The sequence below is a fragment of the Mustelus asterias genome, chromosome 5, assembly GCF_964213995.1.
Source record: "Mustelus asterias chromosome 5, sMusAst1.hap1.1, whole genome shotgun sequence".
Taxonomy (NCBI): Eukaryota; Metazoa; Chordata; class Chondrichthyes; order Carcharhiniformes; family Triakidae; genus Mustelus; species Mustelus asterias.
Genome location: NC_135805.1, coordinates 11,263,673 through 11,407,851, shown reverse-complemented (window position 1 = coordinate 11,407,851; position 144,179 = coordinate 11,263,673). Strand labels below are relative to the sequence as shown.

General features: G+C 44.0%; 1 protein-coding gene, 1 long non-coding RNA gene and 2 pseudogenes across 3 annotated transcripts in view; 2 read left to right on the top strand and 2 right to left on the bottom strand.

Moving 5' to 3' along the window:
* The window catches only part of LOC144493947 (uncharacterized), a 35,928-nt gene extending 30,714 nt beyond the window's left edge, over window positions 1–5,214 (bottom strand). Inside the window, exons 1-2 of the mRNA XM_078213523.1 lie at window positions 4,583–5,214; window positions 3,230–3,340 (exon numbers count right to left, since the gene is read on the bottom strand). Of these exons, the coding sequence (XP_078069649.1) occupies window positions 3,230–3,340; window positions 4,583–5,074 (603 nt within the window). The 5' untranslated portion in view covers window positions 5,075–5,214. The remainder of the gene's footprint in view (window positions 1–3,229; window positions 3,341–4,582) is intronic.
* LOC144493363 (uncharacterized) lies at window positions 5,213–45,297 on the top strand. The gene is made up of 3 exons (XR_013497734.1): window positions 5,213–5,298; window positions 29,231–29,263; window positions 45,266–45,297. It is a non-coding gene; the product is annotated as an uncharacterized LOC144493363 (long non-coding RNA).
* Window positions 45,298–67,757: 22,460 nt separating this feature from the next.
* Window positions 67,758–69,310, bottom strand: LOC144493362 (RNA-binding protein 3 pseudogene; annotated as a pseudogene). Its single transcript, XR_013497733.1, has 2 exons — window positions 69,207–69,310; window positions 67,758–69,034 (listed from the first exon to the last, which is right to left on the bottom strand). The product of XR_013497733.1 is annotated as an RNA-binding protein 3 pseudogene (transcript).
* LOC144493946 (heme-binding protein 1-like) lies at window positions 68,841–130,357 on the top strand (annotated as a pseudogene).
* Window positions 130,358–144,179: the final 13,822 nt, after the last annotated feature.

Sequence of the window (144,179 nt, the reverse complement as noted above, 5' to 3'; positions counted from 1 at the left end):
CCAAAGCACCAACCTTTCCCATCAGGAAAGGTGCTATGGGTACATCAAACCACTGAGGTTAGACATAGAGTGCACAGTGACAATATAACATTACATCAGAGGGCTGATATCATGCTTTAATGATGCCGTCTTCAATAGCAACCATCAAGATGGTTCACCACAATCTCCTTAAGCACATTTAGAGTGGGGCAATGATGCCCACTCCCTATGCATGAATTAAAAAATCAAACAACTTTTTCTTTAACTTCACTCACTTCCTTCAAAGATCAGATATTGCTGTTGTTATCCAAATTGGTTCTTTTGTGGGATGTGGAATATACTTGAACTTCCTCCTGTCTTTCTTCATCTAAGATTAACATAACTCTCTAATCTCTTCTCCCCTATGTTTATCTAGCCTCCCTTTAAACATATCTTGACTACTTACCCAAGTCCATATGGTACCAAGTTTCACCCACTTGCTGGGTAAAGACGATTCCTCTTAATTTCCAACATGGTTTTTTTTTTATAACTTCTAGTTTTGTTTTTCCCCAAAGTGGGAACATCCTTTCTGGAGAGAAACAATGAGCAGTATTTTCTGCTTTTATTTCTGATTTCCAGGGTCTGCAATATTTTTGATCTTTAACATTCTTTGTATAACTATCAAAATCTTTCATAATTTTAAAGACATTAGGTCATCCATCCACCTTTTCAGGACCCGGCCCGTCCGTCCTCTTGATAGGTAAATCAGGTATTTCTAGTATCATTCTTGTTTTTCACCTTCTCCAATGACTATGTTTTTCTATAATGTGGCAAGCTGAACTGTATGCAGTATTTATTTCAGGTGTGTTCCAACCAAGGTTTGATACAAGTTTACTTCATTAGTTCCAATCCCTAATTTATCCCTTTGAAATGAACCAGAGCTCGATTTGCTTCTTTATGACCTTATTCGCCTGTGTCATTTAGTGATTTGTGTATCCGTACTCCCAGATCATCTTTGCTCCTCTGCCCCACTTAGATTATTTTCTAAGCAATATGCAGCATCCTTAATTCTCTTGCCAAAATGTAAATATCACATTTATCTAGGTTATATTGGGAGCATTACTGGCTGGACCAGCACTTATTGCCCTTGAAGAGTGATTTGTTTCAGAGTCAACTACATTACTGTGGATCTGGAATCACATATACATCATACTGGATAAGAATGGCAGATTTTCTTCCCTAAAAAGGGCAGTTAATGAACCAGATAGGTTTTTACAACAATCAATTATAGTTTCATAGTCACCATTAATGAGATTAGCTTTCAATTCCATACTTTAATTAATTGAATTCAAATTTTACAAGCTGCCATGGTGTGATTTGAACCCATGTCCCCAGAGCAAAGCAATGCTTCTGCTATTGCTTCCCTAGCTTCTATGAAACACAGAGATAATCCATCCAGATCAGGATTTCAACCAGTTTGATTAAGTGAGTTAATATTTCACTTATTTTATAACAAGTTACCTCATCATTCTTTTAAAGATAAACCTGCAGAGATATTGATTAAGAATGAAACAAAACTGTGGCAAAAGGATGTCAATTGTAGTGTCAAATATAAAGTGTCAATGTTGGCATCTCTGAGGTCACACAATTGGGACCTACTTTCTAAATGATAAAAGCTAACAGTGGAGGTCCAGGATCACTAAAATGTCACAAGTAGGTACAGAAAACCATTAAAAAAGGATGGAACGAATGGTGGCCTTTATATACAGGGCATTCAAATGCATGGGGATAGCAGTAAATATACAAAGTTTGAATTAGGGCTACTGTTAGCAGCTTTGAATGATATATTGGCCTTGGAGTGAGAACATCACAGATTTACAAGAATGATACTTAGACTCCAATGGTTAATATACAAGGAGAAACTACAATATCATTCCCTGGAATTTAGAAAGTTAATGGCTGATATGATTGAAGTGTCAGCCATGGCTCAGTTGGCAGGAATCTCACCTGAGTCAGGTTCCCAGATCAAGTTCCGCTTCAGGGCTTGAGATTTTGTTTGATGCTTCAGTGCAGTACTGAAGGACTGCTACGCCATTGGAGGTGTTGTCTTTCAGATCAAACATTAAACTGAAGCTCCATCAGCTTGCTTGGATGGATACAAAAGCGCTCAGGGCACTATTTTGAAGAAGAACAGGGGATTTATGCCTGGTTTGCTGGCTAATATTTATTCTTCAATCAACATCATACAAAAAGATCTTCTAGTCATTGTGGGAGTTCGCAAACTGGCTGTGTGTTTCCTACATTTCAGCAGCGACTACACTTCGAAAGTACTTCATTGTCTCTAAAGCATTGAGACATCCGCTGGCTGTGAAAGGCACTATATAAATGCAAATCCAAAACATTAAAGGGGAATTGGTGGGGTAGTGAGAAACTATTTCCCCTGCTTGACAACGAACTTAGAGACATAATGCCTGGTTCTGTATTGGTTAAGTAAAATGAGTTAACAATTCTCCACACAACAGTGCCAGACATTTGGGACTCTTTTGCAAGCAGGTAGGTAAAATGTAAATTTAAAATCTCAGGTTGATCAAGGTTTGTTAACCAAAGGCATTATGGGACAGAGAGCCAGTCCTTTATGTCACAGAAAGAGGCCATGCAGCCCATCCAATCCACATCGATCCCCGCAGTGTGATCCAGGAAGATCCATTCAATTCCCATAAATTTATTTCCTTTTTCGTGCCCATCTAATTCCCTCTTGAAATCACTGTATCCACTTCCACCACCCTTCTGGGCAGTCAATTAAGGACAGATGTCCAAAGATGTGCGGGTTAGGTTGATTGGCCAGGTTAAAAATTGCCCCTTAGAGTCCTGGGATGCGTAGGTTAGAGGGATTAGTGGGTAAATATGTGGGGGTAGGGCCTGGGTGGGATTGTGGTCGGTGCAGACTCGATGGGCCGAATGGCCTCCTTCTGCACTGTAGGGTTTCTATGATTTCTATGACAGGACTGGGAGGCAGTCTTAATGTCAATAAATAGCAAATCAATCTCCAAGGGCTAAATGGCCTACTCCTGTTCCTATGTTCTGTCCTCCAACGAATGAATTAAATGATGCCAAGACCAAATTCACATTAGAAATAACTGTCCAGTTCAATTTCTACATACAAAGAAAAACTACGAGAAATGTAGTTTTGTTCATGGATTTACCTTACTGATTAAGAAATTTACTTATCATGCTTCTCGCTGGGAGGCGTACAACCAGCAGGGTTCATTACCTTATACAATTGCAAGGTTTGGTTTTGGATCACATCTGCAACGGAATAAATTGCTGGTACAGCACCAAGCTCACATAAAATCACGGCCACCAGTGAGGTACCCTTAAACACCTCAACAAGGAGAAAATCGATTTCAGTAGTCAGGAACAAAAAAAAAAGTTTTAAAATATTACCTCAAACAAAACATCCAATATTTTACCTGGGTCCTTACTGTTTCCTTGAGCATTATCTTCAAATACAGCATTTACATAATTTATGCAAAAACAAATGATAGGAAGCAAGTTTGGAATAAAAGGATAATCTCCAGATTTATCTCCTTGGAAGAGATGTGAATGGTTTATAACAAAGACAAATCACGAGTGTTCCTGAAGTTGCATTTTATTCAGATACGTCCACTGGCAAAAATTTGTCTCCCCAGTGGCAACGCTTGTCCAGAGGGCTGTGCCAGCTGATGAAAGTACAACAGATGGCAATCGACACTCATTACAGTTTTCAATAAATCAGTTTTAAAATAAAAGACCACGATCAGTTTGCTCTGAGTCTTCTAACAAGCTACATGAAAAAGGTGTTGTGCAGGTAGATCTCTCATTAATTTTCAGTGGCAAGGAAAACGGCTCACGCCACTTGAACGCATACGCATGGCGCCAACATTCAGATACAAAGTTCCCCACCCAAAAAAATAACGGTAACGATCTCTACAGGGCACGTGTCCAAATGAACGTGTTCAAATTCATTAAAAGCCACCAAGCTTTGATTGTTTAAAAAAGGTTCAATCCTCAAAGAGTTAACTGAGTCAACAACTGTCTAACACAAATTCAAAGAAAATCGGCCGATTAAAATAAAAATAGCTTGAGTGATCGTATTCTCGCAGACCAGTCATCTTAAGAATGGCAGTCCGGGTTTCCAAATATAAGATTTTGTAAAAGGACCGGCCAGACAGTGGAAGTGAAGTGCTTTCCGCTCTCTTTTCATTCTTTGCACCGCATGGAATTGTGGAAAAATCTCACCAGAAAGCAAAACGATTTCGACAAATTCCAAAAGGAGCTGACAAAAGGAGACTCAGTGGCGATTTAAGTCGCCTAGATAACGTCCAAATGACCAAAGGTTTAATTTTAAAAAAGAGAAAACGACATAGTATTTGAGGTTCAGAGTCGAAAGCCCCGACATAACAAGCTCCAAACTAAACAACAGGTAACAAGATTAATCATGGTGAAAATGGTTTTCTAGCATTTTAACATAACAGGCAAATCAAATTTCATCAGATACTGCTTTCTGCGGTTCCAAGAGCCATTTTAGAAACATTGTGGGGGGTTGATCCTGAATCTGGCAGAAATGCTTCTCTTGATTTGATCAGTCATAGTCCCTGTATGAGCGGCCTCCGTAACCACCACTACTACCACCACCACCACCGTAGTAGTATCCACCTTGGCCCTTGTACCCACCCGAATAGCTATCCCGGTCTCCTGTATCGTACCGGCCTCCGCCGCTATAGCCGCCGCTCCTGTCACTATCCCAATAGCCTCCTGTTCCTCTCCTGCGGCCACTGTTACTGTAGCCGCCGCCGCCTCGACCATACCCGCGGCCGCCTCCAGACTTCTTCTCGGCGTGGCCCACTCGGATTTGGCGCCCATCGAGGGATTTTCCGTTCATCGCCTGCAGCGCGTCCCTGGCGTCCTCCGGGTTTTCGAAAGTGATAAAGCCGAAACCGCGGGATGTCATGGTGTCTTTGTCTTTAATCACTTTCACCTCAGAAATCTGCCCGTACTTGGAGAAAACATCTTCCAGGGACTGCTCGTCTGTGTCGAAGTTCAGGCCGCCGACAAACAACTTTCCTTCTTCGGTCATGGTGGCGGGATTGCTGCGCACTTGACTGTGTGAAGCTGCAGGAGTTGAGAATGGCGCCGATCACTCAGACAAAGAGGCAGCAGAGAGCGGAAATTGCCTCATTTGAATGACTCCGTGGGAAAATGGCCGCTTCTCTCTTTTGTCTCTCTCGCCCCCTTTCGTTCTGCGTCTCGACAAGCTTTCTCGGAGCAGCTGCAAAAGAATGAAACCAGCCACCAATGCAGGTAAAATAAGGTTTTAGAAGGAAAATAATCCATTTCAGTCCTCCGAATTTAAGGGCTGTGAAAAATGAAGCGTAAGACACACAGGATCATATTATACAATATTTTCACAGATTTATAGACAACATAAAGCAGACCGTGCCCATTTTTCTTCTGGAGAGGAGTTTTCTCCCACAACACTTCAACATGAATGTCGGCAGCCACTTGTATTCATAGTACGCCTTAAATGGAGCAAAAAAACCTAAGGAATGACTGATGCCAGCCAAAAGCTGTTTTGGATGAGAGCTCAAGTTTACAAATGGTGCAATGCTGTGAAAAGCCATTCGCAGGGCTTTGTAAGACAAACAGCGTCATATTTAAACAGAATTACAGGAACTGGTCTGTGCTCATGTGCTAGCTTCGCATCAAGCCCCCAGCCTCTTCCAAAACTACTTCAACATCATCAACAGCAGTAATTTGCGCTTGACAATGGATCCCATGAAGTCTCATGGAACCAGATCAAACAAGAGCATAGACAACTCCTGCCAACTACTTACACCATTTAATGATTCCCCCCTTAGCTGATGAATGTTCCTCCATGTTGAACATCTCTTGGAGGAAGCTTTGATTTGATTTATTATTGTCACATAGAAACATAGAAAAACTACAGCACAATACAGGCCCTTCAGCCCACAAAGTTGTGCCGAACATGTCCCTACCTTAGTGATTACTAGGCTTACCTATAACCCTCTATCTTACTAAGTTCCATGTACTTATCTAAAAGTCTCTTAAAAGACCCTATCGAATCCGCCTCCACCATCGTTGCTGGCAGCCCATTCCACGCATCCACCACCCCCTGAGTGAAAAACTTGCCCCGGACATCTCCTCTGTACCTACTTCCCAGCACCTTAAACCTGTGTCCTCTTGTGGCAACCATTTCAGCCCTGGGAAAAAGCCTCTGACTATCCACTCAATCAATACCTCGCAACATCTTATACACCTCTATCAGGTCACCCCTCATCCTTCGTCTCTCCAAGGAGAAAAGGCGGAGCTCACTCAACCTATCCTCATAAGGCATGCTCCCCAACCCAGGCAACATCCTTGTAAATCTCCTCTGCACCCTTTCTATGGCTTACACATCCTTCCTGTAATGAGGCGACCAGAACTGAGCACAGTACTCCAAGTGTGGTCTGACCAGTAGGTATTAACATACAGTGAAAAGTATTCTTTCTTGAACACTATAAAGACAGAGCATACCATTCATAGAGAAGGAAACGAGAGAGTGCAGAATGTAGTTTTACAGTCATAGCTAGGGTGCAGAGAAAGATCAACTTAATGCAAGGTAGGTCCATTCAAAAGTCTGACAGCAGCAGGGAAGAAGCTGTTCTTGAGTCAGTTGGTATGTGACCTCAGACTCTTGTATCTTTTTCCCGATGGAAGAAGGAGGAAGAGAGAATATCCGGGGTGCGTGGGTCCTTAGTTATGCTGGCAGCTTTGCTGAGGCAGCGGGAAGTGTAGACAGAGTCAATGGATGGGAGGCTGGTTTGCGTGATGGATTGGGCTACATTCATGACCTTCTGTAGTTCTTTGCGATCTCGGGAAGAACAGGAGCCATACCAACCTGTGATACAACCAGAAAGAATGCCTTCTATGGTGCATCTGTAAAAGTTGGTGAGAGTCGTAGCTGACGTGCCAAATTTCCTTAGTCTTCTGAGAAAGTAGAGGCGTTGGTGGGCTTTCTTAACTATAGTGTCGGCATGGAGGGAACCAGGATTGGTTGTTGATGATCTGGACACCTAAAAACTTGAAGCTCTCGACCCTTTCTACTTCGTCCCCGTTGATGTAGACAGGGGCATGTTCTCCTCTACACTTCCTGAAGTCGATGACAATCTCCTTCGTTTTGTTAACATTAAGGGAGAGATTATTGTCAAGGCACTAGTTCACCAGATTCTGTATCTCTTTCCTGTATTCTGTCTCATCATTGTTTGAGATCCAACCCACTAAGGTGGTGTCGTTTGCAAACTTGAAAATCGAATTGGAGGGGAATTTGGCCACACAGTCACAGGTGTATAAGGAGTATATTAGGGGGCTGAGAACACAGCCTCGTGGGGCACCGGTGTTGAGGATGATCATGGAGGTGTTGTTGTTGCCTATCCGTACTGATTGTGGTCTGTGAGTTAGGAAGTTCAGGATTCAGTCACAGAGGGAGGAGCTGAGACCCAGGCCACGGAGTTTGGAGATGAGTTTCGTAGGAATAATGGTGTTAAAGGCTGCGTTGTGGTCAATAAATAGGAGTCTGTCATAGGTGTTTTTGTTATCTAGGTATTCCAGGGTTGAGTGCAGGGCCAGGAGATGACGTCTGCTGTGGACCTGTTGCGGCGGTAGGCAAACAGGTAGTCTGGGAGGCTGGAATTGATTTGAGCCATGACTAGCCTTTCGAAGCACTTCATAATGAAGGATGTCAGAGCCACCGGACGATAGTCATTAAGGCACGCTGCTTGGCTTTTCTTAGGTCCCCGGGTTGATGGTTGTCATCTTGAAGCAGATAGGGACCTCAAATTGCTGTAAAGAGAGGTTGAAGATGTCTGCGAATACCCCCGCCAGCAAGAGCACAGAATATACTCTGTGTGGGGGGACTTAAAAGTTAGTTTATTTATTAGTCACAAGTAGGCTTACATTAACACTGCAATGAAGTACTGTGAAAATCCCCTAGCTGCCACACTCCGGCGCCTGTTTGGGTACACTGAGGGAGAATTTAGCATGGCCAATCCACCTAACCAGCACATCTTTGTCCATCACCAAGAATGGTTCAGTAGTACCATTACAGACCAAACTGACCAGGTCCTAATGGATATATCTCTTAAAATTATTAATTCATGGTATGTGAACTGGTGCGGCAACAATAATCTCTCCCTCAACGTCAACAAAACAAAGGAGATTGTTATTGACTTCAGGAAGCGTAAAGGAGAACATGCCCCTGTCTACATCAATGGGGACGAAGTAGAATGAGTCAACAGCTTCAAGTTTTTAGGTGTCCAGATCACCAACAAACTGTCCTGGTCCTCCCATGCCGACACTATAATTAAGAAAGCTCACCAACGCCTCTATTTTCTGAGAAGACTAAGGAAATTTGGCATGTCAGCTACAACTCTCACCAACTTTTACAGATGCACCATAGAAAGCATTCTTTCTGGTTGTATCACAGCTTGGTATGGCTCCTGCTCTGCCCAAGACCGCAAGGATCTACAAAAGGTCATGAATGTAGCCCAATCCATCACGCAAACCAGCCTCCCATTCACTGACTCTATCTCGCTGCCTCGGCAAAGCAGCCAGCATAATTAAGGACCCCATGTACCCCGGACATTCTCTCTGCCACCTTCTTCCTTCGGGAAAAAGATACAAAAAGTTTGAGGTCACGCACCAACCAACTCAAGAACAGCTTCTTGCCTGCTGCTGTCAGACTTTTGAATGTACTTACCTTGCATTAAGTTGATCTTTCTCTACACCCTAGCTATGACTGTAACACGACATTCTGCACTCTCTCCTTTTCTATGAATGATATGTTTTGTCTGTATAGTGCGCAAGAAACAATACTTTTCACTGTATGATTATACATGTGACAATAATAAATCAAATCAAATCTTTGCTGGCTGGGCCAGCACTTATTGCCTATCTCTAACTGCTCTTCATTTCAGACAGCATTTGAGAGTCAACCACATCGTTATGGATCTGGAGTCACATGTAGGCCAGACCAGGTATAGATGGCAGATTTCCTTCCCGAGCTATTCTACTCGTTACATTCTCAAACATTTCCAGTAGATTTCTCAAACCTGATTTTCCTTTCATAAATCCATGTTGACTTTGTCTAACCCATTGATACTTTCGTCAGCACATCCTTTATGATAGACTCTAGCATTTTCTCTACCACTAATGTTTGGCTAACTGTTCTGTAATTCCCTGTTTCCTCCCTTCTTTTAAAATAGCGGGGTTACGGTTGTCACCCTCTAATCCGCTGGGACGGTTCCAGAATTTTAGAAGATTACAACCAATGCATGGACTATTTCCCTGGAAGTCTGGGATGTAGATAATCAGGCCGTGAGGATTTATTTTCTTTCAGTTGCTTTAATTTCTCCGACACCATTTTTCTTATAATATTAATTTCCTTCAACTCCTCCTCCTCACTGCACTTGATTCCTTAGCATTTCTGGGAAGTTATTCATGTCTTCCTTTGTGAAGACAGACTAAAGTAGTTGTTAATTGCTTTGCCATTTCCTTGTTCTCAATTATACATTCTCCTGTTTCAGACGATAAGAGACCCACATTTGTCTTCATTAATCTTTTCATTTTATGTACTCATAGGAGTTTTTACAGTCCGCTTTTATGTTACCTGCAAGTTTACTTTCATTCTCTATTCTCCCCCTCTGAAGTCAATGATCTTCAGTCAGAAGTGCCAAGTGGATGATCCAGCTTGGTCTTCTCTGGAGATCCCCAGTATCACAGATGTCAGTCTTCAGCTAATTCGATTCACTCCACATGATATCAAGGAATAGCTGAAGCTACTGGATGCTGCAGAGGCTACAGGTCCTGATAATATTTCGGCAATAGTACTAAAGACTGATACTCCAGAAATTGCTGTGCCCCTAGCCAAGCTGTTCCAATACATCTGCAACAGTGACATCAAGGCAGTGTTTGATCAAGTGTGGCATCAAGGAGCCCAAGCAAATATTGGAGTCAATGGGAATGGGGGGAGGGGTAAAGGGGGATTTTCACAGTAACTTCATTGCAGTGTTAATGTAAGCCTACTTGTGACACTAATAAATAAACTTAAAACCTCCATTGGATGGAGTCATACCTGGCATAAAGGGAGATGTTTGTGGTGGATGGAGTCATCTCAGCTCCAGGACATCACTGCAGGAGTTCCGCAGAGTAGTGTCTTAGGCACAACCTTCTTCAGCTGCTTCATCAATGACTTTTCTTCCATCATTAGAAGTGGGGAAGTTCACTGCTGACTGCACAATGTTCAGCACCATTTGCCACTCCTCAGAGACTGAAGCAGTCCATGTCCAAATGCAGAAAGACCTGGATAATATCTAGGCTTGCACTGACAAATGAAAATTAACATTTGCGCCACACAAGTGCCCAGGCAATGACTATCTCCAACAAGCGAGTATGTAACCGTCATCCCTTGACATTACTGTCAACATCCTTCACTAGAAACTGAACTGGAATAGCCATATAAATACTGTGGCTAAAAGAGCAGGCCAGAAGCTAGGAATTCTGTAGAGAGTAACTTGCCTCTTGACTCCCCAAAACCTGCCCAGCATCTATGAGGCACAGGAGTGTGATGGAATACTGTCCACTTGTTTGACTGAGTATTGCTTCAACAATACTCAAGAAGCTTGACACCATCCAGGGCAAAGTAACTCATTTGATTGGTATCTCTTTCACGTTCAAATCCCTCCAACACTGACACAAAGTGGCAACAGTCTGTACCACCTACAAGATGCAGGAACCCACCAAGACTTAGGCAGCACATTCCAAACCCATGACCATATCACCTAGAAGGACGAGGGCAGCAAACACATGGGAGCACCACCATTTGCAAGTTTCCGTTCAAATCACTCACTATCCTGACTTGTAAATATATCACCATTCCTTTGCTATCACTGAATTAGAGTTCTGGAACTCTTTCTTAACTCCACTGAGGGTGTACCTACACCATATGGACTGCAGCAGTTCAAGAAAGCAGCTCACCACCACCTTCTTGAGGGCAATTAGGAATGGGTAATAAAAATGTTGGCCCAGCCTGCGACACCCATGTCCCATGAAAAGAAGTGGTCGAGTGAGGGAACCGTGGTTTACTAAAGAAGTTGAATCTCTTGTGAAGAGGAAGAAGGAGACTTATGCAAAGATGAGACGTGAAGGCTCAGTTAGGGCGCTTGAGAGTTACAAGTTAGCCAAGAAGGACCTAAAGAGAGAGTTAAGAAGAGCCAGGAGGGGACATGAGAAGTCTTTGGCAGGTAGGATCAAGGAAAACCCTACAGCTTGCTATAGGTATGTCAGGAATAAAAGAATGACTAGGGTAAGATTAGGGCTAGTCAAGGACAGTCGTGGGAAGTTGTGCGTGGAGCCTGAAGAGATAGGCGAGGCGCTAAATGAATATTTTTCGTCAGTATTCACGCAGGAAAAAGACAATGTTGTCGAGGAGAATACTGAGATACAGGCTATTGGACAAGACGGGATTGAGGTTAATAAGGAGGAGGTGTTAGCAATTCTGGAAAGTGTGAAAATAGATAAGTCCCGTGGGCCGGATGGGATTTATCCCAGGATTCTCTGGGAGGCCAGGGAGGAGATTGCAGAGCCTTTGGCTTTGATCTTTATGTCGTCATTGTCTACAGGAATAGTGCCAGAAGACTGGAGGATAGCAAATGTGGTCCCCTTGTTCAAGAAGGGGAGTAGAGACAACCCTGGTAATTATAGACCAGTGAGCCTTACTTCTGTTGTGGGCAAAGTTTTGGAAAGGATTACAAGAGATAGGATTTATAATCATCTAGAAAGGAATAATTTGATGAGGGATAATCAACACGGTTTTGTGAAGGGTAGGTCGTGCCTCACAAACCTTATTGAGTTCTTTGAGAAGGTGACCAAAGAGGTGGATGAGGGTAAAGCAGTTGATGTGGTGTATATGGATTTCAGTAAAGCGTTTGATAAGGTTCCCCATGGTAAGCTATTGCAGAAGATACAGAGGCATGGGATTGAGGGAGATTTAGCAGTTTGGATCAGGAATTGGCTAGCTGTAAGAAGACAGAGGGTGGTGGTTGATGGGAAATGTTCATCCTGGAGTTCAGTTACTAGTGGTGTACTGCAAGGATCTGTTTTGGAGCCACTGCTTTTGTCATTTTTATAAATGACCTGGATGAGGGCGTAGAAGGATGGGTTAGTAAATTTGCGGATGACACTAAAGTCAGTGGAGTTGTGAACAGTGCGGAAGGTTGTTACAGGTTACAGAGGGACATAGATAAGCTGCAGTGCTGGGCTGAGAGGTGGCAAATGGAGTTCAATGCGGAAAAGTGTGAGGTGATTCACTTTGGAAGGAGTAACAGGAATACAGAGTACTGGGCTAATGGTAAGATACTTGGTAGTGTGGATGAACAGAGGGATCTGGGTGTCCATGTGCATAGATCCCTGAAAGTTGGCACCCAGGTTGATAGGGTTGTTAAGAAGGCATACGGAGTGTTAGCTTTTATTGGTAAAGGGATTGAGTTTCGGAGCCAGGAGGTCATATTGCAGCTGTACAAAACTCTGGTGCTGCCGCACTTGGAATATTGCGTACAGTTCTGGTCACCGCATTATAGGAAGGATGTGGAAGCATTGGAAAGGGTGCAGAGGAGATTTACTAGGATGTTGCCTGGTATGGTGGGAAGGTCTTATGAGGAAAGGCTGAGGGAACAAAGAACAATACAGCACAGGAAACAGGCCCTTCGGCCCTCCAAGCCTGTGCCGCTCCTTGGTCCAACTAGACCAATCGTTTGTATCCCTCCATTCCCAGGCTGCTCATGTGACTATCCAGGTAATGGACTTGAGGTTGTTTTCGTTAGAGAGAAGAAGGTTAAGAGGTGACTTAATAGAGGCATACAAGATGATCAGAGGATTAGATAGGGTGGATAGCGAGAGCCTTTTTCCTCGGATGGTGATAGCTAGCACGAGGGGACATAGCTTTAAATTGAGGGGTGATAGATATAGGACAGATGTCAGAGGTAGGTTCTTTACTCAGAGAGTAGTAAGGGCGTGGAATGCCCTGCCTGCAGCAGTAGTGGACTCACCAACATTAAGGGCATTTAAATGGTCATTGGATAAACATATGGATGATATTGGAATAGTGTAGATTAGAGGGGCTTTAGATTGGTTTCACTGGTCGGCGCAACATCGAGGGCTGTAATGTTCTATGTTCTATGAATAATAAAAACAAAGTAAAGCAAAACATGGAAGATTTTTGTTGGGGGTGATAAAACGTTTGAAGTGTAGAAGTGGGTAAGGGATTACTTATCAGATGACACTTTTTTTGTGTTCTGTTCAGGAGTGAAAAAGGAAGAAAATGTCTCCCAGGTTTAGTTCCCCGAGAGAACAGGGAACAAGGAATCTGTTTAAGAAAATCGGTCACATTGTGTAATGTTCAGATTTGTCCACAACACTCGAGCTGAAGCTTAACAAGTGATTTCTAAAGTTTTATATAATCGTCAGTCATATTACTGTTATTAGCTTTTCAGATATTTTGATTAAAAAGGTTGAGGGCTTTCTAACAGGCTACTTCATAGAAACAATGATAGAAGCCAGTCGGGTTACTGCTAGATCTGTTATGTTCTTTGACTATCGCTTGAAACATCTCGGGGCATCACTTTCCCTGTCGTTACTGTCTATGCTTCTTAAGATTGAGTGCATATCCATTAGCTCTTTTATAGGTTGTTGCATCAGTAAATAAGCTTTCAATTATTTACATACTATAGGCTCCTCTGTTCATCCACTCTTATGGGCAGCTGCTTTTAGATCCCACTTGCCATTCTTACACCCCCTTTGTTAAACTGAATCTGCCATTGTTCGGTTCATATGATTAATCTTTCCATTTCATTTTGCAAATTTTCTCCTCTCTTGACAATTCACTATATGTTCTACTTAATGCAGGTAGACTTGATATATTCCTTCTGTACAGATCTAGGCCATTTTAACCCAGAGCAGCCAACCATCAATGTCTTTCATTCGGTAGAAGATTTGGTAATGACACAATCTGAAAATAAAGGACTAGCAGCTGTGGTGTTATGTTTGTTGCTATGAGTATGGAGCTCACAACTCAGAAGTTGAAAGCCTCCTGGCAGATGCTCTTCTCCGAGATAGAATTAATATGGAAAATTCCCGTCAGCTCTTGGTCAGATGAGACACAACTAAGAACATAAGAACATAAGAAATAGGAGCAGGAGTAGGCCATCTAGCCCCTCGAGCCTGCCCCGCCATTCAATAAGATCATGGCTGATCTGACGTGGATCAGTACCACTTACCCGCCTGATCCCCATAACCCTTAATTCCCTTACCGATCAGGAATCCATCCATCCGCGCTTTAAACATATTCAGCGAGGTAGCCTCCACCACCTCAGTGGGCAGAGAATTCCAGAGATTCACCACCCTCTGGGAGAAGAAGTTCCTCCTCAACTCTGTCTTAAACCGACCCCCCTTTATTTTGAGGCTGTGTCCTCTAGTTTTAACTTCCTTACTAAGTGGAAAGAATCTCTCCGCCTCCACCCTATCCAGCCCCCGCATTATCTTATAAGTCTACCACTACAGATTGTTAGAAGAAATTAATTAGCAACATAGAAACAGGAGTAGGCCATTTAGTCACATGAGTTTGCTTCATCATTCAACCAGATCATTGGTTATTCTGGGAGGTTCCCCCTCATTGATCCACTGGAGCAAGCTGAGAGGGGTGATTGAAGGCAGCAGTGCTGGTGAGAGATTAATTGAATTGTTTATTTATTTAATTAGTCAGCTAGTGTGTGTATTTTTTTGGCCTTTACTTTAACAGCAGTTTTTCAAGTTTAAAGTGAAAACTAGAAGTGGGCAGCAAAGGAGTCTGGGAAGGGTTTTTTTAAGCGCGTGAAGTATAAAAGGTAGGCTGCAGTATACAGCGGGCAGCGTCGGGAGCGGGCAGTGTAGTGTGTGGGAAGCAGAGTGTGAGCTATAAGACTTTGGCTCACAGGGCTTAGGCTGAAAGGGCGAGTAGGGGTGAGTTGAATTCATTTTTGCACTTTCTACCTGGTACTGGCAAGGTATCTAGAGGGGATGGGTGTGCAGGCAGTGCAATGTTCCTCTTGCGCTATGTTTGAGGTGAGGGACGACGACAGTGTCCCTACTGATTACACCTGTGGGAAGTGCACCCATCTGCAGCTCCTCCAAAACCGTGTTAGGGAACTGGAGCTGGAGTTGGATGAACTTAGGATCATCAGGGACGCAGAGATGGCCATAGACACAAGCTTTAGGAATACAGTTACTCCGAGGATTGAAAACAGATGGGTGACGGTGAGAGGGGCTGGGAGGAAGCAGTCCGTGCAGGGATCCCCGGTGGTCGTTCCCCTTAGCAACAAGTATTCCGCTTTGGATACGGTTGAGGGGGATGACATACCAGTGGGGAGCCGCAGTGAGAGGATCTCCAGCACTGTGTCCGTCTCTGTGGCTCGGGAGGGAAAGGGGGAGAGCAGGAGGGCGATAGTTATTGGGGACTCGTTAGTTAGAGGGATAGATAGGAGGTTCTGTGGCAGCAAAAGAGACTCACGGATGGTATGTTGCCTACCGGATGCCAAGGTCCGTGATGTCTCAGACCGTGTTTTCCAGATTCTGAAGGGGGAGGGGAAACAGTCACAAGTCGTGGTGCACATTGGTACCAATGACATAGGTAAGAGAAGGGACGGGGATTTAAAGCAGGAATTTCTGGAGCTGGGCTGGAAGCTGAGAGCCAAGACGAAACATGTGGTCATCTCTGGTACGTTGCCGGTACCACGTGATAGCGAGTTGAGGAACAGGGAGAGAGTGCAGTTAAATATGTGGTTGCAGGGATGGTGTAGGAGGGAGGGTTTCAGATACGTGGATAATTGGAACACGTTCTGGGGAAGGTGGGACCTGTACAAACAGGACGGGGTGCACCTGAACCAGAGGGGCACCAATATCCTCGGAGGGAAATTTGTTACGGCTCTTCAGGGGGGTTTAAACTAATTTGTCAGGGGAGTGGGAAAGGGAGTTGTAGTCCAGAAGTCAGTGAGGGTGGTGAGGTATTGGGGAAGGTATCAGGGTCAAGGGTGGGTACTGGTAGACAGGAAGGTGGGTTGAAGTGTGTCTACTTCAATGCAAGGAGCATCCGGAACAAGGTAGATGAACTTGGGGCGTGGATTGGTACTTGGGACTACGATGTTGTGGCCATTACGGAGACGTGGGTAGAACAAGGACAGGAATGGTTGTTGGACGTTCCGGGGTATAGATGTTTCACTCAGTGTAGGGAAGCTGGTAAAAGAGGTGGAGGAGTGGCATTGTTAATCAAGGATAGTTTAACGGCTGCGGAAAGGCACTTCGTGGGGGATCTGCACACTGAGGTAATATGGGCTGAAGTTAGAAATAGGAAAGGAGCGGTCACGTTGCTAGGAGTTTACTATAGGCCCCAAATAGTAATAGAGATGTGGAGGAAGAAATTGCTAAGCAGATTATGGATATGTGTGGGGGTCACAGGGTAGTTGTCATGGGGGACTTTAACTTTCCAAATATTGATTGTAACCTTTGTAGGTCAAATAGTTTGGATGGGGCAGTTTTTGTGCAGTGTGTGCGGGAGGGTTTCCTGACACAATATGTGGATGGGCCGACTAGAGGTGAGGCCACATTGGATTTGGTACTGGGAAATGAACCGGGCCAAGTGTTAGATTTGGTTGTGGGAGAGCAATTTGGAGATAGTGACCACAATTTGGTGTCTTTTGTTATTGCAATGGAGAGGGATAGGGCCGTACGGCAGGGCAAGGTTTACAATTGGGGGAGGGGTAATTATGATGCGATTAGGCAAGAATTAGGGGGCATAAGTTGGGAACAGAAACTGTCAGAGAAAGGAACTAATGAAAAGTGGAACTTTTTCAAGGAACAAATACTGGATGTCCTTGATAGGTATGTTCCTGTCAGGCAGGGAGGAAATGGCCGAGTGAGGGAAGCATGGTTCACAAAAGAGGTGGAATGTCTTGTGAAAAGGAAGAGGGAAGCTTATGTAGGGATGAGGAAACAAGGTTCAGATGGCTCGATTGAGGGTTACAAGTTAGCAAGGAATGAGCTGAAAAAGGGGCTTAGGAGAGCTAGGAGGGGACATGAGAAGTCCTTGGCGGGTCGGATCAAGGAAAACCCCAAGGCTTTTTACTCTTATGTGAGGAATAAAAGAATGACCAGGGTGAGGTTAGGGCCGGTCAAGGACAGTAGTGGGAACTTGTGTATGGAGTCAGTAGAGATAGGCGAGGTGATGAATGAATACTTTTCTTCAGTGTTCACCAAGGAGAGGGGCCATGTTTTTGAGGAAGAGAAGGTGTTACAGGCTAATAGGCTGGAGGAAATAGATGTTCGGAGGGAGGATGTCTTGGCAGTTTTGAATAAACTGAAGGTCGATAAGTCCCCTGGGCCTGATGAAATGTATCCTAGGATTCTGTGGGAGGCAAGGGATGAGATTGCAGAGCCTTTGGCGTTGATCTTTGGGTCCTCGCTGTCCACGGGGATGGTGCCAGAGGACTGGAGAATGGCGAATGTTGTTCCTCTGTTTAAGAAAGGGAATAGAAATGACCCTGGTAATTATAGACCGGTTAGTCTTACTTCGGTGGTTGGTAAATTGATGGAAAGGGTCCTTAGGGATGGGATTTACGACCATTTAGAAAGATGCGGATTAATCCGAGATAGTCAGCACGGATTCGTGAAGGGCAAGTCGTGCCTCACAAATTTGATAGAATTTTTTGAGGAGGTAACTAAGTGTGTTGATGAAGGTAGGGCAGTTGATGTCATATACATGGATTTTAGTAAGGCGTTTGATAAGGTCCCTCATGGTCGGCTTATGATGAAAGTGAGGTAGTGTGGGATAGAGGGAAAGTTGGCCGATTGGATAGGTAACTGGCTGTCTGACCGAAGACAGAGGGTGGTGGTCGATGGAAAATTTTCGGATTGGAGGCAGGTTGCTAGCGGTGTGCCGCAGGGATCAGTGCTTGGTCCTCTGCTCTTTGTGATTTTTATTAATGACTTAGAGGAGGGGGCTGAAGGGTGGATCAGTAAATTTGCTGATGACACCAAGATTGGTGGAGTAGTGGATGAGGTGGAGGGCTGTTGTAGGCTGCAAAGAGACATAGATAGGATGCAAAGCTGGGCTGAAAAATGGCAAATGGAGTTTAACCCTGATAAATGTGAGGTGATTCATTTTGGTAGGACAAATTTAAATGTGGATTACAGGGTCAAAGGTAGGGTTCTGAAGACTGTGGAGGAACAGAGAGATCTTGGGGTCCATATCCACAGATCTCTAAAGGTTGCCAGTCAAGTGGATAGAGCTGTGAAGAAGGCCTATAGTGTGTTAGCTTTTATTAACAGGGGGTTGGAGTTTAAGAGCCGTGGGGTTATGCTGCAACTGTACAGGACCTTGGTGAGACCACATTTGGAATATTGTGTGCAGTTCTGGTCACCTCACTATAAGAAGGATGTGGAAGCGCTGGAAAGAGTGCAGAGGAGATTTACCAGGATGCTGCCTGGTTTGGAGGGTAGGTCATATGAGGAAAGGTTGAGGGAGCTAGGGCTGTTCTCTCTGGAGCGGAGGAGGCTGAGGGGAGACTTAATAGAGGTGTATAAAATGATGAAGGGGATAGATAGAGTGAACGTTCAAAGACTATTTCCTCGGGTGGATGGAGCTATTACAAGGGGGCATAACTATAGGGTTCGTGGTGGGAGATACAGGACGGATATCAGAGGTAGGTTCTTTACGCAGAGAGTGGTTGGGGTGTGGAATGGACTGCCTGCAGTGATAGTGGAGTCAGACACTTTAGAAACATTTAAGCGGTTATTGGATAAGCACATGGAGCACACCAGGATGATAGGGAGTGGGATAGCTTGATCTTGGTTTCAGATAAAGCTCGGCACAACATCGTGGGCCGAAGGGCCTGTTCTGTGCTGTACTGTTCTATGTTCTATGTTCTATGTTATTCTAACCTTAACTCCATAGTCTTATCTCCATAATCCCTTGATTCTCTGATCTAAAAAAGTCTATTGTTGTCAGTCTTAAAAGCTCATTTTGTCCCACCCCCAGCCTTTCGGGGAGAAGAGAATTACAGATTTCTACTAATTACATTCTTTCTGATTTCCCTCCTTAATAACCTGGCTTTAATTTGAAGATTGTCACCTTATTTTTGATTCTCCCACAAAAGGAAATCAATTCTCTATAATCTACTTTATGCAATCTGTAACTAATGGAGGTCTGTAACTCGTGGTGTTCCACAGGGATCAGTTCTGGGACCTCTGTTGTTTGTAACATATATAAATGACTTGGAAGAAAATGTAGCTGGTCTGATTAGCAAATTTACGGATGATACTAAGATTGCTGGAGTTGCGGAAAGTGCTGAAGATTGTCAGGTAATACAGCAGGATATAGATAGGTTGGAAAATTGGGCGGAGAAATGGCAGATGGAATTTAATCCTGACAAATGCGAGGTGATGCATTTTGGTAGGTCCAGTTCAGGTGGGAGCTATAAAAGAAATGACAGAACCATCAGGAGAAATCTGGGAGTTCAGGTTCACAGATCCTTAAAAGTGGCGGCACAGGTGGAAAAGGTGGCGCAGAAAGCATATGGCATGCTTGCCTTCATCGGCCAGATAGCAAAGTTCCTACAAATATATAAAATGAAAAAGAGTGGCTAAAGTAAATGTTGGTCCTTTCGAGGATGAGAAGGGGGATTTAATAATGGGAAATGAGAAAATGGCTGAGGCATTGAACAGGTATTTTGTGTAGGTCTTCACAGTGGAAGACACAAATAACATGCCAAAAATTGATGACAGGAAGGCTATGACAGGTAACGACCTAGAAACTATCATTATCACGAAAGAGGTAGTGTTGGGCAAGCTAATGGGGCTAAAGGTAGACAAGTCTCCTGGTCCTGATGGAATGCATCCCAGGGTACTAAAAGAGATGGTGGGGGAAATAGCAAATGCACGAGGCGTTCTGTGGACGTGAAAGAGACTCCAGGATGGTATGTTGCCTCCTTGGTGCCAGGATCCAGGATATCTCTGAACAGACAGAAAGCATTCTGAAGGGAGAGGGTGAACAGCCAGAGGTCGTGGTACATAATGGTAATAACAACATAGGTAGGAGGAATGATGAGGTCCTGCAGCAGCAGTTGAGGGAGTTAGGTAGAAAGTTAAAAAGCAGGACCTCTCGGGTTGTAATCTCAGGATTACTCCCTGTGCCACGTGCCAGTGAGGCTAGGAATAGGAAGATAGTGCAGCTCAACACGTGGCTAAACAGCTGGTGTAGGAGGGAGGGTTTCAGATATCTGGACCATTGGGGTCTCTTCCGGGGCAGATGGGACCTGTACAAGAAAGACGGGTTGCATCTAAACTGGAGGGGCATAAATATTCCGGCCGGGAGGTTTGCTAGTGTCACACGGGAGGATTTAAACTAGTTTGGCAGGGGGGTGGGAACCAAAGCAAAGGTGAATTAGCTGAAGAGGAACCAGAGAGTAGGGCCAGTAAGACTCAGAGAAACAGCAGGCAGGGTGGGATTGCTAATCAAAGTGGGTCTGGTGGACTGAAGTGCATCTGTTTCAATGCGAGAAGTGTAACAGGTAAGGCAGATGAACCTAGAGCTTGGATTAGTACTAGGAACTAAGATGTTGTTGCCATTACAGAGACCTGGTTAAGGGAAGGACAGGATTGGCAGCTTAACATTCCAGGATACAGATGTTTCAGGCGGGATAGAGGGGGATGTAAAAGGGGTGGGGAGTTGCACTACTGGTTAAGGAAAATATCACAGCTGTACTGCGGGAGAACACCTCGGAGGGCTCATACAGCGAGGCAATATGGGTAGAGCTCAGGAATAGGAAAGGTGTAGTCACAATGTTGGGGGTTTACTATAGGCCACCCAACAGCCAGCAGGAGATAGAGGAACAGATATGTAGGCAGATTTTGGCAAGGTGTAAAAGTAACAGGGTTGTTGTGGTGGGAGATTTTAACTTCCCCTATATTGACTGGGACTCACTTAGTGCTAGGGGCGTGGATGGGACAGAGTTTGTAAGGAGCATCCAGGAGGGCTTCCTGAAACAGTGTGTAGATAGTCCAACTAGGAAAGGGGTCATACTGGACCTGGTATTGGGGAATGAGCCCAGCCAGGAGGTCGATGTTTCAGTTGGGGAGCAGTTCGGGAACAGTGACCACAATTCAGTAAGCTTTAAGGTACTGATGGATAAAGATAAGTGTAGTCCTCAAGATAAGGTGCTAAATATTAGGCAGGAACTGAAGAATGTAGATTGGGGGCAGATGTTTGAGGGCAAAGCAACATCTGGCATGTGGGAGGCTTTCAAGTGTAAGTTGATAGGGATTCAGGACCGGCACATTCCTGTAAGGATGAAGGATAAGTATAGCAAGTTTTAGGAACCTTGGATAACGAGAGATATTATGAGCCTAGTCAAAGGGAAAAAGGAAGCATTTGTCAAAGCTAGGAGGCTGGGAACACACGAAGCAAGTGTGGAATACAAGGAAAGTAGAAAGAAACTTAAGCAAGGAGTAAGGAGGGCTAAAAGGGGTCACGAAAAAGCATTGGCCAGCAGGATTAAGGAAAATCCCAAAGCTTTTTATACATATGTAAAGAGCAAGAGGATAGCCAGGGAGAGGGTTGACCCACTCAAGGACAGGGGAGGGAATCTATGCGTGGAGCCAGAGGAAATGGGCAAGGTATTAAATGAGTACTTTGCGTCAGTATTCACCAAAGAGAAGGACTTGGTGGATGATGAGTCTGGGAAAGGATGTGTAGATAGTTTGACCCATGTTGAGATCAAAAAGGAGGTGGTATTGGGGTTCTTGAGAAACATTAAGGTAGACAAGTCCCCAGGGCCTGATGGGATATACCCCAGAATACTGAGAGAGGGAAGGGAGGAAATTGCAGGGGCCTTGAGAGAAATCTTTGCATCCTCACTGGCTACAGGGGAGGTCATGACGTGGAGATGCTGGCATTGGACTGGGGTAAATACAGTAAGAAGTCTCACAACACCAGGTTAAAGTCCAACAGGTTTATTTGGTAGCACAAGCCACAAACGTTCGGAGCACTGCCATTCATCAGGTGAGTGGCAGAACTCCCACTCACCTAATGAAGGGGCAGTGCTCCGAACGTTTGTGGCTTGTGCTACCAAATAAACCTGTTGGACCTTAACCTGGTGTTGTGAGACTTCTTACTGTACAGGAGAGGTCCCAGAGGATTGGAGAATAGCCAATGTTGTTCCTTTGTTTCAGAAGGGTAGCAAGAATAATCCAGGTAATTACAGGCCGGTGAGCCATACATCAGTGGTAGGGAAATTATTGGAGAGGATTCTTTGAGACAGGATTTACTCCCACTTGGAAATAAGTGGATGTAGTAGTGAGAGGCAACATGGTTTTGTGAAGGGGAGGTCGTGTCTCACGAACTTGATTGAGTTTTTCGAGGAAGTGACGAAGATGATTGATGAGGGTAGGGCAGTGGATGTTGTCTACATGGACTTCAGTAAGGCCTTTGACAAGGTCCCTCATGGCAGACTGGTGCAGAAGGTGAAGTTGCATGGGATCAGAGATGAGCTGACAAGGTGGATACAAAACTGGCTCGGTCAGAGAACACGGTAAGAAGTCTCACAACACTAGGTTAAAGTCCAACAGGTTTATTTGGTAGCAAATACCATAAGCTTTCGGAGCACTGCTCCTTCGTCAGATGGAGTGGAAATGGAGTGGACATTTCCACTCCATCTGACGAAGGAGTAGTGCTCCAAAAGCTTATGGTATTTGCTACCAAATAAACCTGTTGGACTTTAACCTGGTGTTGTGAGACTTCTTGCCGTGTTCACCCCAGTCCAACGCCGGCATCTCCACATCATGACTACCATCGGTCAGAGAAGACAGAGGGTAGCAGTGGAAGAGTGCGTCTGTTTGTTTTATATATATAATTAATATATAATATATATATATAAATATATATATACGAATATATAAATGATTTGGAGGAAAATGTAACTGGTTTGATTAGTAAGTTTGCGAACGACACAGGTACACACGTCACTGAAAGTGCCAACGCAGGTGGAGATGGTAGTCAAGAAGGCATACGGCATGCTTGCCTTCATCGGCCGGGGCATTGAGTTTAAAAATTGGCAAGTCATGTTGCAGCTTTATAGAACCTTAGTTAGGCCGCATTTGGAATATAGTGTTCAATTCTGGTCGCCACACTACCAAAAGGATGTGGAGGCTTTGGAGAGGGTACAGAAAAGATTTACCAGGATGTTGCCTGGCATGGAGGGCATTAGCTATGAGGAGAGGTTGGAGACACTTGGTTTGTTCTCACTGGAACGATGGAGGTTGAGGGGCGACCTGATAGAAGTCTACAAGATTATGAGAGGCATGGACAGAGTGGATAATCAGAAGCTTTTTCCCAGGGTGGAAGAGTGAATTACTAGGGGGCACAGGTTGAAGGGGCAAGGTTGAAAGGAGATGTACGAGGCAAGTCTTTTTACACAGAGGGTGGTGGGTGCCTGGAACTTGTTGCCGGGGGAGGTAGTGGGAGCGGATACGGTAGTGAATTTCAAAGGGCGTCTTGACAAATACATGAATAGGATAAGAATAGAGGGACATGGTCCCCGGAAGGGTAGGGGGTTTTAGTTCAGTCGGGCAGCATGGTTGGTGCAGGATTGGAGGGCCAAAGGGCCTGTTCCTGTGCTGTAATTTTCTTTGTTCATTGTTCACTAGTGGTACTTTACCAAAATTCACTGGACTCTGGGGTGGTTCCTGCAGATTGGAAAACAGCAAATGTGACGCCACTGTTTAAAAAAAGAGGTAGACAAAAGGCGGGTAACTATAGGCCGGTTAGCTTAACTTCTGTAGTCGGGAAAATGCTTCAATCTATCATCAAGGGAGAAATAGCGAAACATCTGGATATAAGTTGTCTCAATGGCAAGACACAGCATGAAGGGCAGGTCATGTTTGACTAATTTGGTGGAATTCTTTGAGAACATTACATGTGCAGTGGACAATGGGGAACCTGTGGATGTGGTGTATCTGGATTTCCAGAAGGCATTTGACAAGATGCCGCACCAAAGACTGCTACATAAGATAAAGGTGCACGGTGTTATGTGTAATGTATTAGCATGGATAGAGGATTGGTTAACGAACAGAAAGCAAAGAGTGGGGGTAAATGGATGTTTTTTTGCTTGGCGATCAGTGACTTGTGGTGTGCCTCAGGGATCAGTGTTGGGACCACAATTGTTTACGATTTACATAGATGATTTGGAGTTGAGAACCAAGTGTAGTGTGTCAAAATTCGCAGATGACACTAAGATGAGTGGCAGAGCAAAGTGTGCAGAGGACACTGAAAGTCTGCAAAGGGATATAGATAGTCTAAATGAGTGGGCGACGGTCTGGCAGATGCAGTACAATGTTGATAAATGTGAGGTCATCCATTTTGGTAGGAATAACAGCAAAATGGACTATTATTTAAATGGTAAAAAATTGCAGCATGCTGCTGCGCAGAGGGACGTGGGTGTCCTTGTGCAGGAATCTCATGGAGTTGGTTTGCAGGTGCAGCAGGTAATTAAGAAGGTGAATGGAATTTTGTCCTTTATTGCTAGAAGGATGGAGTTTAAAAACAGCGAAGTTATGTTGCAGCTGTATAAGGTGCTGGTGAGGCCACACCTGGAGTACTGTGTACAGTTTTAGTCTCCTTACTTGAGAAAGGATATACTGGCACTGGAGGGGGTGCAGAGGAGATTCACTAGATTCATTCCAGAGTTGAGAGGATTGGCTTATGAGGAGAGACTGTGTAGACTGGGGCTATACTCATTGGAATTCAGAAGAATGAGGGGAGATCTTATAGAAACATATAAGATTATGAAGGGAATAGATAAGATAGAAGCAGGGATGTTGTTTCCACTGGCGGGTGAAAATAGAACTGGGGGGCATGGCCTCAAAATAAGGGGAGCAGATTTAGAACTGAGTTGAGGAGGAACTTCTTCTCACCAAGGGTTGTGAATCTATGGAATTCCCTGCCCAGTGAAGCAGTTGAGGCTACCTCATTGAATGTTTTTTAAGGCAAGGATAGATAAATTTTTGAACAGTAAAGTAATTATAGTGAGTGGGCAGATAAGTGGAACTGAGCCCATGAAAAGATCAGCCATGATCTTATTGAATGGCGGGGCAGGCTCGAGGGGCCAGATGGCCTACTCCTGCTCCTAATTGTTATGTTCTTATGGCCAGGACATTGAGTATAAAAGTTGACAAATTATGTTGCAGTTATATAAAATGTTGGTTAGGCCACATTTGGAATACTGTGCCCAATTCTGGTTGCCACACTACCTGAAGGATGTGAAGGCTTTGGAGGGAGTACAGAAAAGGTTTACCATGATGTTGCCTCGTAGAGGGGGTATTAGCTACGGGGAGAGACTGAATTCGCTGGGATTGTTCTCCCTGGAAAGACGGAGGCTGAGGGACGACCTGATAGAAGTTTATAAAATTATGAGGGGCATAGATGAGGTGGACAGTTGGAAGCTTTTTCCCAAGGCAGAAATGGGGGCACAAGGTTAAGTTCAGGGAGGAAAGGTTCAGTAGAGATATGCGGGGGAAGTTTTTCACGCAGAGGGTAATGGGGGCCTGGAATGCACTGCCAAGTGTGGTGGTTGAGGCAGATACATTAGCAACATTTAAGACTTATCTGGATAGACACATGAATAAAGAGGGATACAGGCGGTTGGTCGAGATGGGACAACATGATCGGCGCAGGCTTGGTGGGCTATAGGGTCTGTTCCTGAGCTGTACTGTTCTTTGTTCAATCCTTATCATTTAAACAGTTTAATTAGATCTTCTCTACTCAACGCAATACATGATTGTGGAACCTACCCTCATAGTTTAAACATTTTGGTGAATCTGCACTGCACCCATTGCAAGGGAGAATATATTCTTCTGAGATGTGCCTGAGACTGAACGTGGTATTCTGGATGGGATCTGACTATGGTTCTGTACTGAGGCAAAACTTACTTTCATTTGTAATTTCAACTGATGAATATACTTAATAATTTACTTATTAAAAGTAACATTGTTGCATGCACTTAAAGTTAAAGTTTATTTATTAGTCACAAGTAAGGCTTATATTAACACTGCAATGAAGTTACTGTGAAATTCCCCTACTCGCCACAGTCTGGCGCCTGTTCGGGCCAATGCACCTAACCTGCACGCCTTTCAGACTGTGGGAGGAAACCGGAGCACCCGGAGGAAAGCCACACAGACATGGGGAGAACGTGCAAACCCCACACATACAGTAACCCAAGCTGGGAATCAAACCCGGGTCCCTGGTGCTGTGAGACAGCAGTGCTAACCACTGTGCCACCGTGCCGCCCTGCATTTCTTATCTAGAAGATATTATTTCGTGTTGACATATATGTTTCTATAATTTTTGTGTCTGTTTTTTTCCAGTACGAAGTCTAGTATCTAAATTTATCATGGAATTGGGTTAGGTAAACTGACTCCTACCATAATATGCATACAGGTTCTTGTCACAGGGTGTTTCCATTGTATATTTTCTCCACAAATTGCTCAAAACAGTTTCTGAAAACTTGAAGATGAAATATTTTCACAATAACTGAAATTTATGTGGCAGATTTTAACCAAAATTTAAAGAATTACATGTTTTACAACATATTCACGTAAAGCAGTTTTTAAATGCCAAGAAGTAATTTAAACAAATATACTTACCATTAGTTATGTTGCAGGGAATCCAATGTTAGGTAGCACTGTTGTGTGTATACAAACTATGTCTCCCAGTTCAATCCACAGCCAGCTGTAATTTCTTTGAAAATGTTACAAAAAATGTTAAAATATATAAAAACCTTCCCCGAAAAATGTAAGTTTAAAAAAAAAAATCACTTCAACTTGCTTTTAGACCATTAAAAGGCTGCTTTTGCTCCCTTTCTAACTGCCTTGAAGAAATGTTCTGCTCACAGCTGTGCTACCCATTCCATATCACCACTATCCTCTCACAGACCCTTGCCTTGTATCTTGTCATGAGTGCCCATATTTTTCTTCACCCATCTTAGGTCATGAGGTGTCTGGACAGAGTTGATAGAGAGAAACTGTTTCCACTTGTGAAAGGATTGAGAAAGGAGAGGGTACAGATTTAAAGTAATTAGTTGAAGAGGCAAAAGTGATCGGAGGAAAAACTTGTTAACGTAGCAAGTGTCTAGGGTTTGGAACGCATTGCCTGAGAGTGTGGAGGAGGCAGGTTCAACTGAAGCATTCAAAAGGGACAAGATACTAGTGAGAACACATCTGGAGTACTGTAATCAGTTTTGGCTCCCTTATTAAAGGAAATATATTATTTCATTGGCGGTAGCTCAGAGAAGGTTCACTAGGATGATGTTGTATGGAGAGATTGTTTTATGAGGAAAGGTTAAACAGTTGGGACTCTACTCATTGGAATTTAGAAGAATGAGAGGTGATTTCATTGAAACACATAGGGTTCTTAAGGGACTTGACAGGGTAGATGGCCTGAGTGGATGTTTCCCCTCAGAGTCTAGGACCAGAGGGCATAGTTTCAAAATAAAGGGGTGCCAATTTAAGATGGAGATGAGGAGGAATTTCTTCTTTCAAAGGGTTTCGCATCTTTGGAACGTCTTGCCACAGAGAGCTGTGGGGCAGAGTCCTTGTGTATATTTAAGGCTGAAAAAGATAAAGTTTTGATCAGTAAGGGAATCAAGGGTTACAGGGAAAGGGTAGGAAAATGGATGTGAGGAATATTGGATCAGCCATAATCCTATCGAATGGTGGAGCAGGCTTGAGGGGCCGAATGGCCTACTCCAGTTCTTATTTCTTATGGAATTAGACTGTTATCTGAAAATGAAGAACGTGCAGGGTTATGGGGAGAAGGCCGGGGAATGGTACTAGGTGATTTTGATTTGATTTATTATTGTCACATGTATAAAGTGAAAAGTATTGTTTCTTGCGCGCAATGCAGACAAAGCATACCGTTCATTGAGAAGGAAAGGAGAAAGTACAGAATATAGTGTTACAGTCATAGCTAGGGTGTAGAGAAAGATCAACTTAATGCGAATTAGGTCCATTCAGAAGTCTGATGGCAGCAGGGAAGAAGCTGTTCTCGAGTCGGTTGGTACGTGACCTTTGACTTTTGTATCTTTTTCCTGATGGAAGAAGGTGAAAAGGAGTATGAAAGAGAGTAAGATGCATGGTGTCCTTAATTATGCTGGCTGCTTTTCTGAAGCAGTGGGAAATGTGTACAGAATCAATGGATGAGAGGCTGGTTTACGTGATGGACTGGGCTCCATTCATGACCCTTTGTATTTTGCGGTCTTGGACAGAGCAGGAGCCAAACCAAGCTGTGATACAACCAGAAAGAATACTCTCTATGGTGCATCTGTAAACGTTGGCGAGAGTTGTAAAGGACAAGCCAAATTTAGTTAGTCTTCTGAGAAAGTAGAGGCGTTGGTGGGCTTTCTTAACTATAGTGTCGGAATGGGGAGACCAGAACAGATTGTTGGTGATCTGGACACCTAAAAACCTGAAGCTCTTGAGTTGCACACTTGAGGAGCTGACGCATATGGCCTTCTGCGCCATATCAATTCTGTGATGCTGTGAATTCTGCTCATCAGCCTTGGCCTTCCCTTTCCTGTTATATTTTCATTAGTTTCCCACTACTTAATTAAATCAAAACGTTATTCCCGGGGCTAATGATGCATCCTAACAATTATTTCTTTATAATTTTTATTTACCAATATTTAGAGACGTGAAATGAAAGAAACTGTTACTAAGCCTCCTGCGGGGGAAAGAACTCCTTGAGCTCCAGGGATTTAAATCAATCAATGCTGTTCACCTGTGTATCCTTAACCTTGATAATACAATTAACATACAAATAGATTCCATATTTTCTTTAAATTGAAACTTAACACAAACAATATTTCAAAACAAATCAAAGAGGAAAAAAAATGATTTTCTGTACCCTGTTTATCACATGATGTTTCTCATCTAATTTCATGTCTAGTATGCATTTCTCATTTAATTTTTAATGTTTGATTTACCATTGAAACATCTCCAATTGTAGCTTGTTTCATAATAGTACTTGATTCCAATACATCAAAACTGTTGTGTAGCCAATTCTACTGTCTAATCAAGCTTCTGAACTGCTCTGTTTCTTCTTTAGACGCAAGACCTACGATGATTTATCGGAATACGAGTAACGCTTTCCAGATAAGATTGTTGATTCAACTTTACTCCCAACCTATTCTGCTTAATGTCTAGGCCTATATATTTAAAAGCTCCTGAAGCCTAACTTCCAATCTTACATTCTCCTTTAATCTTATTTATAACAAATTGCTTAAATTCCACAGAATCTCCCTAAAAGAAATAATCATCATAAAGGAGCCTGAATATTTCCCTTTGTGACATCATTAGAATATTGCTTGATCTATTTTCAGTTGAGTGTAGACTACGTTCAGCAAGACATACGTAACTGGGAAATACCAAACCTTTGATGCATTTTTCAATCTTTCAATACAGATTCAAAATCACCTCTCAAGTCTTTCAGCAAAAATGCAGCTTTTATATCAATCATTCTACATTTCCATGAATCTGGTCAGAGCTAAGAAAACTTTCAGGATTATTACTCCCATCTTGGTGGGATTCCACTCTAACATCTTAATCTCCAAGTCACTCTTTGAAATCCTGAGGCTCTGGTCTCACTTTAGCTTTGTATGTCCCATCTGGGAGAACTTTTATGTCGATATCCAGCTGTGGGAGAAGACTGGTTGTTGCCTAACGATCCCAGTTAATGTTACTACTGGATGGGAAGTCACAGAATGGAACCCTGGCTCTAAAGACCATAACCTTTACTTTTTTTTTAAAGAAAACATGGATATCCAGTCACAGGACTGCCTTTAACAACAGAAGAATGCATTAAACATGAAAAGTTGGACTATAACACAATACTCCTTCACTCCTTCTTCTCTTCATAAATGTACATAGATTTTAAGGATAACACAGGTCACAAAACATACCTTTTGCTACAATGTTCTCAGTAATTCACAGTCCTTGTAATCCAACAGGCCAACTGTGGTCAGATGCAGCCCCCCTTCCCCGCCCCTGCCACCCCCACAAAACCAAGTGGCAGGTGTCACCCAATCAATCTCATGCAGCTTTCTTCTCCAAACGGTTATTACACTGTGAGCTACTAATCTCACAGGACTCTGGTTTCCAAATGAGTGTTTCCAAACTCCACTCTCAAACAGACATGCCTTAGAATCTTTTTTCAAACGATGCTTTCCATTAGCTGTTTTAATTAAGGATCTACCTGGAGGATTTCTAACTTTCAGTATTCCTTTGTCTTGAATAGCCAAACTCTCAGGCACTCAGTCCCCAGTTGAATACTATTGCTCCAAAGACTGAAATAAGGACACCAACCTTATGATTGCTTCAGATACCTGCTTTTTCTTAACCTGATTTCACTCAGTCTGTCCATTCCAGTTCAGTTTTTAATTTCAGTTAATAGTATCCTGCTCAAATTCCAATTCCTGTTTTTCTTTTTACTTCAATCTTCTTGAAAACATCTCTTCATTTTTTAGTTTCTAGAACTAAATGCCCTTTAGTTTCTGGATTTGCTTTCTTACCCATTACTCAATTGTATGGCTTTCCTGCTTCTAGCAGGGCCGAGTGTTTTCTTCTCTCTCACTGCTAAGCTCCAACTGCTGTGGGTTTAGCCAAAACTAAACTCAAAAAAACTTCCTATCCTAAAGATGCCCCAGGTTGCTAAGCAACAACTCTTTCTTTCTCCAAGTTTCTGTTTGCCTTTCACACCATAAACTCCCTAACCACAATACAAGCACAGTTTAAAATGAAAACAAATACCCCATATGTGCAAACATCTTTAACATGAATCTAACTAGAGTTTTACCCCTTCTTACACAGAAACACTAACTTTATTTCTAATATTGAACCATATAAACATAGATCACTTAAAACTACATTAGCGTTCCAGCACCTCTCCTTTGAAAGAAATAAATCTTCGTAACCATGATGATATCTTTATGCTGGTGTTACATCCATTTCACACAAACTTAACATCACAACCATCTAACAGCATAAATGATTACATCATACAAGTAAACTTCTTTTATTTCACAGCTACACATGTTGGGGTGGGAGTAGCGCAGTGGTATTGTTACTGGACTAGTGATTCAGAGACCCAGGGTAATGCTCTGGGGACCGTGGTTTGAATTCCATCACAGCAAATGGTGAAATTTGAATCCAATACAAATCTGGAATTAAAAGTCTAATGATGACCATGAAATCAATGTCGATTGTCAGGTTCACTAATTAATGTCCTTGAGGGAAGAAAATCTGTTTGGTTCACTGATCTCTTTTCAGTTCACTGATCTCTTTTCAGGAATTTGGCATCCTTACCTGGTCTGGCCTACATGTAACTCCCGATCCATAGTGTAATGACTGTGAGGAATTGGCTAACCACAAGGCAGATAAACAAACAGGAGGTTTATTATGGAAAAACAACTATATACAACGACTCCCGGACTTCAACTGTCAGTCGCTTTTCTGTGATTGGATCGATGAATCCACCCTCCCCACCACAAAGGGACACGTCACCAACAACCCTCCCTCTTCATTTCTTTATTAATGTTTAACAACAACAAAACTATTTACAACATTACACAGCAAAGGGGGAGGAGGGGAAGCTTAACAGTCTCTCAATAAGTAAGTCTATCTGGGAAATTTTCTAATTCATCGAGAGCAATTCTTTAACAGGTGCTTCATCACTTGATGTAGCTTCATCTGAAACGGCAGCAGGAAAGCTTCCAGTTTGCACAGTACTCTAGTGCCAGTAACCCCTCCAATTCCTACTGGAATATTACTTGGCCCCTCCTCAGGGTTTCACTTGCAATTGCTGGAGCCACACGAACAGGTGTAGCAGGGAGATTGCTCAATTGGTACTATGTGTGGTTCTCTTTTCCTCAGGTGGTTCATATGCTTCTTCTTTCTCCTCCCTAGTATGTCTTGGCCATGATCATCCCAGGGACCCAGTTTGGACCTCGATTGAAATTTCTTATGTAAATAAATAGTTTACCTGAAAAGCCCTCTCAAATGTGGTGGAGTCATGATATCTCTTCTGCGCATCTTGTTTTGCCTCTACCCTCCCCACTAAATTTAGAAATATTAGATGGAGTCTTGTCCAAAGATGTCTTCCCATGAACAATTCATCAAGGGTAACTCCTGTAGAGGTATGAGGAGTTCTTTAGTATGTTAGTAGAAAATGGGCTATTCAAAGTTGTAAAGACACAGGGGACTTCTTTCAACGCCTGGATGGCTTTTTCAGCAAACCTGTTTGAGGCTAGGTGCTAGGGGGCGGTTCTTACGTCCTGGATCCCATTGGTTTGCATCAAGTGTTGAAATTCTTCACTTGTAAATACAGTCCCATTGTCAGAGACCAGCACTTTAGGCAACTTGTGTGGCGAATATCTGCCGTAGTTTATCAATTGTGGCTAAGGATGTCACAGTTTTCATCTCATGAATGCCCATCCGTTTTGGATGGATATCAATAATGGGGAGAAACATGCTGCCATGAAGGGGCCCACAAAATCAACATAGACTTGAACCCACGGCCGACGTGGCCATTAAATGTGTGCAGAAGAGCAGAGGATAGTAAGCGGTGCTGTACTTGACACTTTTTTAAAGTTTTAAAGTTTATTTATTAGTGTCACAAGTAGGATTTCATTAACACTGCAATGAAGTTACTGTGAAGTTAAGGTGTCGAACGAGGTCTTCGATGTCTTTATCGATTCCAGGTCACAACATGCAACTCTGGGCTAACATTTTCATTTTTGTCATAATGGAATGTACACAGTACAATTCTTGTAATAGTTTTTTTCGAGTAAGGCAGGAATGACCATCTTGGCTCCCCACAACAGTACTCATTCCTTGCAACTCAGCTCATCTTTCTGATTAGTTTGACTAATTTGGTGGAATTCTTTGAGAACATTACATGTGCAGTGGACAATGGGGAACCTGTGGATGTGGTGTATCTGGATTTCCAGAAGGCATTTGACAAGGTGCCGCACCAAAGACTGCTACATAAGATGAAGGTGCATGGTGTTACGGGTAATGTATTAGCATGGATAGAGGATTGGTTGACTAACAGAAAGCAAAGAGTGGAGGTAAATGGGTGTTTTTCTGGTTGGCGATCAGTGACTAGTGGTGTGCCTCAGGGATCAGTGTTGGGACCACAATTGTTTACAATTTACATAGATGATTTGGAGTTGGGAACCAAGTGTAGTGTGTCAAAATTCGCAGATGACACTAAGACGAGTGGCAGAGCAAAGTGTGCAGAGGACACTGAAAGTCTGTAAAGGGATATAGATAGTCTAAGTGAGTGGGTGAGGGTCTGGTAGATGGAGTACAATGTTGATAAATGTGAGGTCATCCATTTTGGTAGGAATATCAGCAAAATGGACTATTATTTAAATAGTAAAAAATTGCAGCATGCTGCTGTGCAGAGGGACGTGGGTGTCCTTGTGCAGGAATCTCAAGGAGTTGGTTTGCAGGTGCAGCACATAATTAAGGTGGCAAATGGAATTTTGTCCTTTATTGCTAGAAGGATGGAGTTTAAAAACAGCGAGATTATGTTGCAGCTGTATAAGGTGCTGGTGAGGCCACACCTGGAGCACTGTGTACAGTTTTGGTCTCCTTACTTGAGAAAGGGTATACTGACACTGGAAGGGGTGCAGAGGAGATTCACTAGGTTGATTCTGGAGTTGAGAGGGTACGCTTATGAGGAGAGACTGAGTAGACTGGGGCTATACTCATTGGAATTCAGAAGAATGAGGGGAGATCTTATAGAAACATCTAAGATTATGAAGGGAATAGATAAGATAGAAGCAGGGAAGTTATTTCCACTGGCGGGTGAAACTAGAACTAGGGGGCATAGCCTCAAAATAAGAGGAAGCAGATTTAGGACTGAGTTGAGGAGGAACTTCTTCACACAAAGGGTTGTGAATCTGTGGAATTCCCTGCCCAGTGAAGCAGTTGAGACTACCTCATTGAATGTTTTTAAGGCAAGGATAGATACATTTTTGAACAGTAAAGGAATTATGGGTTATGATGAGTCGGCGGGTAGTGGAGCGGAGTCCACGAAAGATCAGCCATGATCTTATTGAATGGTGGAGCAGGCACGAGGGGCCAGATAGAACATAGAACATTACAGCGCAGTACATGAGCTTCGGCCCTCGATGTTGCGCCGACCAGTGAAACCAATCTAAAGCCTCTCTAATCTACACTATTCCAATATCATCCATATGTTTATCCAATAACCATTTGAATGCTCTTAATGTTGACGAGTCCACTTCTGCTGCAGGCAGGGCACGCCCTGACTACTCTCTGAGTAAAGAACCTACCTCTGACATCTGTCCTATATCTCTCACCCCTCAATTTAAAGCTATGTCCCTTCGTGTTAGGCATCACCATCCGAGGAAAAAGGCTCTCACGATCCACCCTATCTAATCCTCTGATCATCTTGTATGCCTCTATTAAGTCACCTCTTAACCTTCTCTCTAACGAAAACAACCTCAAGTCCCTCAGCCTTTCCTCATACAATTTTCCCACCATACCAGGCAACATCCTGGTAAATCTCCTCTGCACCCTTTCCAACACTTCCACATCTTTTCTATAATGTGGTGACCAGAACTGTACGCAATACTCCAAGTGCGGCCGCACCAGAGTTTTGTACAGTTGCAGTATGACCTCATGGCTCCGAAACTCAATCCCTCTACCAATAAAAGCTAACACACCGTATGCCTTAACAACCCTATCAACCCGGGTGCCAACTTTCAGGGATCTATGCACATGGACACCCAGATCCCGCTGTTCATCCACACTACCAAGTATCTTACCATTAGCCCAGTACTCTGTATTCCTGTTACTCCTTCCAAAGTGAATCACCTCACACTTTTCCGCATTAAACTCCATTTGCCACCTCTCAGCCCAGCTCTGCAGCTTATCTATGTCCCTCTGTAACCTGCCACTTCCCTCCGCACTGTCCACAACTCCACCGACTTTAGTGTCATCCGCAAATTTACTAATCCATCCTTCTACACCCTCATCCAGGTCATTTATAAAAATGACAAATAGCAGTGGCCCCAAAACAGATCCTTGCAGTACACCACTAGTAACTGAACTCCAGGATGAATATTTCCCATCAACCACCACCCTCTGTTTTCTTACAGCTAGCCAATTCCTGATCCAAACCACTAAATCACCCTGTAGGGATTCGCATTCTAATCAGTATTCTGCAACTTGATTTTGTGTCTCTGTGCCCTGTTTGAGAGCACATTTCCACTCCATCTGACGAAGGAGCAGCGCTCCGAAAGCTAATGGTATTTGCTACCAAATAAACCTGTTGGACTTTAACCTGGTGTTGTTAAAACTCTTACTGTGTTCACCCCAGTCCAACGCTGGCATCTCCACATCATGCCTATTCTGTAGGGCAGGGGGCCACAGGTCAGCACTATTTCTTTTGCAGGATCGAAATGGGCCAAGAGGCTAATGACTGCAAAGTCATTTTAACTTGTTCAAATGCTTCATTTTGATGTTTATTCCAATGCCACCTTTAGTACTTCCGAAGGTGCCAGCAAAGTAGATATGTTGGGGGATAAATTGTCCATAATAATTCACCATCCCCAAGAATGATTGAAGTTCTCATATGTTTCTGGGGCTGGTGCTTCTTGGATAGCTTTAAACTTCTCCTCCATAGGATACAGTCCTCGAGTGTCAACCCTGAATCTCAAATATGTTACTGCGTGGGCTTGGAATGTGCATTTTTCTCTCTTGAACCTTAGCACTGCTTCTTTTAATCTTAATAACATAAGAACTAGGAGCAGGACTAGACCCCTTGAGCCACCATTCAATTCCACAGATTCATAACCCTTTGGGTGAAGAAGTTCCTCCTGAACACAGTCCTAAATCTGCTCCCCCTTATTTTGAGGCCATGTCCCCTAGTTCTAGTTTCACCCGCCAGTGGAAACAACTTCCCTGCTTCTATCTTATCTATTCCCTTCATAATCTTATATGTTTCTATAAGATCTCCCCTCATTCTTCTGAATTCCAATGAGTATAGCCCCAGTCTACTCAGTCTCTCCTCATAAGCCAACCCTCTCAACTCCGGAATCAACCTAGTGAATCTCCTCTGCACCATCTCCAGTGCCAGTATATCCTTTCTCAAGAAAGGAGACCAAAATTGTACACAGTAGTCCAGGTGTGGCCTCACCAGCACCTTATACAAGATGAAGGCATGTAAAATCGCCAGCCCCAACACACCCCTCACTGTTGAGCTCAATGCATTTTGTGCTCGTTTTCAGCAAGAGGTCAGCAAGAGCATGCCCTCCACTTCAGAAGCGTCGGATGAACCTGTATCTGAGGTCACCATTGCAGATGTCAGAGCAGCCTTCTTGAAGGTCAACCCACGGAAAGTGACTGGTTTAATGGGGTACCCGGACGGGCTCTCTGATCCTGCATGGATCAGCTGGGGGAGGTATACACAGACATCGTCAACCTCTCTTTACAACAATCTGAGGTCCCTATCTGCTTCAAGAAGACAACCATCATCCCAGTACCAAAGAAAAAGCCAAGCAGCGTGCCTTAATGACGATCGTCCGGTGGCTCTGACATCCACCATTATGAAGTGCTTCGAAAGGTTAATCATGGCACGAATCAATTCCAGCCTCCCGGATTGCCTAGATCCACTTGAGTTCGCCTACCGCCGCAACAGGTCCACAGCAGACCCTACACTCAACCCTAGGGCAAGAGTGAAGGGCAAGGCTGGAACCCTGGATGACTCGGGATATTGAGAGATGGAAAATCTGGTCAACTGGTGCAACAACAATAATCTCTCCCTCAATGTCAACAAAAAGAAGAAGATTGTCATCGATTTCAGGAAGCATCAAGAAGAACATGCCCCTGTCTATATCAATGGGGAACAAGTAGAAATGGTTGAGAGCTTCAAGTTTTTAGGTGTCCAAATTACCAACAACCTGTCCTGGTCCCCCTATGCCGACACTATAGTTAAGAAAGCCCACCAATGCCTCTACTTTCTCAGGAGACTAAAGAAATTTGGCAGGTCAGCTACAACTCTCTCCAACTTCTGCAGAGGCACCATAGAAAGCATTCTTTCTGGTTGTATCACAGCTTGGTATATGGCTCCTGCTCTGCCCAAGGCCACATTAAAGGTTGTGAATGTAGCCCAATCCATTGACTCTGTCTACACTTCCCACTGCGTCGGCAAAGCAGCCAGCATAATCAAGGACCCCGTGCACCCTGGACATACTCTCTTCCACCTTCTTCGGTCGGGAAAAGGTACGAAAGTTTGAGGTAATGTACCAACCGACTCAAGAACAGCTTCTTCCTTGCTGCCATCAGACTTTTGAATGGACCTACCTCGCATTAAGTTGATCTTTTTCTACACCCGAGCTATGACTGCAACACTACATTCTGCACTCTCTCCTTTCCTTGTCTATGAACAAAGAACAGTACAGCACAGGAATAGGCTCTTTAGCTGTCCAAGCCTGTGCCGATCACGTTTACCTATCTAACCAACTGCCTATGTCCCTCTATTCCCCGTTTGTTCATATGCCTATCAAGATAAGTCTTAACTGTGGCTAACGTAACTGCCTCAACCACTTCACTTAGCGGTGCATTCCAGGCCCACTTGGCAGTGCATTCCAAGCCCATTCTGTTCCAGAGCAGTATGCTTTATCTGTATAGAATGCAAGAAACAATACTTTCCACTGTATACTAATACAGGTGACAATAATAAATCAAACATACAGCTATAACATAACCTCCCTGTTTTTATACTCCATCCCTCAAGCAATTCCGGACAAATGGTGAGGTAATGCATTTTGGAAGGTCTAATACAGATAAGAAATATACAGTAAATGGCAGAACCCTTAAGAGTAAGGTATTGATAGGCAAAGGGATCTGGGTGTACAGGTACACACATCACTGAAAGTGCCAACGCAGGGGGAGAAGGTAGTCAAGAAGGCATACGGCATGCTTGCCTTCATCGACTGGGGCATTGAGTTTAAAAATTGGCAAGTCATGTTGCAGCTTTATAGAACCTTAGTTAGGCCGCACTTGGAATATAGTGTTCAATTCTGGTCGCCACACTACCAGAAGGATGTGGAGGCTTTAGTGAGGGTACAGAAAAGATTTACCAGGATGTTGCCTGGCATGGGGGGCATTAGCTATGAGGAGAGGTTGGAGAAACTTTGTTTGTTCTCACTGGAACGATGGAGGTTGAGGGGTGATCTGATAGAAGTCTACAAGATTATGAGGGGCATATACAGAGTGGATAGTCAGAAGCTTTTTCCCAGGTTGGAAGAGTCAATTACTTAGGGGCATAGGTTTAAGGTGCGAGGGGCAAGGTTTAAAGGAGATTTTTTTTTTGCAGAGGGAGATGGTGCCTGGAGGTAGTGGAAGCAGATATGATAGTGACTTTTAAGGGGCGTCTTGACAAATACACGAATAGGTTGGGAATAGAGGGTAGTGGTCTTTAGTTAGAACATAGAACAGTACAGCACAGAACAGGCCCTTCGGCCCACGATGTTGTGCCGACCTTCATCTGAAACCAAGATCAAGCTATCCCACTCCCTACCATTCTGGTGTGCTCCATGTGCCTATCCAATAACCGCTTAAATGTTCCTAAAAAAAAGTTCAGTCGGGCAGCATGGTTGGTGCAGGTTTGGAGGGCTGAAGGGCCTGTTCCTGTGCTATAATTTTCTTTGTTCTTTATTCAATGAAAGACAAAATTCCATTTGCTTTCTTAATTACCTGCAAACCAACTTTTTGCAATTCATGCACAAGGACACCCAGGTCCCTTTGCACAGCAGCATGTTGCAATTTTTTACCATTTAAATAATAGTCCATTTTGCTTTTATTCCTACCAAAATGGATGACCTCACATTTACCACCATTGTACTCTATCTGCCAGACCCACTCACTTAAACTATCTATATATCTTTGCAGACTTTCAGTGTCCTCTGCAAACTTCACTCTACCACTCATCTTAGTGACATCTGTGAATTTTGACACATTACACTTGGTCCCCAACTCTAAATCATCTATGTAAATTGTGAAAAGTTGCGGTCCCAACACTGATCCCTAATGGCACAACACCAGCCACTGATTGTTAACCAGAAAAACACCCATTTATCCCCACTCTTTGCTTTCTGTTAGTTAACTAGTCCTCTATTCATGCTAATACATTACCCATAACACCGCCCTGGATCATCGACACGGATGCCATCATCTCCTGTGAGAACATCATCCACCAGATACACGGTACATACTCTTGTAACTCAGCCAATGTTGCCTATCCGATACGCTGCAGGAAAGGATGTCCCGAGGCATGGTACATTGCCGCGACCATGCAGACACTACCACAATGGATGAATGGACACCGTTTGACAATCACCAAGCAGGAGTGTTCCCTTCTTGTCGGGGAACACTTCAGCAGTCAAGGGCATTCAGCCTCTGATCTTTGGGTAAGCGTTCCCCAAGGCGGCCTTCAAGACACACGACAACGCAGAATCGCTGAGCAGAAACTGATAGCCAAGTTCTGCACATGAGGACGGCCTCAACCAGGATCTTGGGTTCATGTCACACTATCTGTAACCCCCATGACTTGCCTGGGCTTGCAAAATCTCACTAACTGTCCTGGCTTGAGACAATTCATGCCTCTTTAACCTGTGCTTAACCCTCTCTCCACTCACATTGTCTGCACCTGAAAAGACTTGATTACCTGTTAAGACTCGCATTCCAACCATTATCTTGTAATTGAATGTGTGTCTATATATGCCCGGTTTGTGAACAGAACTCCTCACTCACCTGATGAAGGGGCAACGCTCCGAAAGCTCATGCTACCAAATAAACCTGTTGGACTTTAACCTGGTGTTGTGAGACTTCTTACCGTGCCTACCTCAGTCCAATGCCGGCATCTCCACATCATGGCTCCTCATGTCAACACCCTTGAGACCAGGCAACATCCTGGTGAACCTTCTTTGCACTCTCCCCAAAGCTTCCACGTCCTTCTGGTAGTGCGGCGACCAGAACTGCATGCAATACCCCCCAATGTGGCCTAACCAATGTTTTATACAGCTGCAATGTGATTTCCCAACTCTTGTATTCAATGCCCCGGCTGATAAAGGCAAGCATACCATATGCCTTCTTAATCACCTTGGCCACCTGTGTTGTAACCTTTAGGAAACTGGACCTGCACGCCCAGATCCCTCTGTGTGTTAATGTTCTTAAGGGTTTTGCCATTTATACTCTAACACCTAAATTTGATCCTCCAAAATACATCACCTCGCATTTGTCTGGATTAAACTCCATCTGCCACCAAGTCTCCAATCTATCCAGGATATCTATATCCTGTTGTATATCCACCGCTGTTTCATGGTCAAATGGTTCCAACTTCCCAATTAATGGCATTTTGGCCCTCACATTTGTGTAGTCGTATTTCTTAACAGAAGGTCTATCAAGGACTGTTCTCCCGACTTATGATGTGGAGTTGGCAGCGTTGGACTGGGGTAGGCACAGTAAGTAGTCTCACAACATCAGGTTAAAATCCAACAGGTTTATTTGGTAGCACGAGCTTTTGGAGCGCTGCCCCTTCATCAGGTGAGTGAGGAGTTCTGTTCACAAACCGGGCATATATAGACACAAACTCAATTACAAGATAATGGTTGGAATGCGAGTCTTAACAGGTAATCCAGTCTTTTCAGGTGCAGACAATGTGAGTGGAGAGAGGGTTAAACACAGGTTAAAGAGGTGTGAATTGTCTCCAATCAGGACAGTTAAACTGTGCTTAACCCTCTCTCCACTCACATTGTCTGCACCTGTAAAGACCTGATTATCTGTTAAGACTCGCATTCCAACCATTATCTTGTAATTGAGTTTGTGTCTATGTCCTATTTGTGAACCAAATCCTGCACTTGCCTGATGAAGGGGCAGCACTCCAAAAGCTCGTGCTACCAAATAAACCTATTGGACTTTAACCTGGTGTTGTGAGACTACTTACTCTCCAGACTTATTCCAGCTGACTGAGAAAAGTTCCGCTTCACCTCACTGCCAAATGTGACTGCAAGGAATTGATGAACAACAAGGCCGATAAACGAACAGGAGGTTTATTTTGGAAAAACCAAGTAAATACTTAGTTAGGACAGTGAGAAGAAAGTTTGTAAACTCGAGTCTTGGAATGAAACTGTCAAAACAATTGCCTCTCTGTGATTGGCCCGCTATGAACTAACCCTCACCCTCCTCTGACATGGCCTAGCAAGTCACTCAATTCAAAGGCAATGAGGAATAGGCAACAGATGCTGATGCCCACATTCCATAAATTAATTTTAAAAATTACATAATTACAATGATGTAACCAAAACAAAAGCAATCAATGTTACAGTATTATAAGTATTCGAGCATTATCATGTCTTTTTTTCTTCTGTTTTCTAGGTTTTAACTCAGAAAATAATGTTCTGTTTAAGTCTACAGAGAAATTGCCATTTTTATTACTTGGAGGCATAGTTCCACACTCAAGCCCACTTGACAAATTCACATCCAGTGAAATTCATTTGGATTTAACATCTAAATGGCATTTTGGTGCAATAATATTTAATTTCTTCTCGTCAAGATCTCTGTTAGCTATTTCAAGGATGTTAAGATGCTGCTCATAGGTGTCCAGATCACCAACAACCTGTCTTGGTCCCTCCATGTGGACACTGTAGTTAAGAAAGCCCACCGATGCCTCTACTTTCTCAGGAGACTAAGGAAATTTGACATGTCCACTACAACTCTAACAAACTTCCACAGATGCACCAAAGAACGCATTCTTTCTGGTTGTTTCACAGCTTGGTATGGCTCCTGCTCTGACCAAGACTGCAAGAAACTACAGAGTCGCGAATGAAGCCCAATCCATCACTCAAACCAGCCTCTCATCCATTAACACTGTCTACACTTCCCACTGCCTCAGAAAAGCAGCCAGCACAATACAATCAAGGGCCCCACGCACCCAGACATTCTCTCTTCCACCTTCTTCTGTCGGGAAAAAGATACAAGAGTCTGAGGTCACGTACCAACCGACTCAAGAACAGCTTCTTCCCTGCTGCTGTCAAACTTTTGAATGGACTTACCTTATATTAGGTTGATCTGTCTCTACATCCTAGCTATGACTAACACTACATTCTGCACTCTCTCCTTTTCTTCTCTATGTACAATATGCTTTGTCTGTTTAGCGTGCAAGAAACAATACTTTTCACTGTATATTAATACATGTGACAATAATAAATCAAATCAAATAAAATAGAGTCCAAATGACTTCTTCAGCTTTGATTCACCCAGACTCAAAATGTTCATCATTTGAGGTGTTTGGTATGGTTCTGGTGAGTAGGTAGGTGACTTCTCAAGCTGATCTGCACCTCAAAGCTTCTGCTGCAAATAGGATAGGATACTGCTGATGAGCGTGTTGAATAGCTCAGGATTTCTTGTGCTTACTTTTTCTCTCTGCTCTTAATATGCGTTGTTTTCAAAGGAGGACACACTTTTATTTTTGCTTGCATCATGTGCAGCAATCCTGGACAAGTTTCTCCTAGGACTCAAAGTCAATATCAAAACTCCTAAATGAAATCTTCAGGATGTCCTTGTAGAAGTTGCTATGATCATCATGAGAGAACACCCCAGATTCAAGCTCTCCATAGAAGATTCACTTTGGTAAGTTCATGTCAAACTTTCTGGTGCCTTGACCAGCCTAAATCAGCTGTGACTGTCTGAATATGATTTGATTTATTATTGTACGAGATAACAGTGAAAAGTATTGTTTCTTGCGCGCTTTACAGACAAAGCATACCATTTATCTGGCATGCCCTCTGGGGTGAACAACTCATTGTCTGGCATTTTGTCATATCATCTGATCTTCAGAAGGGAAATCAAGTAGTGGTTGAGTTCTTTTGTTCTGACACCAGTACACAGTCCAAATCTTGCAAGCATAGAGTGAAGTGGGAGGACTATTGCTTTATAGACTTTCAGTTTTGTAGGCAGACTTACTCCTCTTCATTCCTAAACTGATGTTTGAAGTCTGCCAAAGGCTACACTTGCTTTGGCAATTCTGGCATTTGTTTAAACTTTATTTATTAGTGTCACAAGTAGGTTACATTAATGCTGCGATTAAGTTACTGTGAAAATCCCCTCATCTCGTTTTGCGGATTGTCTTGTCATCAATATGGGCAGTTCGAGAGTGTCCTGCTGAGATCTGAACTTATTTGCTGCCGACTAAAACCATGGGCTTGAGATGGGTTTTCCTGTAGCTAGCTGGCACATTATTTCAGTTTTCTTCATGCTGACGATAAAGCTGAAGTTGCACAGAGAACAAGTCCAGGCTACATTGCATGTCCAGCTGTGAACCAACAGCTAATGCAGTTATGGTCAAAAAGGAAGCCAAAGTATGTCTTTGGAGACCTTGGTCTTTGCCTCGAGTCATCTCAAATTGAGCAGCTTCTGTCTGTTTGATTTCAATGCTAGGACCATCATCATGGAAGGCATTAGAAAGCACGGTGGAGAAAAACATGCTGAAGAGGGTTTGCATTAGTATACAGCCCTGTTTATCTCCATTAGTGACTATGATTGGGTCCAAAGAACAATTGTGATGAATTTCTCAAGTCATCCTCAGGTGTAATGAGGTATAAGGCGGATTCGCTGCACTCTTTGGAGTAGCTCATTCTGTATTGATCCTCACCATTTTGCAGCTCTCACCTGTGGTTCCAAATAGTTCTTAGCAGGTGACTGTGGACCAAACCAGGTGAGGGTAGTCGTCAGGGCTCCTAACTTTGGCAACTCAGCGATCTATCTAGCCTGGCATACAAAGAATGATTCCGGTGTATTGGATGGATGAGAACAATCTAAGGTCCAATGGTCTTGAAGGCAAGTCAGCACAATATTGTAGAGCTCAACAAGATACAGAAATCTATTGCGACAAAAATATGACATAATAAATGGGAGTAGGAGTAGGTAATTTAGCTCCTCAACTCTGCTCCCATATTTGGTATGATCATGGCTGATATGATTGGGGTCTTAACTTCACTTTCTTACCTGTGTCCCATTACCCTTGACTCCCATGCCTAACTCAGCCTTGAATATTTGCAATGAATAAACAATAAGGATCCCAGTACTGATCCTTGTGGTACACCACTGTACACTGGCCTCCAGACACTCAAACAGCCTTCTACCACTACCCTTTGTGTCCTATTACTAACCCAGTTCAGATCCATCTTGCCAAGTTTCCCTGAATTCCACGTGCTTTAACCTTCTCTATCAGTCTCCCATGTGGGACCTTGTCAAAAGCTTTGCTAAAATCTATATAAATTACATCTGCTAAAATCCATATAAACTACATGAACTGAACTTTCCTCATCCACACAATTGTTCACATTTTTGAAAAATTCGAACAAATTTGTGAGGCATGAACCTCCCTTTTACTATGCTGACTATCCATAATTAAACCATGCTTTTCAAGTGGATATTAATTCTCTCCTTCAGAATTTTCTCCAATAATTTCCCCACCACTGACGTGAGACTCACTGATCTGTAATTTCCTAGTTCATCTCTATCACCCTTCTTGAAAAGTGGTGCTACATTAGCTGTTCTCCAGTCCTCTGGCATGTTCCCCGTGGTCAGACAGGAATTTTAAAATTGTGTCAAAGCCCCTGCAATTTCCTGCCTCACCTCTCACAGCAGCTTGGGATGCAATTAATCTAGGGCAGGGGATTTGTCCATTTTGCTCTGTTCCATTTTGTCCCTTAGCTCTGACGAAGGGTCATCCAGACTCAAAATGTTGGCTCTATTCTCTCCACAGATGCTGTCAGACCTGCTGAAGTTTTCCAGCATTTTCTGATTTTGTATCTGTTTTTAAGCCTGTCAAAGCCTTCAATACCTCCCCATTTCTGATGTCCATAAGACCATAAGACATAGGAGCAGAATTAGGCCACTCAGCCCTTAGAGTCTGCTCCGCCATTCAATCATGGCTGATACTTTTTTCATCCCCATTCTCCTGCCTTTTCCCCATAACCCTGTCAAATTGTGCAAGTTCCTTACAGTCGCTGTCCCTGAAATCTGTACTTATGCTCTTCTTTTCTAGAGTGAAGACCAAAGAGAAGTATTCATTTAACACCCTTCCAATAGGCTGTGGCTTCAAACATATAAAGAACAAAGAACAGTACAGCACAGGAAACAGGCCCTTCGGCCCTCCAAGCCTGTGCCGCTCCTTGGTCCAACTAGACTAATCGTTTGTATCCCTCCATTCCCAGGCTGCTCATGTGACTATCCAGGTAAGTCTTAAACGATGTCAGCGTGCCTGCCTGCACCACCCTACTTGGCAGCGCATTCCAGGCCCCCACCACCCTCTGTGTAAAAAACGTCCCTCTGATGTCTGAGTTATACTTCGCCCCTCTCAGCTTGAGCCCGTGACCCCTCGTGATCGTCACCTCCAACCTGGGAAAAAGCTTCCCACTGTTCACCCTATCTATACCCTTCATAATCTTGTATACCTCTATTAGATCTCCCCTCATTCTCCGTCTTTCCAAGGAGAACAACCCCAGTCTACCCAATCTCTCCTCATAGCTAAGACCCTCCATACCAGGCAACATCCTGGTAAACCTTCTCTGCACTCTCTCCAATGCCTCCACGTCCTTCTGATAGTGCGGCGACCAGAACTGGACACAGTACTCCAAATGTGGCCTAACCAGCGTTCTATACAGCTGCATCATCAGACTCCAGCTTTTATACTCTATACCCCGTCCTATAAAGGCAAGCATACCATATGCCTTCTTCACGACCTTCTCCACCTGTGTTGCCACCTTCAAGGATTTGTGGACTTGCACACCGAGGTCCCTCTGTGTTTCTATACTCCTGATGACTCTGCCATTTATTGTATAACTCCTCCCTACATTATTTCTTCCTCCCTACATTATATATTGCCCCCTTGGTCGCTAATGGGCCCTGCTCTTTCCCTGGATAACCTTCCGTTTAAATGTATTTATAAAATATCTTTGAATTCTCACTAATCATGTTTGCAAGTCTTTTTTCATGCCCCCTTTTTGCTCTTCTAATTGCTTTCTTAAGTTCGTTATGAAGTGCTTCGAAAGGTTAGTCATGGCACGAATCAATTCCAGCCTCCTGGACTGACTGGATTCGCTACGGTTTGCCTACCGCCACAACAGGTCCACAGCTGGTCCTGCTCAACCCGGGAACACCTAGATAACAAAGATACTGATGTCAGACTCTTATTTATTGACTACAACTCAGCCTTCAACACCATTATTCCTACGAAACCCATCTCCAAACTCCGTGGCCTGGGCTTCAGCTAATCCCACAGACTGGATCCTGAACTTCCTAACCTACAGACCACAATCAGTAAGGATAGGCAACACCGCCTCCACGATCATTCTCAACACCAGTGCCCCACAAGGCTGCGTTCTCAGCCCCCTACTATACTCCTTATATACCCATGACTGTGTGGCCAAATTCCCCATCAACTTGATTTTCAAGTTTGCTGACAACACCACCGTAGTGGGTCGGATCTCAAACAAAGACGACACAGAGTACAGGAATGAGATAGCGAATCTGGTGTGGCAACAATAATCTCTCCCTCAGCGTCAAGAAAACGAAGGTGATTGTCATCGACTTCAGGTAGCGCAGTGGAGAACATGCCCCTGTCTACATCAATGAGGACGAAGTAGAAATGGTTGAGAGCTTCAAGTCTTTAGGTGTCCAGATCACCAACAACCTATCCTGGTCCCCCCCCATGCTGACACTATAGTTAAGAAAGCCCACCAATGCCTCTACTTTCTTAGAAAACTAAGGAAATTTGGCATGTCAGCTACGCCTCTCACCAACTTTTATAGATGCACCATAGAAAGCACTCTTTCTGGTTGTATCACAGCTTGGTATGGCTCCTGCTCTGCCTAAGACCACAAGGAACTACAAGGGGTTGTGAACGTAGCCCAATTCATCACGTAAACCAGCCTCCCATCCATTGACACTGTCTATACTTCCCGCTGCCTTGGCAAAGCAGCTAGCTATCGGGAAATAGATACAAAAGTCTGAGGTCACGTACCAACTGACTCAAGACAGCTTCTTCCCTGCTGCCATCAGACTTTTTAATGGACTTACCTTGCATTAAGTTGATCTTTCTCTACACCGAGATCTGACTGTAACACTACATTCTGCACTCTTTCGTTTCTTTCTCTATGAACGGTATGCTTTATCTGTATAGCGCACAAGAAACAAAACTTTTCACTGTATCCCAATACATGTGACAATAATAAATCAAATCAAATTCCCTCTTGCACTTCCTTTATTCCTTTACGGCTGCAGCTGAATTGCTCCTTTTGGATTTGCTAAAAGTCTTTCTCTTCTTCATCCAGTCCTGAATTGTCCTAGACATTCAGGGTTCCCTGAATCTATTGCCCCTACATTTCCCCTTAAAGGGTAACTAGTGGGGTGCCACACGGATCGGTACTGGGACCCCAGCTATTCACAATATATATTGATTTGGATGAGGGAACAAAATGTAACATCTCAAAATTTGCAGATGATACCAAGTTGGGTGGAAGGGTGAACTGTGATGAAGATGCAGAGATCCTTCAGAATGATCTGGACAGGTTGGGTGAGTGGGCAAATCAATGGCAGATGTAGTATACTTTGGATAAATGTGAGTTTATTCACTTTGGAAGCAAAAACAAGGCGGCAGTTTACTACCTGAATGGCTGTAAATTGGGAAAGGGGATTGTGCAGCGGGATCTGGGTGTCCTTGTGCACCAGTCACTGAAGGTGCAGCAGGCAATAAAGAAGGCAAATGGCATGTTGGCCTTCATTGTGAGAGGTTTTGAGTACAGGAGCAGGGATGTGCTGTTGCAATTATACAAGGCCTTGGTGAAGCCACACCTAGGATAGTGTGCACGGTTTTGGTCTCCTTTTCTGAGGAAAGATGTTCTTGCTCTCGGGGGAGTGCAGCGAAGGTTTGCCAGGCTGGTTCCGGGGATGGCAGGACTGATGCATGAGGAGAGATTGACTAGGTTAGGATTGTTTTCGCTGGAGTTCAGACGAATGAGGAAGGGATCTCATGGAGACTTATAAAATTCTAACAGGTCTAGACAGGGTAGATGCAGGGAGGATGGTGGGGGAGTCCAGAACCAGGGGTCACAGTCTGAGGATTCAGGGTAGACCATTTATGACGGAGGTGAAGAGATATTTCTTCACCCAAAAAGAGTGGTGAGCCTGTGGAATTCATTACCACAGGAAGTAGTTGATGCCAAAACATGGAATGTATTCAAGAGGCGGCTGTAGCACTTGGGGCGAATGGGATCAAAGGTTATGGGGAAAAAGCAGGATTAGTCTATTGAGTTGGATGATCAGCCATGATCGTGATGAATGGCGGATCAGGCTCGAAGGGCCAAATGGCCTCCTCCTGCTCCTATTTTCTATGTTCCTATGGACACGTTGGACCTATACTCTCCCCAGCTGCTTTTTGAATGACCCTGCTGCTCCTCTTTAGACTTATCCGCAAGGAGCTGTTCACAGTCAACTTTGGTCAGATCCTGCTTTATTTGAATAAAATCTGCCTTCCTCCAATCAGTCTTTTGCAGGCCATCCTTCTCTTTGTCCTTAACAAATTGGAACTGTACCGTGTTGTGCTCACTATCCCTAAAATGCTCCTCCACTGCCACATTGAACACTTGTCCTGCTTCCTTCCCCAGAACCAGATCCAGCACTGCGCCATCCTTTGTTGAGCCTTCTACATATTGATACATAGAACTCCCCTGGATACATTGAGAAATCCACCCACTCTGAGCCCTTAACACTATGACTCTCCCAATTTATGTTGGGAAAGTTGAAATCCCCTTATATAATTACCTGATTATTACTCTTACACACCTCTGTGAACTGTCTACATGTTTGCTCCTCTATTTCCCGCTGACTCTTCGAGGGTCTATAATACACTCCCAGTAATGTGGCTGCCTCTTTAACATTCCTAAATTCTACCCACAAAGCCTCACTTGAAGATCCTTCCAAGATATCATCTCTCCTTATTGCAGTAATTGAATCCTTAATTAGTAGTGCGACACCACCTCCCTTTTTCACCTTCCTCTGCCTTGCCTAAAGATCCTATACCTCGGAATGTTGAGTTGCCAGTCCTGCCCTTCCCTCAACCATGTATCTGTGATGGCAACAAAATCACACTTCCATGTGTCAATCCGTGCCTTCAACTCATCAGTCTCACCTATTACACTCCTAGCATTAAAGTAAAGACCATCCAGTCTTGCCTTACTTTCTTGAACATAGCTGAACTCGCTCTGACTTGCTTCCTTTGCTGTATATGATGTGCCTCTACTCACCAATACTGTGTCCCCCTTCCCCTGCCAGACTAGTTTAAATTTTTCCCAAATGCCCTGGCAAACCTATCTGGAAGGTTGTTGATGATTGAGCACAGATCTCCATGTGTTGTGTTCCTGAGCAAATTATAACCCCCTGACGGAAGCACGACTCCCAGTATGCGTGACCAAAAAGACAGTGATTGATTAGTACTTGACATTGGAGCACATGACTGGAAGGATGATCAGTACCAGCAGGATCTGTACAAGGAGAAGACCATAAAACCATAAAACATAGGAGCAGAATTAGGCCACTTGGCCCATCGAGTCTGCTCTGCCATTCAATCATGGCTGATACTTTTCTCATCCCCATTCTCCTGCCTTTTCCCCATAACCCCTGATCCCCTTATTAATCAAGAACCTATCTATCTCGGTCTTAAAGAGAGTCAATGATCTGGCCTTCACAGTCTTCTGCAGCAAAGAGTTCCACAGATTCACCACTCTCTGGCTGAAGAAATTCCTCCTCATCTGTTTTAAAGGATCATCCCTTTAGCCTGAGGTTGAGCCCTCTGGTTCTAGTTCTTCCTACTCGTAGAAACATCCTCTCCACGTCCACTCTATCCAAGCCTCGCAGTATCCTATAAGTTTCAATAAGATCCCACCTCATCCCTCTAAACTCCAACAAGTACAAACCCAGAGTCCTCAACCGTTCCTCATACGACAAGCTCTTCATTCTCGGGATCATTCTTGTGAACCTCCTCTGGACCCTTTCCAAGGCTAACACATCCTTCCTTAGATATGGGGCCCAAAACTGCTCACAATACTCTGGTGTCTGACCAGAGCCTTATACAGCATCAGAAGTACATCCCTACTCTTGTATTCTAGCCCTCTCGACATGAATGCTAACATTGCATTTGCATTCCTAACTGCTGACTGAACCTGCCCATTAACCTTAAGAGAATCTTGAACAAAGACTCCCAAGTCCCTTTGCGTTCCTGACTTCCTAAGCATTTCCCCATTTAGAAAACAGTCTATGCCTACATTCCTCCTTCCAAAGTGCATAACCTCACTTTTCCACATTGTATTCCATCTGCCACTTCTTTGCCCACTCTCCTAACCTGTCCAAGTCCTTGTGCAGCCCCCCTGCTTCCTCAATACTATCTGTCCCTCTACATATCTTTGTATCAACTGCAAACTTAGCAACAGTGCCTTCAGTTCCTTCCTCCAAATCGTTAATGTATATTGTGAAAAGTTATGGTCCCAGCACTGACCCCTGAGGCACACCACTAGTCACCGGCTGCCATCCTGAGAAAGACCCCATATCCCCACTCTCTGCCTTCTGCCAGTCAGCCAATCCTCTAACCATGCTAGGATCTTACCCTTAACACCATGGGCTCTTAACTTATTTAACAGTCTCCTATGCGGCACCTTGTCAAAAGCCTTCTGGAAATCTAAATAAATCAAGCCCACTGATTCTCCTTTATCTAACTTCCTTGTTACCTCCTTAAAGAACTAACAGATTTGTCAGATGTGACCTCTCCTTGACAAAGCTGTGTTGACTCAGTCCTACTTTATCATCCACTTTCAAGTACTCTGCGATTTCATCTTCAATAATGGACTCTAAAATCTTGCCAATGACCGAAGTCAGACTAACCGGCCTATAATTTCCCGTCTGCTGCCTCCCTCCCTTCTTAAACAGCGGTGTTACATTAGCTACTTTCCAGTGCTTTGGTACCCTCCCTGCCTCCAGTGATTCCTGAAAGATCACCACCAATGCCTCTACACATTCGTCAGCTATCTCTTTTAGAACCCTGGGGTGTGGTCCATCCGGTCCTGGTGATTTATCCACCTTCAGATCTTTCAGTTTCCCCAGAACCTTCTCTCTCCTTAGTGATGGCCACTACACTCACCTGTGCCCAGACTCTCCTGAAGCTCTGGCATCCCATTGGTGTCTTCCACCGTGAAGACTGATGCAAAATAACTATTCAATTCCTTTGTTTCCTATTATTACTTCTCCAGCCTCATTTTCCAGTGGTCCAATGGCTATTTTTGCCTCTCTCATCTTTTATATATTGAAAAAAACTCTTCCTATCTTCTTTTATATTACTAGCTAGCTTACACTCATATTTTTTCTTAACCCCCCTTATTGCTTTTTTAGTTGTCCTCTGCTCACTTTTAAAGGCTTCCCAATCCTCTGGCTTCCCACTAATCCTTGCCACTTTGTATGCTTTTGCTTTTATGCTGTCCTTGACTTCCCTCGTCAGCCATGGATGCCTTTTCCTCCCCTTATGTTTCCTCCTCCTTGGGACGAATTTCTGTTGTGCCTCCCGAATAACTCTCAAAAACTCCTGCCATTGCTGTTCCACTGTCTTCCCTGCTAGGCTCCCTTTCCAATCAACTCTGGCCAGCTCCTCCGTCTTGTCTTTGTTGTTACCTTTATTTAATTGTAATACCGTTACTTCTGATTCCAGCTTCTCCCTCTCAAACTGCAGGGTAAATTCTATCATATTGCGGTCACTGCTCTCAAGGATTCCTTCACCTTAAGTTCCCTAATCAAGTCTGCCTCATTACGCATCACCAAATCTAGAATTGCCTGTTCCCAGTAGGCTCTGTCACAAGCTGCTCCAAAAAGAAAATCTCTTAAGACATTCCATAAATTCCTTTTCTTGGGATCCACTACCTACCTGATTTTCCCAGTCCACCTGCATATTGAAGACCCCCACGATTACTGTCATGTTGCCTTTTTTATATGCCTTTTCTATCTCCTGATTTATTTTCTGCCCCACATCTTGACTACTGCTAGGCGACCCGTACATAACTCCCATCAGGGTCTTTTTACCTTGCGATTCCTTAACTCTATCCACAGAGGTTCTATGCCTTCTGATCCTATATCACTTCTTGCTATCGTTATAACTTCATTCCTTACTAACAATGCAACCCCACCCCCTTTGCCCATCTGCTTGTCCTTCCGATAGGATACATATCCTTGGATATTTAGATCCCAGTCCTAATCCCCTTGCAGCCACTTCTCTGATGCCCACAACATTGTACTGGCCAAGTTCAATGTGCACAACAAGCTCATTTACCTTGTTCCGTATACTGCGCGCATTTAGATACAACACCCTCAGTCCTGCATTGACCACCTCCCTTCTCATACTTGTCATCTTTTGTGCTCTGCCTGAGGTTAGATTCCTGCCACCTCCTATACTCTCGGTTCTATTACGTGGTCTGGAAATTTCACTAACCTCTCCCGAGCTCTCAGCTCCATTAGCCTGCACTTCTACCCTCTCCTTTAACTTTGATTTTCTAATTCTCCATGGAACTGAACCTTCCCCTCCAATTTAGTTCAAAGGCCTATCTACAGAGAGACAAGAGACAGAGACATTGGCAGAAGTAAATCCAGGATCAACCACTTTAGAAACAAGACCCTGAGTCTGGGACTTGGAGACATTAGAACATAGAACAGTACAGCACAGAACAGGCCCTTCGGCCCACGATGTTGTGCTGAGCTTTATCTGAAACCAAGATCAAGCTATCCCACTCCCCATCATCCTGGTGTGCTCCATGTGCCTATCCAATAACCGCTTAAACGTTCCTAAAGTGTCTGACTCCACTATCACTGCAGGCAGTCCATTCCACACCCCAACCACTCTCTGCGTAAAAAACCTACCTCTGATATCCTTCCTATATCTCCCACCACGAACCCTATAGTTATGCCCCCTTGTAATAGCTCCATCCACCCGAGGAAATAGTCTTTGAACGTTCACTCTATCTATCCCCTTCATCATTTTATAAACCTCTATTAAGTCTCCCCTCAACCTCCTCCGCTCCAGAGAGAACAGCCCTAGCTCCCTCAACCTTTCCTCATAAGACCTACCCTCCAAACCAGGCAGCATCCTGGTAAATCTCCTCTGCACTCTTTCCAGCGCTTCCACATCCTTCTTATAGTGAGGTGACCAGAACTGCACACAATATTCCAAATGTGGTCTCACCAAGGTCCTGTACAGTTGCAGCATAACCCCACGGCTCTTAAACTCCAACCCCCTGTTAATAAAAGCTAACACACTATAGGCCTTCTTCACAGCTCTATCCACTTGACTGGCAACCTTTCGAGATCTGTGGATATGGACCCCAAGATCTCTCTGTTCCTCCACAGTCTTCAGAACCCTACCTTTGACCCTGTAATCCACATTTAAATTTGTCCTACCAAAATGAATCACCTCACATTTATCAGGGTTAAACTCCATTTGCCATTTTTCAGCCCAGCTTTGCATCCTATCTATGTCTCTTTGCAGCCTACAACAGCCCTCCACCTCATCCACTACTCCACCAATCTTGGTGTCATCAGCAAATTTACTGATCCACCCTTCAGCCCCCTCCTCTAAGTCATTAATAAAAATCACAAAGAGCAGAGGACCAAGCACTGATCCCTGTGGCACTCCGCTAGCAACCTGCCTCCAATCCGAAAATTTTCCATCCACCACCACCCTCTGTCTTCGATCAGACAGCCAGTTACCTATCCAATCGGCCAACTTTCCCTCTATCCCACACCTCCTCACTTTCATCATAAGCCGACCATGGGGGACCTTATCAAACGCCTTACTAAAATCCATGTATATGACATCAACTGCCCTACCTTCATCAACACACTTAGTTACCTCCTCAAAAAATTCTATCAAATTTGTGAGGCACGACTTGCCCTTCACGAATCTGTGCTGACTATCCCGGATTAATCCGCATCTTTCTAAGTGGTCGTAAATCCCATCCCTAAGGACCTTTTCCATCAATTTACCAACCACTGAAGTAAGACTAACCGGTCTATAATTACCAGTATTTCCCAATAATTACATTGGGAAAAAAAAAATCACACCAGCAGGAAATCTGATCAGTTTGCCTCGCTACAGGTCGTATCTCCAAGTTTAAGTCATGAAGTTTTGATACCTTTTGAACATTTGTGTGTATAATGGAGTAGATCAGAAGTTAGTTACTTTGAGTGTAATGAAGTAAGTCAGAGGTTAAATACTTTGTGTGTAACAAAGATTGATGTCTGGCGTAATTTTGTGGTAACTTGCTACAGGACAATAAAGGAGATTTGTTGTACAATAATTCAAGAATTTGAGTATCTTCATCCACAGCCTCAGTTCATCTGCGTTCGAGGGCAACAGAATGCACAGCTGCTAGTGTGTGTCAGTGGTGGAGGGAATGAATGTTTGTGGAAGGGGTTTCAATCAAGTGGGCTGCTTTGTTGTGTTTGGTGTCAAGCTTCTTGAGTGTTTTGGAGCTGTACTTATCCAGACAATGGAGAGTATTCCATCACATTTCTGACTTCTGCCTTGTAGATGGAGGACAGGCTTTGGGGAGTCAGGATGTATGTTACTCACCACAGGATTCCTGTACTTCGATCTGCTCTGGTAGCCACAGTATTTATATGGCTAGTCCAGTTGAGCTTTTGGTCAATGGTAATTTGCAGGATGTTGATAGGAGGGAATTGAGCGATGGTAATACCATTGAATGTTACGGGGAGATGGTTTGATTGTCTCTTGGGATGGTCATTGCCTGGCACTTGCATGGCGCGAATGTTACTTGCTGTTTGTCAGCCCAAGCCTGAATATCGCCTAGGTTTTGCTGCATTTGGGCATGGACTGCTTCAATATCTGATGAGTTCTGAATGGTGCTGAGCATTGCACAATCAGCAGCAAACAACTGACAGGGCCTGGGCGACATTGTTATTGGTGCAGACTCGATGGGTGGCACAGAGGTTAGCACTGCTGCCTCAGCTCCAGGGACCTGGGTTTGATTCCCGGCTTGGGTCAGTGTGTGGAGTTTGCACATTCTCCCCGTATCTGTGTGGGTTTCTTCCAGGTGCTCTGGTTTCCTCCCACAGTCCAAAGATGTGCAGGTTAGGTTGATTGGCCATGCTAAATTGCCCATTAGAGTCCCAGGATGAGTAGGGTTAGAGGGATTAGTGGGGTAATTATGTGGGGTTACAAGGATAGGGTCTGGGTGGGATTGTTGTCAGTACTGACTTGATGGGCTGAATGGCCTCCTTCTGCACTGTAGGGATTCTAGGATTCTAATTCTAATGAACATCCGTACTTCTGACTTTGATGAAAGTAAGGTCATTGGTGAAGCATGGATGAAGAACGGATGAGAACCAGGGTCTAATCCCACCATGGCAAATGGTGAAACTTGAATTCAATTAAGATCTGGAATTAAAAGGCTAATGATGACCATGACCCATCTGGTACACTGATGTCCTTTCGGAAAGCAGATTTGCTGTCCTCACCTGCTGTGGCCTACACGTGACTCCAGATCTACAGCGACAGGTTGACTCTTAAATGCCCCCTGCAATGGCCGAGCAAGCCACCCAATTCAAGGGCAATTAGGGACGGTCAATAAATGTTGGCCCAGACAGTGATGCCCACATGTAGGGGGTGTCTGGGTAAGATGTTATTTTGGAGAGTCCATGCAGACTCGATGAGCTGAATGGCCTCCTTCTGCCCTGTAGGGATTCTATGGGTCTATGGTTCTAAAGTGTCACCTCCAGCAGCTGAGCCAGCCGTGGTGCCCAGAACTTGGTTCTTGCTGCATTCTCCCAAGGAACCATTGCCCTTAACGGCATCCAGAATGGAAAACTGGCTCGAGTGAGGTAGGCTCAGAGGACCCCTGCACATGCCTGGTCCTCTTAAATTTTCTGGAGGTCAACTATACCACTTCTGCCATATGCCCCTAACCTGTGGTGTAATCACCTCCCTAAACATGCTATCCATGTAGCCTCAACATTGCAGATTTACCAGTGACTCTAGCTGCTGCCTGAGTTCCAAAAACCACAGCTCAAATTTCTGCAACTGGTGACATTTCCTGCACCTGCTCGGCTAAGCCACATCAAGTCATAGGATGCCACAGAATGGACATTCCACATGGCCAAACTGCCCTGTCATACCTTAAGCTTAGTTTTGTACTACTTACTATGAACTGGAGACCAGAAAGTAGACTTACCTCACCAAATTCCTTCCCCTGTGCCTATAAGTTTTTAGGATATTTATTGGTGTTACAAGTAGGCTTGCATTAACACTGCAATGAAGTTACTGTGAAAATCGCCTAGTTGCCACATTCGTGTCTCAATGACTATCGGCCGGTGGCTCTGACATCCATCATTATGAAGTGCTTCGAAAGGTTAGTCATAGCACGAATCAATTCCAGCCTCCTGGACTACCTGGATCCACTACAGTTTGCCTCCCGCCACAACAGGTCCACAGCAGACGCCATCTCCCTGGCCTTGCACTGAACCCTGGAATACCTACATAACAAGGACACCTATGTCAGACTCCTATTTATTGACTACAGCTCAGCCTTCAACACCATTATTCCTATGAAACTCCTCTCCAAATTCTGTGGCCTGGGACTCGGCACCTCCCTCTGCTACTGGATCCTGAACTTCCTAACTCTCAGACCACAATCAGTAAGGATAGGCAACAACACCTCCTCCACGATCATCCTCAACACTGGTGCCCCATAAGGCTGCGTTCTCAGCCCCCGACTGACTGTGACTGTGGGGCCAAATTCCCCATCAATTCGATTTTCAAGTTTGCTGACGACACCACTGTAGTGGGTCGGATCTCAAACAATGATGAGACAGCGAATCTGGTGAACTGGTGCGCCAACAATAATCTCTCCCTCAATGTCAACAAAACGAAGGAATTTGTCATCGACTTCAGGAAGCGTAAAGGAGAACATGCCCCGATCTACATCAACGGGGACAAAGTAGAAAGGGTTGAGAGCTTCAGGTTTTTAAGATGTCCAGATCACCAACAACCTGTCCTGGTTCCCCCCCCATGCCGACACTATAGTTAAGAAAGCCACCAAAACCTCTACTTTCTCAGAAGACTGAGAAATCTTTGTCGCTTCTTTGGACACGGGTGAGGTCCCTGAGGATTGAAGGATAGCGAATGTGGTCCCGTTGTTTAAGAAGGGTAGCAGGGATAACCCAGGAAATTATAGGCCGGTGAGCTTGACGTCCGTGGTAGGGAAGTTGTTGGAGAGGATTCTTAGAGACAGGATGTATGTGCATTTAGAACGGAACAATCTCATTAGTGACAGACAGCATGGTTTTGTAAGAGGGAGGTCGTGCCTTACAAATTTGGTGGAGTTTTTTGAGGAAGTGACAAAAACGGTCGATGAAGGAAGGGCCGTGGATGTCGTCTATATGGATTTCAGTAAGGCATTTGACAAAGTCCCACATGGCAGGTTGGTTAAGAAGGTTAAGGCTCATGGGATACAAGGAGAACTGGCTTGGCCATAGGAGACAGAGGGTAGTGGTCGAAGGGTCTTTTTCCGGCTGGAGGTCTGTGACCAGTGGTGTTCCGCAGGCTCTGTACTGGGACCTCTGCTATTTGTGATATATATAAATGATTTGGAAGAAGGTGTAACTGGTGTAATCAGCAAGTTTGCGGATGACACGAAGATGGCTGGAATTGCGGATAGCGAAGAGCATTGTCGGGCAATACAGCAGGATATAAAAAGGCTGGAAAATTGGGCGGAGAGGTGACAGATGGAGTTTAATCCGGATAAATGCGAAGTGATGCATTTTGGAAGAAATAATGTAGGGAGGAGTTATACAATAAATGGCAGAGTCATCAGGAGTATAGAAACACAGAGGGACCTAGGTGTGCAAGTCCACAAATCCTTGAAGGTGGCAACACAGGTGGAGAAGGTGGTGAAGAAGGCATATGGTATGCTTGCCTTTATAGGACGGGGTATAGAGTATAAAAGCTGGAGTCTGATGATGCAGCTGTATAGAATGCTGGTTAGGCCACATTTGGAGTACTGCGTCCAGTTCTGGTTGCCGCACTACCAGAAGGACGTGGAGGCATTGGAGAGAGTGCAGAGAAGGTTTACCAGGATGTTGGCTGGTATGGAGGGTCTTAGCTATGAGGAGAGATTGGGTAGACTGGGGTTGTTCTCCTTGGAAAGACGGAGAATGAGGGGAGATCTAATAGAGGTATACAAGATTATGAAGGGTATAGATAGGGTGAACAGTGGGAAGCTTTTTCCCAGGTCGGAGGTGACGATCACGAGGGGTCACGGGCTCAAGCTGAGAGGGGCGAAGTATAACTCAGACATCAGAGGGACGTTTTTTACACAGAGGGTGGTGAGGGCCTGGAATGCGCTGCCAAGTAGGGTGGTGGAGGCAGGCACGCTGACATCGTTTAAGACTTACCTGGATAGTCACATGAGCAGCCTGGGAATGGAGGGATACAAACGATTGGTCTAGTTGGACCAAGGAGCGGCACAGGCTTGGAGGGCCGAAGGGCCTGTTTCCTGTGCTGTACTGTTCTTTGAAATTTGGTCTGTCAGCTACAACTCTCACCAACATTTACAGATGCACCACAGAAAGCATTCTTTCTGGTTGTATCACTTTTTGGTATGGCTCCAACTGTGCCCAAAACTGCAAAGAACTACAAAAGGTCGTGAATGTAGCCAAAATGGGTATATTGTTTTGCATTCTGTGGAGGGGGATGACCCTCCAGGGATAAGCCACGAGGACCAGATTGCCTGCACAGAGACAGGCTCAGAGGCCCAGAAGGGAAAGAAGGGGATTAGGAGAGAAATAGTGGTGGGGGATGCGATGGTTAGAGGCAGTTCTGGGAAATGAGCCCGGTCAGGTCGTCAAAGTTTCAGTAGGGGAACATGTGGCAAATAGTGACCACAACTCTGTTAACTTTAGGATAATAATGGACAAGGACGAGTGTTGTCCTAAGGGTAGGGTGCTAAATTGGGGGAAGGCTAACTATAGCCGGATTAGGCAGGAATTGGTGGCCGTTGATTGGGAGAAGCTGTTTGAGGGTAAGTCCATGTCTGGCATGTGGGAGTCTTTTAAGGAACAGTTGATAAAGCTGCAGGACAGGCATGTGCCAGTAAAAAGGAAGGATAGGAAAGGTAGGTTTCGAGAGCTGTGGATAACCAGGGAAATTGAGGATCTGATCAAAAAGATAAGAGAGGCATACGTTAGGTCCAGGCAACTGAAAACAGATGCAGCTCTGGAGGAACACAGAGAGAGTAGGAAAGAACTCAAACGGGGAGTTCGAAGGGCAAAAAGAGGTCACAAAATGTTCTTGGCAGACAGGATTAAGGAGAATCCTAAGGCATTTTATTCATACGTTAGGAACAAAAGATGTGTCAGGGAAAAAGTCGGACCTCTCAGGGACAAAGGAGGGGAATTATGCTTAGAACCCAAGGGAATAGGGGAGATCCTAAATGAATACTTTGCATCAGTATTCACAAAGGAGAGGGACTTGTTGACCAGGAGTGTCTCAGAGGGAGGTGTTGACCCGTTAGAGAGAATCTCCATTACGAGAGAGGAAGTGTTAGGTTTTTTAGGTAACATTAAAACTGACAAATCCCCAGGGCCTGATGGCATCTATCCTAGACTGCTCAGGGAGACAAGAGATATAATTGCCGGGCCTCTGACGGAAATCTTTGTCTCTTCATTGGACATAGGTGAGGTCCCTGAGGATTAGAGGATAGCGAATGTGGTACCGTTATTTAAGAAGGGTAGCAGGGATAACCCGGGCAATTATAGGCCAGTGAGCTTGACGTCCGTGGTAGGGAAGTTGTTGGAGAGGATTCTTAGAGACAGGATGTTTGCGTATTTAGAACGGAACAATCTCATTAGTGACAGACAGCATGGTTTTGTAAGAGGGAGGTTGTGCCTTACAAATTTGGTGGAGTTTTTTGAGGAAGTGACAAAAATGGTTGACGACGGGCCGTGGATGTCGTCTCTATGGATTTCAGCAAGGCATTTGACATATATATATATATATATATATAATTTGGAAGAAGGTGTAACTGGTGTTATCAGCAAGTTTGCGGATGACACGAAGATGGCTGGACTTGCGGATAGCGATGAACATTGTCGGACAATACAGCAGGATATAGATAGGCTGGAAAATTGGGCGGAGAAATGGCAGATGGAATTTAATCCAGATAAATGCGAAGTGATGCATTTTGGAAGAACTAATGTAGGGGGGAGTTATACAATAAATGGCAGAGCCATCAAGAGCATAGAAACACAGAGGGACCTAGGTGTGCAAGTCCACAAATCCTTGAAGGTGGCAGCACAGGTGAAGAGGAAGGCATATGGTATACTTGCCTTTATAGGATGGGGTATAGAGTATAAAAGCTGGAGTCTGATGTTGCAGCTGTATAAAACGCTGGTTAGGCCACATTTGGAGTACTGCGTCCAGTTCTGGTCGCCGCACTACCAGAAGGACATGGAGGCGCTAGAGTGAGTGCAGAGAAGGTTTACCAGGATGTTGCCTGGTATGGAGGGTCTTAGCTATGAGGAGAGATTGGGTAAACTGGGCTTGTTCTCCCTGGAAAGACGGAGAATGAGGGGAGCCCAAATAGAGGTGTACATAATTATGAAGGGTATAGATAGGGTGAACAGTGGGAAGCCTTTTCCCAGGTCGGAGGTGACGATCATGAGGGGTAACGGGCTCAAGGTGAGAGGTATAACTCAGATATCAGAGGGACGTTTTTTACACAATGGTGGGGGCCTGGAATGCGCTGCCAAGTAGGGTGGTGGAGGCAGACACGCTGGCATCATTTAAGACTTACCTGGATAGTCACATGAGCAGTCTGGGAATGGAGGGATACAAATGAATGGTCTAGTTGGCCTCTTTTTTCGGTCAAACCAAATAAACAAACTCAGATTAAGTCAGGACAAAGTAAAAGGGGCAGCTCCCCAAAAGGAGGGGGAACAGCCCAAACAGAAATCAAAGTACAAAGGAAACTTAAAAACATCAAATTAAAATGTGATTGTCAGGGTCAATAACGCACCCCATCCCCTGCGGTTAGTATCAGTGGCACAGGCTTTGAGAGCCGAAGGGCCTGTTTCCTGTGCTGTACTGTTCTTTGTTAGCCCAATCCATCACGCAAACCAGCCTCCCATCCATTGACTCTGTCTACATTTCCCACTGCCTCGGCAAAGCAACCAGCATAATTAAGACCCCCACACAGCCTGGACATTCTCTCTTCCACTTTCTTCCTTCGGGAAAAAGCTACAAGAGTCTGAGGTCACATACCAACCGACTCAAGAACAGCTTCTTCCCTGCTGCTGTCAGACTTTTGAATAGACTTACCTTGCATTAAGTTGATCTTTCTCTACACCCTAGCTATGACTGCAACACTACATTCGGCACTCTCTCATTTCCTTCTCTATGCACGGTCTGTTTTGTCTGTATAGCGCACAAGAAACAATACTTTTCACTATGTTAATACATGTGACAATAATAAATCAAATCAAGTGTACACTGAGGGAGAATTTAGCATGGCCAACACACCTAAACAGCACATCTTTCGGACTGTGGGAAGAAACCGGAGTACCGCATGGCTTTGAGTGTGGAAAATCATGTCTCATGGATTTGATTGCATTTTTTTGAAGGGGTATCCAAGTAGATGAGGGCAGTACAGCCGATGTTGTCTACATGGACTTTAGCAAGGCCTTGACAAGGTACCGCATGGTAGGTTGTTGCACAAGGTTAAATCTCACGGGATCCAGGGAGGGTAACCAATTAGATACAAAATTGGCTTGACGACAGAAGATGGTTGTAAAGGTTGTTTTTCAAACTGGAGCAACATGCTACAATTTATTAAATAATAGTCCATTTTGCTGTTATTCTTACCAAAATGGATGACCTCACATTTATCAACATTGTACTCCATCTACCAGACCCTCACCCACTCACTTAGACTATCTATATCCCTTTGCAGACTTTCAACGTCCTCTACACACTTTGCTCTGCCACTCATCTTAGTGTCATCAGCGAATTTTGACACACTACACTTGGTCCTGAACTCCAAATATCTATGTAAATCATAAACAATTGCGGTCCCAACACTGATCCCTGAGGCACACCACTAGTCACTGATCGCCAACCAGAAAAACATCCATTTACCCCCACTCTTTGCTTTCTGTTAGTTAACCAATCCTCTATCCATGCTAATACATTACCCGTAACACCGTGCACCTTTATCTTATGCAGCAACCTTTGGTGCGGTACCCTGTCAAATGCCTTCTGGAAATCCAGATACACCACATCCACAGGTTCCCCATTGTCCACTGCACATGTAATGTTCTCAAAGAATTCCACCAAATTAGTCAAACATGACCTGCCCTTCATGAACCCATGCTGCGTCTTACCATTGGTACAATTTATATCCAGATGTCTCGCTACTTCTTCCTTGATGATAGATTCAAGCATTGTCCCTACTACAGAAGTTAAGCTAACCGGCCGATACTTACCCGCCTTTTGTCTACCTCCTTTTTAAAATAGTGGCGTCACATTTGCTGTTTTCCAATCTGCGAGAATCACCCTAGAGTCCAGCGAATTTTGGTAAATTTGCTATTTAGTGCATTTGCTATTTCCCTCACCATCTCTTTTAGTACCCTGCGATGCATTTCATCAGGGCCAGCTTTGTCTACCTATAATCCCATTAACTTGCCCAACACTATCTCTTTAGTGATAATGATAGTTTCTAGGTCCTCACCTGCCAAAGCCTTCTTGTCATCAATTTTTGGCATGTTATGTGTATCTTCCTCTGTGAAGACCGACACAAAATACCTGTGCCAAAATACACAAATGCCTTAGCCATTTTCTCATTTCCAGTTATTACATCCCCCCTTCTTAATCTCTAAAGGACCAATGTTTACTTTAGCCATTTTTTAAAAATATATTTGTAGAAACTTTTGCTATCTGTTTTTATATTCTGAGCTAGTTTACTCTCATAATTCAACTTACTTTATAGCTTTTTTCATGGCTTTCTGTTGACCTTTAAAGATTTCCCAATCCTCTAGTTTCCCACTAACCTTTGCCACTTCGTATGCATTTTCTTTCAATTTGATAACCTCCTTTATTTCCTTAGATATCCATGGCCAATTATGTATTTTTCTACAGTCCTTCACCACTGGTATATACTTTTGCTGAGCACTGAAAAATCGCTTTGAAATTCCTCCATTGTTCAATTGTCCCACTATAAAGTTTTTGCTCCCAGTCTACCTTAGCCAACTCCTCCCTCATCCCAGTGTAGTCTCCTTTGTTTAAGCACAAGATACTGGTATTGGATTTTACCTTCTCATGTTCCATCTGTATTTTAAATTCAACCATACAGTGATCGCTCCTTCCAAGAGGATCTCTAACTGTAAGATCATTTGTTATTATTAAAAGATATAGAGGGATGTTGACTATTTAAAGTTGTTGAACTGAATGTTGCGTGCAGAAGGTTGTAATGTACCTAATCAGATATGTTGTTCTTCCAGTTTGCATTGGGCAGCACTGGAGCTTTACAACAAGCCTATCAGCATGAGAGCAAGATGGAGAGTTGAAATGGCAAGCATCCGGAAGGTTGGGGTCATGCCAATGGATGGAGCGAAGATGTTCTACCAGTCACCCAGCCTGTGCTTAGTCTCCCCCCTGACCACATTGGGTGCAGAGAAAGTTGAAGGAAATGCAGATGAAATGCTACTCGATTGCTTAGTTTATTCTGTTTTTACTTCAGATTCACAGCATTTTGCTTTTATCAGAGGCTGGAATTTCATGAAATCAGACTTCCTGACTCTCCAAAGTCTGGCACAGGTTAGGAGTGTGATGGAATACGTTCCACTTGCCTGGATGAGTGCAATTACAGCAACACTCAAGAAGCTTGCCATCATCCAGGTCAAAGCTGCCACTTGATATCCTTAAGAGTATTGATAGGCAGAGGGATCTGGGTGTATAGGTAACAGGTCACTGAAAGTGGCAACACAGGTGGAGAAGGTTGTCAAGAAGGCATACGGCATGCTTGCCTTCATCGGCCAGGGCATTGAGTTTAAACATTGGCAAGTCATATTGTAGCTTTATAGAACCTTAGTTAGGCCGCACTTGGAATATAGTGTTCAATTCTGGTCACCACACTACCAGAAGGATGTGGAGGCTTTGGAGAGAGTACAGAAAGGATTTACCAGGGTGCTGCCTGGTATGGAGGGCATTAGCTATGAGGAGAGGTTGGAGAAATTGGTTTGTTCTCACTGGAATGACGGAGGTTGAGGGGTGATAGAAGTCTACAAGATTATGAGGGGCATGGACAGAGTGGATAGTCAGAAACTTTTTCCCCAGGGTGGAAGAATCAATTACTAGGGGGCATAGTTTAAAGGAGATGTAGGAGGCAAGTTTTTTTTTTTACACAGAGGGTGGTGGGTGCCCGGAATTCACTGCAGGGGGAGGTAGTTTAAGCAGATACGATAGTGACTTTTAAGAGGCATCTTGACAAATAAATGAATAGGATGGGAATAGAGGGATATGATCCCTGGAAAGGTAAGGGGTTTTAGTTCAATCAGGCAGCATGATTGGTGCAGGCTTGGAGGGCCGAAGGGCCTGTTCTTGTGCTGTAATTTTCTTTGTTCTTTGATTGGTACCCATTCCGACATCTTGGAACATTGTAGCACCTACAAAATGCTGTGTAACAACTCAACAAATCTCCATCAACATCACCTTCTGAACTGGTGACCTTCATTACCCAAAGGACCAAGGGCACCAGGCACACAAGAACACTATCACTTAAGTTGCCCCTTCAAATCACAAACATCCCAACTTGGAAGCATATTGCCATTCCTTCAGTCCTCAGGCTAAAGTCCTGGAATTCCCTACCCACACGCCAATAACAGACTGCAGCAGTTCAAAGCCAGTTATCACCACCTCAGAGGGCAATTCGTATTGGGCAGTCAGTGCATCTTCAGCAACACCCACATTCCATGAACGTATTAAATGTAAATTCATCCTGGATGGCACATGAATCTGGGAATCTACATCTATAATCAAACTGGACTTCTTAATACATTAAATTATTGATTGTATTATCTTTACTCACTTGTTTCATATCCATAAACCCATAAAGTGCATATCAGCCATCTATACAACGAAAGGCACAGCATCTTGGTACTCAGCTGCTGATACTGAGACATTGGTCAAACCCTAGTCTGTGGAGGAAGAAAAGGAGCCATTTTATTGGTTGGGTTTATGTGCTCAGCTAAGATACATTGTACACTTGCACTTTCTCAATTAGCATGTCTCTCAGATGAGAGAATGCTGGTTTACAGTGAGAAAGTTATAAATTTTTAAGGAAAAATAAGATCACTTATAAGAAAAAAGTGACTAAATAGGCTGGGGGTACAATAGGATCTAGGGCTACAAATACACAATATCAATGCACATTAATGAAGTCACAGAATATATAGATATATTACGAGTATAAATACAGAACCGGCGAGGTTATTATTAGGACAAGACTGAACCATCAGATGTTCTTTTCTACAGAAAAAGTTAACCTGAGAGCGGTTCAATAAGGCAGATAGAGCTATTTCGAATTTTAAGGTTGTCCGAAGCTGGAGACCATAAATACAAGATGGTTATGAATAAGTCCACTAAGAATTCAGGAGAAATCTCTTCACCTAGAGTGGTAAGAAAGTGAAATTTGCTATCACACTGATCATTTGATTAAATTACCATATATTTTTAAATTTTATTTATTAGTCACAAGTAGACTTACATTCACACTGTGATGAAGGTACTGTGAAAATCTCCGAGTCGCCATACTCCGGCACCTGTTCGGGTACACAGAGAATTTAGCATGGCCAATTCACCCAACCTGCATGGCTTTGGGAGGAAACCGGAGCACCCAGAGGAAACTCACGCAGACACGGAGAACGTGCAAACTCCACATAGACAGTGACCCAAGCTGGGAATCGAACTCGGGTCCCTGGTGCTGTGAGGCAGCAGTGCCACCATGCTGCCCCTCGTATATACACAAAGAGGGAGTTAAAAAGGTAACAGGAGAGAAAGGAACAGATAGTTGTTAGGGTTAGATATGGGGAGGTTTATATGAAGCCTCAACCTGTTGGGCCAAATGGCCCATTTAATTTCTGCAAATTCTATTTCAACTTCTGGTTTTATTAACATAGGATTCCAGGTTATATGAACCAATACTTTTACAGGTAATCATGGACCTTGAATATAAATAGTGTACAGCATCATCAATGGGACATTTCTCAGGGGGGGGTGGGGGGGGGGAAATCAAGCTGCAAGTAGTTTCTACACGATTGGTCTAGATTTTGTATCATGGTCACAGGATGCCAATCAAAATGGGTTGCCTTGTCCTGGATGGTTTTGAGCTTCTTGATTATTGTCGCAGCTGCACTTATCCAGGATCAACAAGTGGCTACTATTCCATCACATTACTGAGTTGTGTCTTGTAGATGGTGGACAGGCTTTGGGGACTTGAGTTGGTTTACTGAGGGTGGAAAATGAGAGCCGGTCAGAGTCTTCACCCGACTTGTATTCAATCATAACTACGCTTGTTATCACATTGACTGTCTTGTGATTTCAGCCAAATGTCTTGCCGACACACTTTTCAAGCTCAATCACACATGAACTCAAAATGATAAAACGGAAACCACACAATAGGCAGCATAAGCATCTTTGGAAAGAACACAGGACATAAGAATTTTAAGGGCTGGATTTCTGATACCTAAATGTCAGTCAATAGTTCCACAAATGCAATAAATATGGATTTTAAATAATTTCCCAGCAACTACAGAAATATTGCAGCATTGTTTATATAAATCATATTTGAAACTGCTAAGTATATGAAAGTCTGTCCAATGGTTTACCTTAGTCCTTGCAGTTTTCGAGTAGCACCACAAAATCTTCAGCATTTACACAAGAGAAATCAAATAATGGGAAGAGGCAAATTTGGAATAAAAGAATCATCTTCGGATTAATTTCCTTGGAAGGAATTTGAATGATTTATAACAAAGACAAGTCACGAGTGTTCCTGAAGCTGCATTTTATTCAGATAAATCCACTGGCAAAAGATTTGACTCAAGTGGCAACGTTCTGTTCAAAGGACCATGCCAACTGATGAAAGTACAACAAATGACATTTGATTTTTAAAATCAGTATACAGTTTTCAATAAATGAGTTTTAAAACAAAAGACCATCAGTTTGCTTTCAAAGTGTCTTGCAATAAGTTACATGAAAAAACTGCTTGCGTAGGGAAATCTTTCATTATTTTTCAGTGGCAAGGAAAATGACTCAAAATTAATTCGGCACATTGCTGGCAATATTCAACTTACGGTCTCCCCCCCAAAAAAATCTCTAGGTGTTCCATGCCAATTTTCCATTTAAATTCTTTAAAAGCCACAAGGCTTGTGTTTTTTTTTGCAAGAAATGTTCAATCCTCAAAGAGTTAACTGAGTCAACAACTGGATAACACAAATTCAAAGAAAATCGGCCGATTAAAATAAAAATAAGTTGAGTGATCGTATTCTCGCAGACCAGTCATCTTAAGAATGGCAGTCCGGGTTTCCAAATATAAGATTTTGTAAAAGGACCGGCCAGACAGTGGAAGTGAAGTGCTTTCCGCTCTCTTTTCATTCTTTGCACCGCATGGAATTGTGGAAAAATCTCACCAGAAAGCAAAACGATTTCGACAAATTCCAAAAGGAGCTGACAAAAGGAGACTCAGTGGCGATTTAAGTCGCCTAGATAACGTCCAAATGACCAAAGGTTTAATTTTAAAAAAGAGAAAACGACATAGTATTTGAGGTTCAGAGTCGAAAGCCCCGACATAACAAGCTCCAAACTAAACAACAGGTAACAAGATTAATCATGGTGAAAATGGTTTTCTAGCATTTTAACATAACAGGCAAATCAAATTTCATCAGATACTGCTTTCTGCGGTTCCAAGAGCCATTTTAGAAACATTGTGGGGGGTTGATCCTGAATCTGGCAGAAATGCTTCTCTTGATTTGATCAGTCATAGTCCCTGTATGAGCGGCCTCCGTAACCACCACTACTACCACCACCACCACCGTAGTAGTATCCACCTTGGCCCTTGTACCCACCCGAATAGCTATCCCGGTCTCCTGTATCGTACCGGCCTCCGCCGCTATAGCCGCCGCTCCTGTCACTATCCCAATAGCCTCCTGTTCCTCTCCTGCGGCCACTGTTACTGTAGCCGCCGCCGCCTCGACCATACCCGCGGCCGCCTCCAGACTTCTTCTCGGCGTGGCCCACTCGGATTTGGCGCCCATCGAGGGATTTTCCGTTCATCGCCTGCAGCGCGTCCCTGGCGTCCTCCGGGTTTTCGAAAGTGATAAAGCCGAAACCGCGGGATGTCATGGTGTCTTTGTCTTTAATCACTTTCACCTCAGAAATCTGCCCGTACTTGGAGAAAACATCTTCCAGGGACTGCTCGTCTGTGTCGAAGTTCAGGCCGCCGACAAACAACTTTCCTTCTTCGGTCATGGTGGCGGGATTGCTGCGCACTTGACTGTGTGAAGCTGCAGGAGTTGAGAATGGCGCCGATCACTCAGACAAAGAGGCAGCAGAGAGCGGAAATTGCCTCATTTGAATGACTCCGTGGGAAAATGGCCGCTTCTCTCTTTTGTCTCTCTCGCCCCCTTTCGTTCTGCGTCTCGACAAGCTTTCTCGGAGCAGCTGCAAAAGAATGAAACCAGCCACCAATGCAGGTAAAATAAGGTTTTAGAAGGAAAATAATCCATTTCAGTCCTCCGAATTTAAGGGCTGTGAAAAATGAAGCGTAAGACACACAGGATCATATTATACAATATTTTCACAGATTTATAGACAACATAAAGCAGAAACTGACCATTCGGTCCACCTAGTCCGTGCCCATTTTTCTTCTGGAGAGGAGTTTTCTCCCACAACACTTCAACATGAATGTCGGCAGCCACTTGTATTCATAGTACGCCTTAAATGGAGCAAAAAAGCCTAAGGAATGACTGATGCCAGCCAAAAGCTGTTTTGGATGAGAGCTCAAGTTTACAAATGGTGCAAGGTATCAGAATAATTCTAACAAACACATGCAAGAGAAAGTAGATTATTAGCCCAGAGGTATTTCAGGACCACTGTCATTGTGTCTATCAGAAACCATGATATTAATGCCAATGTTAACAGATTTTAATTTGCTTTTGTCATTTTTTTGTTCACTGGTTTATCTATTGTTGTATTAATGGTATCAAAGCTCTTTATAGGCCTGTCAATATCAGGTAAACGTTAGGAATAGATTATTATGAGCTGCAAGAGGTAACAAGTGTGACCAAAGGTCTCTTCTTCTTAATCAGCCCCTTGGGATGACTTGCTTCCACTCTGATTTAATGGATTCTGAAATGGCTGATCAGTCCAATGTGTCATCTGAAGAAAAAAAGGTTGAGTGCTGCTTTGACAAAGGGTCATCTGGACTCGAAATGTCAGCTCTTTTCTCTCTTTACAGATGCTGCCAGACCTGCTGAGATTTTCCGCATTTTCTTTTTTGATGCCATCTGAAGACTCTGTCACATGCAGTGCGGGTGATGCTTGAAGCTTTAGGGTTGTTTGAATGTTTGTAGGGTGTTCCTGATGCCTCAGTGTTACTTCTGCTCCTTGCCGTGATATGTTGGTGCCTTCTCCGTTTTGGTTGGTCATTGTCATGAACTGCCTGGATGTTATCTGTGAGGGCATCTGAACTGGAAACACTGGTTCGTGGTGGTGTATAGTTTTGTTTTAGGAATGATGTGGGGAGTCACGTGAAACCCCTAGTGAGAATAACCAGCCCATTCATCATGTGACAATTACTAAACATCATTTATTGAAGAAAGGACAAATACACACGACTCGGACTATAATGCTCTTAGACAATTAAATATATAAATTACTAAACACACACACACATAGTTTATATAGAAATTACCCCTTATTCCAAGATAAATCTGCAATCCCTGAACTCCTTAAGACTTTACTGTTCCCAAACAACATCCAAATTAAGTAACTCTAAGTCAAATCTAGTTCATAGTTACCACACGATACAAGATATTAAAATGGCCTCTCGCCTGTGAGATGTTAAATTGGCCTCTTGGCTCTTAATTTTTTTAAATACTTTTCCAATTCAATCAAATCAAATCCAATTCAGAGTCTCAACAAGTTGAGACATTTCAGATCCAGGCTGACAAGACAGGGCGAGCGACCAAACCACCCTGTCCTGGGCCTGATCTACATGAGTCAAGCTGATTGGAGGAGGGGGAGGTTCCTCCTCCAAGACTTGAGCTCATTTGCATCTTAGCCAAAAGGCCGAGATGCCGCTTTTAAAAATAGCTTCATATAAAACATATGAAGCTTCAGTGTAACCTAATGACCTCAACCAAGTGCAGCCGACCATACTACACTTGATCTTAGCCAAAAGGCCTCTTGGCTCTTAATGTTACAGTACTTCTTGGCTGTGAGATGTTAAACTTCCTGCCTGCTTCTGCAGTTGCTGGCAATTATACCCCAATTCCTCTTTTATTCTCTGCTCTGTGTATTGGGCTGTCTGTATCTCTCACATTCTATGACTCTCAAAATTAGCATCTGGAAAATTAACCTCCACTGATCTCTTACTCGTCTAGGTAAACCGTTCCTTGATGACAGCTATTTACATCTGATTCTGTCTGTATGCCTGCTAATCTCGTTACTGGGAAGGTTGCATTTCATCACTCCCTTTGAATGTTGGCTACTGCAGATCACTGACAGTCACAAGCCAGGGTCTCCCATGAGGCAGTGGGTATGTTTGACCTCTTCAGGGATGCTTTGAGGACATCCTTAGCAACAGGATTCCAAGTAGAGCATTTGCTTTGCAAATCAGATGTCAGCCATCTGAATGACATGCCCCACCCAGCCAAGCTTGTTTTGAGTAATTAGCACCTTAGGAGATGATATTGTTTGACCACCTTTCTTGTCACAGGAAAACCTTGCAAAGGCACTTCTAATGGTACTTCTCCAGTGAGTTGAGGTATCTGCTATAGGTCATCCGAAGCATACAGGAGACGAGGATCATTGCTGCTCAGTAAATCACGGAGGTAAGTAATTTCTGCCAAATGTGAATTTCTGACTTTTTGATTATGGAATTTTGCCATTTGGAACCTTTTTCTGACCTTTGCTGCATCCTCTCCACAGTCAGTTATTTTATATCTCATGTACCTAATTGAGCACAGGTTTGCTCCTACCTGATCCTGCCCATTGATTTTGCTGATTGGCTGATTTTGACACTGTCAGAACTACAGCAATCATTGAGTAGGACGCACCAGATTCCCCAGTCCTGACTTTCTTGCTTGCCTCATGTGAGGAGAGTTTGGTTTGTTGGGCGTTAGTTATGGGTTTTGGTATTGTGAGGCTGAGGACCTGTCAGTGCTTTGTTGAGACCTGGAGAGCAAGCTAAACAAGATAAAGTGACTGCCTCTGTGTTAAGTTACTGGCAAGAGAAATTGACTACTTCAAATGTTGTCTATTTCAGAAAATCACAGTCATGACCTTTAAAAGCTGCAGGGGTGAAATACTGTGATTGTGCTGAGGCATGGCCATGGTATTAAAATGAACCACTGAAGCAAGGCTGGGGAACATTACAATTCTTTGGAATTTTGCCTTGACAGGCTCACATCTACTTTTCAGTGGGTAAACTGGTCAGTGATTCTGCCCACTGTCCTAAGACTGAGCATAAAGGACTAACAAATCAGCTCTAGCGTGTCAATGTCAAGGATCAGCCTCTGTACAAATAGGTGGTTACAAATGAAGATTCTCAGGCTGATAGCTGAGTCATACAGTTGTACAGTGCAGAAAAGCTCTTCTGCCTATCGCGTCTGCACTGACTAAAGTCTGACGAATCCCATTTTCCAGTATTTGCCCCTGCCTCTACTTTCTCAGGAGACTAAAGAAATTTGGCATGTAAGCTACAACTCTCTCTAACTTCTGCAGCGGCACCATAGAAAGCATTCTTTCTGGTTGTATCACAGCTTAGTATATGGCTCCTGCTCTGCCCAAGACCGCACTAAAGGTTGTGAATGTAGCCCAAACCGTCACGCAAATCAGCCTCCCATCCATTGACACTGTCTACACTTCCTGCTGCCTCAGAAAAGCAACCAGCATAATTAAGGATCCCACACACCCTGGACATACTCTCTTCCACCTTCTTCCATCGGGAAAATATAGAACAAAGAACAAAGATCAATACAGCACAGGAACAGGCCCTTCGGCCCTCCAAGCCCGCGCCGCTCCCCGGTCCAGGATTGAATCCTGAATCCAGGATCCCCGCCCAATTTTCCAGCCTATCTACATACTAATATCCTATCCACCGAGCTGTCCCTCACAGCTACGATGCTTTGTTCATCACAACCTATTGACTCACCCCCACCCCCCCATTCCAGACCATGTGATCTCCAGGGAGAGGCGAAAACCCAGAGTGAAAACCCCAGGGCCAATATGGGGGAAAAAAATCTGGGAAATTCCTCTCCGACCCCCTGAGGCGATCGAAACGAGTCCAGGAGATCACACTGGCCCTGATCGGAAAATGCTTCCCAACCCTATTCATTTCCACTTCCACGAACACCATATGAATTCCCTGCCCCCGAGACAGGTTCCCAACTATCCGCAGTCTTGCTCTGTACTGGCACCAGCAAGATGATCATAGAATGAAGCCTTGAAACGAGAAACAAAGAACAATTAGCCCGCGCCGCTCCCTGGTCCAAACTAGACCACTCTTTTGTATCCCTCCATTCCCACTCCGTTCATATAGCTGTCTAGATAAGTCTTAAACGTTCCCAGTGTGTCCGCCTCCACCACCTTGCCCGGCAACCCATTCCAGGCCCCCACGACCCTCTGTGTAAAATATGTCCTTCTGATATCTGTGTTAAACCTCCCCCACTTCACCTTGAACCTATGACCCCTCGTGAACGTCACCACCGACCCGGGGAAAAGCTTCCCACCGTTCACCCTATCTATGCCTTTCATAATTTTATACACCTCTATTAAGTCTCCCCTCATCCTCCGTCTTTCCAAGGAGAACAACCCCAGTTTCCCCAATCTCTCCTCATAACCAAGCCCCTCCATACCAGGCAACATCCTGGTAAACCTCCTCTGTACTCTCTCCAAAGCCTCCACGTCCTTCTTGTAGTGTGGCGACCAGAACTGGACGCAGTATTCCAAATGCGGCCGAACCAACGTTCTATACATCTGCAACATCAGACCCCAACTTTTATACTCTATGCCCCGTCCTATAAAGGCAAGCATGCCATATGCCTTCTTCACCACCTTCTCCACCTGTGACGTCACCTTCAAAGATCTGTGGACTTGCACACCCAGGTCCCTCTGCGTCTCTACACCCTTTATGGTTCTTAATATACAAAAGTCTGAGGACACATACCAACCAACTGAAGAGCAACTTCTTCCCTGCTGCCATCAGACTTTTGAATGGACCTACCTCGCATTAAGTTGATCTTTCTATACCCCCCAGCTATAACTGTAACACTACATTCTGCACTCTCTCCTTTCTTTCTCTATGTATATAGTATGCTTTGTCTGTATTGCGCATAAGAAACGATACTTTTCACTATACTAATACATGTGACAATAGTAATAAATCAAATCAAATGAATTTCCTGCTCCTTATCCTCATGATTGATCCCTCCGGCAAGGATAACAGCTGCTTCCTATTTACCCTATCCATACCCCTCATAATCTTACACACCTCAATCATGTCCCCATTAGCCCTCTTTGCTCAAAAGAAAACAATCCAAGCCTTTCCAATCTCTCCTTATAGCTCAAATGCTCCATCCCAGGCAACATCCTGGTGAATCTCCTCTGTACCCCCTCTAGTGCTATCACATCCTTCCAAGAGTGAGATGACTAAAACTACACACAATATTCCAGCTGTGGCCAAAGGAACACTCTGTACAGCACCAACATTACCCCCTTGCTCTTTTACTCTGCACCATGACTGATGAACCATACGCCTTCTTAACTATCCTATTCACGTGCTCTCTTCCCTTGCTTTCAGGGATCTGTGAATAAGTATCCCAAGATCCATCTGTTCCTCTGAGCTTCCTACTGTCCCGCCATTCATTTAATACTGGATAAAAGCAAATTACTGCGGATGCTGGAATCTGAAACCAAAAGAGAAAATGCTGGAAAATCTCAGCAGGCCTGGCAGCATCTGTAAGGAGAGAAAAGAGCTGACGTTTCGAGTCCAGATGACCAGTGCTTTGACAAAGAGTCCAGTGCATTTTCTCTTTTGGATTCATTAAATATTCCCTTGTCTTGTTAATTCTTTCAAAGTGCATTACCTCAAAATTATCAGGGTTAAATATCATTGCCATTGTTCTGCCCATCTGACCAACCCACCTATATCTTCCAGTAACATGCGGCCATCTTCTTCACTATTAACCACCCTACCAATCTTGGTGTCATAGAGTCATAGAGGCTTACAGCATGGGAACAGGCCCTTTGTCCATGCTGCCCTTTTTTTAAACCCCTAAGCTAGTCCCAATTGCCCGCATTTGGCCCATATCCTTCTATACCCATCTTACCCATGTAACTGTCTGAATGCTTTTTAAAAGACAAAATTATACCCGCCTCTACTACTACCTCTGGCAGCTTGTTCCAGACACTCACCACCCTCTGTGTGAAAAAATTGCCCCTCTGGACACTTTTGTATCTCTCCCCTCTCACCTTAAACCTATGCCCTCTAGTTTTAGACTCTCCTACCTTTGGGAAAAGATATTGACTATCTAGCTGATGTATGCCCCTCATTATTTTATAGACCACTATAAGATCACCCCTCAGCCTTCTATGCTCCAGAGAAAAAAGTCCCAGTCTATCCAGCCTCTCCTTATAACTCAAACCATCAAGTCCCGGGAGCATCCTAGTAAATCTTTTCTGCACTCTTTCCAGTTTAATAATATCCTTTCTATAATAGGGTGACCAGAATTGTACACAGTATTCCAAGTGTGGCCTTTCCAATGTCTTGTACAATTTCAAGATGTCCCATCTCCTGTATTCAATGTTCTGACTGATGAAACCAAGCTTGCCGAATGCCTTCTTCACCACTCTGTCCACCTGTGACTCCACTTTCAAGGTGCTATGAACATGTACCCCTAGATCGCTTTGTTCTATAATTCTCCCCAACGCCCTACCATTAACTGAGTAAGTCCTGCCCTGGTTCAATCTACCAAACTGCATCACCTTGCATTTATCTAAATTAAACTCCATTTGCCATTCATCAGCCCACTGGCCCAATTGATCAAGATCCCGTTGCAATCGGAGATAACTTTCTTCACTGTCCCCTATGCCACCAATCTTGGTGTCATCTGCAAACTTACTAACCATGCCTCCTATATTCTCATCTAAATCATTAATATAAATGACAAATGACAAATAACAGTGGACCCAGCACTGATCCCTGAGGCACTCCGCTGGTCACAGGCCTCCAGTTTGAAAAACAACCCTCGACAACCACCTCTGGCTTCTGTCATCAAGCCAATGTGGTATCCATTTAGCTACTTTGCCCTGGATCCCGTGAGATTTGACCTTAAGCAGCAACCTACCATGCGGTACCTTGTCAAAGGCCTTGCTAAAGTCCATGTCGACAACAACTGCACTGCCCTCATCTACCTTCTTGGTGACCCCTTCAAAAAACTCAATCAAATTTGGGAGACATGATTTTCCACTCACAAAGCCATGCTGACTGTCCCTAATCAGTCCTTGCATCTCTAAATGGCTGTAAATCCTGTCTCTCAAAATACCTTCCAACAACTTACCCACTACAGATGTGAGGCTCACTGGCCTGTAGTTCCCAGGCTTTTCCCTACAGCCCTTTTTAAACAAAGGCACAACATTTGCCACTCTCCAATCTTCAGGCACCTCACCTGTGACTATCGATGATTCAAATATCACTGCTAGGGACCTGCAATTTCCTCCCTAGCCTCCCACAATGTCCTGGGATAAACCTCATCAGGTCCCAGGGATTTATCTACCTTGATGCGCTTTAAGACTCCCAACACCTCCTCCTCGATAATATGTACACTCCTCCAGACATCACTATTTATTTCTCCAAGTTCCCTAACATCCATGCTTTTCTCAACAGTAAGTACTGATGAGAAATATTCATTTAAGATCTCACCCATCTCTTGTGGATCCGCACATAGATGACCTTGTTGATCCTTAAGAGGCCCTACTCTCTCTCATCTGCAAACTTCCTTATCATTGCCCCCCCCACATTATCATCCTTTCATTTATGTATATAAAAAACATAAGGGTCCCACTTTGATCCTTGTGGTGCACCACTGGATACCGGCCTCCAGTCACTTGAACAGCCTTCTACCCTTCTACCACCACCCTTTGTGTCCTATTACTAAGCCAATTTCAGATTCATCTCACCAAGTTTCCCTGTATTTTATGTGCTTCAAAGAACAACACAGGAACAGGTCCTTTGGCCCACCAAGCCTACATCGATACACGGTTTCTATCCCACTGTTCGCCTCCCATTCATGTGTCTATCAAGATGCCCCTTGAACGTTGCTAACGTATCTGCTTCCACCACCTCTACTGGCAGTGCATTCCAGGCACCCACCATCCTCTGTGGAAAAACTTACCCTACATGTCTCCCCTAAACTTACCACCTCTCACCTTAAATCTGTGCCCTCTTGTAGTTGACTCTTCCACACTGGGAAAAGGCCTCCGACTATCCACCCTATCTATGCATCTCGTAATTTTGTAGACTTCAATCAGGTCGCCCCTCAGCCTCGTCTTCCCAGTGAAAACAATCTTGAATTTATCCAATCCCTCCTCATACCTAAAACCCTCCAGACCAAGCAACATCTTGGTAAACCTTATTTGCACCCTCTCCAAAGCATCCTGGTCCTTCTGGTAGTGTGACAACCAGGATTTCACGCAGTATTCCAAATGTGGCCTCATTAAAGTTTTATACAGCTGTAACATGGCATGGCAGTACAGTGGTTGGCACTGCTGCCCCACAGTGCCAGGGACCAGGGTTCGATTCCCAGCTTGGGTCACTGTCTGTGTGGAGTTTGCACGTTCTCCCCATGTCTGCGTGGGTTTCCTCTGGGTGCTCCGATTTCCTCCCACGTTCTGAAAGACGTGCATTGACCCCAACAGGCACCAGACTGTGGTGACTAGGGGAATTTCACAGTAATTTCATTGCAGTATTGCAGTAAGCCTTACTTGTGACTAATAAATATACTTCTTAACTTACCAACTTTTATACTCGATGCCCTGGCCGTTGAAGGCAAGCATGCTGTCTGCCTTCTTGACCACCTGTGTTGCCAGTTTCATGGATCCGTGGACCTGTACACCCAGATCCCTCTGTATGTCAATACTCCTAAGAGTTCTGCCTTTCCTGTATGTTCACACCTGAATTTGATCTTCCAAAATGCATCACCTCGCATTTGTATGGATTAAACTCCACCTGTCCAAGTCTGCAATCTATCTATACCTGCTGTATCCTTTGACAATCCTTGTCACTATCAGCAACTCTGTCAATTTTTGTGTCATCCACAAACTTACTAATCAAGCCACCTATATTTTCCTCATTTACATATATTTGTTATGGTTCAGGTCAGAAACTCCAAAGTATTTTACGGTGTCTGCCTGTATCATAAGTATTGCACATTGAATTTGACGAGGATAAGCATGATATATTTCACCTCAGGAATGATTCAAATGACCCATTCGGAAGCTTTCATCAAACAAAGTTTATTTAAGAATATAGTTAACATGTGTAGTAAGAATATCTTTTATCAATTACTAAAACAAAGCAACCATGCTAACATATAACCCTTAACAAATATATCTAAGATGTTCCAATCAAACCTATCCCACACACAAAACCCGTCCACAGATTTAACACAGCAAAGACTAATGCTCACGTGATACTGGAACTGAGTCCTTTGGATGAATGCTGCAGTTCTCTTGATACACTCAGAACAGTTTGAAGACAGAGCAGCTTCCCAGAACACCAGGGAGAGAATCTGGTCAAACCACCAACAGCAGATTTTTTACTCCAGGAAGGCTTTCGGTTAACCAGCAGAATTTCCAAAAACCAGGGAGAGAGAGAGAGAGACATTTCTTTCCAGCTTGGTGTCCCTTCTAAGACTAAACTAAACAGCAGCTCAAAACTAAAAACAAAAGAGCTGCTGTCAATTGACCTGCCAACCAGTTTCCTCTGAACAATGCAGGGTCATAAAACTAATTCCAGAAAGTAAAAATAAACAAATGCCATTTAAGTAGCAATAAAAGGATTTCTGGAGACAACCCGGTGTCATAATGTAAAAACAACTGAAAAGGTCTGCTTGCAACTACAGAGAACATGATTTTTTAAACATTTCTTAAAGGTACACTGACGTCGCATATTACAAACAACAAAGGTCCCAGCACTGAAACCTGTGGAACCACTAGTTACTGATCTCCATTCTGAAAAGCACCCTTCCACTGCTACTCTCGGTCTTCTGTGACCAAGCCAGTTCTGTGTCCATCTAGCCAGCACACCCCGGATCCCATGAGACTACCTTTTGTACTAGCCTACCGTGAGGGATCTTGTCAAATGCCTTACTAAAGTCCATGTAGACAATCAATCATTCTTGTCACCTCCTCAAAAAACTCAATCAAGTTGGTGAGACATGACCATCCCTGCAGAAAACCATGCTACCTATCACTAACAAGTCCATTCACTTCCAAATGCGAATGAATCCTTTCTCTCAGAATCTTCTCCAACAGCTTCCTCACCACTGATGTCAGGCTCACCAGTCTATAATTACCTGGATTATCTCTGTTTCCCTTCTTAAACAAAGGAACAACATTGGCCATTCCCCAATCCTGTGGAGCCTCGCTGTGGCCAAAGAGGATGCAAAGATTTCTGTGAAGGCCCCAGCTAATTCCTCCCTTGCCTCCCACAGTATCCTGGGATAGACCCCATCTGATCCTGGGGAACAGTGTACCTTAATGTATTTAAGACAGCCAACACTTCCTTATTCATTATCACAGACTACTACAGTGCAGAAGAAGCCTTTTGGCCCATTAAGTCTGCACCGACCTGCTCACCGAATCCCACTTGCCAGCACTTGGCCCATAGCCTTGAATGTTATGGCGTGCCAAGTACTCATTCAGATACTACTTAAAGAATATGAGGCATCCCCACCTCCACCATCCTCCCAGGCAGTGCATTCTGGATCATTGAGGAAAAAGGTTTTTCCTCAAATCCCCCCTAAATGGGCGGCACGGTAGCACAGTGGTTAGCACTGCTGCTTCACAGCTCCAGGGTCCCGGGTTCGATTCCCGGCTTGGGTCACTGTCTGTGTGGAGTTTGCACATTCTCCTCGTGTCTGCGTGGGTTTCCTCCGGGTGCTCCGGTTTCCTCCCACAGTCCAAAGATGTGCGGGTTAGGTTGATTGGCCAGGTTAAAAATTGCCCCTTAGAATCCTAAAATGCGTAGGTTAGAGGGATTAGCGGGTAAATATGTGGGGGTAGGGCTGGGTGGGATTGTGGTCGGTGCAGACTCGATGGGCCGAATGACCTCCTTCTGCACTGTAGGGTTTCTATGATTCTTTCTATGAAATCTCCCACTCCTCACTTTTAACTTTCCCTCGTAACTAACCCTTGTAACTAACCCTCCAACTAAGGGGGACAGCTGCTCCCTATTCACTCTGTCCATGCCCCTCACAAACTTGAATACCTCAATCAGGTCACCCTTCTATGTTCCAGAGAAAACAACTCAAGCCTATCCAACCTCTCTTTATAACTTAAATGTTTCATCCCAGGCAACATCCTCTGCACCCCTTCCAGTGCGTTCACGTCCTTCCTATAACATGGCGACCAGAACTGCATATAGTACGCCAGCTGTGGCCTCACCAAAGTTCTATACAACTCCATCATGACCTCTCTGCTTTTGTAATCTATACCCCGATTGATAAAGGTGAGTGTGCTATATGCCTTTAACCTGCAATTCTGCCTTCAGAGATCTATGGACAAATATGCCAAGGTCCCTTTGTTCTTCGGAGCTCCTCGTGTCAGAGCTTTCATAGTATACTTCCTTGTCAAACTACATGTGCAGATCGTGCCTTACGAGCCTGGTGGAGTTCTTCGAAAATGTGACTAAACACATTGACAAAGGGAAAGCGGTAGATGTGGTTTATATGGATTTTAGCAAGGCGTTCGATAAGGTCCCCCATGCAAGGCTTCTAGAAAAAGTGAGAGGGCATGGGATCCAAGGGGCTGCTGCCCTGTGGATCCAGAACTGGCTTGCCCAAAGGAGGCAGAGAGTGTGTATAGATGGGTCTTTTTCTAAATGGAGGTCAGTCACCCGTGGTGTGCTCCAGGGATCTGTTCTGGGACCCTTGCTGTTTGTCATTTTCATAAATGACCTGGATGAGGAAGTGGAGGGATGGGTTGGTAAGTTTGCCGACGACACGAAGGTTGGTGGGTTTGTGGATAGTCTGGAGGGATGTCAGAAGTTACAGAGGGACATAGATAGGATGCAAGACTGGGCGGAGAAGTGGCAGATGGACTTCAACCCAGATAAATGCGTAGTGGTCCATTTTGGCAGGTCAAATGGGATGAAGGAGTACAATATAAAGAGAAAGATTCTTAGTAAGGTAGAGGATCAGAAGGACCTTGGGGTCCGGGTCCATAGGACACTAAAATCGGCCCCGCAGATGGAGGAGGTGGTTAAGAAGGCGTATGGTGTGCTGGCCTTTATCAATCGAGGGGTTGAGTTTAGGAGTCCGGGGATAATGATGCAGCTATATAAGACCCTCGTCAGACCCCACTTGGAGTACTGTGCTCAGTTCTGGTCGCCTCATTACAGGAAGGATGTGGAAAAGATTGAAAGGGTGCTGAGGCGATTTACAAGGATGTTGCCTGGATTGAGTGGCATGCCTTATGAGGATAGGCTGAGGGAGCTCGGTCTTTTCTCCTTGGAGAGACGAAGGATGAGAGGAGACCTAATAGAGGTATATAAGATGTTGAGAGGCATAGATCGGGTGGACTCTCAGAGGCTTTTTCCCAGGGTGGAAATGGCTGCTATGAGAGGACACAGGTTTAAGGTGCTGGGGGGTAGGTACAGGGGAAATGTTCGGGGTAAGTTTTTCACACAGAGGGTGGTAGGTGAGTGGAATCGGCTGCCGTCAGTGGTGGTGGAGGCAAACTCAATAGGGTCTTTTAAGAGACTCCTGGATGAGTACATGGGATTTAATAGGATGGAGGGTTATAGGTAGGCCTAAAAGGTAGGGATATGTTCGGCACAACTTGTGGGGCCGAAGGGCCTGTTTTGTGCTGTAGTTTTTCTATGTTTCTACTCCTTCCAAAATGCATCACTTCACACTTTTCAGGGTTAAATTCCATCTGCCACTTGTCCGCCCGTTTGACCATCTTGTCTATATCTTCCCGTAACCTAAGACACTGAACCTCACTGTTAATCAACCAGCCAATCTTTGTGTCATCGGCAAACCTACTGATCGTACCCCCCACATAGTCATCTATGTCATTTATATAAATGACGAACAATAGGGGGCCCAGCACGGATCCCTGTGGTACGTCACTGGTCACTGGCCTCCACTCACAAAAAAGCAGCCATCTGTCATCGCCCTCTGTCTCCAACCACAAAGCCAATTATGAATCCACCTTATCAGATCACCCTGTGTCCCATGTGCATTATCCTTCTTAATAAGTCTCCCATGTGGGACTTTGTCAAAGGCTTTGCTGAAATCCATGTAAACTACATCAATTGCACTACCCTCATCCACACACTTGGTTACATGCTCAAAAAATTCAATCAAATTTGTGAGGCATGACCTCCCTCTGACAAAACCATGCTGACAATCCCTGATCAAATATTGCCGCTCCAAATGGAGATAGATTCTCTCCTTCAGAATCTTCTCCAGTAGTTTCCCAAACACAGACCTGAGACTCACTGGTTTGTAGTTCCCTGGCTTGTCTCTACAACCTTCCTTAAATAGTGGGACCACGTTAGCTGTTTTCCAGTCCTGCGGCATCTCCCCAGTGACCAGGGAGGAGTTAAAAACTTGGGTCAGAGCCCCTACAATTTCCTCCCTCGCCTCCCACAACAGCCTGGGACACAATTCATCCGGACCTGGAGATTTGTCCACTTTTAAGCTCACCAATACCTTGTCACTCCTTCTGATAATTTTTTGTTGAGCCTCAGTCTCTCTCCTGAGTTCCATAACGACCTCCTCATTCTCAAGGGTGAAGACTGATATGAAATATTCGTTTAACACCCTACCAATGTCCTCTGCCTCCACCCACAGATTTCCCCCTTGGTCCTTAATGGGCCCTACTCTTTCCCCGGTTATCCTCTTCCCATTGACATTTTTGATTTGATTTGATTTGATTTATTATTGTCACATGTATTAACATACAATGAAAAGTATTGTTTCTTACGCGCTATACCGATAAAACATACCATTCATAGAGAAGGAAACGAAAGAGTGCAGAATGTAATGTTACAGTCATAGCTCGGGTGTAGAGAAAAATCAACTTAATGCAAGGTGAGTCCATTCGAAAGTCTGACAGCAGCAGGGAAGAAGCTGTTCTTGAGTTGGTTGGTACGTGACCTCAGACTTTTGTATCTTTCTCCCGACAGAAGAAGGTGGAAGAGAGAATGTCCCGGGTGCGGTTCAACTCCATCTACCATTTTTCGGCCCAGCTCTGCATCCTATCAATGTCTCTTTGCAGTCTACAACAGCCCTCCACCTCATCCATTACTCCACCAATCTTGGTGTCATCAGCAAATTTACTGACCCACGCTTCAGCTCCCTCCTCCAAGTCATTGATAAAAATCACAAATAGCAGAGGACCCAACACTGATCCCTGTGGTACACCGCTGGTAACTGGTCTCCAGTCTGAAAATTTTCCATCCACCACCACCCTCTGCCTTCTATGAGATAGCCAGTTACTTATCCAATCAGCCAAATCTCCCTCTATCCCACACCTCCTTACTTTCTTCATGAGCCGATCATGGGGAACCTTATCAAACGCTTTACTAAAATCCATGTATACGACATCGACTGCTCTATCTTCATCTACACACCTAGTTACCTCCTCAAAGAATTCAATCAAATTTGTGAGGCAAGACTTACCCTTCACGAATCCATGTTGACTATCCCGGATTAAGCTGCATCTTTCCAAATGGTCATAAATCCTATCCCTCAGGACCTTTTCCATTAACTTACCGACCACCGAAGTAAGACTAACTGGCCTATAATTACCAGGGTCATTCCTATTTCCTTTCTTGAACAGAGGAACAACATTCGCCACTCTCCAGTCCTCTGGCACTATCCCCGTGGACAGTGAGGACCCAAAGATCAAAGCCAAAGGCTCTGCAATCTCATCCCTTGCTTCCCAAAGAATCCTAGGATATATCCCATCTGACCCAGGGGACTTATCGACCCTCAGATTTTTCAAAATTGCTAATACATCTTCCCTCAGAACATTTACCTCCTCCAGCCTATCAGCCTGTATCTCACTCTCATCCTCAAAAACATGACCCCTCTCCTTGGTGAACACTGAAGAAAAGTATTCATTCATCGCCTCTCCTAGCTCTTCTGACTCCATGCACAAGTTCCCACTACTATCCTTGACCGGCCCTAACCTCACCCTGGTCATTCTGTTACTTCTCACATAAGAGTAAAAAGCCTTGGGGTTTTCCTTGATCCGACCTGCCAAGGACTTCTCATGCCCCCTCCTAGCTCTCCTAAGCCCTTTCATTTTGGTAGGACAAATTTGAATGCGGATTACAGGGTCAACGGCAGGGTTCTGAGGAATGTGGAGGAACAGAGAGATCTTGGGGTTCATATCCACAGATCTCTGAAGGTTGCCACTCAAGTGGATAGAGCTGTGAAGAAGGTCTATAGTGTGTGAGCGTTTATTAACAGGGGGTTTGAGTTTAAGAGCAGTTCTGGTCACCTCACTAGAAGAAGAATGTGGAAGCATTGGAGAGAGTGCAGAGGAGATTTACCAGGATGCTGCCTGGTTTGGAGGGTAGGTCTTGTGAGGAAAGGTTGAGAGAGCTAGGGCTTTTCTCTTTAGAGCAGAGGAGGATGAGAGGCGACTTAATAGAGGTTTATAAGATGATGAGGGGGATAGATAGAGTGGGCGTTCAGAGACTATTTCCTCGGGTGGATGTAGCTATTACTAGGGGGCATAACTAGAAGGTTCATGGTGGGAGACATAGGAGGGATGTCCGAGGAAGGTTCTTCACTCAGAGAGTGGTTGAGGTGTGGAATGGACTGCCTGCTTTGATAGTGGAGTTGGACACTTTAGGAACTTTCAAGCGGTTATTGGATAGGCACATGGAGCACACCAGAATGATAGGGAGTGGGATAGCTTGATCTTGGTTTCAGACAAAGCTCGGCACAACATCAAGGCCCAAAGGGCCTGTTCTGTGCTGTACTGTTCTATGTTCTATGCATGGGGTCCTTAATTATGCTGGCTGCTTTGCCGAGGCAGCGCGAGTGTAGACAGAGTCAATGGATGGGAGGCTGGTTTGCGTGATGGATTGGGCTACATTCACGACCTTTTGTAGTTCCTTGTGGTCTTGGGCAGAGCAGGAGCCATACCAAGCTGTGATACAACCAGAAAGAATGCTTCCTATAGTACATCTGTAAAGATTGGTGAGAGTCGTAGCTGACATGCCAAATTTCCTTCGTCTTCTGAGAAAGTAGAGGCGTTGATGGGCTTTCTTAACTATAGTTACGGCAAGGGGGGATCAGGACAGGTTGTTGGTGATCAGGACACCTAAAAACTTGGAGCTCTCGACCCTTTCTACTTCGTCTCCATTGATGTAGACAGGGGCATGTTCTCCTTTACGCTTCCTGAAGTCGATGACAATCTCTTTCATTTTGTTGACATTGAGGGAGAGATTATTGTCGTCGTACAGTTCACCAGATTCTCTATCTCATTCCTGTATTCTGTCTCATCATTGTTTGAGATCCGACCCACTACGGTGGTGTCATCAGCAAACTTGAAAATCGAATTGGAGGGGAATTTACGCACAGTCATAGGTGTATAAGGAATATAGTATGGGACTGAAAACACAGCCTTGTGGGGCATCGGTGTTGAGGATGATCATGGAGGAGGTGTTGTTGCCTATCCTTACTCATTGTGGTCTGTGAGTTAGGAAGTTCAGGATCCAGTCGCAGAGGGAGGTGCCGAGGCCCAGGCCGTGGAGTTTGGAGATGGGTTTTGTGGGAATAACAGTGTTGAAGGCTGAGCTGTAGTCAATAAATAGGAGTCTGACATAGGTGTTCTTGTTATCTAGGTGTTCCAGGGTTGAGTGCAGGGCCAGGGAAATGGCGTCTGCTGTGGACCTGTTGTGGTGGTAGGCAAACTGTAGTGGATCCAGGTAGTCCAGAAAGCTGGAATTGATTCGTGCCATGACTAACCTTTCGAAGCACTTCATAATGATGGATATATATACTTATAGAATATCTTAGGATTTTCCCTACTTTTACCAGCCAGACCTTTGTCATATCCCCTCTTTGCTCTCCTAATTGATTTCGTCAGCTCCATCCTGCACTTTCTGTACTCCACTAATGCCTCTGCAGACTTACTTCCCTTATACTTGTTAAAAGCCTCTCTTTTCCTTCTCATTGTGTTCTGAATGTCTCTGGTCATCCATGGTTCTCTGGGTTTGTTACACCTTACTATTACTCTAGAGCGAACATGTTGGGCCTGTACCATCCCATTTCATCTTTGAGCACCCCCCCCAACTGCTCTTCTGCAGATTTCCCCACAAATAACTCATTCCAGTCTACCTTGGCCAGATCCTGCCTTATTTTGTTAAAATCCACTCTCCCCCAATCCGAAACCTTTTTCTGCAACTTGTCGATTTCTTTGTTCATAATAAATTTGAATTGAATCACATTGTGGTTGCTGTCACCAAATGCTCCCCCACCAACGCGTCAACCAACTGTCCGGCTGCCTTCCCCAGAATTAGGTCCAGCACTGTGCCATCCCTTGTTGGATTCTCTACATATTGATCGAAAAAGTTTTCCTGTATACATCTTATGAACTCTACCCCATCTAAGCCCTTAACATGATGACTATCCCAATTAAAGTTGAGAAAGTTGAAATCACCTAATATAATTACTCTAATTACTTTTACACCCCTCTGCGAATTACGCACATATTTGCTTTTCAATTTCCTGTTATCTGGGAGTCTGTAATAAACACCTGACAATGTAGCTGTCCCTTTTTTATTCCTAAGCTAATTATATTGACTGCTTAAGTGTATTCACAGTAAGAAGTTTAACAACACCAGGTTAAAGTCCAACAGGCAAAAGCCACACAAGCTTTCGGAGCTCCAAACCTTCAGGTGAGTGGGAACTCTGTTCACAAACAGGGCATATAAAGACACAGACTCAATTTACATGAATAATGGTTGGAATGCGAATACTTACAGCTAATCACGTCTTTAAGACACAAACAACGTGAGTGGAGAGAGCATCAAAACAGGCTAAAAAGATGTGTATTGTCTCCAGACAAGACAGCCAGTGAAACTCTGCATGTCCAGGCAAGCTGTGGGGGTTACAAATAGTGTGACATGAACCCAATATCCTAGTTGAGGCCGTCCTCGTGTGTGCGGAACTTGGCTATCAGTTTCCGCTCAGCGACTCTGCGCCGTCGTATGTCGTGTTGGAGCTCCGAAAGCTTGTGTGGCTTTTGCTACCAAATAAACCTGTTGGACTTTAACCTGGTGTTGTTAAACTTCTTACTGTGTTTACCCCAGTCCAACGCCGGCATCTCCACATTAAGAGTATTCACACATCCTTCCCTAACCTCAACATCCCCCATGCCCTATCCAACCTTCTTAGTCAGTCTCCCACCTGGGACCTTGTCAAAGGCTTTACTAAAAGCCATATAAACTATATCAACTGCACTTCCCTCATCCATACATTTGATCACATTTTTGAAAAATCAAATTAAGCATGACCTCCCTCTGACAAAGCCATGCTATCTATCCCTAATTAACTCATGCCTTTCCAAGTGGAGATTAATTCTCACCTTCAGAATTTTCTCCAATAGTTTCCCTACCACTGACGTGAGACTCACGATAATATCCTGGCTCATCTCTATCCTCCCTTTCTTGAAAAGTGGAACCACATTAGCAGTCCTCTGGTACTTCCCCGGGCCAGAGAGGAATTCAAAATTTGTTTCAGAGCACCTGCAAATTTCAGCCTCGCCTCTCACAATTATGTTTTCCCTTACCAGTTAAGCCATCTAGAGAGGTTGAGTTTTGCTGTGCTCCAGACACCAATGCCGGAATTTTACCGCCTCGCCTGCCCGAGGCTCGTAAGATCCCGCCTGAGGCCAACGGAGAATGCTGTTCTGTGAGGCTCGCCCGCGCTGATTCTGGGGCCGGTGTGCCGGTACAATTCTGGCCTGAGTGTCAAATTGTTGCCCTGCATCCTTCCTGCTGGACATCCAAGCATGAAATATTCCTCACTGTTAATTCAGTTCAGAAACTCCAAGAGCTTGGATGTTCAGCTGTTAGCAGGTAGTAGTTTGCAATGTGATCTGTTCAATATTTTACTCTTTTTAGCATTGAACAAGGTCTTGGTTTTATTTAATTAATTTAATTACCACATTATGCAGTGACACTTTTCAATGATTATTGAAGGTCAGACCTGTGAGTATCTATGTGAGGGGAAGTCAATTCAACCATTGATCAACCCCCGAATACCCTAGCTGGGAGTTTTGCTAGTGTGGTTCGGGTGGGTTTAAACTAATGTGGCAGGGGGGTGGGGATCAGAACAATAGGTCAATAAGCATAGAGGCTGGGGATGAGGCTGGGGATGAGGTTGGGGCCAAGACAAGGCTATCTAACAGGAAGAGCATTCTGGGGGAGGATGACCTCAGTGGGCCTGGAGGTCTGGAGTGCATCTGCTTCAATGCAAGGAGCGTCACTGGCAAGACAGACGAGCTTAGAGCCTTAATGCTTGCGCGGAACTTGGATGTGGTTGCAGTGACGGAGACTTGGTTGAAAGAAGGACAGGACTGGCAGCTGAATATTCCGGGGTATAAGTGTTTTAGGCAAGACAGAGGAGGGGCGAGGAGAGGTGGGGGAGTAGCAATGCTGGTTAGGGAGCATATTACAACGGTACAGAGGGTGGACAATTTGGAAGGGTCAGGTAACGAGTCACTGTGGGTGGAGCTCAGAAACAGGAAGGGCGCAGTCACTATGCTGGGGGTATACTACAGGCCTCCCAACAGCCCAGGGGAAGTTGAGGAACGGATATGTAAGGAGATTCTGGACAGGTGCAGAAAAAATAGGGTTGTTGTAGTGGGAGACTTTAATTTCCCTTGTACAGACTGGAAATCGCTTAGGGCTGGGGGCCTGGATGGGGAAGAATTTATAAAATGCGTACAGGAAGGTTCTTTGGAACAATATGTTGACAGTCCAGCTAGAGAGGGGGCTATACTGGACCTAGTACTGGGGAATGAGCCCGGTCAGGTCATCAAAGTTGCAGTAGGGGAACATGTGGCAAATAGTGACCACAATTCTGTAAACTTTAGGATAGTAATGGAAAAAGATGAGTGTTGTCTTATGGGTAAGGTACTGAATTGGGGGAAGGCTACACCCGGATTAGGCAGGATTTGGTGGCTGTCGATTGGGAGAGGCTGTTCAAGGGTAAATCCACATCTGGCATGTTGGAGTCTTTTAAGGAGCAGTTGATAAGGCTGCAGGACAGGCATGTGCCTGTAAAGAGGAAGGATAGGAAAGGTAGGATTCGAGAGCCGTGGATAACCAGTGAAATTGTGGGTCTAATCAAAAAGAAAAAAGAGGCATACATGAGGTCCAGGCAGCTAAAAACAGATGGAGCATTGGAGGAATACAGAGAAAGTAGAAAATAATTCAAACAGGGACTTAGAGGGGCAAAAAGGGGTCACAAAATGTCCTTGGCAGACATGATTAAGGAGAATCCTAAGGCATTTTATATCTACGTTAGGAACAAGAGAGTTGTTAGGGAAAGAATCGGACCTCTCGGGGACAAAGATGGGGAATTATGCTTAGAACCAAAGGAGGTAGGTGAGATCCTAAACGAATACTTTGCATCAGTATTCACAAAGGAGAGGGACATGTTGACTGGTATTGTCTCAGAGAGATGTGTTGACCCGTTAGAAAAAATCTCAATTACAAGGGAGGAAGTGTTAGGTTTTTTAAGAAACATTAAGACAGACAAATCCCCAGGGCCGGATGGCATCTATCCTAGACTCCTCGGAGGCGAGAGATGCAATTGCTGGGCCTCTAAGAGAAATCTTTGTCTCTTCACTGGACACAGGTGAGGTCCCAGAGGATTGGAGGATGGCAAATGTGATCCTGTTATTTAAGAAGGGTAGCAAGGATAACCCGGGTAATTATAGGCCGGTGAGCTTGACGTCAGTGGTAGGGAAATTGTTGGAGAAGATTCTTAGAGATACGATATATGCGCATTTAGAACTGAATAATCTCATTAGACAGCATGGTTTTGTACGAGGGAGGTCATGCCTCACGAATTTGGTTGAGTTTTTTGAGGAGGTGACAAAAACGATTGACGAGGGAAGGGCCGTGGATGTCGTCTATATGGATTTTAGTAAAGCGCTTGACAAGGTCCCTCATGGCAGGCTGGTGCAAAAGGTTAAATCTCACGGGATAAAAGGTGAGCTAGCTAGATGGGTGGAGAACTGGCTTAGCCATAGAAAGAAGTTTAACAACACCAGGTTGAAGTCCAACAGGTTTATTTGGTAGCAAAAGCCACACAAGCTTTCGGAGCTCCAACACGACACACGACGGCGCAGAGTCGCTGAGCGGAAACTGATAGCCAAGTTCCGCACACACGAGGACGGCCTCAACTGGGATATTGGGTTCATGTCACACTATTTGTAACCCCCACAGCTTGCCTGGACATGCAGAGTTTCACTGGCTGTCTTGTCTGGAGTTTTTCCAGTTGGAGGTCTGTGACTAGTGGTGTTCCGCAGGGCTCTGTACTGGGACCTCTGCTGTTTGTGATATATATAAATGATTTGGAAGAAGATGTAGCTGGTATGATTAGTAAGTTTGCGGATGACATGAAGATTGCTGGAGTTGCGGATAGTGATGAACATTGTCAGAGAATACAGCAGGATATAGATAGGCTGGAACATTAGGCGGAGAAATGGCAGATGGAATTTAATCCAGATAAATGCGAAGTGATGCATTTCGGTAGATCTAATGTAAGGGGGAGCTATACAATAAATGGCAGAACCATCAGGAGTATAGACACACAGAGGGACCTGGGTGTACAAGTCCACAGATCCTTAAAGGTGGCAGCTCAGATGGAGAGGGTGGTGAAGAAGGCATATGGCATGCTTGCCTTTATTGGACGGGGCATAAAATATAAAAGTTGGCATATGATGTTGCAGCTGTAAAGAACGATGGTTAGGCCACATTTGGAATACTGCATCCAGTTCTGGTTGCCACACTACCAGAAGAACGTGAAGGCTTTGGAGAGAGTGCAGAGAAGGTTTACCAGGATGTTGCCTGGTATGGAGGGTCTTAGCTATGAGGAGAGATTGGGTAAACTGGGGTTGTTCTCCCTGGAAAGACGGAGGATGAGGGGAGATCTAATAGAGGTGTATAAAATTATGAAGGGCATAGATAGGGTGAACAGTGGGAAGCTTTTTCCCAGGTCGGAGGTGACGAACACAAGGGGTCACGGGTTCAAGGTGAGGGGGGCAAGGTTCAACACAGATGTCAGGGGGACGTATTTTACACAGAGGCTGGTGGGGGCCTGGAATGCACTGCCAAGCAAGGTGATTGAGGCGGACACGCTGGGATCGTTTAAGACTTATCTAGATAGCCACATGAACAGACTGGGAATAGAGGGATACAAAAGAATGGTCTCGTGGGCACATGAGCGGCGCGGGCTTGGAGGGCCGAAGGGCCTGTTCCTGTGCTGTATTGTTCTTTGTTCTTTTTGTTCTTTGTTCTGTTTAGAATTGCTTGCCCTCACCTTTTTGCCTGAACTTGAATAAAGGGTCTCAGGCTAACCTAAAAACAAAACAGCTGAACTGGAAAAGAATCCCAAAACTGACAGTGTTCCATTGTCCTGAGCCATGTGCTGACCTGACATGAGCACCTGTTGTTGGATGTCAAGTGAAGAAGCACAACTTGTTCTCATCTCTCAGATATTGAGGATGGTTCAGTTGGGTTCATGTTCTGGTCTTTTATAATTATGCACCTGGAAATCAGCATCCTGACCAGATCAGGTGACTGAATCTGTTAGATTTAGAGTCCAAAAATGAATTGGATTGCATTAATCTCATGGTACCTTTTCAATTCCTGGTCCATCAGAAGATGTTCAAAGTTTGTTGCTACAAAGATTCCAGTTGACAGTAGTTAATAAACAAATTCAATGATTAAATTAATTAAACTGCAATGGTCATTAAATGGTTGCTACCACTATTCAAAGCAGATCACACAATTATTCTTGTTTGGAACATGGTCAGATATGACTATTTCCCATGATTTTGCTAATTTCTCTTTTTTCTTAAGTAGTTCATATAATACTTTGTCCGATACACTATAATGTGTGCAAGTGTTGCAATGCTGAAGTTATTTTGGTGATTTGGTACAAATTGTGATAATAGTGTGGCTTTAAGAAATGTATTTTAATCATGTTTCTTTGCAGATTTTTCAAGTAACTCCTCGCATTTTATTGGCACCACTGTGCCTGCAGCCCATGTCCTCTAACTGTTACTGAAGCAATATAATGGATATCATGTTTATTTTTAATCTAATAAATTTTTAGACTGATGCAGTGTCCTGGGTTTTTACGGCCCTTTGGGGTTTGCTGAGTGCAGCTTGATTTGGGATGATATGATTTGATTTATTATTGTCACATGCATTGAGATACAGTGCAAAGTATTGTTTCCTGTGCACTATACAGACAAAACATCCCATTCATAGAGTACATAAGGGTGAGGGAAAGGAGAAGGTGCAGAATATAGTGTTAAAGTCATAGCTAGGGTGTAGCGAAAGATCAGCTTAATATATGGTAGGTCCATTCAAAAGTCTGATGGCAGCAGGAACAAGTTGTTCTTGAGTTGGTTGGTACGTGATCTCAGACTTTTGTATCTTTTTCCCGATGGAAGAGAGTATGTCCGGGATGTATGGAGTCCTTAATTATGCTGGTTGCTTTTCTGAAGCAGCGGGAAGTGTAGACAAAGTCAATGGATGGGAGGCTGGTTTGCTGGTTTGGACTGAACTATGTTTTTAACCCTTTGTAGTTTCTTGCAGTCTTGTTCAGAGCAGGAGCCATACCAAGCTGTGATCCATCCGGAAAGGATGCTTTCTGTGGTGCATCTGTAAAAATTGATGAGAGTTGTAGTGGACATGCTGAATTTCCTTAAACTCCTGAGAAAGTAGAGGTGTTGGTGGGCTTTCTTAACTATAGCGTTGGTGTGGAGGGACTGGGACAGGTTGTTGGTGATCTGGACACTCAGAAACCTGAAGGTCTCAACCATTTGCACTTCATCACCGACAGGGGCATGCCCTCCACTACGCTTCCTGACCTTGATGACTATCTCCTTTGTTTTACTGCCATTGAGGGAGAGATTATTGTCCTCGCACCAGTTCACCAGATTCTCTATCTCTTTCCTGTACTCTGTCTCATCATTGTTTGATTTCCGACCCACTACAGTGCTGTCATCAGCAAACTTGAAAATGGAGTTGGAGTGGAATTTGGTCATACATTCAGAGGTGTATAAGGAGTATGGTAAGGAGTCCCCACTCCAAGTGCCACTTCCCTGTCTCTACCCCGCCCCCCCCACCAACCATCACCCCCACATATTTTTTCTTTTCAAATAATGATCCAAATTCCTTTTGAATGCCTCAATTAAATCTGCCTCCACTACCCTCTCAGGCAGTGCATTCCAGATCATATCCATTTGCTGTGTAAAAGAAAATCATATTGCCATTGCTTCCTTTGCCAATTACCTCATATCTGTGCCCTCTGGTTCTTCCACCACTGGGAACACTTTCTCCCCATCTACTGTGTCCAATCCTGTCATGTTGAATGCCTCAACAAATCTCCTCTCAGCCCTCTCTTCAAGGAGGACAGTCCGTGCTTCTCCAATCTACCTATGTAACTGAAGTTCCTCTTCCCTGGAACCATTCTCATGAATCTTTTCTGCACTCTGTCTAATGCCTTCACATCTCTCCTAAAGTGTGGTACCCAGAACTGGACACAATACTCCAGTTGAGGCCGAACCAGTGTTTTATACAGGTTTACCATAGCTTTCTTGCTTTTGTACTGTGTGCCACTATTTATAAAGCCCAGGATCCCGTATGTTAACTGCTTTCTCAATCTGTCCTAGCACCCTCAGAGGAACTCTCTTCCTCAAAAGACAGTGGAAGCAGAGTCTTTGAATGCACATTTGGAAGAAAATGAACTAGTTAGTGACAGGCAGCATGGTTTTGTACGGAGAAGATCATGTCTCACCAACTTGATTGAGTTTTTCGAAGAGGTGACAAAGATAATTGATGAGGGATGGGCTGTCTTTCAGAATGGAGATCTGTAGCTAATGGTATTCCGCAGGAATCAGTGCTGGGACCTCTGTTGTTTATAGTTTAGATAAGTGATCTGGAGGAAAGAGTGGGTGGTCTGATTAGTAAGCTTGGGGATGACAAGAAGATTGGTGGAGTTGTTGATAGTGCTGGGGATTGTCAGGATACAACAGGATATAGATAGATTGGAGACTTGGGCACAGAAATGGCAGGTGGTGTTTAATCGGACAAATGGATTTTGGAGGATCAAATTTAGGTATGAATCTACTGTAAATGACAGAATCCTTATAAAGTTAATGGATCGAGATATCTGGGCGTGCATGTTCACATTTCCCTAAAAGTGGCAACATAGGAGGCCAAGGTGATTAAGAAAGCATATGGTACGCTTCCCTTCATCGGCTGTGGCACTAGGTCGAAGAGTTGGGAAATCATGTTGCAGCTATATAACCTGTATTTGGAGTACTGCATGCAATTCTGATCACCACACAACCAGAAGGAGGTGGAAACTTTGGAGAGGGTAGAAAGAAGGTTCATCAGGATACTGCCTGGTCTTGCGGGTGTTGACTACGAGGAGAGATTGAATAAACTAGGATTGTTTTCACTGGAAAGACAGAGGTTGAGGGGAGACATGATAGAGGTCTATAAAAATATGAGAGACATGGACGGTGGATAGTCAGAGGCACCAGGGCGGCACGGTGGCACAGTGGTTAGCACTGCTGCCTCACATACCAGGGACCCAGGTTTGCTTCCTAACTTGGGTCACTTTCTGTGTGGAGTCTCCACGTTCTCCCTGTATCTGCGTGGGTTTCCTCCAGGTGCTCCAGTTTCTTCCGACAGTTCAAAGATGTGTGGGTTCAGTTGATTTGCCATGTTAAATTAACCCTAGTGTCAAGGGGATTAGCAGGGTGAATAGGTGGGGTTACAGGCATAGGGCCTGGGTGGAATTGTGGTCGGTGCAGACCCGATGGCCCGAATGGCCTCCTTCTGCACTGTCGGGATTCTATGATTAACAAGTGGGTGAAAGGTTATTGGATAGGCAGGGAATGTGGAATTGAGGTTACAATCAGATCAGCCATACAAAGAACAAAACAAAGAATACAGCACAGGAACAGGCCCTTCGGCCCTCCAAGCCCGTGCCGCTCCCTGGTCCAAACTAGACCATTCTTTTGTATGCCTCCATTCCCACTCCATTCATATGGCTATCTAGATAAGTCTTAAACGTTCCCAGTGTGTCCGCCTCCACCACCTTGCCCGGCAGCGCATTCCAGGCCCCCACCACCCGCTGTGTAAAATATGTCCTTCTGATATCCGTGTTAAACCTCCCTCCCTCACCTTTAACCTATGACCCCTCGTGAACGTCACCACCAACCTGGGAAAAAGCTTCCCAACGTTCCCCCTATCTGCCTTTCATAATTTTATACACCTCTATTAGGTCTCCCCATATCCTCCATGTTTCCAGTGAGAACAACTCCAGTTTACCCAATCTCTCCTCATAACTAAGCCCCTCCATACCAGGCAAAATCCTGGGAAACCTCCTCTGCACTCTCGCTAAAGCCTCCACGTCCTTCTGGTAGTATTCCAAATGTGGCCGAACCAACGTTCTATACATCTGCAACATCAGACCCCAACTTTTATACTCTATGCCCCATTCTATAAAGGCAAGCATGCCATATGCCTTATTCACCACCTTCTCCACCTGTGACGTCACCTTCGGGATCTGTGGACTTGCACACCCAGGTCCCTCTGCGTATCTACACCCTTTATGGTTCTGCCAGTTATCGTATAGCTCCCCCCTACATTAGTTCTACCAAAATGCATCACTTCGCATTTATCTGGATTGAACTCCATCTGCCACTTCTTTGCCCAAATTTCCAGCCTATCTATATCCATCTGTAGCCTCTGACAATGTTCCTCACTATCTGCAAGTCCAGCCAATTTCGTGTCGTCCGCAAACTTACTGATCACCCCAGTTACACCTTCTTCCAGATCATTTATATAAATCACAAACAGCAGAGGTCCCAATACAGAGCCCTGCGGAACACCACTAGTCACAGGCCTCCGGCCGGAAAAAGACACTTCCACTACCACCCTCTGTCTTCTGTGACCAAACCAGTTCTCCACCCATCTAGCTACCTCCCCCTTTATCCCATGAAATCCAACCTTTTGCACCAACCTACCATAGAACATAGAAAAACTACAGCACAAACAGGCCCTTCGGCCCACAAGTTGTGCCGAACACATCCCTACCTTCTAGACCTACCTATAACCCTCCATCCTATTAAGCTCCATGTACTCAGCCAGGAGTCTCTTAAAATACCCTATTGAGTTCGCCTCCACCACCCCTGACGGCAGCCGATTCCACTTGCCCACCACCCTCTGTGTGAAAAACTTACCCCTAACATCTCCCCTGTACCTACCCCCCAGCACCTTAAACCTGTGTCCTCTCGTAGCAGACATTTCCACCCTGGGAGAAAGCCTCTGAGAGTCCACCCGATCTATGCCTCTCAACATCTTATACACCTCTATTAGGTCTCCTCTCATCCTTCGTCTCTCCAAGGAGAAAAGACCGAGCTCCCTCAGCCTATCCTCATAAGGCATGCCACTCAATCCAGGCAACATCCTTGTAAATCTCCTCTGCACCCTTTCAATCTTTTCCATATCCTTCCTATAGTGAGGCAACCAGAACTGAGCACAGTACTCCAAGTGGGGTCTGACGAGGGTCTTATATAGCTGCATCATTATCCCCGGACTCCTAAACTCAATCCCTCGATTGATAAAGGCCAGCACACCACACGCCTTCTTAACCACCTCCTCCACCTGCGGGGCCGATTTCGGAGTCCTATAGACCCGGACCCCAAGGTCCTTCTGATCCTCTACCGTACTAAGAGTCTTTCCCTTTATATTGTACTCCTTCATCCCATTTGTCCTACCAAAATGGACCATGACGCATTTATCTGGGTTGAAGTCCATCTGCCACTTCTCCGCCCAGTCTTGCATCCTATCTATGTCCCTCTGTGACTTCTGACATCCCTCCAGACTATCCACCACCCCACCAAGCTTCGTGTCGTCGGCAAACTTACCAACCCATCCCTCCGCTTCCTCATCCAGGTCATTTATGAAAATGACAAACAGCAAGGTTCCCAGAACAGATCCCTGGGGCACACCACTGGTGACCGACCTCCATTTAGAAAAAGACCCATCTATACCCACTCTCTGCCTCCTTTGGGCAAGCCAGTTCTGGATCCACCGGGCAGCAGCCCCTTGGATCCCATGCCCTCTCACTTTTTCTAGAAGCCTTGCATGGGGGACCTTATCGAACGCCTTGCTAAAATCCATATAAACCACATCTACCGCCTTCCATTCGTCAATGTGTTTAGTCACATTTTTGGAGAACTCCACCAGGCTCGTAAGGCACGATCTGCCCTTGACAAAGCCATGCTGAGTATTCTTGAGCATACTAAACCTCTCTAAATGCTCATATATGCTGTCCCTCAGGATCTTCTCCATCAGTTTACCAACCACTGAGGTTAGACTCACCGGTCGGTAATTTCCTGGGCTATCCCTATTCCCCTTCTTGAAAATAGGAACCACATCTGCAATCCTCCAATCCTCCGGCACCTCTCCCGTCTCCATCGACGACGCAAAGATCATCGCCAGAGGCTCTGCAATTTCCTCCCTCGCCTCCCACAGTAACCTGGGGTACATCCCATCCGGACCCGGCGACTTATCTATTTTGATGCCATTCAAAGATTCCAGCACAACCTCTTTCTTAAAGTCCACATACTCAATCCTTTCAGTCCACCGCACACCCGCAGTACATCCACCCAGGTCCTTCTCCTCTGTGAAAACCGAGGCAAAATACTCATTGAGCACCTCTGCCATTTCTACTGGTTCCGTACAGACTTTCCCGCCTTCACCTTTTATAGGCCTTATTCCGTCACGTCTCATCCTTTTACTCTTCACATATTTATAGAACGCCTTAGGGTTCTCCTTAATCCTACCTGCCAGGGCCTTCTTGTGACCCCTTCTGGCTCTCCTAATTTCCTTCTTTAGTCCCTTCCTACAAGCCGTATACTCTTCTAAATCCCTATCTTCGCCAAGCTCTCTGAGCTTTTTGTACACTTTCCTTTTCTTCTCGACTAGGTCCCGCACAGCTTTCGTGCACCACGGTTCCTTTAACCGACCAACACCTCCCTGTCTGCTCGGAACGTTGTCCTGTAGAACTCTAGACAGACATTCCTTGAAAAACTGCCACCTCTCTTCAGTACATTTCCCCGAGAATACCTCCTTCCAATTTACTCCTCTGATTTGCTGTCTAATGTCTTCATATTTCCCCTTACTCCATATAAACACTTTCTTAGCTTGCCTGATCCTCTCTTTTTCCAATGCAAGCCTAAAGGAGGTAGAGTTAAGATCGCTATCCCCAAGATGCTCTCCCACTGAGAGATCTGACACCTGTCCAGGTTCATTGGTCAGTATCAGATCAAGTACAGCCTCTCCTCTTGTAGGCTTGTCCACATGCTGTGTCAGGAAACTCTCCTGAACACACCCTAACGAACTCTTCCCCATCCAATCCCCTTACCCTAGGGATATTCCAATCTATGTTTGGGAAATTAAAGTCTCCCATCACAACAACTCTGCTATTACTGCATCTCTCCAGGATCTGTTTCCCTATCTGCTCCTCCACCTCCCTGTTACTATTGGGCGGCCTATAGAAAACTCCCTGCAAAGTGACCGGCCCCTTCCCACTCTGAACTTCCACCCACAGAGACTCGGTGGACAATCCCTCCACAGCATACACCTTCTCTACAGCTGTGACACTATCCCTGATCAGCAGTGCCACTCCACCCCCTCTCTTGCCTCCCTCCCTGTCCTTCCTGAAACATCTGAATCCCGGCACCTGGAGTATCCAGTCCTGTCCCTGAGACATCCAAGTCTCCGTAATGGCCACCACATCATACTTCCAGGCATCGATCCATGCTCTGAGCTCATCCCCTTTATTCACTATACTCCTGGCATTAAAGTACACACATCTCAATCCTTTGGTCTGAGCTCTCCCCTTCTCTATTCCCTGTCCATCCGCCCTCTTGCACTGTCTATAACCCTTCTCTGTTTGCGAGCTACCTTCCTCACTCTCAGTCACCTCATTTTGATCCCCTCCCCCCAACCTATCTAGTTTAAACTCTCCCCAGTAGCCTTCGCCAACCTTCCTGCCAGGATATTGGTCCCCCTGGGATTCAAGTGCCACCCGTTTTTTGTGTACAGGTCACACCTGCCCCTGAAGAGGTTTGGTGTCATCCTCAAATTTTGAAATTGTGCCCTATATACCAAAGTCTAGGTCTATAATATATATCAGGAAGAGCAGAGGTCCCAATACCTTTGGGGAACTTCACTATGAACTTCCTGCAGTCTGAAAAACATTAATTAAGCACTGCTCACTTTTTTCCTGTCACTCAGCCAATTTCATATCCATGTTGCTGCAGTCCCTTTTATTCTCTGAGCTCCAGTGCAGGACTTGTCCAATGGCTTTTGGAACTCCATATACACTACATCAATTGCATTATCCACATCTATCCTCTTTGTTAACTCATCAAAAAACTCAAGCAAGTTCGTTGAACATAATTTGCTCTTAACAAATTCGTGCTGGCTTTCCTTCATTATGAAGTGCTTCAAAACAATTCCTGCCTACCAGACTGCCTGGATCCACTACAGTTCACCTATTGGTGCAACAGGTTCACAGCAGATGCCATCTCCCTGGCCCTTTACTCCACCATGGAACATCTAGATAACAAAGATACCTATGTCAGACTCCTATTCATAAACTACAGCTCAGCCTTTAACACCATTATTCCTATGAAACTCATCTCCAAACTTCGTGGCCTGGGGCTCGGCTCCTCCCTCTGCGACTGGATCCTGAACTTCTTAACCTACAGACCACAATCAGTAAAGATAGGCAACAACACCTCCTCCACAATCATCCTCAACACCAGTGCCCCACAGCCTGAGTCCTCAGCCCCTTACTATACTCCTTATACACCTATAACTGTGTGGCCAAATTCCCCTCCAACTCAATTTTCAAGTTTGCTGATGACACCACCGTAGTGGGTCAGATCTCAAACAATGACGAGACAGAGTACAGGAATGAGATAGAGAATCTGGTGAACTGGTGCGATGACAGAGGGCATGCCCCTGTCTACATCAATGAGGACGAAGTAGAAATGGTCGAGAGCTTCAGGTTTTTGGGTGCTCAGATCACCAAAAACCTGCCCTGGTCCCTCCATGCGGATGCGATAGTTAAGAAAGCCCACCAACGCCTCTATTTTCTCAGGGGACTAAGGAAATTTGTCATGTCTGCTACAACTCTCACCAACCTCTACAGATGCACCATAGAAAGCATTCTTTTTGGTTGTATCACAGCTTGGTATGGCTGCTGCTCTGTCCACTACAAAGGGTCATGAATGAAGCCCTGTCCATCACTCAAACCAGCCTGCCATCCATTGACACTGTCTACATTTCCTGCTGCCATGGAAAAGTAGCAAGCATAATTAAGGACCCCATGCAGCCTGGACATACTCTTTTCCATCCACCACCTTCTGTCAGGAAAAAGATACAAAATTCTGAGATCATGTACCAACTGACTCAAAAACAGCTTCTTCCCTGCTGCCATCAGACTTATGAATGGACCTACCTCACATGAGTTGATCTTTCTCTACACCCTAGCTATGACTGTAACACTACATTGTGCACTCTCTCCTTTCCTTCCCTATGTACGGTATGCCTTGTTTGTTTCTGCAGGCAAGAAACAATACTTTTCACTGTATACTAACTAATACATGTGACAAATCAAATCATATCAAATCTTAATTAACTCTGATTTGCCAAACTGATTATTTTGTCTCAAATCAGCGTTTTGAAAAGCTTCTCCACGACCGAAGTTAAACTGACTGGCCTATAGCTGTTGGATTTATCTTTATGCTCTTTTTTTGGACAAGGATGTAATGCTTTCAATTCTCCAGTCCTTTGGTACTCTAAGTTGGGGGAAGATTGGAAAATTATGATCAGAATCTCCACAATTTTCACACTCATTTCCCTGAGTGTCCTTCGATGCATTTCATCAGATCCTGGTAATTGATCAAATTTAATACAGTCAGCTTATCCAATACCATCTCCTTATCAATTTTAAAGCAATCAGGGGAAGCATCTTCTTCCTTTGTAATAACAGATGTCAAGTTGTCAGTTAGTTTCTTGTTCTTAGGCAGTCACTTGGGATTGAGAAATACATACTTCCACTCTGGTTCTGATTTGCCCGATTGTGCCTCTTCCCCAAAATCTTAAATTTGTGTCTAGTCCTTGCATGATCAGCTAGTCTCAGCTGGAAACAGCTTTTTTAGGTATGCTTTACCTAAACCTGTCATATCCTTGTACACTTTGATCAAATGTCCTCTCAATCTCCTGCACTCCAATGAAGTGCAACTTCTCCAACCTAATCTTGTACTTTGTAGTTAAAATACCTCATCCCAGGAATTGTTCTGGTAAATTTCCTCTGCACCCTCTCAAAAACCTTCACTTATAATCTAAAGTATGGTGATCAGAACGGGATATGATATGGATATGTGGCCCAACCAGAACTTTATAAAAGTTCAATATTACGATCCTACTTCTGTTAAAATTTCTATTTATGAATCCCAATCTCATATGTTTTGCAAATTATTCTCTCAATTTCATGCTAACTTCAGTGATCTATGTACGTGAACCCCAGGTCCCAATGTCCTTGTCACACTCTTTAGAGTTGTGCCATAAAGTGTATATTGCCTCTCCGTCGCCCTTTTGCAAAAATGCATCATCTCACATTTCTCCGTGTTACATTCCATCTGCCGCTTTGTTTGCCTATTCTGCTAGCCTATCTGTGTCCCTTTGCATTGTTTGGTGTCATACTTTCTGTTTTCCACACTCCCAAGTTTGGTACCAATGGCAAATTTTGAAATTTTCCTCTGTAGTGCAATATGAAAATCATTTATATAATATAAACATAGTGTACATGTGAGTGTATATATAATCAAAAAACAGTGGTCTTAGCACTGACCCTGGGGGAACACCACTATCTACCATTCTCCAGAAAAACAAACATTTACCACCATTCACTGTTTTCTGTACTTCGCCATATTTGAATCCAACCTGACACTGACCCTCCTATTCCAGCAGCCACAATTTTGTTAACTACGGAATCACAGAATTGTTATGACGAAGACAGAGGCCACCTGGCCCATTGTTTCTGGTGCAATGACAGTAATCTCTCCCTTAAGATCAGCAAAATGAAGGAGATAGTTTCTCGGTGTTCAAATCTCCAACAATCTGTCCTGGTCCCTCCACGCTGACGCTATAAGTTAAAAAAGCCCACCAACGCCTCTACTTTCTCAGAAGGCTAAGGAAATTTGCATGTCTGCTGCAACTATCACCAATTTTTACAGATGCACCATAGAAAACATCCTTTCCGGATGTATCACAGCTTGATATGGCTCCTGCTCTCTTCACCCTATCTGTAACTGCAACACTATATTCTACATCCTCTTCTTTCCTTCTCCCCAATGTACTTTATGAATGGTATGTTTTGTCTGTACAGTGCAAGAAGCAATACTTTACACTCTCCTGCAACACATTTGACAATAATAAATCAAATCTGCAAATCACTTTAAATCTGTGTCCTCTCCTTCTTGATCCTATTATGAGCAGGAAATGTTTCTCTCTATCAGCCCCCTCATGATTTTGATCATCTCTATCAAATCTCCACTAAACTTTTGTCAGAGCTGCATTTGATTTCCTTTTTGTGGCTGTTCCTATATTCATGTTGTTGATGTTCATAGGGTGATTTGAACACAGACCTAATTCAGAAGAAATCCATACTGTTCTGTACATTTAACAACCCAACACTCAATTTCCTAAGATCACAATGTCTCGCATTACATTGGAGGATCTAAGATGCATTGGAAGATTTGCCACTGGATGATGTTCCTGTGGACATTCCTGAACACGTAGAGCAAGATAATGACGAGGAGAAGCAACTCTTTGCCCATTGACAAAGCATTGTCATACGTATCAAGTGGAACTTCCACGGGGTAAGTGGTTAAACAGAACAAACAGAAGGTATAAACAGTATTCTCACTTTGAGAGTAATAATTTTAATCTTGTACATTATTACATTCTTCTTTTGCACTTTTAAAAATCTTATCCTGAATCTTATCATTCTTGCTGGAGTATAGAGATGCAATCTGGCCCTCAAGTGCTTTGTCCAAATTGCCTCTTCATGTATAAGCATAGATAGCTTCACAATTACAGTTTTCAGTAGCTGTCACTGGCTGGAGATCTGGGTGAGAGGGGAGAGGCAGAATCCTACTGTCTTTTCCTTCCTTCCTTCCTTCCTTCCTTCCTTAGCCAAGAGTGATGAGTTCAGTGTTAACATTCATACTATCAATCCAGTTGAGATCAGCCAGATGTATTCTAGACATCATCCCTCAGTGGTGCAGTGCGTGATGCATATACTCACTGAGAAACTTTGAATGATCATAGTAACTTTAAAATGCTTCATATGAGAATACTGCATTGGTGCAATTTGATAGCTTCCCATTGCTTTTTGCTGTGAGATGTATGATCCAATTTGTGTCTTGATTTGCGGTTCTTGGCTCTGCTATAATGGGGAAGCTACAGAGCAGAAGCCAGACAAGTTGTCACTGGGAGGAAGATGAAGAAAGGAAACAGCCTTGGTGGGTTTTTTTTGACACCAACTAGGGTGTCAAGTGATCAACATCTTGGTCAAATAGATACTTTTAAAGCAATCTCTTAGGAGTGAAATGGGGAAGGAATTCTAGAGCATAAAGCCTTGATGGCTGAAGACATTTTGCCGAAGATGCAGCAAAATAAACAAGGGTGTAAAAGAGGCCAGAGTTGGAGAGACAGAGTTCTAAACTGGTTATTGTCAGTGTTCGTGAGGAACCTGATTATGTTACTAAGTGGCAGCATTTTGAAGAGAAATAGGAGGGAGTCAAAAATCTAATCTCTTTGGTAGATTAGAGGCAGCAGTGTGGCGAGAAGCCATTGCTGGAGATTCTCTGGCTATGACAGGATAACTAAGAGGGACCAGACAAAGGAAGTCTTACTCAGCTGGATAACGGAGGGGAGGATTTGGAGAAAGATGGTGTGGTCAACCATATTAATGGCTGCAGAGATGATGTCATTTCGGTGATGTGGCAGGAACAGAAACTAGATTGGAGGCTTAACATGGAGTTGTGGGAAATTGAATTTGGAAAAACAGGTTTGAGGAAAAGGCGATTGAAGAAGGTGGCTTGAAAACGCAGAGGGGTCAAGGGTATTTTTGTTTATGGGGAACAGTTATGTTAAAGATTTCAAAGGGAAAAGGACAGCATCTGAGAAGAGAATCATGTACAATATTTGTTAATACAGGGGTCTGGCTGTGGACAGAAAATAGGAAGGGAACAATAAGGGAGACACTGGATCAAAATCAGGGGACGTGGTGGGATGAAGTTGATTTGTGGAGTGGGTGGAATCAACTTGATGCACCACTGAACTGGTGTGGAGAGTGTGAGTCCAGGAGGTCTTGAAGGGTAAATGGGAACACTGGTCAAAATATTTCTATGGAAAGTAGAGAGCCAGGGAAGTATGGAGCATGTTTTAGGGGGTTCAGCAGAAGTCTGCATTTGCTTCTGATTGATAGTGCACACCATCTTGATTGACTGAGTCTTACTGCTTTCCACAATCAGGATGTCCCAAAGCATTTTACAGCCAATGAAGTACTGATGTAGAGTCATCACTGTTGTAATGTAGGAAATGTGGCAGCCAATTTGTACAAAGTAAGCTTCCACAAATACAATGAATAAATCGTATGTGTTTGTGATGTTGATTGAGGGTTCTGATCAGGTTGCAGAATGCTCTTTGTTTTTGACTAATTTGCTGATAATAGGGTTAGTGATCAGAAGATTCCTGACATCTGCAGAATCATACCTCAACATGGAACATTGGCTGCATGAGAAGGAGAGAGGAAATTGTGGGAGAATAATGTTCCATTAGGTAACTAATATGTAACTTTGTTACGTCTGCTTCATATTGTGGTGAAACTTTGACAATGTCCACTTGGTTTAGTTGTGTTCAGTGTCATCTCTGAATCAGAAAGTTGGAGGGGGCAAAAAACTTAGGCACATAATTTGTCTGTATGTTTGCATGTACATAATCTTGGATGATATTGCAATAAAGTAACTGAAGGGGATCTGCAATACCAGATGTGCTTACTTTCCCACTGGGATGTTAAACAAAGCCCTGACTACTTGCTAAAGATAAAGATTCCATGGCAGAGTTTGAAGAACAGCACTCTGCTGATGTCTTGATCAACGGTCCTCCAGTTACCAAAAACAGATTATGAGGTTATTAATTCATTTTCTATTTGTGGAACCCTGCTTTGTGTAAACTGGTTGCTGTTTTGGTAAACAAACAAAGCGACTGCATTTAACTCGTAATTCATTGGCTGTGAAGTTTTTCGGGATATTCTGGAGACATCATGCAGGTTGCTGTAAATGCAACCTGCATAATTACTTTCTCTATAAATGTGACTTACAGAGATGACCGGACCAATTCAGCAATTATCAACAAACAATCAGGCTGGGGAAAATGTGCCCTATCAACCCATCACATGCCACAAGAAGGTATGGGATTGAAGTTCACACTTGGATACTAGGTTTGGGTGATTATTTTGTTGTGTAGAGCACATATGTAAAGAATTATCTAACCTCATTAATGTTATACAAGTTAGATACTGATGGTATAAGCTGAAGCACAATTGGACCTCAAAGAGTTAGGTGTCAGTACAATTTTTGTTGCTAAAAGTACAAAAATAAATCACTGTGGCTTTTAAACAGGTAACTTCAAATCTTTCCTAAAGATCACAAGTGTGGTGGTGGCATAGTTATCATTATAGAATCCCTACAGGAGGCCATTTGGCCCATCATGTCTGTACTGACTCTCCAATAGAGCATCTTATCCCGCCCAAACGTCTACCCTATCCCTGTAGCCCCACACATTTACCATGACTAATCTACCAAACCTGCCCATCTTTGGACATGAAGGGGCAATTTAGCATGGCCAATCCACCTAACCTACACATCTTTGGACTGTGGGACGAAAACAGAACACCTGCAGGAAACCCACACAGAATGTGAAACACCAAACAGTCACCTCAGGTTAGAATTGAACACAAGTCCCTCTGGCATTGTGAGGCAGCAGTGTTAGCCACTGCGCTGATCCACAGTTAGAAAATGAAAAGGAAATCAACAAGAAGAAAAAACCTACATGACATCACCCTTGCAGGTCTATCTATCAAATGCAACTGGGCATGACAGTAGTCGTAGGAATGACTAATTATCCTCTTATTGAGGATACCATGTATCGTGTTGTGTGGCAGTACCACTGTGCTAAATGTATAGATTCTGAACAGATCTTTAAACTGGGCATCCATGAGGCGTTGTGGGCAGAAAAAGGTTCAAAAAATTCTGTCACCTGATGCAACCTGACATCCCCAATTCTACCATTACCATTAACCCTGGTTCAATGAGGAATGCAGGAAAGCATGACAGGAGGAGCATCAGGCATATAAAACTGAGGTGTTAGTATGGTGAAACAGCAACACAGGAATACCTCTGTGCCAAATAGTGGAAGTAGCATGTGATATACAGAGCTAAGTGATCCCACAGCCAATTATCTAAACACTGCAGTCCTGCCACATCCAATTGTGAACAGTGGTGGACAATTAAACAACTAACTGGAGAAGAAGATCCCACAAATTTTCCCATCTTCAAAGATGGGGGAGCCCAGCACATCAGCATGGGTTTATGAAGGGGAAAGAATCAGCATGGATCTATGAAGGGGAAATCATTCCTCCCTGTGGGAATTCTTTGAAGATGTAACTAGTAGAATTGACAAGGGGGAGCCAGTCGATGTAGTAGATTTGGACTTTCAGAAAGCATTTGACAAAGTCCCACATAAAAGATTATCGTGCAAGATTTAAGCGCATAGGATTGGGGGAAGTGTATTGAGATGGATAGAAAACTGGTTGGCAGAAAGGAAACAAAGAGTAGGAATTAATGGATGCTTTTCAAATTGGTAGGCAGTAACTAGTGGGGTGCCACAGGGATCGGTGCTGGGACCCCAGCTATTCACAATATATATTAATGATTTGGATGAGGGAACAAAATGTAACATCTCAAAGTTTTCAGATGATACCAAGTTGGGTGGGAGGGTGAACTGTGATGAGGATGCAGAGATCCTTCAGAATGATCTGGACAGGTTGGGTGAGTGGGCAAATCAATGGCAGATGTAGTATAATTTGGATAAATGTGAGGTTGTTATCTTTGGAAGCAAAAACAAGAAGGCAGATTACGACCTGAATGGTTGTAAGTTGGGAGAGGGGAGTGTGCAGTGGGACCTGGGTGTCCTTGTTTGTCCACAAATAATTTTGTGGAATTCTTTGAGAACATTACATGCATGGTGGACAATGGGGGACCTGTGGATGTGGTGCATCTGGATTTCCAGAAGGCATTTGACAAGGTACCGCATCAAAGGCTGCTGCATAAGATAAAGGTGCACGGTGTTACGGGTGATGTATTAGCATGGATAGAGGATTGGTTAATTAACAGAAAGCAAAGTGGGTGTTTTTCTGGTTGACGATCAGTGACTAGTGTTGTGCCTCAGGGATCAGTGTTGGGACCACAATTGTTTACGATTTACATAGATGATTTGGAGTTGGGGACCAAGTGTAGTGTGTCAAAATTCACAGATGACACTAAGATGAGTGGCAGAGCAAAGTATGCAGAGGACACTGAAAGTCTGCAAAGGGATGTAGATAGTCTAAGTGAGTGGGCAAGGATCTGGCAGATGGAGTACAATGTTGGTAAATGTGAGGTCATCCATTTTGGTAGGAATAACAGCAAAATGGACTATTATTTCAATGGTAAGAAATTGCAGCATGCTGCTGTGCAGAGGGACCTGGGTGTCCTTGTTTTTGATTTGATTTATTATTGTCACATGCATTAACATACAGTGAAAAGTATTGTTTCTTGTGCACTATACAGACAAAACATACCATTCATAGAGAAGGAAACGAGAGAGTGCAGAGTGTAGTGTTCCAGTCATAGCTAGGGTGTAGAGAAAGATCAACTTAATGCAAGGTAAGTCCATTTAAAAGTCTGACAGCAGCAGGGAAGAAGCTGTTCTTGAGTGGATAGATACGTGACCTCAGACTTTTGTATCTTTTTCCCGACAGAAGAAGGTGGAAGAGAGAATGTCCGGGGTGCGTGGGGTCCTTAATTATACTGGCTGCTTTGCCAAGGCAGCGGGAAGTGTAGACAGAGTCAATGGATGGGAGGCTGGTTTGCGTGATGGATTGGGCAACGTTCATGACCTTTTGTAGTTCCTTGCGGTCTTGGGCAGAGCAGGAGCCATACCAAGCTGTGATATAACCAGAAGAATGCTTTCTATGGTGCATCTGTAAAAGTTGGTGAGAGTCGTAGCCAAATTTCCTTAGTCTTCTGAGAAAGTAGAGGTGTTGGTGGCTTTCTTAACTATAGTGTCAGCATGGGGGGACCAGGACAGGTTGTTTGTGATTTGGACACCTAAAAACCTGAAGCTCTCGACCCTTTCTACTTCGTCTCCGTTGATGTAGACAGGGGCATGTTCTCCTTTACGCTTCCTGACATCAATCACAATCTCCTTTGTTTTGTTGACATTGAGGGAGAGATTATTGTTGTTGCACCAGTTCACCAGATTCTCTATCTCATTCCTGTATCTGTCTCAACATTTGAGATCCGACCCACTATGGTGGTGTCATCAGCAGACTTGAAAATCGTGTTGGAGGAGAATTTGGCCACACAGTCGTAGGTATATAAGGAGTATTGTTGGGGGCTGAGGACAGAGCTTTGTGGGGCACCAGTGTTGGGGATGATAGTGGAGGTGTTGTTGCCTATCCTTACTGATTGTGGTCTGAGAGTTAGGAAGTTCAGGATCCAGTCGCAGAGGGAGGTGCCGAGGCCCAGGCCACGGAGTTTGGAGATGGATTTCGTGGGAATAATAGTGTTGAAGTTTAGCTGTAAATAGGTGTCTGACATAGGTGTTCTTGTTATCTATGTGTTCCAGGGTTGAGTGCAGGGCCAGGGAGATGGCATCTGCTGTGGACCTGTTGCGGCGGTAGGCAAACTGTGGTGGATCCAGGTAGTCTGGGAGGCTGAAATTGTTTTGTGCCATGACTAGCCTTTCGAAGCACTTCATAATGATGGATGTCAGAGCCACTGGCCGATAGTCATTAAGGCACGCTGCTTGGCTTTTCTTAGGTACTGGGATGATTGTCATCTTGTTGAAGCAGATAGGGACTTCAGATTGTTGTAAAGAGAGGTTGAAGATGTCTGTGAATACCTCCACCAGCTGATCCACACAGGATCTGAGTGCTCATCCGGGTACCCCATCCAGGCCAGTCACTTTCTGTGGGTTGACCTTCGAAAAGGCTGCTCTGACATCTGCAATGGTGACCCCAGTTACAGGTTCATCCAGGGCTTCCAGGGTGGAGGACATGCTCTCACTGACCTCTTGCTCAAAACGGGTGTTAAATGCATTGAGCTCATCAGGGAGGGATGCGTTGGAGCCGGCGATTTTACATGCATTCATTTTGTAACCTGTTATGTCTTGCAGACCTTGCCATAGTCGGGGTGGTGGGGGCGGCGGGGGGGAGGGGGGGGGTGTGGCTAGCCTGGGACTCTAGCTTGGCATTTTTGATGGATCTTCTTAGATCGCATCTAGCTTTCTTGTATAGGTCAGGGTCGCCTTAAACGTCTCAGACCTGGACTTCAGCAAGCAGTGGATATCCCTGTTCATCCATGGTTTTCGGGTGGGGAACACACGTATTTGCTTCTTTGGCACACAGTCTTCTACACACTTACTAATGAAGTCAGTTACTGTAGTGGTGTACTCGTTCAGGCTGGTCAAGAGATTTAAATACTGACCAGTCCACTGACTCCAAGCAGCCCCGTAGGAAATCATCCGTTTCCTCAGCAAGAATCACAAGGAATTGGTACGCAAGTGCAGCAGGTAATTAAGAAGGCAAATGGAATTTTGTCCTTCATTGCTCGAGGGATGGAGTTAAAAACAGCGAGGTTATATTGCAGCTGTATAAGATGCTGGTGAGACCACACGTGGAGTACTGTGTATAGCTTTGGTCTCCTTACTTGAGAAAGGATATACTGGCACTGGAGGGGGTACAGAGGAGATTCACGAGGTTGATTCCGGAGTTGAGAGGGTTGGCTTGTGAGGAGAGACTGAGTAGATTGGGGCTATACTCATTGGAATTCAGATGAATGAGGGGAGATCTGATAGAAACATATAAGATTTTGAAGGGAATAGATGAGATAGAAGCAGGGAAGTTGTTTCCACTGGTGGGTGAAACTAGAATGAGGGGGCATGGCCTCAAAGTAAGGGGGAGCAGATTTAGGATTGGTTGAGGAGAAACTTCTTCACCCAATGGGTTGTGAATCTGTGGAATTCCCTGCCCAGTGAAGCGGTTGAGACTACCTCATTGAATGTTTTTAAGGCAAGGATAGATAAATTTTTGAACAGTAAAGGAATTAAGGGTTATGGTAAGCGGGCGGGTAAGTGGAGCTGAGTCCACGAAAAGATCAGCCATGATCTTATTGAATGGCGGAGCAGGCGCAAGGTGCCAGATAGCCTACTTCTGCTCCTAGTTCTTATGTTCTTAAACATGATTTCCCTTCCAATCAAACTATATTTTTGAAGTGCATTGTTAAGACTTCCTTCACAGTAAATTCCAGCATTCTCTCAACATCCGATGTTAGATTAACTGGCCTGCAATCTTCTGTTGTCTCTCGTACTCTTGAAAAGTTGTGTTAAATTTGCCAACTTCCAATCTGATGAGACCATTCCCAAATCTATGGAAGTTTGGAAAATCATAGAGGCACATCCAGTATCCCTGCAACCATCTCTTTTAGAATCTAGGGTGTCGGCCATTGGGTGCTGGGGATTTTGTCAGATTTAAAACTGTTAAATTTCTCAAATACTTTTTCTCGGCTGATATTAATCGCCTTAATTTCATCAGTCTTTTAAGCCCCTAGATTATGCCATTTCTGGACCTGGACAGGCAGTTGGTGAAAGAATCACTGTCGGCAGTGTTCAGCATATTCTCTGAATTCTGAGGACCATGGACTTTCTGGTCTTGTACTTGTGTCATTTTCTTTGTGTGATCAGTTTTACTGGTTGGTTGAGGAAGCATGTTCACCAGGACACCACCAGAACTCACCTACTCTATGAATAATGCCACTGGATCTTCGCGACGTAGAATGACAATGAATGTACAGCAGATAAACTCTGATTTGATGTAAGCCAGAGTATTGTGTTCAGTTCTGGGAACTGAAGGCATTAGATAGAATGCAATGGTGATGTATAAGAATGGTTCTTGGAATGAGCAACTCAGTTAAATGAACAGATTGGTGAAGCTGGTGCTGTTCTCCTTAGAGAAGGTTGGGAGAAGATTTGATAGAGTTGTTCAAAATCAAAAGGAGTCTGGATGGAGTAGATAGGGTAAAACTGTTACCGTTTTCAGAAGGATTGAGAACCAGAGGACACCAATTTAATGTGAGTGGCAAAAGAACCAGTGCCAGATGAGAGAAAACATTTTTTTACACTTTGAGTGGTTAGGATCTGGAATTCACTGCCTGACATTGCAGTAGAGGCAGATTTAATCATGACTATAGATAGCATTACAAGTGTGATCTAACCACCGATTGATACAAGTTTAGCATAACTTCTCATTTTGATTCCTCTGGAAATAAACCAAAGGAACATAGGAATTAGGAGCAGAAGTAGGCAAATTCAGCCTTTTGAGCCTGCTCCATCAGATCATGGCTGATTTCTCCCAGGTCTCAAATCCACCTCCCTACCTGTTCCCCATATCCCCTTATCCCTTTTTTATTCGAAATATGTCTATGTTCTTGAAACCATTCAACAATTCAGACTCCATCTTGCTACGGGGCAGTGAGTTCCACAGATTGACAACCCTCTGTGAGAAGTAGTTCCTCCTCATCTCAGTTTTAAATCTACTTTCAACCTGTACCCGTAACTTCTTGTTCTGGATTGCCCTAGAAGAGGAAACATTTGGCCTACATTTACTTTATTAATCCCTTTTAAAATTTTATATACCTCGATCAGATCCCCTCTCATCCTTCTAAACTCCAGTGAGTATTAACCCAAACTGTTTAATCTCTCCTCATACGTCAACTCTTTCATCTCCGGAATCAATCTGATGAACCTTCTCTAAACTGCCTCCAATGCCGCCACATCCTTCCTCAAATAAGGAGACCAAAATTGGACACGATACTCCAGATGTGGTCTCACCAACACCCTATACAATTGCAACAAAGGGCTGTGAATCTGTGGAATTTGCTACCCTAAAGTGCGGTGGATGCTGGGACAGTGAGTAAATTTAAGGAGGAGTTAACAGATTTTTCATTGGTAATGGGTTGAACGGTTATGGGGAGAAGGCAGGGAAATAGGGATAAGGAGCATATCAGCCATGGTCGAATGGCGGAGCAGACTCGATCGACCAATTGGCCTAATTCTGCTCCTTTTTCTTAAGAACTTATGAACAACACTTCTCTACTTATATACCCCAGTCTCTTTGCAATAAATGCCAACATCCCATTTGGCTTTTTGTTACATTCCTGCACCTGCATACTGACTTTCTACGATTCATTAACATAGATACACAGATCCCTTTGCCCTGATGCATTTTGAATCTGCTTTCCATTTAGGTAATAATTTGCCTTTCTATTTTTGTTTTGCCAAATGGATAACCTCATACTTATCCACATTAAACTCCATCTGTCAAATTTTGGCCCATTCTCCGAGCCTATCTATATCCATCTGTAAAATCTTTATATCCTCTTCACTGCCTGCTTTCCCACCTGTTTTAGTATCATCCTCAAATTTTGCTCTGTTACACTCTGTCTCTGCCTGCAAATCATTTATATGGATTATAAACAGTTGAGGTCCGAGGACTGACCCCTGTGGCATCCTGCTAGTTACATTTTGCCAACTAGAGAAGGACCCATTTATCCCAACCCTCTGTTTTCTGTCAGTCAGCCAATCTTCAATCCAATCCAGTGCTTGACCCCCAATCCCCTGCGATCTCACCTTCCGGATCTTGGTTTGCTTTTGTTAGGGCCTGACTCATCAGTGTCAAAACTTTTCATACAAGAATCATATAATTTATTGGCTTATTTTGCATAAATTCTAAAACTTACAGCACAGAACCAAGTCATTTGGCCGAACTAGTCCATTCCAGTATTAATGCTCCATGTGAGCCTCTTCACTTCAGTAGATAGCGTCCCTACCTCGGAGCCACAAGATCCAGGTTCAAGTCCTACTCCATGACTTGTTGGTCACAGAAGAAGCATTAATGACCTGGCCAAGTATGTTGATAATCAACCTGCCAATCCTTTCAACACTCTTGAGAGATGGTAAGAGCGGGAGAGATTCCTGGTCAGCCATGCTTGATGTGCAATAGTGTTCCTCAAGCCATACCACTTGTTTGTTTCTAGAAGAGAAAGATGCCTAGGGTCCTTTGTGGACTATGGCTAATTATGGACTGAAGGACCTTTCTTAACTTATGGGCAGCATGGTGACATAGTGGTTAGCACTGCTGCATCATGGCGCCAGGGATCCGCGTTCGATTCCTGACTTGGGTAACTGTCTGCGGAGTTTGCACGTTCTCCCCGTGTCTGACTGGGTTTCCTCCGGGTGCTCCAGTTTCCTCCCACAATCCGAAAGACTTGTTGGTTAAGTGCATTGACGATGCTAAATTCTCCCTCGGTTTACCCGAACAGACGCCAGAGTGTGGCGACTAGGGGATTTTCACAGTAACTTCATTCCAGTGTTAATGTAAGCCTACTTGTGACACTAATAAATAAACCTTCCCTATCTCCACACCCTTTGATCATTTTTTCCCGATTTTGTTTATCTAGCTTATTCCCTACTGTGTTTATTTCTCATCTCAGAGGAACAGGTTGAACAATGCTCTGCTTTGTTTGTACTATATGTTAGAGTCACTTCAATTATACTCTTGTGTTCAAGTATAGTATAAACTCAACTTTCTGACTTGGAGCTAAGAGAGTAACTAACAGACAAGCTGATAACTAAGCTTTGTACATAGAATTATAGTCATAGAAATTCTACTCACAAAACAAATTGTGCAAAACACATTTCTTGTTTAAATGGCAAGAGATTTGATTTATTATTGTCACGTATTAACATGCAGTGAAAAGTATTGTTTCTTGTGCGCTATACAGACAAAACATACTGTTCATAGAGAAGGAAACGAGAGAGTGCAGAATATAGTGTTACAGTCATAGCTAGGGGGTGGAGAAAGATCAACTTAATGCAAGGTAAGTCCATTCAAAAGTCTGACAGCAGCAGGGAAGAAGCTGTTTTTGAGTCGGTTGATATGTGACCTCAGACTTTTGTATCTTTTTCCTGAAGGAAGAAGGTGGAAGAGAGAATGTCCGGGGTACGTGGGGTCCTTAATTATGCTGGCTGCTTTGCCGAGGCAGCGGGAAGTGTAGACAGAGTCAATGGATGGAAGGCTGGTTTGTGTGATGGATTGGGCTACATTCACGACCTTTCGTAGTTTCTTGCAATCTTGGGCAGAGCAGAAGCCATACCAAGCTGTGATACAACCAGAAAGAATGCTTTCTATGGGTGCATCTGTAAAAGTTGGTGAGAGTCGTAGCTGACATGCCAAATTTCCTTCGTCTCCTGAGAAAGTAGAGGCGTTGGTGGGCTTTCTTAACTATAGTGTCAGCGTGGGGGGACCAGGACAGGTTGTTGGTGATCTCGACACCTAAACACTTGAAGCTCCCAACCCTTTCTACTTCATCCCCATTGATGTAGACAGGGGCATGTTCTCCTTTACGCTTCCTGAAGTCGATGACAATCTCCTTCATTTTGTTGACATTGTGGGAGAGATTATTGTTGCCGCACCAGTTCACCAGATTTGCTATCTCATTCCTGTACTCTGTCTCATCATTGTTTGAGATCCGACCCACTACGGTGGGTGTCGTCAGCAAACTTGAAAATCGAATTGGAGGGGAATTTGGCCACACAGTCATAGGTATACAAGGAGTATAGTAGGTGGCTGGGAACACAGCCTTGTGGGGCACCGGTGTTGAGGATGATCGTGGGGGAGGTGTTGTTGCCCATCCTTACTGATTGTGGTCTGTGCGTTCGGAAGGTCAGGATCCAATCGCAGAGGGAGTTGCCGAGGCCCAGGCCACGGAGTTTGGAGATGAGTTTCGTAGGAATAATAGTGTTGAAGGCTGAGCAGTAATCAATAGATAGGAGTCTGACATAGGTGTCTTTGAACAAAGAACAAAGAAAATTACAGCACAGGAACTGGCCCTTCAACCCTCCAAGCCTGCACCGACCATTCTGCCCAACTGAACTAAAGCTCCCTACCCTTCCGGAAAGAACGTCTATGTGTTCCAGGGTTGAGTGCAGGGCCAGGGAGATGGCGTCTGCTGTGGACCTGTTGTGGTGATAGGCAAACTGTAGTGGATCCAGGTAGTCCGGGAGGCTGGAATTGATTCGTGCCATGACTAGCCTTTCGAAGCATTTCGTAATGTCAGACCCATCGGCTGATAGTCATTAAGGCATGCTGCTTGGTTTTTCTTAGATACCGGGATGATGGTCGTCTTCATTGTATATCGTCGAGATATAAACAAGGTATGATTTCAGTTTTTTAATTTCATAATGTAATGAAATCATTTGAGGAACACTTCTACCCTGCTAGGAAATGGGCTTGTGTAATCAAAGGGGAAAAATTATATGAATAAAGAATTTCCTTGGCATTCATGAAACTGATGCGTTACACTTATGGTGAAAATTCAACAGGTAGTAGGACCAGAGACTTGAAAATCAGTATGAGAGGATTTGGAGAAATATTTTTCTCCAAATCCTACTACTATTGTTTTTCACTACTGATTTTCAAAATAAACTAAGCTCCCTATATCAATTGTAATATTTTCTATTTTTTCCCCCATGTGCCCTCTCTCCTCTGAAGGTATGCTGGCAAATGATTCAATGGATAGTTGCAGCCCTTTGGTACCCTACCTCAGCAGCTAACCTTTGTAACTTATATTCAACACTGTTTGGAGAGCTTCAGACTTATTTGACCCAGCTCTGCCCTCATTTGTTATTCATACTTGTATACTTACAAAGGTTAAAGTGTGAAGCTTACTTAATTTACCCAATCCAATTGTGATAGTGATGCAAGTTTAGTACATTTCCTACCCTGGTTAAGATCAGCTAACTTACCTTGCTCATGTTGGTCTATATTATCTTTTGATCCATATGGTTTACTGCTATATAAAAGATGATGCCTTTATCCATTAAACCATTGGAGACCTGGAATGGAAAATTCAATTCATTATCCATACAATCAATCCCTACCAGTGCAAAAGGAGGCCATTCGGCCCATCCAGTCTGCACATACTCTCTGACAAATTACAGTTATCCCCGTAACACCACACATTTACAATGGCTACTCCATCTAACCTATCTTGGGAAACTAAAGGGCAATTTAGCAAGACCAATCCACCTAACCTGCACATCTTTGGACTGTGGGAGGAAACCAGAACACCCGGAGGAAACTCATGCAGACGGGGAATAGGTGTAAAATTTACAGTGACCAAGGTCGGAATTGAACCTGGGTCCTTGGTGTTGTGAGGCAGCAGTGCTAACCACTGTGCCACCTTAATGAACTATCATGTGCTCATATTTTCTCATTGTTTTCTCTCGTACAACTTCCCTCCTGTTATTTTACCTATTTCTTCTCCTCTTATCTAGGTAATTATCTTGGGATGACCATTTCCATCATTAATGAATTACAAATGACAGAGGAAAGAAATGGTTTGTCCAATACATTATCATTGGATATTATCTGCCAGAACAGTTTCAAGACCATCCACCTCAGCCAGTGGACCCTGACATTATGATAGTAGACTGTCAGGACATGAGCATCATTAGCAGGAGAACGTCATTTCCCTTGTTTTACTCAAAATAACTCAAGATAGTGGATAAATGTTAAAGGAGAAAACAATTACAGGGATTCGGGGAAAGAACTGGTGAGCAGGATTGCTCTTTGAAAGAGCTAAACGGCCACCTCCTCTGCTGCACTTTTCAAAGATACTATTCTGAAGCTGTATCATAATTCCAGAATCATTGGCAAGCAAGGGCAACAGTGGGTCCCTGATGAAGCAGCTAAACGTGATTGAGCCATTGGACAGTTTGACTTCAGTTTTGTTCCTTTCTGTTATAGTGATGAGGGCGATTACTTTTTTTGGTCTGGTATTCCTCTTGTGTGTGAGTTTAGAACTAAAGGGCATAATTTTAGAATTGGGGTCACCCAATTGGACAGAGAGGAGGAGAAATTTTTCTCTCAGTTTTGCAACTTTGGAACTCTGTCTCAGAAGGCAGTGGAGGTGGAGTCGTTGAATATTTTAAAGGCAGAGGTAGATAGATTATTGTTAGGCAAGCGAATCAAAGGTTATTGGGGGTAGATGGGAATGTAGAACTTGAAACACAAACAGATCAGCCATGATATTATCGCTGGTAGAACAAGCTTGACAGGCCTACTTCTGCTCCTATTTCGTATGTTTGTATTCAACTCTTGCATCAAAACCTGGATTAAGGCATTTACCTATTAGTCAAGAATTAGTTGGGCGAGGTTTATGCTGTTTATTCTTGTATTCAGGACATATTTGGAGAGACTTCCAAATTTTTAGATTGTGCCTGTGTCACATTTGCACTGGAACTGCTTAGTTGGGGAGCAGCTTGCTGTGGTGCACATTTCTACAGCACTATAACAGGGATGTTATGGTTCACAGCCTTTACTATGTCCAATGCGCTTTGCTACTTCGTAGTGGCCCATGGAACGAACACAATTGATCATACATAGGATATAGGAACGATAAACCTTGACTCCATTGCCAAAAAACATCGGTCTAATTCTGTCTTGAATAAATTTAAAGTCCCAGCCTCCTTTACTTTCTGGGAAAGAGAATTCCACACACAAATAACCCTTTGGGAGAAAAGGTTTCTTCTTACATCTCTATCTTGAAAGGGAAACCTCTTATTTCTAAACGATGTCTTCTAGTTTTACTCTCCGTCACAAAGGAAACAACCTTTATGTATTCACCTCATCAAGTCACCTCAGAATCTTACATGTTTCAATAAGATCATCTTTCACTTTTCTAAACTCCAGTGGATATAGGCCAAATCTGTTCAAGCTTTTTTCATTAGACAATCTCGCCATACCAGGAACGAGTCCAATGAACCTTCACTGAACTGCTTTGAAAGCAATTGTATCTTTTAAAATAAAGAAGCCAAGACTGCACAAGGTACTTCAACAAGGCCCTGAACAGATGGAGTAAAACTTCCTTTTTTATATTCCATTCCACTTGCAATAAACACCAATATTCCATTTGCCTTCCTAATCACTTGCTGTACCTGCTGTAACATCACCAAAGACGTTATGTTGTGCTGGGATCCTGTAGCTGGGGGGTTTCAGCATTACTTCAACATGGAATCATAGAATCATAGAAACCCTACAGTACAGAAAGAGGCCATTCAGCCCATCGAGTCTGCACCGACCACAATCCCACCCAGGCCCTACCTCCGTATCCCTACATATTTACCCACTAATCCCTCTAACCTACACATCTCAGGACACTAAGGGGCAATTTTAGCATAGCCAATCAACCTAACCCGCACATCTTTGGACTGTGGGAGGAAACCGGAGCACCCGGCGGAAACCCACGCAGACATGGGAATTCAGGTAAACAGCACAATGACTATATATTTATTGTCGCAAAGGCTGTTTCAAACAAGCGAGATATTTCAAAATAGTGAGGACATAAAACAAAATAAAAAACTTTGTTGAGCACTAGCTTTATATTGATTTAAGCAAAATGGGTAAGAAGGCCAATCCATGGCTCACAAAGGAAATTAGAGATAGTATCCGATCCAAAGAAGAAGCATACAGATTGGCCAAGAAAAATAATAGGTTTGAGGATTAGGAGCAGGTTAGAATTCAGCAAAGAAGGACCATGGGATTGATTAAGAAGGGGAAAATCCAGTACGAAAGTAAGCTTGCAGGGAACATAAAGACTGCCACTATGAGTTTCTATAGATATGTGAAGTGAAAGAGGTCCCCTACAGACGGGGGAATGTATGATAGGAGACAAAGAAATGGTTGAGCAACTGAATGTATACTTCGGTTCGGTCTTCAAAAGAGGACACAAATCAGATACCAGAAATGTTGGAGAATGCAAGATTTAGTGAGAGGGAAGAATTGAGGGACATCAATATTAGTAGAAAATGGTGCTGGGAAAATCGATGGGATTGAAAGTGGATAAATCCCCAGGGCTTGATAATCTACAGTCCAGAACATTTAAGGAAGTGGCTCTAGAAATGGCGGATGCATTGGTGGTCATCTTCCAGGATTCTATAGACTCTGGAACAGTCCCTGCAGATTGGAGGGTAGCTAAAGTCACTCCAATATTCAAAAAGAGAGGTAGAGAGCAAACAGGGAATTGTAGACCAGTAAGCCTAACATCGGTAGTGGGGAAAATTCTCAAATCCATTATCAAGGACTTTATAGCAGAGCATTTAGAAACCTGCGGCAGGATTAGACAGAGTCAGCATGGACTTATGCAGGGGAAATCATGCTTGACAAATCTGTTGGAATTCTTTGAAGATGTAACTAGTAGAGTTGGCAAGGGGGAGCCAGCCGATATGATTTTTAAAAATTCATTTGTGGGATATGGCGGTCGCTGGCTGGCCAGCATTTATTGCCTATCCCTAGTTGCCCTTGAGAAGGTGGTGGTGAGCTGCCTTCTTGAATCGCTGCAGTCCATGTTCTGTGGGTTGACCCACAATGCCATTCGGGAGGGAATTCCAGGATTTTGACCTAGCAACGGCTAAGGAACGACGATACATTTCCAAATCAGGATGGTGAGTGGCTTGGAGGGGAACTTGCTGGTGGTGGTGTTCCCGTGTATCTGCTGCCCTTGTCCTTCTAGATGGAAGTGGTTGTGGGTTTGGAAGGTGCTGTCTAAGGATCTTTAGTGAATTGCTGCAGTGCATCTTGTAGATAGTACACACTGCTGCTACTGAGCATCAGTGGTGGAGGGATTGAATGTTTGTAGATGTGGTGCCAATCAAGTGGGCTGCTTTGTCCTGGATGGTGTCAAGCTTCTTGAGTGTTGTTGGAGCTGCACCTATCGAGGCAAGTAGGGAGTATTCCATCACACTCCTGACTTGTGCCTTGTAGACAGGCTTTGGGGAGTCAGGAGGTGAGTTACTCGCCTCAGTATTCCTAGCTTCTGACCTGCTGTTGCAGCCACTGTGTTTATGTGGTGAATCCAGTTGTGTTTCTGGTCAATGGTAATCCCAAGGATGTTGACAGTGGGGGATTCAGTGATGGTTGCACCATCTCTTATTGTTTCTTATTGGTGATGGTCATTGCCTGACATTTGTGTGGCGCGATTGTTACCTGCCACTTGTCAGCCTAAGCCTGGATATTGTCCAGATCTTGTTGCATTTGAACACGGACTCCTTCAGTATCTGAGGAGTCGCGGATGGTGCTGAACATTGTGCAATCATCGGCGAACATCTCCACTTCTGACCTTATGATGGAGGGAAGGTCATTGATGAAGCAGCTGAAGATTGTTGGGCCTAGGACACTCCCCTGAGGGACTCCTGCAGAGATGTCCTGGAGCTGAGATGACTGACCCTCCATAACCACAACCATCTTCCAATGTACCAGGTATGACTCCAACCAGTGGAGAGTTTGCCCCCTGATACCCATTGATTCCAGTTTTGCTAGGGCTCCTTGATGCCACACTTGGTCAAATGCGGCCTTAATGGCAAGGGCTGTCACTCTCACCTCACCTCTGGAATTCAGCTCTTTTGTCCATGTTTGAACCAAGGCTGTAATGAGGTCAGGAGCTGAGTGACCCTGGCGAAACTCAAACTGGGCATCACTGAGCAGGCTAATGCTGAGCAGGTGCTGCTTGATAGCACTGTTAATGACCTCTTTCATCACTTTACTGATGATCGAGAGTAGACTGGGTGGTAATTGGCCGGGTTGGATTTCTCCTGCTTTTTTGTACAGGATGTACGTGGGCAATTTTCCACTTTGTTGGATAGATACCAGTGATGTAACTGTCCTGGAAGAGCTTGGCTAAGGGAGTGGCAATTTCTGGAGCACAAGTCTTCAGCACTATTGCCGGAATGTTATCAGGGCCCATTGCCTTTGCAGTATCCAGTGCCTCCAGCCGTTTCTTGATATCACAGGGGGTGAATCGAATTGGCTGGAGACTGGCATCTGAGATGCTGGGGGTGACTGCAGGAGGCCGAGATGGATCATCCACTCAGCACTCCTGGCTGAAGATTGCTGCGAATACTTCAGATTTATCTTTTGCACTGATGTGCTAGACTCCTCCATCTTTGAGGTTGGGGGTTTGTGGAGCCGCCTCCTCCAGTGAGTTGTTTAATTGTCCACCACCAGTCTCGACTGGTTGTGGAAGGACTGCAGAGCTTAGATCTGACCCGTTGGTTGTGGGATCGCTTAGCTCCGTCTATCACTTGCTGTTTTTGGCATTTGGCATGCAAGTAGTCCTGTTTTGTAGCTTCACCAGGTTGATACCTCATTTTTAGATATGCCTAGTGCTGCTCCTGGCATGCCCTCCTGCACTCTTCATTGAACTAGGATTGATCCCCTGGCTTGATGGTAATGGTTGAGTGGGGGATATGCCGGGCCGTGAGGTTGCAGATTATGCTGGAGTACAATTCCGCTGCTGTTGATGGCCCACAGCGCACATGGATGCCCAGTCTTGCGTTGCTAGATCGGTTCGAAGTCTGTCCCATTTAGGACGGTGATAGTGCCACACAATACGATGGAGGTTATTTTCAATGTGAAGATGGGACTTCGTCTCCATAGGGACTGTGTGGTGGTCACTCTTACCGATACTGCCATGGACAGATGCATCTGCAGCCGGCAGGTTGGTAAGGATGAGGTCAAGTATGTTATTCCCTCTTGTTGGTTCCTTCACCACCTGCTGCAGACCCAGTCTAGCAGTTATATCCTTTAGGACCCGACCAGCTCGATCAGTAATGCTGCTGCTGAGCCACTCTTGGTGGTGGACATTGAAATCCCCCACCCAGAGTACATTTTGTGTCCTTGTCACCCTCAGTGCTTCCTCCAAGAATTGTTTAACATGGAGGAATACTGGTTCATCAGTTGAAGGAGGACGGTACGTGGTAACCAATAAGAGGTTTCCTTGCCCATGTTTCACCTGAAGCCATGAGACTTCATGGGGTGCAGAGTCAATGTTAAGGACTCCCAGGGCAATTCCCTCCTGACTGTATACCATTGTGCCACCACCTCTGCTGGGTCTGTCCTGCCAGTAGGACAGGATATATCCAGGGTTGGTAATGGTGGTGTCTGGGGTGTTATCTGTAAGGTATGATTGCGTAAGAATGACTATGTCAGGCTGTTGCTTGACTAGTCTGTGAGATGCTCTCCCAATTTTGGCACTAGCCCCCAGATGTTAGTAAGGAGGACCTTTGCAGGGTCAACAGGGCTGTTTGTTTTGTCGTTGTCTTTTCTGGTGCCTAGGTCGATGTCAGGTGGTCCGTCCGGTTTCATTTCTTTGTTGAGACTTTGTAGCAATTGTTACAACTGAGTGGCTTCCTAGACCATTTCAGAGGGCAGTTGAGTCAGCCACATTGCTGTGGTTCAAGAGTCACATGTAGGCCAGACCTGGTAAGGACAGCAGATTTCCTTCCCTAAAGGACATTAGTGAACCAGATGGGTTTTTCTGACAATCGGCAATGGTTTCATGGTCATCAGTAGACTCATAATTCCAAATATTTTTTATTGAATTCAAATTCCACCATCTGCTGTGGCGGGATTTGAACCCGGGTCCCCAGCACGTTGTCTGGGTTTCTGGATTAATAGTCAAGTGATAATACCACTCGGCCATCGCCTCCCCACTCAGAAAGCATTTGACAAAGTCCCGCATAGGAGATTATCATGCAAGATTAAAGCGCATGGGATTGGGGGAAGGACATTGAGATGGATAGAAAACTGGTTGGCAGAGAGGAAACAAAGAGTAGGAATTAATGGGTGCTTCTCAAATTGGCAGGCAGTAACTAGTGGGGTGCCACAGGGATGCAGTGCCGGGACCCCAGCTATTCACAATATATATTAATGTTTTGGATGAGGGAACAAAATGTAACATCTCAAAGTTTTCAGATGATACGAAGTTGGGTGGAGGGTGAACTGTGACGAAGATGCATAGTACCAGACCAAGCTAGAGTCCCAGGCTAGCCACACTGACCCCTGCCAATTATGGCAAGGTCTGAAAGACATAACAAGCTACAAGATGAAGGCATGTAAAATCGCCGGCTCAAATGCACCCCTCCCTGATGAGCTCAATGCATTCTACACCCGTTTTGAGCAAGAGGTCTGCGAGAGCATGCCCTCCACCCAGGAAGCCATGGATGAACCTGTATCTGGGGTCACCATTGCAGGTGTCAGAGCAGCTTTCTTGAAGGTCAACCCACGGAAAGCGACTAGCCCGGATGGGGTATGCGGACGTGCACTCAGATCCTGCATGGATCAGCTGGCGGGGGTATTCACAGACATCTTCAACCTCCCTTTACAACAATCTGAGGTCCCTATCTCCTTCAAGAAGACGGCCATCATCCCGGTACCTAAGAAAAACCAAGCAACGTGCCTTAAAGACTATCAGCCGGTGGCTCTGACATCCATCATTATGAAGTGCTTCGAAAGGCTAGTCATGGCACGAATCAATTCCAGCTTTCTGGACTACCTGGATCCACTACAGTTTGCCTACCACCACAACAGGTCCACAGCAGACGCCATTTCCCTGGCCCTGCACTCAACCCTGGAACACCTAGATAACAAGAACACCTATGTCAGACTCCTATTTATTGACTACAGCTCAGCCTTCAACACTATTATTCCCACAAAACTCATCTCCAAACTCCACGGCCTGGGCCTCGGCACCTCCCTCTGCGACTGGATCCTGAAATTCCTAACTCACAGACCACAATGAGTAAGGATAGGCAACAACGCCTCCTCCACGATCATCCTCAACACCGATCCCCACAAGGCTGTGTTCTCAGCCCCCTACTATACTCCTTATATACCTATGACTGTGTGGCCAAATTCCCCTCCAATTCGATTTTCAAGTTTGCTGATGACACCACCATAGTGGGTCGGATCTCAAACAATGATGAGACAGAGTACAGGAATGAGATAGAGAATCTGGTGAACTGGTGCAGCAACAATAATCTCTCCCTCAATGTCAACAAAACGAAGGAGATTGTCATTGACTTCAGGAAGTGTAAAGGAGAACATGCCCCTGTCTACATCAATGGGGACGAAGTAGAAAGGGTCGAGAGCTTCAAGTGTTTAGGTGTCGAGATCACCAACAACCTGTCCTGGTCCCCCCATGCTGACACTATAGTTAAGAAAGCCCACCAATGCCTCTACTTTCTCAGAAGACTAAGGAAATTTGGCATGTCAGCTACGACTCTCACCAACTTTTACAGATGCACCATAGAAAGCATTCTTTCTGGTTGTATCACAGCTTGGTATGGCTTCTGCTCTGCCCAAGGTCACAAGGAACTACGAAAGGTTGTGAATGTAGTCCAATCCATCACGCAAACCAGCCTCCCATCCACTGACTTTGTCTACACTTCCTGCTGCCTCGGCAAAGCAGCCGGCATAATTAAGGACCCCACACACCCCAGACATTCTCTCTTCCTCCTCCTTCCTTCAGGAGAAAGATGCAAAAGTCTTGAGGCCACGTACCAAGCCTCGAGAACAGCTTCTTTCCTGCTGCTGCCAGACTTTTAATTGGACTTACCTTGCATTAAGTTGATCTTTCTCTATACCCTAGCTATGACTGTAACACTACATTCTGCACTCTCTCGTTTCCTTCTCTGTGAACGGTATGTTTTGTTTGTGTAGCGTGCAGGAAACAATACTTTTCATTGCATGTTAATACATGTGACAATAATAAATGAAATTAAATCAAATCAAAATCCTTCAGCATGATCTGGACCGGTTGGGTGAGTGGGCAAATCAATGGTAGATGCAGTATAATTTGGATAAGTGTGAGGTTATGTACTTGGGAAACAAAAACAAGAAGGTAGATTACTACCTGAATGGCTGTAAATTGGGAGAGGGCAGTGTGCAGCGGGACCTGGGTGTCCTTGTGCACTAGTCGCTGAAGGTAAGCATGCAGGTGCAGCAGGCGGCAAAGAAGGCAGATGGTATGTTAAGCTTCATTGCGAGAGGTTTCGAGTACAGGAGCAGGGATATGTTGTTGCAATTATACAAGGCCTTGGTGAGGCCACACCTAGAATATTGTGTACAGTTTTGTTCTCCTTTTCTGAGGAAGGATGTTCTTGCTCTTGAGGGAGTGCAGCGAAGGTTTACCAGGCTGATTCCGGGGATGGTGGGACTGCTGTAGGAGGAGAGATTGACTAGGTTAGGATTGTTTTCGCTGGAGTTCAGACGAATGAGGGGGGATCTCATAAAGACTTATAAAATTCTAACAGGCCAAAGGGCCTGTTTCCATGCTGTAAACCTCTATGACTAAAATTCTTGCAGGTTAGATGCAGGGAGGATGTTCCCGATGGTGGAGGAATCCAGAATCAGGGGTGACAGTCTGAGGATTCAGGGTAGACCATTTAGGACGGAGATGAGGAGACATTTTTTCACCCAAAGAGTGGTGAGCCTGTGGAATTAATTACCATAGGAAGTAGTTGATGCCAAAACATTGAATGCATTCAAGAGGCGGCTCGATACAGCACTTGGGACAAATGGAATCAAAGGTTATGGGGAGAAAGCAGGATTAGGCTGTTGAGTTGGACGACCAGCCACGATCGTGATGAATGGCAGAGCAGGCTCGAAGGGCCAAATGGCCTCCTCCTGCTCCTATCTTCTACGTTTCTATCTTCCTATACTTTTAACCAGATAGCTAAGCTATTTACCAGTGCAATGAAACACAAACAGAAAAAAAGTCTCTTAGAACCATAACTTTCTGAACACTTACTGTCAGGCCAGGTTCTCAGCCAGTCCTAGTTCATATTCCAATTCAAGGTCACATGCCAAACAAATGGTCTCTCCAGTTGCTTACCAGCCACATTTGTTTTTATTTTTATTCCTGTCCTGCTCACCTGTTCTTCTGGGAAATGTGGTGTATGTGACCTGCTGTGTCGTTCTGGCCGAGAGGAAATGAAACATATGTGCAGGGTGATACCACTCTTCCCCAACTCTGCCCAATGCTGTGTTACATACCTCCCCCCACCCTGCAGCTTAGTCACCTTGGACTGAGCGGCAGCAGAAAAGCAACTGAAGAACATTTCTTCCTTCATCACAAGCAGCAATTGATATATTTTTGTCCAGTACTGCAGAATTATCATCCAGATTGTGAGGATAATCAGACAATTCAAGTCCAAGTGGATTTCTGTCTATTAATAGTAAATGATATCAGTAGCAATGAGTTGGTCTGATATCTCATCAGAGGCAACCGATACGGACTTTTTACTCAGTTTACTCGTGAAGAGGAACAATACTTTAACACATTTCCTGACTCTTCAAGGTCCTGTACATCACTTTGCGACAGAGCAGCATGACCTGAAACCCCATTTTCTGAAGAGGAATCATAATTGGTTTTGTCTGAAATATTATGGTGTAACATAGGATGGATCTGTAACTCCTCAGCCAGTTGATAAACTGCCCAGAGAGTTATTTATGTCCATAGGGCACTGCAATATCCTGTTGCAAAGGCAGCTTCTGTGCTCCCTAGATACTGAACTGGTTACGTTCCTTGATCGTCTGCTGAATCATGGGCTGAGGGGCATTTCAAAGCTGAAGTCAGATTTGCTCTTGTCCATAGAAGAGATCAAGTCCAGGGAGTCTGGGCTGTTGTATGTGGTGTCTTTCAGTTGCTGGCACTCTATAATATTTTCAAACTGCAAGTTGAAAATCTTGGTCACCTCACTGGGTGAAGTCCATACATACTCAAATTCTAGCTTGTTTGTTACTATCAATGTCAGTAAACTTGCTGAGTTGGTTCTCAAAAAGGTTTTGTTGCCAGCTCAACCTTCAGTTCTACCTTGGCCATATCTTTCTCTTCTAACACTTTGGACTGTTTTTCCTTTAATCCCACAATAAGCTCCATTGCCTGGGATGGAACATTTAAATTATAAAGAGAGATTGGATAAGCTTGGGTTGTTTTCTCTGGAGCAGCGAAGACTGAGGGGTGATCTGATTGAGGTGTTCAAGATTTTGAGGGGCATGGACAGGGTGGATAGGGAGCAGCTATTCCCCTTAGTTATGACAGGACACAAGTTAAAAGTGAGGTATGGGAGGTTTAGGGGGGATTTGAGAAAAAACCTTTTTACTCAGAGGCTGGTGACGGTCTGGAATGCACTGCCTGAGAGGGTGGTGGAGGCGGGATGCCTCATATCCTTCAAAAAGTACCTGGATGAGTACTTGGCATGCCATAACATTCAAGGCTTTGGGCCAAGTGCTGGCAAGTGGGATTAGGTGGGCAGGTCAGGGCATTTCATACATCGGTGCAGACTTGATGGGCCGAAGGGCCTCTTCTGCACTGTAGTAATCTGTGATTCTGTGACTCTCAACAGTCCTCCAAGGGCAATAAGGGATGGGCAATAACTGCTGGCCAGCCAGCGTCGCCCGTGTCCAACGAATGAATTTAAAAAATCAAACCCTGATTGATATCGTCCAATCAGGTGCTGCCACACCGATCTCTGGGGAGTCGCTGAGCAGAAACTGATAGCCAAGTTCCGCACACATGAGGACGGCCTAAACCGGGATGTTGGATTTATGTCACATTATCAGTAACCCCCCACAGCTTGCCCCCTGGTCTTGCAGAATCTCACTAGCTGTTCTGTCTGGAGACAATACACATCTCTTTAACCTGTGTTTAATGCTCCCTCCACCCACATTGCCTGTACCTTTAAGACCTGGCTGGCTGTAGGGATTCACATTCTAATCAGTATTCTGTAACTTGATTTTTTGTGTCTCTGTGCACTGTTTGAGAGCACATTTCCACTCCATCGGACAAAGGACAGCGCTCCGAAAGCTTATGGTATTTGCTACCAAATAAACCTGTTGGACTTTAACCTGGTGTTGTGAGACTTCTTACTGTGTGTACCCAACTGTCATGCCTGTAGGTGCTGGAGGCACGTAGGTCACATAACTCCCTCCCAGATAAGGGGTTAAGGCTCTCCTTTGTCTGGTAAACAAGTATGTTTGACTAGAGAGTGTCCATTGTCTTCACAATGGCCTATTTCCTGTATACTCTGTCGTCTCGAGCTGCAGCCTGGTTATCTCTGACATTTAAGGCTGCAGCCTGACTGTTTCTGTATTGGGCCAACTGTTCCAGTATGCTTTGTAGATCGTCATTTTAGGTAGCCCGTTTGGCCACAGGAAGGCATTTACCCCACCTTTCTAGGGGAATTAAGGATGGGCAATAAATGCTGGCCTAGCCAGCGACACCCACATTCTGGAAAAGTATATAAGAAAACCATTGAATGCAAGTTGTTTTTTTATTCATGGGACATGGGCGTCGCTGGCTCGGCCAGGATTTATTGCCCATCCCTAGCTGCCCTTGAACCGAGTGTCTTGCTAGGCCATTTCAGAGGACAGTTGAGAGTCAACCACACTGCTGTGACTCTGGAGTCACATGTAGGCAAAACCAGGTAAGGATGGCAGATTTCCTTCCCTAAAGTGAACCAGATGGGTTTTTCCGACAATTGACAATGGTTTCATGGTCATCAGTAGATTCTTAATTCCAGATATTTTTATTGAATTCACAATTCCACTAGCTGCCATGGCAGGATTCGAACCCGGGTACCCAGAACATTAGCTGAGTTTCTGGACTAATAGTTTAATGATAGTACCACTAGGCCATCGCCTTCCCTGTTGTACGAGAGGGGAAAGGACAATGTATGACCCACTGTACCACCCAATCCTCAAGGCGAAACAGCATTTTATAATCAGAAATTAGAACAGAAAACGCAAAAAATACTCAGCCAGTCTGACAGCATCTGTGGAGGGTGAAACAGAGTTAACGTTTCACATTGATGCCCTTTCATCAGGACTTACTTTTGATATTTTGTAACTATTTGCTTTCAGAAATCAAAGGACATGGTGTAATTCAATTTTGGTTCCTTTCAAGAAAATGTTCTAAGGAAAGAAGTTGTTTCATTAATGCCTTCCACCTCCCTGGTTTCTAGCTTGTAGTTAGCTACGCCTTCTGTGAACTAAACCAAGATGCGTAATTTGCTATATTGGATTAATGTTTGAAAAACTATGTTCTACCACTTCATGATACTGGCTGGAATTTTACCGCCTCCCCCACCACGGGAATTGGAGTGGGTGAGAGGTGGTCAATGGGAAGGTCCATTGACCTCGGGTGGAATTTTACGGTTTCGGGATGAGCAAGGCCGTAAAATCCCGCCCACTGTCTACTGAAAATGTGCTACCATTATTACTTGTGTTTCAATATAAAACTTTATTCATGCTTTTCCAAAGGTTATTTTGATTTAATTATATTTTCTATTTTAGGGGTTTCCATGGATCAACTACTGAGGAGATCATAATGCAGGAGATTGAGAGACTATCAGAGTTCCTGGATTCCACAGATGCCTATTTGAGGGATACCTATATTGTGACCACATATGAAAATCCTTCTCATCGAATAAATGAAATTTGGTTCATTCATCATTCTCAATGGTGGTGTTTGGTCTCAATCAATGCAAATATATGCACAAGTCATTTATATGTGTAAAATTAGTTGTAAGATTTTCAACAGTTTGTACGAAGCTTAGCTGTGATGTATGTCTTTTGATACTTTGCCTCTTGGCATTCTGCATTTCTACCTTTGAGAATTAAGGAACCTTCTTTTCTTCCCTTTTTCTTTTCGTAACTTACAGGTCTCCCTCATATTTCAGATTTGCTTTTGTTCTATAATGGGTTGGCTGAGAGAGTGGGTAGACAATCCAGGTCCACTTGAGTGCAAATAACCTAGAGTGACTCATGAAAGATTGAACTATGGCCAGCTATGGAAGGAAAAGATCAGTATTTTCCCTTGGAATTCAACTGATAGAGGTTTTGTTGCCTATTTAATGTCAGCAATGCACATGGTCTTCCTGTGGTTGGTGCATTTTAACAACTTACTTTTATAAAATATCTTTGTATTAAAACACCTCAAGATGCTTCACAGAAATGCAATACAATTTTACATGGGTGACCAAAATCTTAGTGAAAGAAATTGGAGCATTGTCAAGGAGGAGAGGTAGAAGTATTTAGGGGGAAAAAAAGGTCAGCGTTTATATGACTGAAGGAAATGGGAATGCACAAGAGGCCTGAATCAATGACATGAAGATCGATAGAAAAGTAACTTGTCATGAGGACGTAAAGAATCTACAAAGGGATATAGATTGGTTAAGTGAGTGGGCAAAAAATTGCCAGATAGAGTGTAATGTGGGAAAACACAAACTTGTCCACTTTGGCGGTAAGAATAAAAAAGCTATTTAAATGGAAAGAGATAACAAAACTCGGTTATACAAACCGATCTGGGTGCCCTGATACTTTTTTTTCCACTGGATGTGGTAATTCAGCATTTTAATTTTCCAGCCCTAATTGCTGTTGAGAAGGTGTTGCTGCCTTCTTGAACCACAGTAAGAAGTTTAACAACACCAGGTTAAAGTCCAACAGGTTTATTTGGTAGCAAAAGCCACACAAGCTTTCGGAGCTCTTAGCTTTCTTTCACTAAGATTTTGGTCACCCATGTAAAATTGTATTGCATTTCTGTGAAGCATCTTGAGGTGTTTTAATACAAAGATATTTTATAAAAGTAAGTTGTTGTTAAAATGCACCAACCACAGGAAGACCATGTGCATTGCTGACATTAAATAGGCAACAAAACCTCTATCAGTTGAATTCCAAGGGAAAACACTGATCTTTTCCTTCCATAGCTGGCCATAGGGGCTAAGAGCTCCGAAAGCTTGTGTGGCTTTTGCTACCAAATAAACCTGTTGGACTTTAACCTGGTGTTGTTAAACTTCTTACTGTGTTTACCCCAGTCCAACGCCGGCATCTCCACTTCTTGAACCACAACAGTCCATGTGGTGTAAGTACACCCACTGGTTTCAGATAAAGCTCGGCACAACATCGTGGGCCGAAGGGCCTGTTCTGTGCTGTACTGTTCTATGTTCTACTGTTCAGGAGGGATTTCAACCCAGCAACATGAATCACAACAAGTTTGTCTGCAAATATAGCAAGTGATTAGGAAGGCAAATGGTATGATTTTTTTTATTTTAAGAGGAGTGGAATATAAAAGTTTTAGTGCAAGGCTTTGGTGAGATCACATCTGGAGTACGGTTTTGATCTCTATTTAAAAATAAGGATATAATTGCATTACAGGCAGTTCAGAGAAAGTTCCCTTGAATCATTCCTGGGCTGGGAGGGGTTATCTTATGAAGAAAGGTTGGGCCTATACCCGTTGGAATTCAGAAGAATGAGAGATGATCTTATTGAAACACAAGTCCCGAAGAGACTTGACAGGCTGAATATTAGCAGGATATTTCCTCTTATGGGAAAACTAGAACTAATGGGCATAGTTTTAAGAAAAAGACTAGGAGAATTTTTTTCTGAGGGCTATTAGTCTGTGAATTTCTCTTTCCCAGAAAGCAGTGGATATTGGTCATTGAATCTACTCAAGATTTAGTTTGGTAGATCTTTGATGAACAAGGCAGTCAAAAGTTATGGGAGGGCAATCAGGAAAGTGAAGTTGAGACCACAACTTGATCAGCCATGATCTTATCAAATGGCAGAGCTGGCTTGAAGAGCTGAATGGCTTCCTCCTGAAGGAGTGCAGGGTTCTTGGATATCTGTTACAGGGATGGGAAGGGGCAAAGTGAAGGGGCAACATGGTGGCACAGTGATTAGTGCTGCTGTCTCACAGCACCAAGGACCCGGGTTCAATTCCCGGCTTAGGTTACTGTCTGTGGAGTCTGCATGTTCTCCCCATGTCTGCATGGGTTTCCTCCGGGTGCTCCGGTTTCCTCCCACAGTCCGAAAGACATGCTGGTTAGGTGCATTGGGCATGCTAAATTCTCCCTCCATTTACCCGAACAGGTGCAGACACAGTAACTTTATTACAGTGTTAATGTAAGCCTACTGGTGACACTAATAAGAACATAAGAAATAGTAGCAGGAGTAGGCCATCTAGCCCCTTGAGCCTGCCCCGCCATTCAATAAGATCATGGCTGATCTGAAGTGGATCAGTTCCACTTACCCGCCTGATCCCTATAACCCCTAATTCCCTTACCGATCAGGAATCCATCTATCCGTGATTTAAACATATTCAACGAGGTAGCCTCCACCACTTCAGTGGGCAGAGAATTCCAGAGATTCACCACCCTCTGAGAGAAGTTCCTCCTCAACTCTGTCCTAAACTGACCCCCCTTTATTTTGAGGCTGTGCCCTCTAGTTATAGTTTCCTTTCTAAATGGAAAGAATCTCTCCATCTCTACCCTATCCAGCCTCTTCATTATCTAATAAATAAACTTTTGATAAAATTAACTGAAATTTTAACTGATTCTCTCTCTCCAGATCTACTTGAGTATTTCCAGTATTTATTTCATAATTATTTCAATCCTGGACTTGAGTTTCTTCTTAAAATGAGCTATATTATTATGAATAGAAACCAATGTGCAAATTATAGACTTAAGATGGGATGATCAAATACTCCATTATAGTTTTGGGACCAATTAAATTGGTTAATTAAATACCTGTTCTTTGTTCACTTGCAAAATATATATTTTTGAGAATTTATATTGTAGCATTTCTTAATGATTTGATGATTATGGTGTGCAGTTAAATAACAGACAGCTTAAGCACCTCAGGCAGTTTCCCTTCCTGCACTGGATTATGGCTAGCATTTCCAATTAATCATAGTCTCTTGATTTAACTGAGTAACTTTCTGTTAAGCAAACAGAAATTTACAAAAAACTGGTAGGTCTGTGTATTGTTGTAGGTGGTATGTTGAAGAATATAACTACCTTGTTACCTGCCTTTGTTAATACTACTGATTCCTTTGCCACTCCCTTTTTCTTCGAGTTATCCTCTCTTTCTTTTTACTTTACTTTTTATTCTTTCCTACTGCCTGTTACTTCTTTAACTTGGCAAGTGGTATGGTGTGGTGGGCAAATGAATCAACTATGGCTGCAGTCTACATTTGGATGAGAATTGCATTCCCTTCCTTACTCTTATTTTCCCATTATGTGCCACTTCTCCCATTACCACCACCTCTCTATTTGCACTACCTGCTTAATCCATTTAACCTCGTCTCCCCCTTGATTCCTTGATTCTGTCACTCATCTCACTTTCTACCCTCCATCCACTCTATTCCCCACTATATACCCACCATATTTTCCTTATTCCCCATTTTCTATTTCGATCTGTTTCCCTTGGGTTGTGTTTGCATTCAAAACTCATCCTTGAAGTTAGGATAAGTAAAAAAAAAAACTCCTGTCTTTCTCTATGCTATCCTTTCCCTCTCACAGATGTCACAGAATCATAAAGGCCTAGAAAGGGGCCATTTAGCCACTCAAGACCATGCCAGCTCTATGTAGAATAATCCCATTCCCCTACTCTATCCCCACAGCCCTGTAAATTTATTTTCCTCTAAATGGGAATAAGATGAACCCAGGGGATCTGATTGTATCATATGGTTTAGGCTGACTAAGGAAAATGACAAAGGACAGCTCAGAGTAAGAATAATTAACTGGCAGAAAGTCTATTTCAATGGAGTAAGAAGGGCCCCAAGTTTTCTATAGGCATATAAATAGTGAAAGGGTGGTAAAAGGAGGAGTAGGGCCAATTGGGAACCAAAAAGGGAGGCCGAAGGCATAGGTATTAAATGAATACCTTGCATCTGTCTTTACCAAAGAAGAAGATGCTACCCAGGCCATGGTGAAAAAGGAAGTAATTCAGAAGGGTTTAAAGTTGATAAGGAGGAGGTATTGGATAGGCTGTCTACATAGAACATAGAACATAGAAAGCCACAGCACAAACAGGCCCTTCGGCCCACAAGTTGCGCCGATCACATCCCCACCTCTAGGCCTATCTATAGCCCTCAATCCCATTAAATCCCATGTACTCATCCAGAAGTCTCTTAAAAGACCCCAACGAGTTTGCCTCCACCACCACCGACGTCAGCCGATTCCACTCACCCACCACCCTCTGAGTGAAAAACTTACCCCTGACATCCCCCCTGTACCTACCCCCCAGCACCTTAAACCTGTGTCCTCTCGTAGCAACCATTTCAGCCCTTGGAAATAGCCTCTGAGAGTCTACCCTATCCAGACCTCTCAACATCTTGTAAACCTCTATCAGGTCACCTCTCATCCTTCGTCTCTCCAGGGAGAAGAGACCAAGCTCCCTCAACCTATCCTCATAAGGCATGCCCCCCAATCCAGGCAACATCCTTGTAAATCTCCTCTGCACCCTTTCAATGGCTTCAACATCTTTCCTGTAATGAGGTGACCAGAACTGCGCGCAGTACTCCAAGTGGGGTCTAACCAGGGTCCTATAAAGCTGCAGCATTATCTCCCGACTCCTAAACTCAATCCCTCGATTAATGAAGGCTAGTACGCCGTACGCCTTCTTGACCGCATCCTCCACCTGTGAGGCCGATTTAAGAGTCCTATGGACCCGGACCCCAAGGTCCTTCTGATCCTCTACACTGCTAAGAATGGTACCCTTCATATTATACTGCTGCTTCATCCCATTGGATCTGCCAAAATGGATCACCACACACTTATCCGGGTTGAAGTCCATCTGCCACTTCTCCGCCCAGTCTTGCATTCTATCTATGTCTCGCTGCAACTTCTGACATCCCTCCAAACTATCCACAACACCACCTACCTTGGTGTCGTCAGCAAACTTACCAACCCATCCCTCCACTTCCTCATCCAGGTCATTTATGAAAATGACAAACAGCAAGGGTCCCAGAACAGATCCCTGGGGCACTCCACTGGTTACTGACCTCCATGCAGAGAAAGACCCCTCCACAGCCACTCTCTGCCTTCTGCAGGCAAGCCAATTAAGTCTACAATTAAGGTTGATAAGGCACCAGGATTGGTCGGATGTGATGCATTCAAGGGTACTGAGGGAAGTGAGAATGGAAATTGCGGAGGTACTGATCATAATTTTTCGGTTTTCCTTAGACTCAAGTAGAGAGGACTGGAGAATTGCAAACTTTACGCCCTTGTTCAAAACAGTATGAGCTCAGCAATTTAGGCCACTCAGTTTAATATCAGTTGTGGGGAACTTCTAAGAACATAACAGGGACAAAATTAATAATCAAATGGAGAAATTCCCATAATTAGGAAAAGTCAGCATGGATTCCTTGAGATAAAATAACTTTTAACTAACTTGTTATAGTTTTTTTGAAGCGGTAACAGAGGAGGTTGATGAAGACAACGCTGTGGATGTGATGTACTTGGACTTCCAAAAGGCATTTAGTACAGTGCCAAACAACAGACTTGTTGCAGAGGATGAATTCGTGGAATGTATGTAAGATGGTTTTCTCGAGCAGTATGTTGAGGAATCAACTAGGGTACGGGCTATTTGGATCCGGTATTGTACAATGAAAAGGGGCTAATTAATCTTGATGTAAAGGAGCCTTTAAGAACAAGTGACCATAACATGATCGAATTTTACATTTTGAAAACAATGTAGTTCAGTCACCAACTAGGGTTTTAATTAAACAAAGGAAATTATGAGCAGTAAATTTACTATGGTGGATTAGGAAACTATGTTAAAAGGTATGAAAGTAGAGGAGCAATGCTATCACTTACAGAGCTAATACACAGTTTACAACAAAAATACATTCCTTTAATGCACAAAAGCTCAGCAAGGAAAGTGTTCCAACTATGGCTAACCCAAGAAATCAAGGATTGTATTAGATCAGGATTTCCCAAACTTATCAAGCCACAGAACCCCTAGTGACCTCCCAAGAGCAACAGGAACCCCAAACACACTCATAATGTTGACACTCCCTTTTTTGCCACAAAATAAGTGCGAACACAAATTAAATGTGAACAAGTCTTTTCCAGCCATATCTGTGCATATATTAAGAATTAGGAAGAGGCACACAGTCACAAATACATTCACCCACTACATGGCCCCCTCACTAACCTCTAGCCAAACTACCATCCCGTGGTCCTTTAACATTAACCCTAGGAAGTAGTACCACATTAGGACTGGGTAATCTGGTAATCAGTAAAAAGTGCTTTTCTAAGTCTTGCTCTTTGACATTTTTAATGGGAGGATTGATGCTGGAAAGTTGATTCTCATATCGAACACACACTCCTCTCTCTCCCATGCGTATGAACACTATACACACTTCTGTCTCGCTATCACATTCACACACCCACCTCTCACTCTTCACACATACACTTACCCCCATCACATACACACACACACTCAATCCCCTCATATACACTCACCCCCCCTCACATATACACACACACTCAACCCCTCTCACACACACACAATCCACACACACACACTGAACCCCTTTTCTCACACTCACACCCCCCTCTCACACATACACTCTCACTCCTTTCTGACACATACACTCGCACCTCTTTCTCACATACACCTCTTTCTCTCACACACACACACCCTTTCTCTCACACATACACTCACCCTCCTCTCTCTCACACACATCTCTCTGAGGCCCAAGCCCTTCTTCTTTCTCACACACCTTTCCAAGGCCCAAGCCCCCACCCTCCACTCTCTCTCACACACATAGCTCTGAGGCCGAAACCCCCCACTCTCACGCATACCTCTCCAAGGCCTCTCACCATTTCTCTTTTCGCTACCAGCTCCATTCTTAGGGTCAATCCTTGCTGTTGGCCACTGGCTTTTCTGCCTAGCAACAGTGATTTGGAATAAATCAAATGGACCAATCAGAGAAAAGCCTCACGGATCAGCCTATCAATATCCAGTGATGTAAGGGGCCTTACTCTGATGATTAGCAGGCCCAGGACTGAATTCTCCGGGCCTACTGGCCTCTCCACCCCTGCCAGTGTGTTTCATTCCAGCAGGGTTTGCAGCAGGTCCCCACTTTCGGGGAACTATCGGGACGAGGCCAGCTAGAGTGAAGGGGGGCAATCGGAGCACCCCAGGGGGTTGGGCGGTGGGGGTGGTGCCCCTGGGCATGGGCACCCTGACGGTGCCAGTCTGTGCCGCCGGCATTGCCCAGGGGGCAAAGTGCTAATGCCCAGGAGGCACCTTAGCACTGCCCACTGGGCATCAGGCAACGCCAAGGGATGGAGCCTTTAAGAGTGGGGACGGGGCTCGGGGCAATCAGTGGGGGTGGATGTGGGGGGCTCCCGCTGCCACTTTGCACAGGGATTGATGGGGGCAGGAGAGAGGCCAGTGATTGGCAGGGGGGCGTGGCTGGAGATCGGAGTGGGCTGGAGGGGGATCGGGGCTGGGCCTGGGAATGGTCAGGGGGCTGCGATCGGGCTGTGAGGGGGGATTGGGGGACAGCACTGTGGGGATGATTGCTGACCAGCAAATGAGAAGCTGACAGTTCGGGGCACTGCACATGCGCAGAGGCCTGCTCGTTTCAGCCTCCTGGGCGGGAATAGGCCCCACCCCCTGAAATCTAATGATATTCATGCTGGTGGCCTCTGCATTGCACAGAGTGTGGGAAATTCTAATGTGAAGTCCCACTGAAATGTGAATTACTCCAGTTTTCCTGCAGATTTGACACTTAGAATCTTTTTGAGAGAATCATCCCTTCTGAGGAACTGCGAGATTATTTGGGAGAAAACTGCGCAATGGAAATCAACGGGACTTAAAAGTAAATAAATCCCCCAGATCTGATGATCTATGTTGCAGAGTGTTGAAAAAGGTTGCTGTAGATACATTGATAGTCAACCTTCAAAATCCTGTAGACTCTGGAATGGTTCTTGCAGATTGGAAAGTGGCAAATGTAACCCAAACATTTAAGAAAGGAGGGAGAGAGAAAACAGGGAACGATGGAACTGTTAGCCTAACATCAGCCATAGGGAAAGTTTTATAAAAAATCTGGGACCTGGACATCACTGGGAAGGCCAGCAATTATTGCCCATCACTAACCTTGAGAAGGTGGTGGTGAACTGCGTTCTTGAGCTGCAGTCTGTGTGTAATAATTATACCCACAATGCTGTTAGGGAGGGAGTTCCAGGATTTTGACCCAGCAACAGTGAAGGAATGCTGATATATTTCTGAGTCAGGATGGTGAGTGACTTAGTGGGGAACTTTCAGGTGGTGGTCCCATTTGTCTGCTGCATTTGCCATTCAAGATGATAGTGTTCATGGGCTTGGAAAATGCTGCCTCAGGAGTTGCAGAATGCATCTAGTAGATGGCACATACTGCTGTCATTGTTTGTTGGTGGTGGAGGGAGTGTATGTTTGTGGATGGGGTGCCAATCGAACAAACTGCTTTGTCCTGGACAATGTCGAGCTTCTTCAGTGTTGTGGAGCTACACTCGTACAAAAGTCTGAAGTGACATACCAACCAATTTAAGAACAGTTTATTCCCTGCTACCATCAGACTTTTGAATGGACATACCTTATATTAAGTTGATTGTTCTCTACACCCTAGCTATGACTGTAACACTACATTCTGCACCTTCTTTCCTTCTCTATGAATGGTATGCTTTGTCTATATAGCAAACAAGAAACAATACTTTTCACTGTATACTAATACATGTGACAATAATAACTCAAATCAAAACAAAATCATCCAGGCAGATGATCAGGAGAGGATGAGATCAAACTCCGGATTTGTACCTTGTAGTTGGTGGACATGCTAGTCCCAATTGCCCGCGTTTGACCCATATCCCTCTACACCAATCTTACCCATGTAATCGTCTAAATGCTTTCTAAAAGACAGAATTGTACCCGTCTCCACTACTACCTCTGGCAGCTTTCCAGACACTCACCACCCTCTGTGTGAAAAAATTGCCCCTCTGGACTCTTTTGTATCTCTCTCCTATCACCTTAAACCTATGCCCTCTAGTTTTAGACTCCCCTACCTTTGGGAAAAGATATTGACTATCTACCTTGTCTATGCCCCTCATTATTTTATAGACCTCTATAAGATCGCCCCTAAGTCTCCGCCGCTCAAGGGAAAATAGTCCCAGTCTATCCAGCCTCCTTATAACTCAAACCATCAAGTCCCAGTAGCATCCTAGTAAATCTTTTCTGCGGTCTTTCTCGTTTAATAATATCCTTTCTATAATAGGGTGACCAGAACTGTACACGGTATTCCAAGTGTGGCCTTACCAATGTCTTGTACAACTTCAACAAGACATCATTCAATGCTCTGACCAATGAAACCAAGAATGCCGAATGCCTTCTTCACTACCCTATCCACCTGTGATTCCACTTTCAAGGAGTTCTGAACCTGTACTCCTAGATCTCTTTGTTCTATAACTCTCCCTAACTCCCTACCATTAACTGAGTAAGTCCTACCCTGGCTCAATCTACCAAAATGCATCACCTCACATTTGTCTAAATTAAACTCCATCTGCCATTCACCAGCCCACTGGCCCAATTGATCAAGATCCCGTTACAATCCTAGATAACCTTCTTCACTGTCCACAAATCTTGGTGTCATCTGCAAACCTACTAACCATGCCTCCTAAATTCTCATTTAAATCATCAATATAAAGGACAAATAACAACGGACCCAGCACTGATGAGGCACACCTCTGGTCATAGACCTCCAGTTTGAAAAACAACCCTCTACAACCACCCTCTGTCTTAGAACCATAGAACCATAGAAAATTACAGCTCAGAAACAGGCCTTTTGGCCCTTGTCTGTGCCGAACCATTTTATGCCTAGTCCCACTGACCTGCACTTGGACCATATCCCTCCACACCCCTCTCATCCATGAACCCGTCCAAGTTTTTCTTAAATGTTAAAAAGTGACCCCGCATTTACCACTTTATCCGGCAGCTCATTCCACACTCCCACCACTCTCTGCGTGAAGAAGCCCCACCTAATATTCCCTTTAAACTTTTCTCCTTTCACCCTTAAGCCATGCCCTCTGGTTTTTTTCTCCCCGAGCCTCAGCGGAAAAAGCCTGCTTGCATTCACTCTATCTATACCCATCAAAATCTTATACACCTCTATCAAATCTCCCCTCAATCTTCTACGCTCCAGGGAATAAAGTCCCAACCTATTCAATCTCTCTCTGTAACTCAGCTTCTCAAGTCCCGGCAACATACTTGTGAACCTTCTCTGCACTCTTTCAATCTTATTTACATCCTTCCTGTAACTAGGTGACCAAAACTGTACACAATACTCCAAATTCGGCCTCACCAATGCCTTATATAACCTTACCATAACACTCCAACTTTTATACTCGATACTCCGATTTATAAAGGCCAATGTACCAAAGGCACTCTTTACAACCCTATCCACCTGTGACGTCACTTTTAGGGAACTCCGTACCTGTATTCCCAGATCCCTCTGTTCAACTGCACTCTTCAGAGTCCTACCATTTACCCTGTACGTTCTTTTCTTCAAGCCAATTTTGTATCCAATTGGCTACCTGGATCCCGTGAGATTTAACCTTATGCAACAACCTACCATGCGGTATCTTGTCAAAGGCCTTGCTAAAGTCAGTAAGTTACTTGCTGCAGGATTCCAAGCCTCTGACCTGTTTTATTAGCCACAGTATTTGTATGGCTAGTCCAATTCAGTTTCTGGTCAATGGTAACTCCACAAGATCTTGTTAGTGGGGGATTCTGCAATGGTAATACCATTTGAATATCATAGGATGATGGTTATGTTCCATGCTGTTGAAGATGGTCATTGCCTGACACTTGTGTGATGCAAATGTTACTTGCTAAAACCTGGAAATTATACAGGTGTTATTGCATTTGGACATGGACTGCTTTAGTATCTGAGGAGTCGTGAATGGTGTGAACAATGTGCAATCAACAACGAACATTGCTATATCTGACCTTATCATGCAAGGAAGGTCATGGATTGTTGTATATTTGAATGATTGCAGGTTGCTTAAAGAGTGGGTGTTGCACATAGTTAGGACATTACAAAAAGAAAATTGGCGACAAGTTGTGATTTTGTTTCATCACGAATATTGAAACAAGCTTCAAAGCAGAAGAAAAAAAACATTGTGGGTCCTCACACTTTGAATATTAGAAGCCTGGGGAAAAGCAACAAAAGGATTAAAGATTGAAGCGCCAATGCCAGGAAGAACAAGTAAGAAAAAAAGCTCTTGTGTGGTTTTAAAAGAGGGGCATCTTCCGATCAGAAAAGGGTAAGTTTCCAGGCAGTATCTGGCATATTTCTAAAGAGGTGTGCTTTGCTCTATAACTGAGGTCATTTGAAAAACATATATCAAGTCAATGGCTTCCAGAGTAAAAAGAAGAGTACTGGGAAGACGGTTTAAAAAAAAAAATACTGAGCAGTCTCGAGTCGCTAGTGCCTGCAAGAGAAATGATGGGTCAATTAGGATCCATGGAGCCTTTTAGTAAGAAAATGAATTACGGAGTTTCATTTGTAGAGCATTTCACATTTCACTACTTTTTACAAGCGACTAAAATTGAAAATTTGTTGCTTGTACCAGTTTTTCTCAGTACAATAGAAAGTAAAATCTTCAATTTGCTCCAGAACTAGGTTCATCTAGCAAAGCCAGGAACCAAAACTTACGATGACTTAAACAAAGATCCTTGAAGAGTATTACTCTCCAAAACCATTGATCATCATGGAACGGTTCAGGCTCCACCAAAGGAATCAAGTGGAAGGCGAAAGCATTGCTCAATTTGTGGCAGCCTTAAAAAGGCTGGCACAACATTGTGTGTTTGGTGAGTTGTTAGAAGGTATCTTTCAAGGTCATCTAGTTTGTGTTCTCCACAATGAGGCTATCTAAAGAAGATTAGATAGCACTAAACATGCTTTGACTTTAAAGACAGTAGTAGAAATAAAGAAGAATGATTTTTCTTCTTCGAGCAGACAAAATTAAGGGGAGATTTAATAGAGATGTTCAAAGTTATCAAGCGGTTTGATGTAGTGAATATGTTCCACTGTCCGGGGGAGGGGTAGAGCAGGCAGATACAAAAGGATATAGATTCAGCATAATTTGTGAAAGAACTTGCAGGAAATTAAAAATAATTATTTTTATGCAATGATTTATGATAATCTGCTGAAATGGCCATGACGCAAATTCAATATTAATATTTAAAAGTGAGTTTGAAGGAATCACATTACTTCAGAGCTTTGTGATTAATTCATCCAATTAGGAGCCAACTGCTGCACAACACTCAATAATTATACTACTTATTGTCCAGAATGTTCTAAATAGTCTAGATGTCAACTGGATTGTCACAGAATCATGGAAGGAGGAGACCATTTGGCCCATCGAGCCTGCACCGACAACACTCCCACCCAGGTCCCATCCCCATAACCCCACATATTTACAGTCCCAATCCCCCTGACACTAAGGGGCAATTTATCATGGCCAATCAATCTAACCTGCATATCTTTAGATTGTGGGAGGAAACCGGAGCACCCAGAGGAAACACACACAGACACGGTGAGAATGTGTAAACTCCACACAGACAGTGACCTGAGGCTGGAATTAAACTCGGGTCCCTGGCGCTGTGAGGCAGCAGTGCTAACCACTGCGCACTGTCTTTGTGTTCAAAGCAGTGATTCTACTCAATCACGCATAATAACTTGCCTCTTTTTAAACTGTGTTTAAACTCATTCTGATTAATTGTGTAGTAGATTTGGCGTTTAATCCATTGAATATTATCTCCTCAACATCTTGCTACTACCATTTGTTATGTAAACATCCTGTGTGTAGCTTGTATCAATTACGATACTAATGATAACGCAATCATCAGCGAACATCCCCATCTCCATTGGTGGAGTAGAAAATAACATTTTGAATTGAAAAATGTTTGTGATGCACCAACTGGAAACATAAACCACATTAAATTATTTTCTTGCTTAATAGTTCAGCATGGCAAATAAGGAATTATTTTGTCAAACAAATAAAAGCTAGAAAAAATTAATTCCTGATACAAAATTCTTTGGCCATTCATCTTCGCTTTTACTGATAAAGTAATGGGGGTAAATGTCTGCAGTTCTCCTACTTGTCTGACATAGTATTTCAGATCAGCTTAGGAAAGCTTGGCAAAGTGCATCCTGTAATGTCAGGACTATTCCAATTATCAACATACAACAAACCATATTATAGATGCATTCTGAACATGATGACTAATTTACTAATCAAAATATACTGCATCTTGTACCATGAGTATCACAATATTTCAAATTTGTGCATCAGCATTTTGACATGAACAGTTATTTAAAAATAATTTGGCACAATGATAACTTTGTTTCAGTTAATTTTCAAAGACTAATCTGGGAATGCAAGTACAACAGAAGATTGCCCTTGTACAGTACAGATGACTTCAATTTACTTAGACAGATGGTAATATACTGCTGTTAATCATGCCCAAAGCAGTTCTTGTTTATAATGGGTCATTTTAAAAAAAATTGCTCCACCTGAACATTATGTAAGACAAATCCAAGATTTCCAAGAGCACTTCTTGGAGCTCAGATGTTAACATTAATCTTTAGTGTGTGAAGTGTATTCACTCCTCTAACCAGTATAGGTAGAAACTTCTCAAACCAGCACATCTATTTTATATCACTGATTGTGAAATATTTTACAATATGTTCACTGTTGTTTTATGTTTCTATTGTCATATCCCATACAATCCTTCTGCACCCTTTGATTGAACCTCAAATGGAAGATACTGGTTCAATAAAGTTTTGCTGTTAGTGGTTAAAGTTTAAGCTTATCTTTTCCCACCTACATCTATTTTTTTCCCCTCACTGCAATTCCAGAGCAATTTGCTTGGCATTT